At 47.1% G+C, this 144,179-nt stretch overlaps 1 protein-coding gene across 1 annotated transcript; it reads right to left on the reverse strand.

The window, feature by feature from the left end:
- Positions 1 to 14,108: 14,108 nt before the first annotated feature.
- Positions 14,109 to 108,853, reverse strand: CDCP1 (CUB domain containing protein 1). The gene is made up of 9 exons (XM_075586728.1): positions 108,475 to 108,853; positions 60,965 to 61,180; positions 59,812 to 60,168; positions 44,436 to 44,804; positions 30,431 to 30,649; positions 22,174 to 22,563; positions 21,075 to 21,443; positions 18,001 to 18,088; positions 14,109 to 15,909 (listed from the first exon to the last, which is right to left on the reverse strand). Exons 1-9 carry the CDS (start codon positions 108,569 to 108,571, stop codon positions 15,489 to 15,491), a joined length of 2,526 nt encoding a protein of 841 aa, XP_075442843.1. The 5' UTR covers positions 108,572 to 108,853; the 3' UTR covers positions 14,109 to 15,488.
- Positions 108,854 to 144,179: the final 35,326 nt, after the last annotated feature.

Below are 144,179 nucleotides of genomic sequence, written 5' to 3' on the forward strand. Positions count from 1 at the left end.
AGAGAAAATGGAGGGAGGGGATAGAGAGAATGGAGGGAGGGGATAGAGAAAATGGAGGGAGGCGATAGAGAGACTGGAAGGAGGGGATAGAGAGAATGGTGGGCGGGGATAGAGAGAATGGAGGGAGGGGATAGAGAGAATGGAGGGAGGGTATAGAGAGAATGGAGGGAGGGGACAGAGAGAATGGAGGGAGGGGATAGAGAGAGTGATGGGAGGGGATAGAGAGAGTGGAGGGAGGGGATAGAGAGAATGGAGGGAGGGGATAGAGAAAATGGAGGGAGGGGATAGAGAGAATGGAGGGAGGGGATAGAGAGAATGGAGGGAGGGGATAGAGAGAATAGAGGGAGGGGGAGAGAAAATGGAGGGGAAAGAATGGAGGGAGGGGGAGATAGAATGAAGGAACGGGGGGAGAGAATGGAGGGACGGGGAGAGAGAATGGAGGGACGGGGAGAGAGAATGGAGGGACGGGGAGAGAGAATGGAGGGACAGGGAGAGAGAATGGAGGGACGGGGAGAGAGAATGGAGGGATGGGAGAGAGAATGGAGGGAGGGGGAGAGAGAATGGAGGGACGGGGAGAGAGAATGGAGGGATGGGGAGGTAGAATGGAGGGAGGGGGAGAGAGAATGGAGGGATGGGGTTAGAAAGAATAGTGGTAGGGGAGAGGTAATGGAGGGAGAGGGAGTAGAGAGAATGGAGGGAGGGGAGAGAGAATGGAGGGAGGGGATATGGAATGGAGGGAGGAAGAGGGGAGAGAAAGGAGGGGTGAGAGAGAGAATGGTGGGAAAGGAGAGAGATAATGGAGGGAGGTGAGAGAGAGAATGGGGGGAGGGGATAGAGAGAATGGAGGGGATAGAGAGAATGGAGGGAGGGGATAGAGAGAATGGAGGGAGGGGATAGAGAGAATGGAGGGAGGGGATAGAGGGAATGGAGGGAAGGGATAGGGAGAGTGATGGGAGGGGATAGAGAGAGTGGAGGGAGGGGATAGAGAGAATGTAGGGAGGGGATAGAGAGAATGGAGGGAGGGGATAGAGAGGGTGGAGGGAGGGGATAGAGAGAATGGAGGGAGGGGGAGAGAGAATGGAGGGATGGGACAGAGAGAATGGAGGGATGGGGTTAGAGAGAATGGAGGGATGGGGTTAGAAAGAATAGAGGTAGGGGAGAGGTAATGGAGGGTGAGGGAGTCGAGGGAATGGAGGGAGGTGAGAGAGAGAATGGGGGGAGGGGATAGAGAGAATGGAGGGGATAGAGAGAATGGAGGGAGGGGATAGAGAGAATGGAGGGAGGGAATAGAGAGGGTGGAGGGAGGGGATAGAGAGAGTGGAGGGAGGGGATAGAGAGAATGGAGGGAGGGGATAGAGAGAATGGAGGGAGGGGATAGAGAAAATGGAGGGAGGGGATAGAGAGAATGGAGGGAGGGGATAGAGAGAATGGAGGGAGGGGATAGAGAGAATGGAGGGAGGGGATAGAGAGAGTGATGGGAGGGGATAGAGAGAATGGAGGGAGGGGATAGAGAGAATGGAGGGAGGGGATAGAGAGAATGGAGGGAGAGAGAGAATGGAGGGAGGGAGAAAGGAGGAGGAGGGGGAGGGAGAATGGAGGGAGGGGATAGAGAGAATGGAGGGAGGGGATAGAGAGAATGGAGGGAGGGGATAGAGGGAATGGAGGGAGGAGATAGAGAGAATGGAGGGAGGGGATAGAGAGAATGGAGGGAGGGGATAGAGAGAATGGAGGGAGGGGATAGAGAGAGTGGAGGGAGGGGATAGAGAGAATGGAGGGAGGGGAGAGAGAGTGTGGAGGGAGGGGATAGAGAGAATGGAGGAGGAGGGGGAGGGGGAGGGGGAGGGAGAATGGAGGGAGGGGATATAGAGAATGGAGGGAGGGGATATAGAGAATGGAGGGAGGGGATAGAGAGAATGGAGGGAGGGGATAGAGAGAATGCAGGGCGGGGATAGAGAGTGGAGAGGATCGAGAGAATGGAGGGAGGGGATAGAGAGAGTGGAGGGAGGGGATAGAGAGAATGGAGGGAGGGGAAAGAGAGAGTGGAGGGAGGGGATAGAGAGAATGGAGGGAGGGGAGAGAGAATGAATGGAGGGAGGTGGGGATAAAGACTGGAGGGAGGGAAAGGGGAGAGAGAATGTTTTGCAGACCTCACACTGATCCTGATTAAGGGTTATTACAGTATCCTGAGTTTTCTGTAAAACGATATGCACCCTCTCATCGTGGACCAGTTGAGTGTCTTCCCAAATGAAAACATCACCCATGTGTCAGACTACTTCTGAAAGTCTGTTACTTCAGTGACCATACAATTCTGGAAAATGCTCTGATGCAGATGCAATTCCAAAGGGAAGTCTGGGAAAGTTATATCTGCCAAATGGTGTAATGAAGGTTGTAGGTTAAGCCGAGTTAGTCATCGAGGTATGCACTAAACTGGGGGGGAAGGGGAAGGGGAGGGGGAATGTAGGATGTGGACCAGGAAATCCTACATTTGAAAGTGGAAATACTGCTCTTCCTTCAGAGCTAAGGCCTCGGCCATGGTCAGCGCTTAGGCGCTGCAGTGAACCCCTGCAGCCGCAATGAGAGCGGCTTTAGCAGGGGCTCACGCACGTTTCCGCACGCTTGCGGAAGCGCGTCTTAAGAAATCTTAAGTTTCTGGGCTCGCCGGAGCGCAGGGCCGGTCACGTGAGCGGTTCCCCCAATGAGGGCGAACCAGCTCCGTGATGTCACTGGCCCGCCCCCACAGACACGCCCACGGACGGCGCGCGCTCTAAGGCCAGGGAAAGCACTCGCTTTCCCTCAGCCTCAGCGCGCCTCCGCACGGACAAAGTGTCTGTGGACTAAGCCTAAGGGAGAGAGAGAAGTAGAGAAGGACTCTTGCAGGGTCTTAATCTCTAGGTCATTGCCTGGTAAACTCTGCCCACTACTCACCTGCTGCTTCAGATTTTTTTTTTTTTTTTTAAGTGAAACTTCTTTGCTGGCACCTGCACCTACTAAAATGTAATGGCATAAATCTCCTTCATGGTGACTGAAGTGTGTAGCAGAAGTGACGTCATTGTTGCTTGTTGGCTGCCTACTGGGAGTTGTAGTTCGGGGGCTGGATGTCACGTATCCAAAGGAAATCACAAGGGAAGGCCTGAGTGACTACAAGTCCCAGCAACCCCTGCTATAGCTGACAGGCACTGTACTTCAGTCTCTGTAAACTGTCCGGTCCTAGAAGTAACAGACTGCACTCCGGTCTGTAAGCTCTCTTACAGGCTCTGTATTCTTCATACTGAAAGCTGTCCAGTTTTAGTTGTGTCAGGTTTGCTAGGCTATCTATGCATCCTCTCACACACCCAAGAAGTGCGGTGACTACAGGAGGAAGCTAATACTAATGTGTAGCAGTGCTATATAAATCTGCACTGTGTTTGTGTGTGTATATACACATAGCAGTGTACATCTGCAATGTGTTACAGGTAGTCCTCGCTTTCCGACGGATGCGGTTTCCGACGGCACATAATGCAGGAAAAAAAAACCTCATTATCTGCCGCGTTTTTCACGCATCGACGGAAACCGCCGCCAGTTAACATGGGTCCCGCTTTCCGACTGTCCCGCATCTGACGCAGGTTTGCGGGACGCATTGGCTCGGAAAAGCGAGGACTAGCTGTACTTCACTGCTACATTGTGTATACTGAACATTGTAATGTAGTGCTATGTGCAGTGCAGTGTGTATTTGCATGCAGAGAAATAAGCAGTATGAATCTATGCTGTTTGCTGAGCATTGTGTATGTGCTGTATGCAGAACAATGTGTGTATCTGTAATATATGCAGAGCAGTGTGTATATGTACTGTATGCGGAGCATTGTGTGTGCTGTGTGCAGAGCACTGAATATTATGCACACTAATTTTCATTGGGACTATTGAAAAAAAAATCAACACAACTAGCACCTAACTACAAGGGGCTCCCACTCCTTCAGGGTCACCCTCTGCCATGCACATGCACAAATGCCTATTGTGTAAGGCAGGGGTGCGAAAATGGGGGGCACTCGCCCCAGTGGGGGCGGGTGACTTTCCAGGGGGTGCGAGGTCCCACGCTCTCCAAGGAATTTAAATGAAATGCCGGGGGAACCGCGGGAGGTCTCTGCAGCTTCTCCTACCTTATCTTCGGCGACGCAGGAGCTAAGCAGGCAGGGAGGTGCAAGTTAAAAACTTTACGCACCCCTGGTGTAAGGCCCAGACTTTACTCTTGGGTGTTTTGCGCGAGCACACGCGTTCTAAGTGAAACTTCTTTGTGTTTTGTCCCTGAAATTGTAATTATACTCTCAGAAATCTTTCATTCTATCAAAAACAACAAAATACAAATACAATTTCACTGACAAAACACAAAGAAGTTTCACTTAAAATGTGCGTACTGGGCACACACACCCTTTTTTTCTTTTACTCTCCCACCTTCCTGCCAGAGGAGGAGGTTAAGCAGAGTTCAGCTTTTAGGTCAATTAAGCTTTTAATGGGGCATTGTCCCATTCTGAAGAAATATGCAGTTTAATGGTTTAAAGAGACATTGCACCTTCCTTTTGCGGCCCTGGAGGACTCTGCAAGCAAGCAGGGACTCCTCTTCCGAAATGTTACTTTTATGACTGAAGCACTTATTCTCATGATCTGTTAATCTGTTATTTGTATTATTTGTTATCTATATTATTGTCACGTGTATTACTACTGTGAAGCGCTGTGTACACTAATGGCGCTATATAAATAAAGACATACATACATACAAGCTCAGCACAGGTCCGGGTCCCAGAGCCAGAGAAGATGGCGGAAGAGAGTGGGAAGAAAACCCCCTGGATGGCAGAGCAAGAAGGAGGTGGACCATGCAGCAAGAAAGAACAGTAGCAGGGATGGGGTTGCGAAGGGTCAGAGGGGTTCAGAGTCCTCGGCGGGAGGGGAACGGGAGCCGTGGTAAGGCAGAGAGGGTGGGCCGGAGAGGTAGCAGAGGAGTAATGCAGCTGCACCCGAAGGTGACCGGAGGCTGGAGGAAGGTACCCCAGGGTAGAGATGGCTGCACATGAAGGCCGGTAAGAGCAGGACGAAGGTGACTACACAAATACATGGGGACTACCACAGAGGAAACAGAGTCCACAGTGGGGTCAGAGGAGCCACAGAGGAGAGACTGGCATACATAGCTACTGTCAGGCACAGCTGCAGCGTAAGCTGTGCCTCAGAGGAGCTAAAAAAATTGTTTTTTGATAGCCCCACACTATGATCAGTGATCAAGGGGCCTAAGGTGCAGCGGAGAAGATACCCCTCAGCAAGTTGAGTACGCTTTGAAGGGACAGCTGGGGAGTGAGGGATGCCTGACAGTGAACTGGGACTGTGCAAAAAAATATATTTCCAAAGGGTTTGCAACAGGTTGCTTTTGGGTCTATCAAAGAGATGGTGCATGTTTTCAGTTTTTAGGTTTTTATTGCCGTCTATGTTTTTATAGATGTTCCACTTTTCCTCCCTCTGTTCAAGATGTTAAGTTATATGCTGGGGTTGCTATCACCCTGGCTAAGGGGAGTGCATGGTGGCAACCACCGGCAGCCACCAGAGGGCCAAGTGCCCTAAGAAGGAGGGTTTGACCAAAGATAAGGCAGTGCAATGAAGATAAATAGAGGTAACTTCCAAAACAAGGCTAGAGACAAAAATTAGCAAAAATGTTCTCAGGATCAACCAGGAGCCGCAGACTAGGTTTATAATCCACAGTGGAAACGGTTCGCAATGACACAGTGCATACCTGTGAATACTGCACCGACACACTTTATTCGAGCAAATACCCAGTATGTACCTGGCAGATACCTGGAATGCGCCGCTCCTCACCTCTGACAAGCCCCGTTGCATTTGCCTTCCCAGCCTGGGTTCATGCCTGGCTGACGGGCGGCTGATCTGTTAAATGATAATGATTAGGATTTAATAGGCTGCAATGCTTCGCGTGTCTACCAGATGGCATAAATTCATGAATTGTAATGCAGTATATATATATATACTGTGCAGTATTGCAGCCAGCGGGAATAAAATGCTTCAATCCCTGCCTGGAAAATACCTCAATGCACTCGGGCAGAAAACAGTCACAAACCTCAATACACCCGGGTATACCCGAATTCGTGGGACTAGCCGAGCTCGAATAAAGTGTGTCGCCAGTGTACATATAATTATAAAAGATAATACTGCTGCATCTTAGTTGACCTACTGTAGAACTGATAATACAGGCAGGGAGGGAAAAACAGATAGGGCCTAGTGACTGCATTTTAGCAGAGTTAATGATAAAATAATGCCGGTGGTGTTACTAGAATGTCTCCCAAACACATTATAAGAAAATAAGAATAATAAAATTTTAAAAAAAGTCTTGGTGTCCATCAAAAAAATATTGGAGGTGTTTGTGACGGTGCTCGTCTCAAATCAGGAGGCGGACCCGCAGGGATGAGGTAGGGGTGTAAACAAACTGACCAGAGTCCTGTAAGAGTATTCGTAGTTGGTATGGAAGCAGGGGTCAGGGCTGGCGGCAATGGTGCGGTGTCCAGGCTACAGGCAAAGCGTCAGGTCAGGTGGAAGGCACAACACAGAACTTTGCCCGGCGACTCCCACCAGTAAGTGTCACCTTATATAGCAGGTTGCCAGTAACCAAAATTGCCAAATTTAGTAGAAAGGGCAGGCAGCCTGGAAAACATGAACTGGCAGCAAAACCTGGCACGGATCGAGCAGAATCCTTACAGTGTTGCATTAGTAGTATATGTATAAAGGTTATGTGATTCTCTGTTCAGAACTGGTTTTATAATATTATAATGTTGTAATGTATAATGATATGGATGTTATAGCGCTTATTAAAATGCAATGTTTATATGCCGGGGTCGAAGGAGGAGTGGGGCCACCCCGGCTATCCACATGTGTCTCGTTTTAGGTGGCGTGGTTTCTAACCATGTTGCCGACAAAAAACCTTGGGTGGGTCAGAGCTGGGATTTCCCAGTTCCCAATACCTACTTTTTAGATTACCTCACCGGAAGGTCACGCCTAAGGGCAACTGAATCAGGGTCACTAGGGACATCAACTCATTCATTAAATTTTTGTTTTAACTGTGTTTTACACCCCCCCCCCCTCCCCTTCCCCATTTTTACCCTTTCCCCCCTCTACCTGGTAAGACAGAAAAATACCCCACCGGTGCACAAATACCCACACTCCCACTGGTCGGGGGACTCCCCGTGTGGTCTTGGCTATAAAGTGGTTTTTAGACGCGATAGGCCACTGCAAATGAAATGTCAGTAAAGATAATTTCTCATAACGTAAAAGGTTTCAATTGCCCAGGCAAAAGGCGAATAGCGATGGCAGACTATAAGAGGAAGAATGCCGTCATCATATTACTCCAAGAAACACACTTCAGTAAAACGAGCTTCCCCAAATACTTTGATAAACAGTTCAGACAAACGTATCTATCTTTAGCTAACTGCAAGAAGAGGGGAGTAGCAGTGCTGTTCCATAACAGATGCCAATTCATAGTGGAGCAGATCAGAAGGGATAAGGGGGGTAGTTCTTGATTTTAGTAGGCACAATTCTAGGACAACAGCTGACAATTGCGAATATATATGCCCCATGTGATCAGGACCCCACTTTCTTTGCTTTGTTCTTTGCAGCTCTTGCCCAACTAGCAAAGGGACACATTATCCTGGCAGGCGACTTCATCGCAGTCCTAAACCTGAGAATAGATAGATCAGGCCAAACCAGAGACAAAAGAAAAGAGAGCCCAGAGACACTCCTCCAGGGGTTTAAGGATAATCAGTTAGCAGACATATGGCGGGAGCTCCACCCAACTATACAAGACGATACATTCTTCTCGTACCCCCACGACAGCTACAGCAGAATTGACTACTTCCTTATATCAAGCAGACTGGTTCCAAAGATCTCCAATGCTGGAATCCATGATTCATGGTCAGATCATGCACGAATTGAGATGAGGTGCTCGCAGATTAACATGGACAGACCCGGAACAAATTGGAAACTAAATAAATCCCTCATTAAAATACATGACATACACCAGACAGTTAACAATGAGATCGAACAATTTTTCAGATTAAATAAAGGCAGTGTTAACTCCCAAGCAACCCTGTGGGAAGCCCATAAGGCAACCCTCAGGGGCTTTCTGATTAGTATAGCCACAGGGAGAAAGAGAGAAATAAAAGAATTGCAGTACTTCAATCCAAACTCATAGAGCTAACCAACAAACAAACAAGATGGCAGAGCAGACACCTTAAAGGAATTAAAAGATTTCAGAATCGAATTAAATCTGCTCCTGACCTCCCAGGCCAAAAATTCATTGAGTTGGTCAAAGAGGAAGTTTTATGAGAAAGCAAACAAGCCAGACACACTGCTAGCAAACAAAATTTGGAATAAACAGCCAAACTATAACATTCGGGCCATAAGACTAAAATCGGGAGTGACGACATCGAATCCTAAACTAATTGTAGAAGAATTAAAAAAGTTTTCCGAAAATGTACATAATGGAGAAAAAGTTACGCACTCTGATACCACGAAACAAGCCTTGCGGGACTTCCTAGCAGACTCAAGTTTACCGACATTGAATAGGGCTGAGAGATGGGTTATAGGAAGACTTTACAGTGGAAGAGCTGTTAGAGGTTATCAAACATCTGAAGCCATCCAAGGCCCCGGGTCCAGATGGATGTTCGAATCTGTACTATAAGAAACTCAGTACACTCTTGGCCCCCTATCTCCTCCGAATGTTTAATGCAGTGCTGGCAGGTGCGTCATTCCCAGACCAAATGCTTCAAGCATCGATATCGCTAATATTCAAACAAGGTAAAGACCCAATGAATTGCAAAAGTTATAGGCCAATATCCCTGATAAACTCCGATATTAAAATTTATGCTAAATTACTGGCCAACTCTGAGTCGTATCCTATCTAGACTAATACACCCAGATCAAGTCGGTTTTATCCAAGACAGACAAGCTGCAGACAATCCCAGATGAGTCATTGATCTGATAGAGATAGCCAATACAAAAAAAGATACAGGTTATGGTGTTGAGTCTAGAAAAAGCCACCATATTATATCCAACTTTATTAAGCATATCATGTGTTTAATATTGTGTATTTACTGTGTTTTTTTGTCTTATTGCACTTTAATATACAACAATTGATGGATAAATTAGATAATTACATTAACTGGTGAGGGTATATAAGGAGAATGATGTGACAGACACCCCCCACCCCCAGACGAAGCTTTTGTGTCAAGCGAAATGCGTAGGGTTCGCTAGGTGGTGCTATTCCCTTATTCAGAGGACTTACGAGAAGACACAATGTTTTTCTTGGCAAGTTGCCATCAGAGACGTTTGACGTCAGATGCTAGATGTGGGTGTGAGGAACCCGGAAGTGGGAAGCAAACACGAACGCTGGGAGCCCGGCTGTCGTCATTGGCTGCAGCGCTCCACAGGCATCACACCAAACGGGCTGCCCCTCACGCACTGGCACTACGGCGGAAGGTCGTGGACTACGGCGGTGATTATGAGAACCGTGTCCTTGTATACCCTCTGATGCTGCATTTAAATTACCTAATGTGTAAATTAGAATTGGGGGCTTGTGGCCCAAATACATATTTTACAATTGTCTAAAAGAAGGACGTGCTTGTCTTCTTTTTGTCTTTGCATCCACTTCAATACACTTTGTGGGCCGCATTTGGCTCATTAGCCGGCGGTTGACGGGCCCAAAACAACTGTACAGATCGGCACACCTTTATATTTACACTGACCCCTTGTAAACATTTTATTTGACTGAATAAAGTCCCAAATGATTGTTTTGTAGACGACCATGTGTTTTCAGTTGTAGTGTCTCTGATGCAGTTTTTTCCTCTCAGTTATGGGGACTGCTGCTAGAAGGTGTAACTGAAGTAAATTATATACACACCCAAGTGTACAGAACCAGTCGTGCTTCCTTCTGCATTGGTCAGAGATTGTGACACACACACACCTCAAGGTGCTGTAAATTTCCCTGGCTAATAACGTGTGTCAAGTTTCTTGCATTTGTCATGGTTCGGTGCTTTTACATGAATTCACAGACCCAAACTTCTTTTATCCTCTTCCTTTTGCCGCTCTGATTACCTAGTGTGAAGTGCCGTCAGGACCCAAATGTTACTGACTTTATCCGACACTGGGGTACTGTGTGACCCCTGCTCCTAAAAGGATACTGGAGTTAAGTAACTATATATATATATATATATATATATACTGTATACACATTTTTTCTGAAAAAATAATAATAATTTAAGCATGTAAGAAATGTGTGCAGAGGTATGCAAATGGAGACTGTTTTAGGGTGAAATTATCTCTTGGCTTTGTTGAGCCTGTTCCTTTATCCAGGTAAAACATACAAAAACAACAAAATAACAAACCCCTCTCCCTTTGTAAGGGCTAACTTACTTCCCCAGACCCTATCTGCAGGACTGGAGGGATATTCCCATTACCAGCCTATCACCCCAAAGTCTCAGGAGGTACCTTAAGCAGGTGGCCCTCCATGTATGTTTCTGACAGGTTCCTGGGTCCTCTGTATCCAGGAAATATAGGTGTCTGGGTGTCTGGATCTCAGCACAGCCTTTGTGCTCAAGACAGTGTCTGTGTGCAGGCTTCTCTGCTCTCCTTCTCTCAGCCCAAATGTGAACCAAGGAATCTCTCTCATGAGGCTTTTTACAGAGCCTCATTAGTCCAGGTGGAGACTAGTTAATTGAGTGGCTGCAATCAACTATCTCTCTGTTGGATTCTCAGAGCTCTGAGGCTGCTTTATTTAAACAGAGATAAATCCCTGTTACAAATCCCTTACATGTTTCTCCTATATTGGTATCTTTGTAATTTTTGTACTTTGAATAAATACTTTTTTGGTCATATGAACCTTTTATTGTCCATATTATTCTTACCTCCTTCACATAAAAAATGGGAACCCCAGGATGATCACAGATGGTGATGTATTGCCATAGTACCCCAGTTACCTTACATAGTAGCAGTTCACTGCAGTAACACAGGTGGTGATAAATAGGAAAGAAATGCTGGGTCCTTTGCTCGTGTATCATCTCAGCAAGTCCCATTCATTTAATCTATTCCAATGCCTTAAGTAAACATTCAGCAACCATATTAAAAATGATCCCTCTTCCACCAAGCAAGCTGCTCCCTCAATATACCACATGTCAGCCCAAGAACCAGACCGAGATCCTTCAGGTATCAAGGACAAACTGCAATTACATTTTAAAGCAGCAGTCCAAGCTGCCGTCTTTTTTTCACATTTTATGTTCTTTTCCCCTTTAAAATGTGCATCAATACAATCCACGCAATAATAAGTAATCCACACAATAATAAGTAATTAGCTAAGTTGCCGATCGATCCGTTCTCCTGTGATCGATTGGTGAAGGTTTGGTTTGAGGGTTCACTGATTGGCTGTCAGTGCAGCAGAAGAGGATCAAAGATGTAAAGTTCTTTAGGGAAGATCATGTGACCAGGCAGTCACTAGCTACAATTAGTGCACTGCTAGAGAGAGAGTGTGAGGTTCAAAAAGAGGTTTGCTGGAGCCTGTTTCAGAAGAGAAAGGGGATGTGACTTTGTAAATGTCTGATATAGAAACTAAAAATGCTTGTTATATTATACATTCTCATAGTACTGGACTGATTTATTAAAAATACACACATCTTAATATATAAAATCGAAAGGTTGGTGCTAGCTGCGGTGAATCTGATTGGTCCTCAGCCTCTGGCCAATCAGATTGGTGGGTCTGACGTCACCCAACTACCACTCTCTTCCCCCTCAGCCACACAAACACACACACACACTCTCTCTCTCTCTGTCCTCTCCCCCCCATCACACCCACCTCCTTCCCCGGCGCTCACTCACCTCCCTCCCCAGCGTTCACTCACCTCCCTCCCTGGCGCTCACTCACCTCCCTCCCTGGCGCTCAGTCACCTCCCTCCCCGGCGCTCACTCGCCTCCCTCCCCGGTGCTCACTCACCTCCCTCCCCGGCACTCACTCACCTCCCTCCCCAGCGCTCACTCACCTCCCTCCCCGGCACTCACTTCCCTCCCTCTCCGGCGCTCACTTCCCTCCCTCCCCGGCGGGGTGACAGGCAGTGGGCAGCCAGCCTGCAGCTGCCTCGCGGCGCTGAGTGCCTAAGATGGCGGCGCCCGGAAGGACCCCCTTCCTCCCTCGCAGCGGCGGCGCCGAGTGCCTAAGATGGCGGCGCCCGGAAGGAGAGGTGACATATCTGTGTGTGTGACACTGTGTGTGTGTGTGTCACTGTGTGTGTGTGTCAGACACTGTAGGGTGGGGACCGGAGCTGCGCATGGGGGGGGGAGGAGCGGAAAGAGAGAGGGGGGAGTGGAGAAACATACAGGGGGAGTGGAGAGGAGGGACCCGGAAATTTTAAGCAACCCCCCCCCTCCTGTCCACTGTCCCCCCCCCCTCGCTGCCCACTGTCCCACCCCTCCTGTCCACTGTTATCCCCCCCTCCTGTCCAGTGTGTCCGCCCCCCTCCTGTCCACTGTCCCCCCCACCCCCTCCCTCATAGCAGGAAATTTAACTCACGGGCAACGCCGGGTCTCTCAGCTAGTGTAGGATATTGCTTGGTCTGCATCTTTAAATGATTCTGATTTAATTACCTCAGAATGGATAGGGACACTTGCTTGCTTGGTTTTTACTCTCACATCACTTCTGCAGTGACCTTTTGAAATGCCATATCATAAATCACATGCAACTTATCTTTTACTCTTGTATCTTCACAGGTCCTTTAGGAAAAATAAGACAAAGTATATAGATCGAGACACACCGGAAACCATGGGCTAAAGAAATCCCTAATTAAGAAACTGATTGAACAACAAAGAATTTATTTAGCAATGCTCCTGCTGTTTCAAAAGCGCACACGTAGATAAAACAAGTGAAGCAGGCAGTGTCGTGCGTACAAAAGATTACACTCCTCAGATGCAGTTGGCGAAGACCTGTCAATACAAATATCTCCTGTCTCATGTATGTTTAGATGCATCTTTCACTTCTGAACTTGTGTTTTACGGCTGGGGCCTTCATATCAATGATTGCGCCTCTTCACTGCCAACGTGACCTGCAACGCATTGAGGGTTGCAGGGCACTCTGGCAATGAAGTTAAATATATGCGTAAAAAACAAACACAACTAATCAATCATTTATATTACATTAAATACATTTTTCAGTCATTACAACACATATACAGTACAATGTTTGTCACAAGTATTTGTATTTAACGCCAAGCTGCATGTTGGAACTCTTTTAGCGCAGAAGACTAGAGGCCTTCAAAGCCGACAATGCCTTTCCAATGAGCCCTGGAAGGTAGTGAATTCTTTCACTCCTCGTTTCTCTGTGCAAGGCCGACATGTGTCATCCAGAGAACAGCAGGTGTAGATAGAGCACAGCCAGCGAAATCCAACTTCTAGCTCAAGAAGAGGGAAAAATATCCAGGCAACTCCAAACTTTAGAATAATTGATTAAATTTATTGCAGGCTAGTAAACAATAAATGGACTACACGAACGCACCTACGTGTTTCATGCAACAGCACTTTACCAAAGTGTACGAGCCTGCAATAAATTTGATCAATTATTCTAAGTTTGGAGTTGCCTGGATATTTTTCCCTCTTCTTGAGCTAGAAGTTGGATTCCGCTGGCTGTGCTCTATCTACACCTGCTGTTCTCTGGATTCCTTACCTGGATGGACTGCATGCCGCAGATATCTGGATTGTATACAGGTAAAGGGCCGCAGGGCCTTGTCACATTTCCTGCATACACTGGACATTATTTCATGTACTCATACTGGTTGGGTGTTTATTAATGTGTCAATCTATGTGGTTGTTATGTGGGCACCACTAGACACATCCCTCCCAGTCCCATTGAAGTACTACTTTGTGGACATTCCAATACTATCTGAACATTTATGCTGTATATATCTAACAGAACCATGTCTGATTATTGAGCACCACACTCACTCATCCTGACCTGTGTCATCTCCTTCATCTGTCACAGGCACAACTGACAACACTGTCAAATAGCCCAAAACCCGACCGTTTACAATAGTGTTATTTTGTGTGTGTGGGGGGGGGGGGGGGGGGGGGGTTGGGCCTTAATAGGCAGCTGATACTGGACACAACTAGTCTTTTAAGAGGGTTATCCCAATCAAGCCTATAGCAATAATGCACGTGTGAAAGAGGCCGATCTTGTTGTAGTCTGTGAGAGGGCGCAGCTAATGTACGGAAGTTAGTGACAATGACACTGACCAGCAGTCCTGCAGAACAAAATAATAATACATTTGAACAACTTATCCGTTGAATTCGCTTACAAAGAGGAGTGTAGATTTGGCGTAGATTGCGATACCTTTTATGCGAGCAACAAGCAGGTTTATCACAAAAGAAGTTAGGTAAAAAATGTCAGTCACTCCTTTAATCCATTAAACATGTCAGTAGTTCTCTTTGGTTCTAAAATGGACTGCCCTTTAAGTTACTATTGATGTCTCTGGGGGAAACTGATCTCCTCCAGTTTAAATTCTTTCCTGTCTTCTCCATTACAACTTGTTAATCAGTTCTCTCACTTCATATTTCAACATGCACATGACAATTACGGTGGTTTTTATATTCTTGCTAAACTTTCCAAATAAGACCAAAACAGAAGAACGCTGTCCAGAAGTTGAGTCACGCAGCTTTTTGAGGGCCTTCTTGCTAGAGAAAATGTGAACCATAAAATGTGATACTTGGGATCTCATGCCTATTCACTTTATTTGGAAGTGCTGTGAGCTGTACACAGCCTCTGAACAATATGTGGGAGGATATGACAAAATACTAATGTTTTTCCAACTCATTTTCGTAAGATTATTGCAGTGATTTGGAGTGTGAAAATCAAAACATGAGCGTTCTTCACGGTTTTCAGACATTTCTTTAAGCTTGCAGAACTTGCATGTCCAAACAGAAATGAAATCCTAGACAAAAGTTTTCAGTGGTTGGTTTTGTTTTACAGTAACCTCCCGCAAGGGGTATGTTTATGGTATGCAGGTATTCATAGGTAGAGCGGTAGCAGAAATATCAACATATATGCAACATAAGGGATTTAAAAAACCTGTTCATTTCCAAACCCTGTAATTCTGGGGAGAAAAAATTGTATTTTTTCCCCGAGTCAAAATGTAGCATTAAAAAAATACAGCTTTCCACACCTCCAGTGGTGACTGTACATGTAACATAGAACGTGTGCAATATTTTCAATATTGTTCAACCTTCTAGCTGCCAAAATCTAGATGACGATTATTTTGGATATTGATGTGACAGTAAGTTGTCCACATAACATTTATCCACAACAGCAATCTCCGTGGATGAGCAATTACTCATTGGAAAGGTTAAGGTTGCAGTTGATTATTGTGTGCAAAAAAAGTTGTTTTTCGACCACAAACAAAAAAAAAGCAACTGCTCATTATCTTCCGTCCACAAACATGTCAGGTTGATGGCAATGTCCCATTTCTCTTCCCCTCCACAACGGCCATACTAGTATCATCATTTTCTACTGGCTCCTTTGAGATAAGTTCAGAGCTGACGTAAAGTTCATTCTCTCTCATTGAGAGGGAAAGATGGTCTTCCAGGTCCTCTTCTTTGGTGCTCCCATTGAGAAAATTAAGCCGGGGGACAGGAGGAGCGTCTTCCATTGGGCCTTCGAAAGGCTGGTACACATCCACTTCAGGGCTGACTGACCCATTGGGGTCTTTCAACAAGTGGCCGTACACCATTGTGTCTTCAATCACGGCGTAAATATGAGAGTCATTTTTTTTCTTTCCTTTCTTGAAGAAGGCCCGTCGCCTTGGCATTTCTGTCTGAAGTTTGCCATCGTATATCCCCACAGGTGCTAGTTTCTCCTTTTTCCTACAAAGTGATAAAATTAGCAAGTTAGGACACCAGTGTCTACCAAAGGAAGCAGCATACAACATGATATACTTCGATTTCACGTTGACATTAATTGGTGCAAACTACATTTAACAGGTTTAGCCATTCTACCAATAAATAGGTTTAACTTACCTTCTCCTGTTCACATGACCACTACTTTAACTAGGCCTCATCATAGTTTATTACCCAGACTTCCAGTGCTCACTAATGTTGGTCATGGGTGGAGTAAGATTGTGAAATATGGGATGCTTGGTATTCCCCCAAAAGACCATAAAAACACCAGTATTCTCTACCCCGAGTATTAAGGAAACTAGTGGCCTACTTTAAACCCATTAAACATGTCGTTAGATCACTTTGGTCCTAGGAGGGAATGATTCAGCAGAACTGTACAAACACAGAATTAATCAATGTTGCTGACATATAACCAAATAAGTGTATGTATTATATCTTTAACATATGCCAAAAGCAAAATTCAACATGGTTTGCACTGTATAAGTATTTAATCCACTCACTACCATACAAATACTAGCTGTACCCTACCTCTGTGCAATCTCTTGCACATTCTTGCAATGATGTAATGTTCACTTTATCTTAATTTACACAGAACAATCCCATTTCCCAGCCCCACTCTGAGTTTAGGCAAATGAGGATTTCTGTTATCAGAGTAAATTAACTGCACACATGGTTAGTATTGCAGCGAGTGAAGTTGCTACTGCAAAAACATTGTTTATTCAACAAATGAGACCTGTTGCAGATAACACTCGGTTTGTAAAATGAACACAAGTGCACCTTCTCCTTTGTTGGACTACATTAAGACCTAGATTCTTTAAGATCTTTTAAAGGCACAATCCCTCCTAGGACCAAAGTGAAATAATTCCAGCGACATGTTTAAGGGTTCCCATCTGAGAAATTGATTAAATTTTTTTTACTAACATCTGATACCTAGTATTTTTTATTTATTATTTAGGCTTGGGAGGGGTTTGATTCCCTCTGGCTGCTCTCTTGTGTGTGATGTCACTGCGTGTTCAGCGAGCGTTTGTACAGCCAGTCCCCCTCCCCATCCTCACCTCCCCTAACTTTATTGGTTCTGCGATAAGGACGGGGTGGGATAAGGAAATGATGATTGACAAACACTTCCCCCATTCAGAAGCCACTAAGAAATCCATGTGGTCGACTGTGCGGTCAGGTTTGCCACCTTCTTTTGAAGGCAAACACGGAGACTTTTTGTAATTAAATTGAATTTTTTACCTTTATTTATACATTTATTTCTCTTACCTGCGGCTGCATCTCCCGACATCTCCTCCTGCAAGGTCCAGTCAACATGGCTCTATGACGTCAAATGGCGCCATGTTGCCATGACAACAAAATGCCTTATGGCGCCGAGATGTCCCGTGACGACCCGTTGTCATGGCAACGCAACACCATTTGACGTCACAGAGCCATGTTGATGGCATCCTGCAGGGGAAATTCCTGTGCCACCGCCCGGAGATATGTGGCCACAACCCGTAGTCTCAGCAACCCTGTGTGCGTTTGCACCTTTAAGTCAGGGGACATAACCTAAAACACCGACATTTTCCCTGGACAAGTTATTCATTATGATAATTCTATCCAAAAAGTATGACCGTCTTAGAGCTCATTGACCTAGGTGGGAGAGAGGTAGTAGGTTAGGCGTAACCCAATGTTTGCCATTAGTGTTATGCAATGGGGTAGGGGTGTTAGTTTAGTGTTAGGAATATAGTCACCCACTTGTAGCACTTAGCGACCAGCAAGTGCTCGGTGGTTTAACCTACATGTTGAAGGGCAGCACCAGTAGCCATCTTGTTTAAGGGGAAACAGGGCTTCATGAGCAATAAAACAAAAATTACAATTGGGATTGTTTAACTTCTCTTTCACTATTTCCAGAGAATAGATCATTTAAAATATGCTGTGTTTATTTTCTGGGTGTGAGACTTTTCTTTTTGCCTTTATTACATTTAGTGACTCTTTTTACACCTTACAATACATGATTATTATTTGTACCCTAGCGGAGAATACGGCAAACTGTTGATGAAAGTATGAAAATGCACCTACTTTTTTCTGACACAGCAAACGGTTACTGTAACAGCCAAAATAACAGCCCCCACCGCAGCAATTGCAGCAATCAGTATGATGGTCAGGCCTGCAAAGAGGGTATACAAAGAGAAGGGAAGGACATTGAAAAGAAATGACACAGCACAGATCAAAACTGGGATTATATCCTACTCCACGTTTGGCAAAGCAAACATTCTCCTGTAAAGAGCAACAGCCAATAGAAGTACAGTAAAGCGGAGCATAGGAGAGTGAGGGAGGCTGGGATGGGAGAGAAATAGGGAGAGAATATTGTATTACTGTATATAGAATGTGCCCTCACTGATCAGTGACACTCCATTGACATCTATAAAGACAACTGATGACCAAGATCAGTGAGACAGATTACAAAATCAGTGAGACTCACAGAAAAATCAGTGAGTGTTCGAAGTCAGCAGTGGTATTTACCATTTGTAAAGGGTCTGTGCATTAGTATTATGTAACGATATATCGCAATGAAGGACAAAGCATGGAGGAGGTCTAGAAACCCAAAACGATACCAAGCGCGATTTATTTAATACTGTTGTAAATGTCAACATGTGTTATCTAAGAAATGAAACCGTTACGTCTTCACCATCAGAACTGTGTGGAATGAAGTTGAGCGGATGTTTCCTTTTTAAAGAAATGCTGTGCTTCGGAGTTATTTTACTGCAAAACAATGGCTTCATTCAATAGGAATAATCAGAAAAAGCTCTTTATTGTAGACTGACCTTATAGTGAATGGTTAAGGACAGGAGTATTCAACTTCAGTTCTCAAGACCCCTCAACAGCTCAGGTTTTCAGGATATCACTGCTTCAGCACAGGTGGCTCAATCAGTGACTCAGTCAAAGACTGCACCACCTGTGCTGAAACAGGGATATCCTGAAAACCTGACCTGTTGAGGGGGGGGGGGGGTCTTGAGGACTGGAGTTGTGCACCCCTGGTTTAGGAGGCTTAGGCTAAGGCCCCGCTCCCTCAGTCAGCGCGGCCGTACTGCATACAGGCAATTGACCGTGATATGCGGTCTGTAGGGAGCCGGAGTGGGAGGAGGGGGGGGGTGGTAAAACTTTGCCAGGTCTGATCGTGGTGCCATCCACCCCCCCTACCACACCACCCCCACACATAACACATACACACAACACATACACACAACACACACACTCACACATTTTTCCCCGCAGCTCCTTCCCTGCTCTCCTCCCAAGCCGCCTCCCATCCGTAGCTCCTTCCCTCCCCTCATTGGCTGACTGCCGCACCACGTGACGCGTCAGAGCTGCAAATCACTAGAAGCTTGCAGCATCGGCCGGCTGACACGTCACAGCACGCAGTCAGCCAAGTAGTAAGGAGCCAGCGGGGACCTCCACACTACAGGAAAGGGGCTGGTGGTCCGCTGCCACACGGGCCGTCTGATGCAGCGGGACCCAGGCCTTAGCAAGGCAGTGTTGATCAGCTCTCTGCGCAGTGATGGGAGCAATAAATATTATGCATACATACCACTGCATTATATGTTCACATATCTGAATATAACTTCTTTAGAAAATATAAAAAACAAGATGTAGGGGCTGTGTGTTAAAATACCTCATAAAAATGTCAGTAAACTCTAGATATTCTAGAACATGTGACTAACCGACCGAGCTTTTGGGCATATTCTCCAACATTAGGGATTGGAACATCACGCTGAATATGATATAGCCTTGCCTTTGGCCTCTATCTTTCTTTTGGACCCAAAGAGTATGTCCTTGTAGGTGCAGGCACTGTAAAGGGTAAATTCCCTCATGAAGGTCTAGTAGTTTGTTATTGCAGCCTGGATACACTGGCTGTATCGAAGTGTGGGCCTAACAACAACCTGACAGTGTCAATCCTGGGGAGGATACTGGCTGAGTAACATGTCACAAATATGATGCCTGTTAGTATCTGACCTGCCCTGTTATGAGGCAGGGTTACAAGCCCAACCCCATGGATATATATTGACACTCTCCCAGAAGTCAGATGTCTCTTCCCTCCCCCTGTGGCGTGGGCAACATCTATCCTGTATTCCACCAGGGGATACAGGAGGAGCTCAGGGGGGGGCCTACATGGGCCTCAAGAGGGGCCTACATGGGCCTCAAGCCCTGGAGGTTCCCCTTCCGGGAAAGGAACTGCTGTACCCCGAATATGGAACAATAAAGACAAGTTGTAATATACCATGCTGCAAGTTCTATAGGTGCCAGTGGGGACCATCTTGGATGCTCCAGGATCCTCGCTGGCTGGAGGCGCTGTTCACCAGAGAGGGATCACCCTGAAAGCCTGTCCTGATGTCTCCCCACACCACCGCGGAGTACTCAGAGCCTCCTGTTCCAGCATCACATGTACACATTGCACCAGCCACACCAGGTAGCAGCATGATCTCACTTAGGGTGGGGGAACAGGTGCTACAATAGTATATGTAGTAAACACTTCGGCACCAAAAGTATGTGACCAACATTGTGACTCTCCAAGTTGTACTTAGAGATGTTGCTTTGTCTCAACAAATTGTGAGGCGCGACTTTCAGACCTCCAAAAATGACCTCGATATGACAGGGTGAACTTTACAGTCGGCGATCTATTTGGTTTCAGTTTCCCAATTTCATTTTTTGTATGTTTGCGCTCATCATTTATGACAACAATCCACACGTTATTTTCGTTGCTTTATACATCGGAGACGGCCCAAATAGCCAGTAAGCAGAGGCAGATTTCCCATTATGCCCGGGCCTAAGGCAGCAAAATTTGGGGCCGGCAAAAATGTCCGCCCCATATACATTTGCCGCACTCTCAGGCCTATCGGGCCTGATGGGAAGGCACTAGGCTGTGTCGGCCCCCTCCTTGCTGCCTTCTCCTTTGAAATCCTAGCGTCAAATGACGCCGCGCAACGTCATCGGACATGGTGTCAGACGGCGTCTTGTTGCCATGACGTTGGTGGCGTCATTTGACGCTGGGATTTCAAAGGAGAAGGAGGGCGGCAGCAAGGAGGCGGCCGACACCGCTAAGTGCCTTGGGGCGGGGGATTTTCATATCCTCCACTGACGGTATCGCATCTCACCTGAGCTAGTTTGATTGAATGTAACAGAAAGCTGTACTCTAAGCTTGTTGCTGTTTGTCGTGGGCTTGCAGTTAGAGATGTTCACCCAGAAAGGGTAGTACAAGTCGAGAGGACTTGGCAGCGGATCATCTTCTCTCCGTGCAATGTCCACCCCATTAGCTTTCTGCTCCTTTATATTGATGTAGAAACGGCCCATGTTACACACAATGTCCACTCTGTCCTTCACAAACGCTAACTTTGCAGCTTGCTTTTTAGGCATAGCAATGCTCCAAGACACAGTGACGTAATCTGGTAGCCCCCTCTCCCAGTCAGGGGTCTGTAGATGAACTGTAGTCCCCGCTGTTGGATTCATAGTGAATATGCACTCCTCTGTAATAAGAATAAGAGAAAAAACGATTATTATGCCACTTTCACGGAGTAACCTTTTACTGGCGGTGGTCATTTTTAAATATTATTGTTATGTCTATATTTATAAACTTATTACATACTTTTTTTGTCTTCATATCAGCCCAGGTATTACAATTTTATTCTTGGTGCCTGTGACATATTAGGGAGATATGCCGAAGATTACAAGGAGGGGAGACACTGGGATTTGAACTGGTTTCACCAGGAGATTTTCTCCTTTTGGCAACCGAGCCATTGGTCAAAATGAATTAAATGAGGTACTGGTTCTAAGCTTAAATGCAGGAGAGCGTAGATATGAAAAATAAGGTGGTATACATATTTATGTTTATACTATAGTAAACTAAAGGGTGACTGTGGCTTAAACATAGAAATAATGAAAACTAGGGTGAAAATAAAGGAAAATGTAAGTGGTACTTTGTATTATCCAGAACTAGCACATTTTAAGCTGTTGCAGAACTGACTTTTCAGAGAGCTCCATTACCAAACCCACATCCACAATGGTGCTGGGGAACAGGTCAAAATTGTATATTTAAACATGTGAATAAGCACGGTGTGTTTAAAGTAATTTTTTTGTATGCTTTAACTACATTTGCTATATATTTTTATACATTTTGGTTGTAGTGCTTTATAGACAAAACAAATGTAATGTATCTTGTAAAAATCTGTGTGATCGTCTACATAAAGACTTAAATACCTTTAATGATGGGTACAAATGACACATGTAGGTCATGTTTCAGTAGACTGCTGCCATTTGCGTTCATATCCGGCCTCATGGTGATCGTAACATTGTCTCTCATCTGAATCCTTTCAATGGAACCATTAGGACAAAAGATTCCAATATTTAAGTTGTCCTTGTTGTTGGAGCTCAGGATTTGATAATCGAAGCCGTTTTCGTTTGTGTTGCAGGGTTGTTCTGGGACCTGCTGCTGCAGGTTCATGGACCTGGATGCTATCTCCGCACTGATGTCTACTGGGGATATTAGGTTCCAGGTGATCTGAGCCAGGCGCACGGGGAGAGCGATCAGAGATGGGGGTACAGTGAGGGCCATGTTCTTTACATTGCATGTTTGGAGATCCCAACAAGCTAAGAAGACACATACAGACAAACAGAAAGAGGATAAAAAATAATATGTAATTATCACTTAAAGTTATTTTAAACATACTTTACAGTAGCCGACTTAGTCCAGTTGCAAAGGTGATCACCTCAGCTACATAAATTGGGCTTGCTAAATGCAGTTGAAGGAGCACATGGATGCATACAGATGCAGCATTATGACTGGTCGCGCTTGCACACCCAAATCCGTTGCAGCAACGTTTCCCCCCCCCCCCCCCCCCCCCATCTGTGCTCGCAGAGTCCCATTAAGGAGACAATGGCCCATCGGGTTAACACAGCGGGGATCCCTTCATCTGAATGGGACTTGCGCCATGTAAATCCTACTTGGTTGCACCTGTCTGCAAGAGACGTGCACATAGGGCCTCATTCAGTAAAGGTTGATAAAAAATATCGACAGACAATTTAAATCGCCGTTTTTGGAGCGTTGCTATCACGGTATTCAGCAAGCCTTCATTACCGTTCATAGCAAAATTCCCAAAACGAGCAATTTACTGCCAACTACAGTATAGGATCGACCCTGTGAAAAGGCCTAACCCGGCGATTCATTTCTGCTGCAGAGAGAGCTGCTCAGAGAGAGCCGCCTCTGCCAGCGAAAATCTCGCCCGAAAATTATGTTTTCTAATATACATTTCATTCATAGTGTAGATGTGCAGGGGGTCTCCGGAGCTGAACCGTGTTGGTTTGAGGTTCGGGGACCCCCTGCTTCCTGAGATACAGGCCCCGTTATGGGGTGCCGGTATCTCTTATGCTTTGAAATGTCCCGGTCACGTGACGCGGGACATTTAAATGCAGAGGGATACTGGCACCCCATAACAGGGCCTGTATCTTGGGAAGCAGGGGGTCCCCGAACATAAAACCAACGCAGTTCAGCTCCGGAGACCCCCTGCACATCTACACTATGAAAGAAATGTATACTAAAAAATATTTAATAAACATCAATACACCCCCCCCTCGAGCCCCCCATAATTTAAAACCATTATTTATTTTTTAACATACAGCAGGGTTTCCCAAACTTTTTTTCCGTGACCCGGTTATTTTTGAACTTCTCCTTCGTGACCCACTAAAATTTTTATCGCCTATACTGGCCTATAGGGCCTGCACAGACACACACACAGCCACTGATACACACACACACACACACACACACACAGCCACAGATACACACACACACAGCCACTGACAGACACGCAGCCACTGACACACGCAGCCACTGACACACACACTGATACATACACACAGCCTCTGATACACACACACGCAGCCACTGATACACACGCAGCCACTGACACACACGCAGCCACACAGATACACACACACACTGATACACACACACACTGATACAGATACACACACACACACGCTCTCCCCTATACCCACACACACTCGCTCTCCCCTATACCCACACAGACACAAACAGTGTGAGGGAGGGGCACTTGGGCTGGGGCACTTGGGTGGGTGGGAGGGAGGGGCACTTGGGTGGGTGGGAGGGAGGGGCACATAGGGAGGGGCACTTGGGTGGGTGGGTGAGAGGGAGGGGCACTTGGGTGGGTGGGAGGTAGGGAGGGGCTTTTGGGTGGGTGGGATGGAGGGGCACTTGGGAGGGAGGGGCACTTGGGTGGGAGGGAGGGGCACTTGGGTGGGTGGGAGGGAGGGGCACTTGGGTGGGTGGGAGGGAGGGGCACTTGGGTGGGTGGGAGGGTGGGGCACTTGGGTGGGTGGGAGGGTGGGGCACGTGGGTGGGAGGGTGGGGCACTTGGGAGGGTGGGGCACTTGGGTGGGTGGGAAGGAGGGGGCCAGGGGCACTTTAGGGGGCATGGGGCACTTGGGTGGGAGGGAGGGGGGCATGGGGCACTTGGGTGGGAGGGAGGGGGGCATGGGGCACTTGGGTGGGAGGGAGGGGGGCATGGGGCACTTGGGTGGGAGGGAGGGGGCATGGGGCACTTGGGTGGGAGGGAGGGGGGCATGGGGCACTTGGGTGGGCGGGAGGGGGCCAGGGTCACTTGGGTGGGTGGGAGGGAGGGGGCCAGGGTCACTTGGGTGGGTGGGAGGGAGGGGGCCAGGGTCACTTGGGTGGGTGGGTGGGAGTTAGGGGGCCAGGGGCACTTGGGTGGGAGGCAGTGACTAGGTGGGGTGACTTACCTTGCCGCCGGACGCTTTCCCCTGCTGCCCCCGATATCCCCTGCTGCCCGGGACGGGAGGTGGGCTTGGGGGCACGGGAGGTGGGCTCGGGAGGGGGTGCCACGGGAGGTGAGCTCGGGAAGCTGGCTGCGGGGGGAAGCTGGCTGCGGGGGGAAGCAGGCCGCAGTAGGAGCTTGAACTTTCCCCTCCGTCCCACGTAACGTGCGGGCCTCAGAGGAGCTGGTACTTCCTCCTCCGTCCCACGTTGGGAGCGGGGGGGAGGAAGGGAGCAGGCCCTGCGCAAGCACGCGGGACCGCAGGGGGAAATCGCCGCCATTTTTTTAAAATTGAGCAGGGGGGACGGGAGACACCGCGCGGCCAGCCTCGCTGCGACCCGGCAATTTTGGTGCCGTGGCCCGGTGCCGGGTCGCGACCCACCATTTGGGAAACGCTGACATACAGGATTCATACCCCAGACCTACGGTAGTCCCTGGTGGTCCTGACGTGTGTCTGCAGGCCCCACAGTGTACCTAGGGTATGGGGGTCTACGGGTGGTTCCCGTCAGGCGTCATGGGCCTCCACGTAGTCCCCGTGGGTCACCGTGGGCCACAATGGGGTCCATGGATGGGCCTGCAAGTGTCTGGAGTTTCCTGGGTCAACCCCACAGGTGTCTGAGGCCCACGGGTGTTCCCACAGGGCTCTGGGGGCCCTCAGGTGGTCCCTGCAGGTCTGCTGGGCCCCCACAGCTGTGGAACCCCCGGTTCTTCCCCACAGGTGTCCCCCATGGGTCCGCAGGTGGTACTCGTGGGCGTCCGGGGGGTCCTCAGGTGGTCTCCATAGGTCCCCGCAGACCTAAGGTACCAACCCTGTATGTTAACAAATAAACATGGTCTACATTTCAATCAATCCCCCCCCTCCACCCGAACACATACAGTAATGGGCAAAATAACTATTATCCAGGTATGGATAATAGATTATTTGCCCATTATTAAACACAACATTAACCAGCATAAAGTAAATAAATACAGTTCTACTTACCACAGCAATATGCTCGCCGTCCTCCTCACGATACAGCAGGTCCCTCTGTCCTCCGTTGCCAGAAAGCATACATACATAATAAAGATATTCTAATGGCCCCTAACCCCTTAATCACCTTAGCCGTTAATAACCGCTGTAGTAAGTAAGGGGTTAACCCACCCTGCCCCGCTACTCACCCGGGAGGCCTAACCACCCACCCCGGACTGACTATACCCACCCTGTACCCATTGAGTAGTATAGTGGTACATCATACCCATATAATAATATGGGCATGATAAGCCTCTATAGCACTCAATGGGCACCCTAATCACAATACATTAATGCACAAAACTCACAATAATAAAACATTACAAAAATTCCAAAAAACACACTTCACTAAATAAAAACAGTAGCCAGCTAAACCAATTAATACAAGCACTAACAAGATCAACAATTAAACCATTAACCAATCAAAGCAATTAATCACTTAGAATTCTTTCAAAAAGTAACCAAACCAATTAATAACTAAACCAACTCAAAAATAATTCTAACAGTAACCAATCAAAACAATTAATACAACATTAATGAATTAATTGAAACATTAAACCGCAAAGAAATAAAATAAAAACATATCAGAAACAACCATTAAACACATTAGCCAACACAATACATCACTCATTAAAAAAGAAAAACAATCGCAAACATTTTATTTCAATCAAGCTGAAAAATACCAAACAATTACATCCACATAATAAACTATCATAGCAAAAAACAGCAGCAATACAAAGCCAGAAATGCCCCCAAATATTGTCCTAATAATATATTGTTTTGTACTCTAAAGTAGTACATATTAATATATCAGTCAATTTTCAAAAATACAAAAATTAAAAAAACACATCCAATTTAAAAACCTGTAAAAAAAGACATTTACAAACATGCAATCTATTACTTACCATTAGAAGTGGTGGCCCTCCGACTCCCGGGGAAACAGGAAGCTCACGTACCGCGAAGGCCTCAAACAGAATCAGATGCCATCCGCCATGAAGATCCGGATCAGGTACCCCAATCTTGTTTCTTCTATCACCTTCATCTATCTTCATCTGTCACTATTTCTTGATCTTTATCTTCTGTCTTCCTCTGTCAATCCATAAAACCACATGGTAGATCCCAATCGATGATGTCTCGTTGTCTTCTTGGGCTCAAATGAGGCGTCACGGCCTTAAATAGGGTTTGTGATGTCACATTTTGCCTCCAACTGTTTAACAGCCATTGTGACGTCACTTAAAGGGAATGATACCAGCCAATCAGAATGGCTGTGCTTCATTTGCCTTTAAGATGACGTCACTAAATCCAAGATGGCTGGCGTCCCATGGTAATTCAACCAATCAGATCGTGGGAACTAAATCCCCCAATCTGATTGGTTGTTGTACACCATATGACGGAGTCATTATAGGTCAAGTATGTGACATCAAAAGGGAGTCACATGGTGTACAACAACCAATCAGATTGTGGAATTGGATCCCACGATCTGATTGGCTGAAATACCATGTGACGCCGGCCATCTTGGATTTAGTGACGTCATCTTAAAGGCAAATGAAGCACAGCCATTCTGATTGGCTGGCATCATTCCCTTTAAGTGACGTTACAAAAAAAAAACATTTTACGTCGGCACATGGTATAAACAGCCAATCAGATGGCTGTTAAACCTGTTGGAGGCAAAATGTTACGTCATAAGCCCTATTTAAGGCCGTGACGCCTCATTTGAGCCCAAGAAGACGACGAGACAACATCGGTTGGGATCTACCATGGGGTTTTATGGATTGACAGATGAAGACAGAAGATAAAGAAGATCAAGAAATGGTGACAGATTAAGATAGAAGAAGGTAATTAAAGAAAGAAGAAGGAAGATTTGGGTACCTGATCCGGATCTTCATGGCGGATGGCATCGGATGCTGTTTGAGGCTTCGCGGTACGTGAGCTTCCTGTTTCCCCGGGAGTCGGAGGGCCAGTGCTTCTAATGGTAAGTAATAGATTGCATGTTTGTAAATGGCTTTTTTTTTTACAGGTTTTACATTGGATGTGTTTTTTTAATTTTGTATTTTTGAAAATTGACTGATAATATATTAATCTGTACTACTTTAGAGTACAGATCAATATATTATTAGGACAATATTTGGGGGGCATTTCTGGCTTCGTATTGCTGCTGTTTTTTACAATGTTAGTTTATTATGTGGATGTAATTGTTTGGTATTTTTCCGCTTGATTGAAATAAAATGTTTGCAATTGTTTTTCTTTTTTAATGAGTTATGTATTGTGTTGGCTAATGCGTTTAATGGTTGTTTCTGATATTTTTTTTATTTTATTTCTTTGTAGTTTAATGTTTCAATGAATTCATTAATGTTGTATTAATTAATTGTTTTGATTGGTTACTGTTAGAATTATTTTTGAGTTGGTTTAGTAATTAATTGGTTTGATTGGTTACTGTTTGTAAGAATTCAGAGTTTGATTAATTAATTGCTTTGATTGGTTAATGGTTTAATTAATTAATTGTTGTTCTTCTAATTGCTTGTATTCATTGGATTAGCTGGCTACTGTTTTTATTTATTGAAGTGTGTTTGTTTTGGAGTTTTTTAATGTTTTATTATTGTGTGTTTTGGTGCATTAATGTATTGTGATTAGGGTGCCCATTGAGTGCTATAGAGGCTTATCATGCCCATATTACATGGGTATGATGTACCACTATACTTCTCAATGGGTACAGGGTGGGTATAGTCAGTCCGGGGTGGGTGGTTAGGCCTCCCGGATGGGTAGCAGGGCAGGGTGGGTTAACCCCTTAATTATTTTAGCGGTTATTAAACGCTAAGGTGATTAAGGGGTTAGGGGCCATTAGAATGTCTTTATGTAAACATATGTATGTATGCTTTCTGGCAACGGAGGACAGAGGGATCTGCTCTATCGTGAGGAGGATGGCCAGCATATTGCTGTGGTAAGTAGAACTGTATTTATTTACTTTATGCTGGTTAATGTTGTGTTTAATAATGGGCAAATAATCTACTATATTATCCATATCTGGATAATAGTTATTTTGCCCATTACTGTACTGTATGTGTTTGGGCGGAGGGGGGGGGGGATTGATTGAAATGCAGGCCATGTTTATTTGTTAACATACAGGGTTGGTACCTTAGGTCTGCGGGGACCTATGGAGACCACCTGAGGATCCCCCGGACACCCACGGGTACCACCTGCGGACCCATGGGGGACACCTGCGGGGAAGAACCGGGGGCCCCATCACTGTGGGTGCCCACGCACCAACAGGGACCACCCGAGGGCCCCCAGAGCCCTGTGGGAACCACCCAAGGGCCTCAGATGCCTGAGGGGTTGACCCGGTGACTCCCAGACACTTGCGGGCCCATCCATGGACCCCATTGTGGCCCGCGGGGACCACCTGGAGGCCCATGGCGCCTGGCGGAACCACCCATAGACCCCCAGACCCTGGGGTCCTGGTGCATTGTGGGGCCTGCGGACACCAGTTGGGACCACCGGGGACTACCGTAGGTCTGGGGTATGAATCCTGTATGTTAAAAATTGAATAATGGTTTTACATTATGGGGGGCACGGGGGGGGGGCTGTATTAATGTTTATTACATATTGCAATTTTATTGTGGCCTAGTAGGTGGGTTTTGGGGCTGGTGTGTGTGTGTTTTAATTGTGTGTAGCGGGGGTGGGTGAAGGGGTATTAGCCCCAAGGATGGGTGTTTAGACCTTGTGGGTGGGTAGCGGTAGGGTTAACCCCTTCATTACCTTAGCGGTATTAACTGCTAAGGTAATGAAGGGGTTAAGTCCACCCGCAAACTTCCCCCCCCCAGCAAAGCCTAAACACCCACCAAAGGCCAAATATATCCTTCACCCATCCCCGCTACCCACAATAAGCCTGGCACCGGTGTTAACCCGTTCATTGCATTAGCGGTTAGCCGCTAAGGTAATGAAGTGGCTGTACAGTAAATGCCTTTTTCCTGCATCTGATGCATGCCAGGGGGCTCCGGTGCTGGTATTAATGTGTATCAGCTCCGGAGACCCCCGGCATCAATCCTATGCAGGAAAAAGATCAACATTTTTCAAAGTCCCGACTTATCGCCGCATCTCTCCACCAATCTGCCAAAATGTTGTGGCGTATTGATTTGGGGATAAAATCACCATTTTAGGGCCGCGATAGGCGAATCGTGGCTACTAGAATCGCGCGTGTTTATGATCATTCCGAAAAGTGTCGAAAAGTGGCTTATCTGATTTTGGTCAAAAGATTTTTCGGCGATACAGGCCGTTATCGCCCACTTATCGAGGCTTACTGAATATGAGTAGCCATTTTAGCCGATAAGTGGTCATAAATGCCTTATCGACGCTTACTGCATGAAGCCCTAAGAGTGAGACTGAGTCACTCTCCCTGCGCGCCTCTAACCGGCGATCGCGCGGCTTTTATTCTCCAGTCCAGTCAGGATTTCGGTTAACAGGTTTGGATAAAGCAGACCACCCTATTGGCCAGTTCCACACAAAAAAAACAAGTTTAAAATACACAAAATCAAAAGTACGGTAAATGACATTATATCTTTGTAACCGGGGCATTCTCGCCGAAGGCCAAAATCGGCACGTCGTTTCTAAAAGTCCTTCTGAAAACAAAAAACGCCAGCTCTAAAATGCGTATACCTACCTATCGTTTTCTCCGCCGTCATTACCAGGTTGGCCAGATTATCACAGAGGATGGAAATTTTGTAGTACTTGCCCCCCGTTAGATTTAATTCCTTATCACAGTCCGTAGGCCCCTTGCAGATGACGCAGACGGGGACAAACGCGGCACGGGAAGCGGCTCCCTGCTTTATGCTCACGTTCATGTCCTTCTCCTTGGTCAAGTCCACGTGGTAGATTAAATCTGAGGAGAGAACAATGCCACAGAAATACAATGTAAAAGGTACAGAATAAACGTTGGAGAAGATGCCCTGGTGGCTTCCTCTTGGTTTTCACCCCTATATTTTTACTATAAAATGTGCAGTTTCTCACATCACCAACATTACCTTACAGCAACGGCATATTAAAGAGGTTACATCTTGGTGACTGGTATCTAGATTATAAAAAATAAATAACAGTGTAGGAATTTAAAAATATATATATTTTAATGTTTGTCTGTCCACGTGGTAATCAGACGTTTTGGAGGGGTTGAGCTTCCTTTAGTGCAACATCACTATGTTCGAGCAGGACCTGTCCTCCACGGACACAGGCAAAGCCCCCTCCGTCACTCATCCTTCTGCTTGGTCATATAACAGGGAGGAGACATGTATAATCGTGTGGAGAAGGGCCCTTAAAAAAAAACACTTCGTTTTCACAAAGGAAATAAATAAATAATAATCTCTATAAAAGATGGTAGAAATTCATGAAAGTAGCCAATCACATGGTTGCTCTTTTGAGACCTTTTGAGACCTTCTGTGCCTGAGGAAAGATTGCAGTGCATTACAGGAGGATGCAAAATGCTCAGCCGCTGAAAGAGGCAATTACCACTGTGTGCGGGCAGCGTCTAATGAAGCTTCTGCAGGTGTCACTTGGGTGTTGCCTCCGATCCCAACTTTCCAGTTCCTCTAGGTGAGGTGAAACTCTGTACCTTGTATATTGGCGCACGTCCACGTCGCACATTTGCATATTCCTTGCAGGGATGTTGACAGCGTTCCAATACTAAAACAAGGGTTTGGCGACAGGCCAGGGATCCAACATTTGTACATAAAGTCACAGGATCTTATTAACCCTTTCTACCCTTGGGTCTCATAGTATTTGTGCCCTTGACATCCATAGTTCTGCGGAGTAAAGATGCCCCGCCAATACCTTTCTTTTTACCGCTGTAAATGTGGCCTTCGATTATAAAAAGTGATATGAATGTGGCAAATCAATACCCCAACAGCTTTTCTGTTATAACTGCTCAGTAAAACTGCGCGCAGATAGCTGACCGCACATAGTGAAAAAGGGCATTGTAAATTGCATTTCATTATAAACCCAGGCTGGAACAGCGAGCATTTAGTATGCTGTATTCTGCAATTATTTTGCTTCAATGAATCTCCTCATGCACGACTTTGACAAAGACCAAGCTTTTTGATTGGCTCAGACAGCGGACATGGACACAGTGAACCTGTTCTACTCCGCCGACAACAAGACGTTATTTAGAATATTCAGCTAAACAAACAATACATGCAATATCCTACGTGTGTTATTCGATAAAATCATTTCTATAATATTAGATAATTACTCCTTTTTTACATTTTATTTTTTATTCAACTCTTAATGCCATTTTTTATGAATTTTAATATACGGAGCATCCTGTGATATGTACAGCAGGCTTTAGCCCACTTCGCCAGCAGTGCAAGATCTTTGTAACACTTTCCTGTTTGGGATAATTTGTTGCCAATATTCCCAGTCTTTTGAGCTGCAAACTGTAACAATAGATAATGTTACCTTTGTAATACAGGAATACATTGTAGCTGCTGAATTATACTGACGGAAGAATTGATTGAAACTAAAAGGCAGCCATTTAGTGAACCCCGGGAAGCAGGATCTCTGCTAATCAAACACGGGAGAACCAAATCGATCAGCACCTTAGGTAATTTTTTTCAATAAAGGTAATCAAAGGAGATATATACTGATCTATATATATATAATTCTGAAAATCTTGTTTGTGAGTCTCTGTAAACCATTTGATTGGTCCGTCGGTCCGTCGGTCCGCCCGCCCACGGCTCTCATTGGCCGGTGTGTCTCGCCCCCCCTGTGTGTCCCGCCCCCCCCCATGGCTCTCATTGGCCGGTACGCTCTAACCCAGGACTCCCCAACCCCCAGACACGCTGCTGCTGCCTGAGGTGAGGAAATGGTGGTGGTATCGGCTGTTGCTGCTGGGGGGGAAGGCTTAACTGAGACAGTGAATTTTTGCACCCCCCCCAGTTCCGTTTTTGACCCCCCCCCAGCTCCATTTTTGACCCCCCAGCTCCGTTTTTGACCCCCCAGCTCCGTTTTTGACTCCCCCAGCTCCGTTTTTGACCGCCCCAACACACACAGTGACACACACACACACACAGTGACACCCCCTTCCCCCCAGTTCCGTTTTTGACCCCCCCAAGCTCCGTTTTTGACCCTCAGTTCTGTTTTTGAACCCCGCCAGCTCCGTTTTTGACCCCCAGCTCCGTTTGTGAACCCCCAGCTCCATTTTTGACCCCCCCAACACACACAGTGACACACACAGTGACACACACAGTGACACACACAGTGACACACACAGTGACACATACACTGACACATACACTGACACATACACTGACACATACACTGACACATACACTGACACACACACTGACACACACACACAGTGACACCCCCTTCCCCCACTCCCCAGCTTCGTATTTGATCCCCCACCCAGCTACGTTTTTGACCCCTCCAGCTCTGTTTTTGACCCCCCCAACACACACAGTGACAGACACACACAGTGACACACACAGTGACACCCCCCCTGCCCCTGCTGCCTTCCCCCCGCCCCTGCCTTCCCCTCATGCCACCTCCCATATCCCGCCTCTGCCTTTAACTCACCCGCCGCCTCACAACCCTGCACCCCACAGCCGCCACCCGCACTCAACAGACACCTGCCACCTCTCACCCACTCGCCGCCTCTCACCCACCCGACACACTCGACACATGCCTGCCGCCTCCTGCCCCTACGCACTGACATCACTGACCAGCCGCCGTCCGCACTCACCAGACACCCGCCGCCTCACACCATAGCGGGACCCCCACCCACAGCCAGCACTCACTACCCACCCGCCACCCGTACTGAACACCCACCCGCCTCCTCACACCCACTCACACCCTAGCGGGACACACACCTCACATTTTACATCATTTATGTCACCAAAATATACATTGTACTGTGGTGTCTTTACAATAAAACATTTTTAAACAACAACATCGTATTACATTTTCTTCCATGTTTCTTTTCAACATTATTATACAACCTTTCCACCATATAGTCATCCTATTGTTCCTCTATTTATACATAATACTACCTACTACGGATTTACATCCCGGGCAACGCCGGGTATATCAGCTAGTGTATATATATATATATATATATATATATATATATACAGTGTTCGACAAATCCATTAAAATACAGGCCCGTGGCGACTGGATTTGACCCCGTGGCGACCTTTTCATGGCTGACACCAAACAGGGCGGGATTGGGAGCGGGACTAGGTGGCGAGTAGATTTTTTGGTTCGGCGAGTAGATTTTTGGGTGATTTGTCAACCACTGTACAGTATATATATATCTCAAATGGAAATATTACTGTGTGCTCATTTGCATGTCTAAGGCTGCGCTTATACAGCCGGCGACGCCACCGATGACGTCACCCGTCGTGAAAGTTAGGGAGACGTTGCTGGCTACAAGGCCAGTTACGTCAGCAAGGGGGAAGGAATATGGATGAAGAAGCTCCCTGATTGGCTTATAGCCAGTCATGTGCAGACTGTCTTTCTAAAAATCAAATTCCACGATACCAGAATTTTGGTTGCGCTGTTGCTCCGTCACTGTCGCGTCCACTATAAGCGCTGGCGACGGCAACAATGCATTTGTTTTGGCGTGACGTCACATCGCTGTCGCCGGCACTATAAGCGCAGCCTTAGATAGGTCTGAAACCCTCAGGTACTCATACAAGCGCTAAGAAACCCAGTAGCACTCCTTTTGACACTTATATAAACATATATATTTTGTGGTAATTCTGGGGGGGTTTCTGAGAGCTTGCTGGGTATCTGTGTGTTTGTTAACTTTGTCCAGCTGTCTCAGCTGTTTTGGAGGTCAGTGGCTCCTCCCTCCAAGGGTTTAAGCTAGACCCTCCCCACATTCCAAGTAAGCAGGTTTTCTTTTCATGCAGGTGGATGTGACAGGTTCAATGCTAGGACCATCCTTCCTCCAATTATAGAGGTAAATAAGAATTTTAATCAGTTAGTGTTAGGACCTGCGAATTGGTCATGCCTTGAACTGGCTCGCAGGCTTATACGCTTTGGCCAAAGGGTTAACTAAATGACCCTTTTGCTAGAGATATATAGGTATTTCACTGTGTATTTTTGTCACATTGGATGTTGCTCTGGACTTCTTTGTTTCAGGTCTGAAACCCTGCCTTTCACCATTATCGCCCAGCATACAGTGGTTCTACTGCAGCAAGGGATTCTGGGAAATGACATGCAAATGAGCACACAGGGCCACCTTTTTCTTCAAATCCATTTTGACATGGATCCCTATAAGATATATAGATACATAGATAGATATATATATAGATTTTTTTTTTTATAATAACCTTTTTTTGTTTTAAGTGCCACTTGGATTTTAAAACCAAGATCCGGATTTGTAATAGGGATAGTGTCACCCTCCCCTAATGGCATACATTGTTGTCTCAATTACATAATTTTAGAGATACATTCCTCAATACTCAGTTCCAGAAATTACATGTGTAAAAGCACCCTTCTATCCAGATCAGAATATTGTGTACTGTGCAAAATAAAATGCTTTGTTTATTATCTGCACAAAGGCTGGATTGCTAATAAAATTCACAGAGATGTGACTCCCAACAAGAACCCCATCTGACAACACTATTATATAGATATTATTGTATAATAAAACATTTTTACAGTCCATGTCCTCCCATTGACAAGAGCAAGTAATAGAGGTTTCTCTCTTAACAGTATCTGTAACGATCAAAGTTACTAATTAGCGCCTATTAAATAGATGTGTTAAACAAAGGAGTATTTACAACTTTATTGCCCTTTTAATGTTTAAAAAGGCAGATCCCATTTCCCCCTCTCACAAACTTTGAACGACTATGCAAGGAGACAGCGCACCAAAAAGGTCTCATAACGCAAATATACTCAGAACTAGAACGAGCAACAGATGCTCCGGTTCATGACTACATGCTCCATTGGGCAGCAGAATTGGGCACAGTTATAGACCGAGAGGACTGGGAAAGTATTTGGGACGCAGCCTCAGGAACTTCCATATGTACCACAATCAAAGAAAACATTTATACAATACTATTTCGCTGGTATCTTACCCCAGTTAGACTAAATCAAATCTACCCTCTGGCTCCTGACCTATGCTGGAGAGGCTGCGGGCATAAGGGTGACATGGCCCACATATGGTGGTCATGTCCAGGAATTCAGAATTACTGGGAAACCATACAGACTTTAAATCACAGAGGTCACAGACCTCACAATACCCATTGATCCGCTGACCTATTTGTTGGCCAGGCCAATCGAGAACATTGACCGCCCAACAAGTAAATTGATCTCCTTCATTCTCACGGCGGCTAGATGTGCGGTGGCCGCCTCGTGGAAGAAGGTGTCTCCCCCCCCTAGGCAAACTGTTAAAAAGAGAATACAGGAAGTTATGTTAATGGAAAAGCTCTCGGCCTTCCTAAAAAAGAAAACGGAACCCTTTTACAACACATGGGAACCGTGGCTGTCCCGTATGAAAGATTAACAATGGCCATTTCCTACAACAGAAGACAGAGGTAGTGGCGGAATAATGGGTAGTGGACTGAGGAGGAAGGGCCTCCCCACCCCCCTCCCCCACTCCCCCCCCCCCGCTCCCCCCCCGCTCCCCCCCCCCTCCACCTCTTCCTCTCTACCTCCCCCCCCCCCACTTTCTGTTTCCGTCCTCACGCCAACCCTGCCGACCCACGTTTGAAGGTCGGGGGCGCGTTGAGTCTTTCCCTCTTACTGTCATTAAAACAAGAAAACCTGTATTAGGCAATATGATGTCTTCTCTGTATACAATGTATTTTAAGCAATGCCTAATAAAAAACTTTTGGAAAAAAAAAAAAAAAGGCAGAGCCCAGCAATGGGCCACGGCCCGCATAAGAGCCACGGCCCGCATAAGAGCCACGGCCAAATGGCCGACAGATACCAGGAGGCTCATAAAATATACGGTATTCCTTGAACTATTCCCAATAATAGTGCCAGTAGAATTATTGACCCAGACGCTAGCCAAAAAAACACAATACATTCTGGTCAGACAACATGGGAGTGGTGGGGGCAGTTAACAGCCCATCAGTGACTTCCCCTCCAGTCATAAGGCTACTCAAGTGGTTGGTCTTGAAAGGCATGTCACACAACATACATTTTAACACCAGGACAGCATTGCAAACCCACGGTCACCTTTTAAATGGGCTAGCTTCAGATATGTGGCTCCCATGTCCCACGCAAAAAGGTCCAACATGCCGCCCTCATCTTTGGCAGTTAGGGTTCACTAGAAGAACTTGTCAAAAGTGTGAAGCACCGCGCACTTGGAGGCCATAGAACAGCGCCTGGCAAACGTGCTAAGCATATAAGGCAGCAGCAAAGGGACGGGGTAAGGAATATTGGTTAAATGTACAACGTGATACCGTAGCTGGGACACATATTGTTAGCTAACCAGTTGTAATTTGGGAATTTTTAGGAGTGCCCCCATCCATAGACCAACATGTCATATTTGGTGTCATTTAATCCGTCTGATCGCAAATGTCACAAAGATATATTTGTTATTCTTGTGATTCATATCAGATCCAAGATATCTTTTATTTTTAGTAAAGACCTTAAGACGGACTGGTGAACCTCGTCACCTTTCTCTGCAACTCTAAGGGGGGAATTTTACGAATGTAGGGTCTGCTTTGAAGCGAACACTCCAGGACCTCTGGTAGGTCTGGGTACTGTCACCAGACCTCCCTAACATACAACATTAGTGAGCCATCATAGACAACCCTAGGTTAAACTCTGGTACTCTGTGTACTTGTGCCTGTTGCCCTCATCTAAACATGTCTTTGTTTTATGGACCAATAAATATCTGGGCCACTTTGACTTTGCTTATAAGAAAAATAGGTCTTTTAAAAATATACGTTAACTCTTTGTGCACCAGATTGTTAAAATACTGAATATTTTAATGGTATCATGAATCATGACAGCAAATTATACACGGTACCTCAAACAACGCATTCAGGGACTTTGCCAAATGACTACCTGTACAGGTTTCTGCGTTTTACTGGGTTTTTTTTTTTTTTTTAAAGGGCAGGGTGGGGCCGTTTGTTCTTGGTTAATAAAGCTGCGAACTATGTTTTCACCAACTAAATGCAGACTTTGGCTCTTATGTTGTTTTAATTCCCGGCATACATTGGCTTAGGCAACTTAAGTGAATGTGTAGGGATCAATTGTACAGGGTAAACACATTGAGAGACTTGCAATGTATTCTTATCGAAACCAGGAAACAAACTGTCATATTTATATATTTCTTGTTTTGCTTTTATTAAAGTGATTTCCTACACAAGCTTGCTATGCCTAGGGCTGTGTTGCCCAAGGCATAGCAAGCTTGTGTAGGAAGTCGCTTTTAATTCCATGCTTGTTTGCCAAATAAAACAAGTTGCTGCTACCAATTCTCCTCCTCACTTGTAAAGGCTAAATATACACTCCTTCGCCCCTCCTTACATCTCAGCCCAAATTTGTAACTATACAAGTCCCAACTCGCATTCTGCTCAAGAATGTCTTCTCCGAAGCGCAATGTACATGGAAGGCACTATAGAAATAAAGATATACGTACAATTGGTAAACTTGCTGGAAGTCACATTGGTCCTTTTCAAACGTTTGACAGTGGCGCCTATTTAGGCCAGCAATGGGCAACCTAATCACATGTGAATGCTGTTTTACCAGAGTGAAAGCTAGAATGCTACATTTACATGTAAACATTAGCTATAAAACAAAGACTGTAGCAAACTGCATTTGTCTATGAAAAAGAAACATTAAAAGCTATAATACAAAAATATCAAATAGGCAGTAGCAGCCTATGTTTTGTAAAGGATTTTCTGCTCTTTCCAGGCCCTTCCAGTTCTACTTAGCCAGAAAAAAAAAATATCAAACTAATAAACATTTTGGAATTCACAATGAAATTGGATTATTTAAAAAAATATAACTGAAGAATTCTGGGTTTTAGATTAAACAAAAAAAAACAAAAAACAGAGAAACACCACCACCACCGTCTGACCATCTTCCACTTTGAGGCAAATCAAAGCAGCTTAAAATATTGTTTTAATATATGCAGGCTTTGATTACCTTTATTCACAACTAATTACCTAAGCTGCTGATCGATTAGTTCTCAGTGATTCATCAGCAAAGATCCAGCTTCCCAGGGTTCAACAAATGGCTGCTTTTCAGTTTCAATCAATCCTCCAGTCAGTGTAACTCAGCAGCTAAAATGTATTTGTATATCAGTAAGGTAACATTATCTATTGTTACAGTTTGCAGCTCAAACTGCTGGGAATATTGGCAACAAATTATCCCAAACAGGAAAAAGTGTTACAAAGATCTTGCACTGCTGGGGAGGTGTGCTAAAGCCTGCTGTAGAAATCAAAGGATGCTCAGCATATTAAAACTCATTAAAAATGGCATTAAGACATTTGTTAAAGACCTGTCAGTATACGACATCTGGAAGCTAAAACATCCAAAGGAAAGAGATTACACATTTTATTCAGCTCCACATAATGTATACTCCAGAATTGATTATATATTTGTAGAATCTTCCCTGATAGCAGCGGTAGTCTCTTCTCCAATCAGTCCACTTACTTGACCTGATCATGCATCTTTAACATGCTCACTAACAGATATTGCCTTCAACAATAAGGCCCCTCTGGAAGCTAAAAGACTCATTATTAAATAATCGCTCAGTCACAGATCGAGTTGGTTGAACATCTGAGGGAGTTTTTTGTTCTCAATGAGGCACCAGGGATCTCCATACCAACTCTGCGAAACACATAAGGCCGCGTCCATACTGGATGTGTGGCGCAAACAAAAGGCTGCACCTCAATGAGGCAGGTCATAGAGCGCGCAACAGATTTTTTCATGGCAACATTAGTTGTTTTAGACGCATGACGGCCGGGTTACGTGAGCGGTTCAGCCAATGAGGGCGAACCAGCCTCGTGACGTCACGGACACGCCTCCGCCACACCTCCCTGTTGCTTTGGATCTCAGGTCACAGAAAGTTTGGCCAACAGGCGCGCATAACACCATGCTCTTCATCATGCGCGCGCTACTATATCCGAGGTCCGATACCCGCTTATATGCGGGGCAAAATTATCGGGATATCCTCTCATAAAAACAAAACAAAAATAAAGTACCATACAGTACCTCCAGATGATTAGAAAAACTCAAAGAAGCAGAGACGCTACACAAAAATAACCCCTCCAAAAATAATTATGAGAAGGCATTGAAGTTTAGAGGAGACTTATGAATTCTCCAACCCAAAAAATAGAGAGAGCTTTGAAGTGGACAAGGCAGCTATTTTACCAAAAGTGCAACAAAGCAGATATATTACTGGCCCATAAATTACGTGGGGTGCGGGCATTGACCACTATTAAAGCACTAAGATTAGGTGATGGAGAAATGTCCTATGAACCAAAAGCCATAGAAAAACAGTTTGTAAGTTTTTACACCTCTTTATACAATCTTAAACGCAACCATAAGCAAGATAGGGGAGTTTTCCAGGAAAAATTGAAGAAGTATTTAGGGACATGCTCCTTGCCGACCCTTGATGAGGATAGGGAATGATTAAATAAAGCAATCTCAGGTGAAGAGATAGCCACGGTTATTAAATAACTCAAAATCTCCAAAACACCAGGCCCATGCAGCCTCTCAAATATTATAAGACCTTTAAACTCCAACTGATCCCTTTCCTGTCCAAACGGTTTAAAAATGTTATGGAAGGAGGGGAGATTTCCCCCCCGCCACCCCCCCCCCCCCTTGATGCTGGGAGACAGATTTCGGTGATTCCGAAACCTGGTAGAGACCCGGCCTACTGTAGCAACTACCAACCTATTTCCCCTATTAATTCAGATGTGAAGATCCAGTAAAATCTTAGCAATTAGACTGAATAGTTTACATCCCAAAATAATACATCCTGACCCGGTGGAGTTTGTTCAGGGCCACCAGATAATACAAGAAGGATAATAGATCTTACTCATGTAGCAAACTCCACTAGAAAACCCACATTATTGATCTTATAAGATGCAGAAAAGGCCTTTGACAGGGATTATATGTTCACAACATTGGAAAGATTTGGAATTCACGGTTCCTTTTTGAAAGGACATACTTGAAAACAAGAGGTAACTCTCAATGCATTACTTCCTGGTAAAATATTTTATAAATAAATTAAAGCCTTATATAACCACCATGCGCAACATTACATTTGGCAGGGAACACCAGCACTCTAATCCATATTAGCAATGGCACACATCAAGGGTGCCCACTGTCTCCTCTGCTGTTTGCCATGAGTTTGGAGCCACTAGCTAACAAGATTAGAAATAATCCTAATATTTCAGGTTTATATCTAGGATCCGAAGTTTGTAAAATTGCGCTTTATCCGGATGACATCCTGCTTTCTTTGACACCGCCTTTAGCCTCGCTTCCGAATCTCTGACATATCTGGTTTTAATTCTTTTTCAAATGATAAAAATAATCATTCAAAATCAGAGGCTCTTGCACTGGGAAGTAATGGTGAAATGATGAAACTTCTCAAGTTAAATTGTAATCTTAAATAGAAAGAAGATCATATAAAATATTTAGGGGTACATGTAACACCTCAATATGAGAGACTTTTCAAGGCAAGTTATCCAGGAATATTCACAGTACTCAAAAAAGACCTGGAGGAATGGAACAAATATTGTATAATATTGTACAATAATATATTGTATCTCATGGATTGGCAGGTTAATTTCAGTTTAAATGAATGCACTTCCCAGATTAATTTATCTTTTTCACTCCCTACCTGTTTGTGTACCAACCCAGAGTCGAGGACATGCAAAACAAGATATTGGCCTTTATCTGGGGCGGAAAGAAACCCAGGGTTAAATAAAAAAAAAAAAAGTCTGATGATCCCTAGAAAAGAGGGAGGGAAAGCTCTTCCAATATTGAAAAAAAATACCATGCAGCCACACAATTGAGTAATCTACCAGTGTGGCATAGATCTCTGGGAGGGATAAAATGGGTGGAGATTGAATTCACTGAGGTGCCACTGCAAACAATTGATGTGCTGCTTCATTGCTATCTCCGGTGTGAAGGAACAAAGAGTTTACTCCAGGGCTGATGCCGGGCACTGGGAATATTTGGATATCTAGTGTTTTACTGAGAATTAAAGATATGATGTTTTTCAACAGACTCAGGACTTTTGTGCAACTGCAAGAAAAATACAATATACCTAACTCCGAGCAGTTTAGATATAATCAGATTAAATCTACTGCAAATACATTTTTGATTATTTACATAGGACCGCTAGAGTGCAGTTCAACTAGTTCATTGATTTTTCTCTACATTGCGGAAGGATGTGCACCCATCGCACCACTCGAACAATCGATTTGCGAGTGCTCCCATATTCCAGTACATTTCTAATGCAGCCATATTGATTTCCCCAGAGGAAAAAAAAAAATTGGGTCCATAGGAAGAAATTGCAGATATATTGTGAATCAGAAGGTCCCTTCACCCACATATAGTGTAGTTCAGCTCCAGGGGCACCCTACCTCCTATTACGAATTGCTGCTCTAAAGTTACGGCTATTGATATATGTGTTGGGTATATGAAGAGCAAAGCTCTAGCACTTGTATTGATTCTGGAGAAGAGCAGACTTCTTCGCGATACCTTTTAATGGACAGACAGAGGAATTCTTCATAGAGGTTGCATGGTGCAGGGCTACTTAAACCCCAAATGACTTCACTATATGCACTCATCCTGCATGTACCCTTAACCCGCGTACTGGGAAATCTGCGAGTGCTGTTATATCCACAGAAGTTTTTTGCTGGTCCAATAAACAGGTGTAATAGTACATCAATACTTAGGCAAAGTATAAGTGCAGAAGAATATCACCAATATTGGTAAATGCATAGAGAAGCATGAGAATAATGGAGCTTAGGGCTTTTTGAACTGGATCTCAGATAACAGTGTTTTTCTTGTATTATTTAGCACATAGACACACTGAAGACATTTCACCCAATCATCATATTTGAATTGTTTTTATTATATACAGGCATACCCCACATTAACGTACGAAATGGGACCGGAGCATGTATGTAAAGCGAAATATTCTTAAAGTGAAGCACTACCTTTTCCACTTATTGATGCATGTACTGTACTGCAATCGTCATATACGTGCATAACTGATGTAAATAACGCATTTGTAACAGGCTCTACAGTCTCCCTGCTTGCGCACAGCTTCGGTACAGGTAGGGAGCCGGTATTGCTGTTCAGGACGTGCTGACAGGCGCATGCGTGAGCTGCCATTTGCCTATTGGGTGGTATGTCCTTACTCGCTAGTGTACTTAAAGTGAGTGTCCTTAAACCGGGGTATGCCTGTAGATATTTCTGCATACAATTAGCTTAGTGGACAGGAGTTGGCTCAGAACAACAAAAAACACCCCCACCATAGTCCTGTTTTGATTGACATAGTACTGTAACAGTCATCTCAATGTCAATGTAATGCCACTTCGTTAATCAAACCCTTTGCGGGGAGCGTTGTATTGACATAGCCGTTCAGTACCCAGAAGCCCATTTTCCTTGTGCGACTCCTTGCCCCATACCTCCTTCCGGGACATTTGGATGGACTTTGAATGTAGCAGAAGATAACATCATCCTATTTTATTGCTTACACACAGTCACCACTCACATTAGCTTCTAGTAATTCACTCAAAGTCCAAGTTCAAAGTCCAAACTTCACCTCTCATTGGAAATTCATTAAATAAAAGACGGGTATATGAGCAAGCAATATAACTCGTCAGTACCCTTCATTTCTTCCAACATTTTTTTTTGTGTGCACTTTATCAGCTGATAAATTGTGATATAGTGTGGCACACACTTCCTGTATTATGAAAACCTAAGTAAATTCTGTGCTAGGGTGGCTTATTATGACTGAATAATCCTGAACAGATTTCTTTATCCCATTCGGTACAAAAAGTTAAACCTAAATTGGTCATTAGCCTTCATTAAGATAAAAATGAAAACATTAAAAAAACTGTGCCAATTCAATGCCCAAGAATACTGGTGTTTTCAGTTCCTGCAACTGTACAGCAGTATCCCCATTACAGTTCAATAGATATATTGGCCAATTTTTATTGAGGGTTGGTAATCCATAAAATTCTTTACGACATCCAATTAATGGGTAGTAAGGGATGTTCTGACGCTGAAAGGCATTTTATAGAAAATATGAGCCATTATCTTTTTCAGTCTTCTATCTAGCTATAGGGCAGGGTGCTCAAATCCAGTCCTCAAATCCCCCCCTTCCCCCACCCTCAACAGGTCAAGATATCACTGCTTCAGCACAGGTGGCTCAGAGGCTCAGTTGAAGGCTGAGCCTCTGATTGAGCCACCTGTGCTGAAGCAGGGATATCCCCAATACCTGGCCTGTTGGGGGCCCTCGAGGACTGGAGTGGCCCACCCCTGCTATACTGCATTAACGTTTCTGCTAGCCGCATCATTGCTGTCAATCCATTGAATAATGTCAACATAATTTTGGGGCAGAGATGACTTGACACTTGACCAGCACTGAAGTTTCTCTTACATGTTGATAAGTTGTCACCAATGAAAATTACTGTACAAGGTGAATAAAAACCATGAACTATAGGAGTAACAAAACTACTTACATCCTTGCATTGAGGACTGCTGGACTGTGACCGTGAAGAGTAACCTGAGAGCCCCTGGGTTTTTGTCATCCATATCACAGCCCTGCAAGGACATGTTGAAGTTACTTCCTATACTGGCTGGCTGCTTCTTTTGCAGGTCTAACTTCACTGGGTTAGTGTAGGATTCCGGTAGATAATACTCCACCGACTCCGTTTTCCGGTCACAGTTAGGTAAGGTATAATTCAGAAACTGGACACTGGCTCTGTGATTAGGGGGTACGATGAACTGCCAAGTCATGAGCTCATCCTCTGGGAAGCCCAGGTCATAGTTTGCCGATAGCAGAGTTGCAGATGACTCAGTCTGAAAAGTTGATTCGATGATGCACAATCCTATGGAAATCAGAAAAAGATACATATTCACTTGATCGGCATCGATTGGTGAATTTACAAAAAGCTGCAGTTCACAACTGGGAAATAACTACTTTACAAACCGTGCCAATCAGTCAAGATTCACAAATCCTTAGCTAAGGTACCGGGAAGGCAGACAAAACATGCAAAGCTACGATCTGTGCCATTGCAGTACATCTTAGAATCTACAGTTTAGGGACATTAGCGGTAGAATTTACATCAACAATCAGTGGTCGAAGTGTGATGGTACGACAGCGTAAAGAGTACCACTATTAATGTTGTTCATTTTTTCCCCACACCGAGTCTATTACTACTAACACGCTTACAATTTCACATTCATTTTCAAGAAAAAAATGGATAGAGGAAAAAAAAACAAAAAAATCAGGCAAGTTTAATAAATAAGCCATAATGCCTGCAATTTAACGATATTACTCAACATTTAGCGGATTATAAATCAGTTTTAAAAAAGTCATCATTTGAAACAATTTTTAAGACCAATATTGAAATAAAAATTGAAACTTGCATACTTCACGGCTGAATCGTACCGTAGTTCGTCATCATTACGGAAAAAAAGAAAGGTAGATAGGGTGAGCAGAACGTTTTTGTAACAATGAACATCTCGTGTAACAAAATGCCTTCATGGACAAATAATTGTTGGCATGCGCAGTCACGATTAATATGGAGTAACTATCCTCGGGCAATCTTTACCTAAGGTCTTAAAAGAATGAGACGTAACTAGGAGTAAGTAAGGAGTGAATGTTTTTGCTGTTGGTACAGTAAAAGGTTAATTTATTACAGCAACGAGGGCCAATAACATCAGAGTATCACCCAACCTCCGGCACTTTTGGGAAGTGCACAGGTTCTGTACATTATAAGGGCACTGCAAAGGTTAAGAAAAAGTACCTAAGCCACATTCTGGAACACAGAGAGCTGAACAATCTCATGGGAGGTGTGTTTTGATCATTATATATCAGGGTTCTCAATAGATCTCTCCAGTTATTATAGTCAAATGAATGCTGTTAAAATATTCTAAACAGTAGAATTTGTCCAGAGAAAGAGTAGATTAGTAGCCGGTTGAGACAGCCATCCATGCTGCTTTATGTCCATTGGGGTCACCCCACTTCGGCAGCCAAGGGAAATTTGCAATGCTCTCAGGCTAGAGCATCTCAGCTTTCTACTGGTAGCCCCACAGCAGTATTTATTTTTTATTTTAAACATCAACTGGTCAGAACTAAAAAGCTTAATATCTCTGCAACCATGAGTGCTCAGGAGCAAAGAATTAATGTGTTTGAAACCAAAGAAATGTTTGTGACATCATCACAAGGGTGAAGAAATTAAAATGGTAGCGGGACGGACTTATCACAAGATGAAATGGCCATGGTTGGACAACGATAGTACTCGACTGGATTCCAAGACGACCAAAAGTAAGACGGGAGGATGAAATTAGAAAATTGGTTGAAGCAACATGGATAAGAGATGCTTGCTACCGCAGTAACTGGAAAATAATTGGGGAGGCCTTCATCCAGCAGTGGATCGAGAAGAGCTGAAGACGAAATTATATATCTATATGTATACATCTATATACCTTTGGACATTTTTGGGGGGTGAATTTGATTTGATATTGATTACACAATAGTTATTCCACTATTTTGTTGATCACTATTAGAATCACAGTACTTTTCTTACATATTCTTTTCTTACATATTCTTTTCACCTGCATACCAATTTTAAGCATTATTCACGGTTTAGGCTTGCACTTATCGCCTATTTTTCCATTTTGTATTGTGCTATTCTCTCCCAGTTTACAGCAGCCACCTAATTAGCTATCAACACAGAGTATTGCAAATCATGTAATGAGAGAACAATTACAAGGAAAGCATTTGCAGGCAATTTACATAATGACGAAGCCACTTCTTCAGATGAATCAAGTCAGATCAAAAATACTTTTTTTATTTTTTTTATTTGGGAAACTACATTTTTGAAAGAGGAGGATACGAACACTGGTGGGACACCGTTTCATTACAACAATATATAGACATCAAATGGGTTCCAAGGGGACAGGATCTCTGAAATGACTACATTACAGATGAACGAAAAGTTTTCTGAAGAGTGGAAAAACCATTCTGGAGAACTGCTCCTTTGCTCTAATGAAATTACTCATTAAATATAGAGAGGATAAAATTAAACTGATAGAAAAAGGGTAAGAGAGTACTGTATAAGAGACTTACTCAAACCACATGTTAATACTGAATCATTTAAACTAGACTGTGGATAAAGTAGCAACTTTTGAAAAGGTGTTAGTTGAAAGGTCAACAATATGACACGAGATAGAAAGGACTACCAGTTAACAACTGTAACTCCAGAATACCAACCATATTTTAAGAAAAATTATTCTAATGAAAATAATCATACAATGATCCAATAGACAAACATACACGAACAAAGGAGACCTGTGGACTTCCCATCCAAAAACAGAATTTTCTGTACTGGATTCAGTTTACACACCAGGTCTCTCTCGGAGAGATGTTTCGCCATTACAAAATGACACTTTATTTGAGAACTAAGAGCACATTATTTTTTTTTTTTTTTAACGGAACACACAATTATCACTTTCTTTATTAAGAGAAAGCTGGATGGAGAAATCCACCAATGAAAGGGAGATTCAATCGCCCATGGGAGTGGAATTATACAGATCGTACCTCCTAAGGCAGAGAAAAGGGGGAGATATAATAGAAGAGGAAAAAGAGCAGGAAGAATCATTCAAAAGAAGAACATTAATGTTTTGAAGGGTTGTATTCCCCCACACCCAACTGGCAGCTTCAACCTCTCTTCACATAAACAAACTAAAGCACAAACAACTCTCCTTAATAGAGGACTTTCTTCTTGCCCTGGTTCTACCTCAAATTCTTTTGGATTTATTGGTTGACCTTAATTGTTGTATATATAAATTGAAATTTAAAACATTTTTTGATGGATGAAAACAAAAAGGAAACTTTAGTACATCTTGGTGCTAGGGACTGGGATCATGTGAAGATCTTAACTACATGCCTAGCCGAATCAGATGAGAATCTGGATGATTCAAAACCTTTAGTTTATTTATCATTGGAAAATCTCCATCCCACTCCACTCTCTATACATGGTTTGCAAACTTCCCTGTCTGATTCTTTAACAGGACAAATTCTGGGATATACAGTTGCTCTCCTTTCAAATCTAAATCCCCCACCCCCCCTTACAAGTCTAAGGGTAACTACATTGATATGTTTTACACTCTAGTCATGAAACATTTTCAAACGCTACGTAAGAAGAGTACGTGTTAGGCCTAATTTAACGAAGGAGGAGGCTAGAGCACTACATGAACTGAAGGATATGAATCATTTGATCATTAGGCAGGCAGATAAAGGAGGTGGAATTAACCTTCAAGACATGAGTGCTTATATTAAATAAGCAGAGGAACTATTGTGGGATATCGCATTTTATACTAATCTAGCTGTTGATCCCACTAAGACAGGGGTCTGCAAACCTGTCCTCAAGAGCCGCACACAGGCCAGATATTATGGATATCCCTGTTTCAGCACAGGTGGCTCAATCAGTGCCTCAGTGCAGACCCCTGCACTAAGAAATACCAAATTGTTTGAGTTACTGGTTTGTGAAGCAAAATCAAAATTGAGTATTTTCATTCACCGAATATAAATGTCTTTATACAGTATTGAGCACCCCAGTGTACTGTACCTATTTTCGATCACTCCCCAAAGGTCCACAAGAGTTTTGTGAATCCTCCGGGTAGGCCAATTGTCTCTGGGATAGGGTCGATGACATCCAGCCTGTTTCAATATGTTGGTCAATTTTTACAACGGTTTGTGGCCGAATGCAGGTCGCACCTGAAGGACACACTGCACCTCATTGACTTTATCTCAGTCATTACATGGAAAGAGACCTACAGGTGGGCGACATGTGACGTACAATCGCTTTATACTTGTATAGAGCACTCTAAAAGGAATGAGAGCTATTGAATTTTTTTTATAGGGACATTATGTTCCCACCCACACAGGCCCAGCGTATCTTAACAGCTATTGGTTTAATGTTGAAACAATTATTTTAGATTTGATAAACATTTTTATTTTGGGAACCAGGTTTGCACCCTGTTATGCCAACTTATTTATGGGCTTTTGGGGAGGAACAGCATGTCTGGAATGCTTGCCCACTGGGGACAGGCCTGGTTTACTATGGTCATTTCGTTGACTATATTATGATTATTTGTGATGGGGAGGAGCAAGATTTATTACAGGTGGCAGTATAAAAAGTGGCTTCATGCGGAGAGCAATCATGACAACAAAATGGATCAGTAACATACCATATAGCAGTCCTGTCATTTGAAACAGACTTGTTCTTCACAGGAAGATTTCTTGATACAACCACAACTCATGAATGAGAAATTCCTACAAATAAAAATATGACCCACAAATACTAAATAGGTCTCTTTCGAAAGCATCATCTTTAGATAGCGATCAGTTATAAGAAAAAATCGATTAAAAGATAATGTCAAGAAAAATAAAGTGTCAAACAGACTAAAGATGAAACATTATTCATTACTAGATGTAATGAGTCAACAAAAAATTGGTAATATTCTCAGCATAGATAAGCATTGGAAGATCCTGACCTGTGACTATATTGAAGACATATATTAAATATGTTCCGTCAGTTATATAGAAGAGACCTAGGAGTTGTAAAAACATACTCGCTCCAGACTAAAAAGAGGTTCACGATTCCAAGTCTACAGTCAATAAGAAGTCAATGAGTAATTACAAATGTGACAGAGGTCGATATATCACTTGTAAACACATTTGTAAATCACCGAAAAGAATTCCAGTCTTTTTGCAATGGAGAAACATTAAAGGTCAAAAGGTTTTAATAATTGCTCGACCATTTATATCATTTATATGATTTCTTATTCGTGTGGACTACAGTACACAATACGTCCCCTATGTACTATAATCTTGGAACATAGAAGACGCATTAATAATAGCAGTGTCCCCTTGTGTGCCTAAACATTTTTCAACTTGTCAGAATAAAAATATAGTGGGATTTAACATTATTTGACTGGAACACATTCCCATCACAGTTTTAGGTCCTTCTGCAAACTTGAAAATTATTAGATCTTTCGATTGAACAATATGGCCTAAACTAACGCCTTGATATCAGTACAATTGTTAACTGATTAATACTTAGATTTTGACCATTTATCTATTGTCAACTATTGTTCATCATAGTTACATAGTAGATGTGCTTGAAAAAGACATGTCCATCAAGTTCAACCTATGCTAAATTTAGACAAAATACTTTATCTTCTATTATTATTTACAGTATGTTGATCCAGAGGAAGGCAAACAAAAAACCCCAATGAAATGTCATCCAATGTCGTCTCATAAGAAGAAAAATTAATCCCTTCCCGACTCCAAATAATAGCAATCAGATTTCTCCCTGGATCAATGTAACGGTTGTGCTCGTCACAAACCAGGACCGGAACGCGGGGCTGAGGTGGGGATATGAAAGCACCGACCTGAGACCGCGAAGCCGGGTCCGGATTGCGGATTTTGTCTTTGTGGGTAGCCGGGTCAGGGTTGGAGAAGGCAGGGTAAACATTATCGAGGCTGGGGTCAAGGCAGGTGGCACAGGAGCGAAGGTCAAGGTCACAGGCAGGGTTCAGCAAAAGGAAGGCAGGAGTGTAGCGCTTTAGCATAGAGGCTTCAGCGTAGACCTTCCGGGTTGGTGCTTCAGCACAAGGGTAGGTCTCCGGAACAGGGCTCCTACAGCGCAGGTGATCCAGCGCAGATACTCCAGCATGGGAGGTCCTGAGAAACAGGGGAGCTTCAGCGTAGGAGCTTCAGCGCAAGGGAAGGACTCCAGGACAGAGCAGCTACAATGCAGGAGATCCAGCGCAGCCAGTGTTTAAGGCCTCAGGAAGCAGGGTATGCAGACAGGCCACAGGAACCAAGAAGCTTTATTGCTGGGGATCCAGTGCTTCAGCACAGGAACAGATTTCCAAAGCAGGATAGGAACTTTGAGTAATGAAGGCATCTGGAAGCAAGATATATGCAAACAGGCCACAGGGACAATGAAGCTTTAGTGCTGGGGATCCAGCGCTTCAGCACCAGAACAGGATGGCCCAAGGTAGGCCAAGCAGAGGTGCTTGTAGCAAGCACAGGTTACCAGGAACACAGTGATTCCACAATTATGCTCAGCCACTTCCTGGGGGAGGGGGGGGGGAGGGATGACCCTAAATAGCATAGACAGCCAATAGGGGCAGAGCTGCATAGAAGGCAGCATTAAGCAGACTGCAGTGAAAGTCCAGAACCAGGTGATACCACAATAGCTGTTCATGGAGAGCTTTTCCTGGAACATCTATAGCCCTGTAAGAGCGAGTTCCAGCCAAATCCAGGACCGAATCCTTACAGTCAACATCCTTCCCATGTTAACTTCTTAGGCTACGGCCCCAATGCCTGCGCTGCATGCGCGCCTGCCAGGCTGGCGGCGAGTGCAGCCAAGTTCCCAGGTCTGCAGTGAGCTGCAGGGGGAAAGAAGGGGGGGAGGGGGGAGTCACCCTGCAGGTTCGCCCTCATTGGCTGACCCGCCGGAGGGCGTGGCCGAGCACTCCGTCACTACTACTTATCTCAATTTCCCTGTCTGCAGGAAAAACGCACCACCCGGCGGCCGCCCCTTGCAGCGGGCCCAGCCCCATTGAGGGGCGGCTCTTGTCCACGCAGCGCCCGCCATAGCATGCGCTGCAGTAGCCAGCAGGGCCCAAGCCTTATTTGGTATTTGTATACCTTTCTAAAAATATGTCCAACTTTCTTTTTGCTCCATGGGAATGATTCCCCCATTTTTTTTTTTACTTTTTTTTAATTTCAGTATTTTATACATGAGATACAAAAAGGAAAAGACGGGGGGAGGGAAGGTTGGCAAATAAACATTTTACTTTACATATATCACTTGTGCATATATTAAACAGAAGATACATAAAACAATTACATTCTTGTATTGTCTCTCTCCCCCCTTTAATTATTTGTTTAAGGCTATCAAGTCCGGAACTGGAAATATATTCTCCGGGCCAACATGAATGACCCACTTAAATATATTATATTATTGTTTGAGGTGTCCGGGATTAGCTGCTTTTCCCTTCTGGACTGATACTGGGGGATGGGATGGAAAGAAGGGGAGGAGGGAAGGAATGGGGAAATTTGAATGATTCCACATTTTAACTGCCCTGACAAAAACTCTTTCCGTTGTTGCAAGTGAAATCTCTTTTCCTCCAACCTTAAAGGTATGACCCTGTGTCATTTGTACTGTCTTTGGGATGAAGTTCTTTTGAAATTTGCCTTGTATTGTCCCCAAATATTTATGTATATTGTTATCATATCCCCTTTTAGACGCCTTTTTTCTTAGCTAAACAAATCTAAATTTGCTCGCCTCTCTCATAAATCAGATTATCCAGGTGTTTCTGAAATTATCCTTACCGCCTTGTCATGTGGGATTATTTTTTATATCTATTTATCTTGTCTGTAAGCAAAGGATGTTTCATCTACTGGTTTTACTTTGTTTTGGGAAATCCAGTTTTTGAGTCTGAAAAAGTCAGACTGAAGTATGTGTTGAAGGTCAGAGAGGCTATGGCTGTGTGCATATAGGATTGTGTCATCTGCATACATGTGTATTGAGGCTTCCTGACAAGATGTAGGAAGATCATTGATGAACACTGAGAAGAGTAGGGGCCCCAGAACAGAGCCTTGCGGGACGCCACAGGTGATAGCCAGGGGGTTAGAGTTAGCGCCAGAGATTGACACATGTTGGGATCTACCCGATAGGTAGGACTGAAACCAGTTTAAAGCATGCTTCCCTATTCCAGAGCTCTGGAGTTTGTTGAGCAAGATAGCATGATCAACAGTATCAAAAGCCTTTGCAAAATCTGGGAATACTGCACCAGTGAGTTGACCCCGTTCCATTCCACACTGGATTTCATTGCAAACTTTTAGCAGGGTAGTTACGGTAGAGTGTTTGGGGCGAAGGCCAGATTGGAATTGGCTAGGAAAATTTGTCTTGTTATAGTAATCGCTTAATTGGGAGTGGACACATTTTTCCATGACTTTGGATAGGATTGGGAGAAGGGAGATTGGTCTGTAGTTTGAGACAGTGTTTTTGTCCCCACTTTTGAAGATTGGGACAACTCTGGCAGCTTTCCAGGTCTTAGGGATATGGCCAGCAGACAGGATAGAGTTGACTATGGAAGCAATTGGTTTGGCAATTGCTGGGGTACCAAGTCTTAGGAACCTAGATTGTAGTAAGTCAGGTCCACATTGGCTGCTTAGTTTTAATTTGAGAAGCGCTTGTGTAATCTCCTCTTCGGATACTGGGCCAAATAGAAAATTGTGGGCAATGTTGGGAGCGGTTGGGGCTATAGGGGTACTCCCAGGATGAGATTCAGGTTTGTGGTTTGGGTTGCGTTTTGCTAATAAGTTAGTAGCACACCCCACAAAGTAATCGTTGAATGCATTTGCAATGTCAGTGGGGTTTGTCAGAGTAATATCGCCCTTAGTGATATTACTTGGCTGTTGGTGGTTAGAAGGCTGGAATATGTTGTTGATAACCTTCCAGAAGTTAGCTGGGTTTGATGTGTTCTGGAGGAGATTGTCAGAGTAATATTGTGCTTTTGCGTGCCTTGTTTGCCTTGTGCACACGTTCCGCAGGCATCTGTAGTGATTGAGATCCTTGGTAGTGCCAGTTATTTTGTGGCTTTTCCACAAGGCATCCCTGAACTGGTAGAGTGCTATAAGGTCAGGTGTAACCCATGGAAGGTGGGCACCTCGTACCCTTATTCTGCGTAGTGGAGCATGGGTATCACAGAGTTTTAAGAACTCGGATTGGAAATAGTCGAGCGCAGAATCAGGGTCAGGAATTAAATCGATTCTGTGCCATGGGCAGTTGGTAAGGTCAGCCAGAAATTGTTGTGGGTTAAAAAGTTTCTAAATGTTCTAGTGAGGAGAACTTTAGGGCTTGATTGGGGCGGTTTAATTTTCCTTACACAGTACACTATTGCATGGTCACTGAAAATGTCAGGAAGGATGCCAGAGGATTGGATTCTGCTGGGATTTGAGGAGAGAATCCAGTCAAGCAGGGAATGGTTGTGCGATTTCAGGTTTGTCCGTGTGGGTTGGGAAATGAGTTGCGATAGGTTAAGCAACTTTATTTGTGTGTGGATTTTGTGGTTTTTAGGGTCAAGCCAATTGAAGTTGAAATCCCCAAGAATTAGCAGCTCACTCTTCTCATTCTGAGAGGAAATGGAGCCAAGAAAATAGGTGATATCAGTCAGGGATTGTAGAGGGGCTTTAGGGGGGCGGTAGATGCCAGCAATCAGGACGGGCTTAGAGAAGGGGAGGCAGATTCTGCCAACTAGGATTTCAAAAGAGGTTGGTCTTGGGGGGCAGTTTACCAGTGTAAATTGTAAGGTGTCTGCAATATAAAATAACACCCCTCCTCCTCTCTTTGACCTATCTCTCCTAGATGTCGTCCGTCGCTGGCTGAAAGGTAAGTAATAAGATTATTTCCAGCTACCCTGACATTACCCGGCACCGGGCCCACTTCTCAGTTGCCAGGTCCGAGTAATGTCTGGGTAGCTGGAAATGTGCCGGGTAACGCCGGGTACTCGGTACATCACTAGTTTACTTCCCTTCCATCAACTCACCGTTTAATGCAAGATAAGATCTTTTTTTTTACCTTTGCAGCTACTGCCTGACATTGGGCACTATTGCTAAGCCTGCTGTCTACAAGCACTCCTAAATCCTTCTCCATCAAGGATTCTCCTAATTTATCCCCATTTAGTTTGTAAGTCGCTTGTTTAGTCTGGTTTCCCAAATGCATAACCTCCCATGTATCTGTATTAAACCTCATCTACCATTTACCTACCCATGTTTCCAGTCTATGCAAGTTCTTCTGGAGAGAAATTACATCCTTTTTTTTCTCCTTTCACATTTACTACATATATGCTATATACACCTATGTTATTTACATTTATGGATATGTATTTTTAACTCCTTTTGTTTCACGATGGAGAGCTCTAGTAAGTCATATTGATTTGTACTTGCATTGATATACCCATCACATAGGATATTATAGAAGTTGATTTAATCAATAGATATCCATTTATAGGCTCATGTACATTATACACTAGTCATGGGAGTTGTTTTTCTACTTGGTCATATGAGTTTAGCCTATGTTATTTTACATTTAATGGTTACTCACATCTCATCTTATTGTATACAATTGTGTGGTATATTGTATCCACACTTTGACCAAACTGATATTGGACTGTTTGTTCCCTTCTTACATTAACTGGGACTGTAACCAGGCTATGCATGGATACTTAAGGATCATTACCACTTGCTTTTGGACACACCTCTGATGGACACAAGTATAGTGACAAAACACAATGGTACATCACCACACGCATGTACCTATGGAACGCTGAGTTTCCCTATAACGGACAGGGGAAGCTACTTCATCCACGAGGATGAGGCATATTACCATCTATCCCTATGGTTCATCTACCGGGTTTAAGGACGTTATATCTGGAGAACGCCCCCAGGAGAAAATGCTCTTGATTCGAGGAAACAGACATTTATTCAGACAGATGATCATTAACAAGCTCTGGTTGTGCTCTCATTGCACATTAATGATGGAAAATATACACACACACACACACACACACACACACACACACACACACACACACACACACACACACACACACACACACACACACACACACACACACATACATATCAGCCCTTGTCAATTTACTGCCGGATGAAGGCTTCCCCAATGATCTTCCAGGTGCCTTTGGTTCACCCCCTGATAAAGTGACATTTCCAGTGGTGGAACACGTTGGGTTATTGATCATGGCCATCGTGACGCTTTGACTTTCTTGCACACCTTGTTCATTAGAGCTTTGGGGAGAGATACTATCACAGTAAACAGAGCGTTTCCTTCACGAGGATACTTTTCAAATGCTGAAGAGTCCAAAATATATTGTGAACCCGATTTGATCAGTGATTTCCCTTACAAATTCTTCTGGATGGTGGATTTACCCCTTTTCTTACCTGGCAGACAGCTGGTAACAAGCGTGATCTTGTGTTGCTTTTTAAGATATTGTATATTATACCTTGTGAGTGAGCATTGGTCTGTCATATTAAAACAAAACAAAAAATGACAGTATAGAACATGCGCTTCTCAATTTAGTTTTTTTAGACTTCCCTTCTGGATGTGATTCATCTTTGATAATATGCCCAATACTTAATAAACCTTAATTGATTCATCAAATATATGCAGACCAAAGACTCACATTTACTTTCCTATTATCATCTATATCCTCTTGGGGATTCATTTTTATACTATTGAAAGTGTGTTTTTTTTATTTGGGAGGGGGGAAGGGGGGAAATCGCTTCAATAGACAGACTGTTCTCTATAGGTGGGATAGTGCATACACAGTTCTTAAAACATCATAGATGTCGCCTTAATCTAAACTTATAGAAGAAGAATTCACGAGGTTTCGATAGCTCTGTAAACATTACCCAACCTTTAATGAAATAAAACTAGTAATCACATGTTACTTCGTACCGAGAGCAAACATTCCTGTTTAAACATAAACAATTCTGATTGGTATAAGAAAAACATATATACAAAATCGGGTTTCTCAGACAATCTTAATACAATGAAATCCTGGAGCGCTATTTTACCTGAGAAATTGCCCCCTTGCTATTATTTTAGCTCCGTAACTGCTCCTTCATATCTATTTTACATCACTAATTGCCCTGTTTGATGACCATTTTTTTTTTACCGCCAAATTTAAAAGGTCATTTTTTGAAGTGGCACAAACCCAGTAACAATGCTAGTTCTATAACCTCATGGCTTTGGGAAAATCACTTTCTCTCTGTGTCTCAAGCACCAAAAGTGTCCAATGACGCATTGGGTCTCTTACTGTATGTAAAGCAATGTGCTATTTAAGCAAAATGTTCATAATTAATTTGAAAGAATCCTTGGATATTGAACCCAGATTCGGGACTGGCAGGCTCAAAGCTGTCCCAATGTTCGTGCCTTTAACCCTTTTACTGAACAAGAGAATACATACTGCACCGACACACTTTATTCGAGCAAATACCCAGTATGTACCTGGCAGATACCTGGAATGCGCCGCTCCTCACCTCTGACAAGCCCCGTTCCGTTTGCCTTCCCAGCCTGGGTTCATGCCTGGCTGATGGGCGGCTGATCTGTTAAATGATAATGATTAGGATTTAATAGGCTGCAATGCTTCGCGTGTCTACCAGATGGCATAAATTCATGAATTGTAATGCAGTATATATATATATACTGTGCAGTATTGCAGCCAGCGGGAATAAAATGCTTCAATCCCTGCCTGGAAAATAACTCAATGCACTCGGGCAGAAAACAGTCACAAACCTCAATACACCCGAGTATACCCGAATTCGTGGGACTAGCCGAGCTCGAATAAAGTGTGTCGCCAGTGTACATACATACAAGATGGCCGCACACACACAAGTGGTAAGGAGCCTTTCCAGGAGGCAGTCATGCTGCACGGGAAAAGGAGATAAGGGACAGTCAGAATAAGATCACAAGTGATATTACCGACCCATCACTAAGTTAGGGCAAAACATTTTGATTACATCCACAATGCGCACAACCCTGAAGGTTCCCCCTGGGGAATTGTGTGCATTATGGATGCAATAAAATATGTTTTGCTGGTAATATAGATAACTTGTGATCTTATTCTGACACACACACACTGTTTGTGATGTTGTTTTAATGAGACTAACAAAATATTACATTTGCCAGTACTTTAAAAACAAACAAACAACAGATGTGTTCATCCTTTAATTGGAAACCATGTTACTTAAACACGTTCTTGTATATCATCACAGAGCTATTAATTAAACATGAATTCATAAAGATATGGGGAGGGGGGGACACACTTCTACAATTAGAGCAGATTACCAAAGGACTTTGTTTTTTTCATAATAGAAATGTAATCAATTCCTTCCTTTGCGTCCATCACTTCTGATCCGCAAGTCAAATAAAAAAAAAACAAATAATGAGCAAAATGTATTTCAGGAGGTGTAGCCCGAGTTTAGTTAGCAGCAACATAAATTGCTGACAGAAACAGAAAACCATGTAGAGTAATATTCAAACAGACTGTATTCATTCATATGCTGTGTACTCTATATGCACTTACATAAACATAAAAAAAGCTATTCCTTAAAGAGGCAATCCAAGCTCCTTTTTTTTACCCAGGTGGTCTTTCCGGAGCTGAAAGCCATTAATTTCGGCTCTGGGGACCCCCTGCTTTCGGAGATACTTTGCTCCGTAGTAGGTGCTGTAGCCACTCTGCTACCAGGGAATCGCGTAATTGCCAGTAAGGGAGTGAAGAGGTTAACTCCCTTTACAAGGCTGGAAACTGCACAGGTGTCGGGTTTCCTTCCTGAGCTGGGAGGTGGAGGTAATTAAATTCCTGATTGAAAGGGTAGAAAATGCAGGAAGTGGCTGCTTTGCACTGTCCCTGTTTGGAGACTGCGAGAGGATCACAGACCACAGAGCTCCAGCCCGCAGGGATTCAGGCTTTGTTGACCAGAGGATTTTGCCTGAAACAGTGGGGAACTCAACGCCCCACGCAGCAGAAGCCTGCACAAAGAAGGGCAAAAGACTTCCTGCGAGCAGCAGGAATTCCACGCCTGCAGCTGGAGAAATCGGGGATGCCGGACCAGCATGTCTGATAAGACTATATATTGTTCCCTTGTGTTATAGTGCTATATAATATTGTGTTATATATTTTAAAGCTGGTAGCCAGTTTAGCTGGCCAGCTGCCGATAGATAGGGCTGAAGTATTGAGTTAGTTTCCCTATAGGGAATAGGGGTTTATTTTATGATTTTTTGGCCTTAAAGGGATTGGGTCTCTATTGTTTAGTTGTCTTCTGGTTAATAAACCGATCCGGTTAAGCGTAACCCTCTGTCTTAGCGTCTTACTGCCCTCGCCTACAGGCTGCTCCATAACACTGCCGCTGTTCAAAGCTCCCAGCCAATAGGAAGCCGTAACATCAGATTCGGCTTCCTATTGGCCCACACAACGTGTTGGCTTTAAAATCTTTAAAGCCCAGCAGGAGTGGCTACCGGCACCTACTACAGAGGTAAGTATCTCCGGAAGCAGGCTATCCCCGGAGCTGAAATTAATGAGGTTCTGTTCCGGAGACCCCATGCTTCCAACCTGGGTAATAAGAACAACAAAAAAAACAAAAAACAAAGAGCTTGGATTGTTCCTTGAAGGCATGCAAGTCTGGGGATCATACATAACTAAATGTTTTCACAATAAGTAAAAAAACAGAATTAAGAAAACGTTGTTTATAATGTTCCAGTTGCTCTGTTGTAATAGAACTGCAATATTTATTACAATGTGCAGATACACACACACACACACGTTTGGTAAAGATTTCTTCCTCATGACTTACAATAGTGAGTCTTTTTCCACCTCACTCGTTTTCTCCAGCTCACCAAATTTGAATGGCTTGTGGTTGCCTAAAATATTAAACTGAACATGGCTGGCCTTCAAGATGTCTTACCGATGAATTTTAGGAAGAGATTTTCCGTGATCAGAAGTTTCAAGTCATGACTGTTCTGCCAGGTGGGGTGGAGCAAGTCAGAATAACTAGCAGAAGATACCATGCAAGAACTTTATTGTAGGTACTTGGCTTTAGAAAGATAATAAAGAATGGGGTTCATTTACATCAATATGGTTCACGTTTGAGAAAGACTACGACCACAAAAAATTGATTTGAGAAAGCTAATGTACAACTACGACAAGCCAGTGAAAAGGCATTGCAACCTGCAAAACAAAATACTAAATTAAACATGATTAGAGGGCTTATTACTATATACGTACGTTTAATGGAAGATTGGTTTGCTATGCGGAATCCAGACTGCGTGAGGCTTTCGTACCAGGGCAGATACAGAGCAACAATGCCTCCGCCTTGGACTTTAATGCGTGACACCGTGCCGTTCCTGCAGAAGGTTCCAATGTTGACGGGAGAGTTACGCAAAGAAGTGCTGATATCAAAAGTGACCAGATCCGGACACTTGTCGGAGGAGTTGATCTGTCGCAACCATGGAGTGGAAAAGTTTAGCTCGAGTCCCATATTCCGGGCAGTTGCCACATGCCATGAAAAGGTTCTGTTCAAACCACGTAAGCTTGATGGTTGTAGGGCTACATTTCCAAAGGGGCACACACTAGAAGTGCAATCTAGGGATAAAAACAAGCATTATTCACTTGATGTCCCTTCTACCGGAAGACTTTAGCGGTCTTTTCATTTTTGTTATACTTATACAATTTTTTTTTTTTTACCAATACAAGTGTTATGAAATACTGGGGATCACACAAAAAGATGTCAACCCTTTAAAGCTCTGGTTTTCTCTTCTAGGAGTTAAGGCATAAAGGCAGAAATGGACTGGAAAATGGTAACGGCACAGTGGGATATCAAATATCCCAGTACAAGTCCCTTAGTCCCATTTATGTTTCACCCTGTACCTCCATTTAAAACCCTTTCTAAACCCTTTCTTACCACATGTATTACTACTGTGAAGCGCTATGTACATTAATGGCACTATATAAATAAAGACATACATACATACATACATACTGTACATACAACAATTAAGTTTAAGGAGGCACGGGATTGTGATCCAGGAGCAGAGTTTTCTCAGGCTTCTTTTAAAGCTAGCTCAAAAGATACAAAAATGACTGAGCAGTTGCTGGAAGTTTCTTTACTTTGTAAAAGTCTTGGTCTTGAACACACAGACTTGTATTCCATCCCCAGTCACTTACATTACAGGAGCTTTCATACATTTAATCTCCTCTTTGGAAGCTACAATACAGCCTAGATCACGTGAAACGTACCCAGGAAAATGATATTTCATCGCATGGATGCAACAAAGTGCCAATAATGTCAAGTTATTATTTGTTCATATCGTTAACAAAAAGAGGCCATCTGTAAGAATAGCCCACACAACGAGAAATGCTAAACATTCAAGATGCTTACCAATCACCTTCTGGATTTCCATGACAAAGTATTTCTCTGGATTTAGGCAGCTGTAATTGTAAATGACATTCATCCCAGGGCGTATTTGTAGGGTAGACAACTTGCAGCCATCTTTTATTGTGCAGATGTAACAGGGAGGCGATGGGGGACTCTTGCCACCCGGCTTTATTAAGATAGTTATGTTGTTTCCAGGTTGTAGGGAGATGTTCTGGGAGTCTGCGAAAGAGGGGAGTATGATATATTATGCCGTCCATTGTAAAAATAAATAAATAACAAAATGAGCATTTCCATCCAAAACACAAGCCCCAGTAATAGTGCAGTTTTTCTTTTATAATTGAAGATATTATCATCATTGTTTATTTGTGAAGCGCCAACATTCTGCAGCGTGGTACAGAATTATGTCTATTACATGAACCATTACATACAATTGAGGACAAACATGCACAAACAGATACAAATAGGTAATGAGGGCCCTGCCTGTGAGCCAACAATATAGAGGGAGTGAGGGACAATGTTGGAACAAGAAGGTAGGGTGGCTGCGAATTGTAGGATAAGGTGTGGCTCAGGTTCGAATATGGCCCAGTCTGACAGCTGAAGCCATTAAGGTTTTTTAGAGGGGAAGGGGGGGAGAGAGAATATTACATAGGGTGTCTAATAACTTTGGCTTTTGGGCCAGAGTTATACTCCGAATGGCATTGCAGCAAATAGTAGGAACACTGGCAAGTGGTAACTTTCTATCTGGAAGACTGAAATCGCTTTGGGTCTGAAAAAGTTAGTGCATTTTTATACATGGAGTACTGTATAAGTAAGCATTTCAGTTTTAGGTTTCTAACCGAGAAACACAGACGACTGATCATCTTGACCTTTGGTTAAAACCAATAAACACCTGGAATTAAGCATCCTTTCCTATTCAATTCCCCTTCTTTTGGCAGCCAACTGTCAATTGTTCCAAACTGACAAATGGGTTCATTTGATAATAAGTAGTTTATTGCAAAGTATGATCATACTCATTCAAAAAAGTCTATAAGACTCTCTGCCAGGGAGTGTCCAAGCAGGCTTTTTTTTATATATTTCATTTGTTTAAAATGTGTTACTAGGCAGATTATACTAACCACGCCTTAATTCTTAAACCAATCATCTTTCAGCTCATTAAGCCTGGTTAGAACTGGCCTAGAACATCTCTGAATAGGTATCTGGGAATGTAGGCGTTACTTCAGGCACAGTCGTAAATCTACTTAGGAGCGAAACCACACCACACACACATCTTACACACAAAATGGATACTAAAGACATAACTGACTTTACAAAATGGAAACTGAACATCGCTTTCAATCCTTCTACAGAGACCTCCCAAGTCCATTTCAGTAATATCAACAGAGAAGGAGAAAAACTGGAAGAGCACTACTGTAGGTATCAAAAAAGTAGAAAGGAGGGTGCGTATCCCATAAAAAGATTATTTATTGGTCATGGAAAAACAGGGCAATGGAGAGCCCTACCAACGTTTCACGCTTCACAGAGCGCTTTCTCAAGAAAGCCTTGAGAAAGTGCTCTGTGAAGCGTGAAACGTTGGTAGGGCTCTCCATTGCCCTGTTTTTCCATGACCAATAAATAATCTTTTTATGTGATACGCACCCTCCTTTCTACCCCTCCTTTCTACCTTTTTGATACCTACAGTAGTGCTCTTCCAGTTTTTCTCCTTCTCTACTAGCCTACCCCTTGGACGGAAGCGCACCTGGGGACCCCTCACCTTTGGATCGCATGGACTGTGCAGCACTCAGAGTGAGTCAATCGCTTGCTACATGTTTTCCTGTTCAGGACTTTATTTAGACAATTGGTACGTTATAGGGTGTTATTATGCTCAATCTTCCTGGTGTTATTGTTAACAACAGCGTCACTTATTAGTGAGCTTACCATCCGGGACTGCAACCCAGTACCTGTCTTCTATCAAGTTTATGTTTAGAGGTCCCCCCTACAAGTACCTGGTTATTCATTCATTCATTTATCCTACTGTTGGGGTCTTTAGCATTACGCAGTCACATGGTCAGTAATATCAACAGCATCTTCATTTCAGCAATATTACTGTACTTCATTACAGCCCACAAGTAAGAGACAAAAAGGCATCACAGAAACTAAAATGTGCGCTGATGAAGACAAAATTCAAATGCTTATTCCCCATTGTTAACACTGATAATTCCCCCCATTGTTAACACTGATAACAGTGGAATTAACACTTAATAAAATGAAAACAACAGAAGACAAAACTAAAAATAAACACTGATTTTCTGAAAAAATAAAACACTGGAAACAGGAATCCCCAATAATAGGTTCCCTGCTGCTTAGTGGTTGAAATGCACATTATGAGAGTTCCACATGAAATACTGTGGCAGCGGTCTCTTCCCGCTATACTATTTGTATACCCAGATATGATGCTGCCAGACTAATATTGTAGTTATACAAACAATGGTATCTATATATATTTTTGTAAGCATTACAATTTACACCTATTTCTTTTAAATGACACCAAGATATAAAATGACACTGAAAAGTCTATGATGCAATGCAAGACGACCTAGAATAAAGGCCTACGGCAGATATTGAGGCTCTCAGTCACTGAGTGTCTCACTTTAAAAAAAGGTGAGGAATGTCATTACAAAGAAGCAGCTGAGTTGGTGTCAAGTCGTAAATTAGGAAATTCCCAGTTATGTGCTGATTACTCAACATTCTTGCTCGGTCATGAAATAGTAAATACAACTTCAACTGTCTGTTCTGCAAATAGGATTGAAGCTTATAACAATCCTTAATATACTACTTTTGTAATATATTATACTGCTGGATCAATCTACAGTATGAAGACAGATAAACACACACACACACACACACACACACACACACACACACACACACACACACACACACGTAGAGTATATTTTTTAAAGCGTCATTGAACATCTAAAACACTGATGTTAAAGCTGCAGACCAAGCAATATCCTACATGTTTTTTTTAAAAATAAATCAGTTCTGTACTATGTGAAAATACTTTTTTTTATGCTACAACTCTGAATTACATTTTCAATGTACTGTATTATAAAGACACAAGCATTAAGTGTTTCTATAGCAACCATTTCCAAAGTCCAATCCCCTTCAACAGGCTCTGGCACACCCCTTTTTGAGCCCTGCCCTCTCTCTAGCAGTGCACCAATTGTATCTAGTGACTGCCTGGTCACATGATCTTCCCCACAGAACTTTGCATCTTTGGTCCTCTTCTGCTGCACTGACATCCATTTAGTGAACCCCCGAGCCAAATCTTCCCTGATCGATCACAGGAGAACGGATCGATAGGCAACTTAGCAAATTACTCATCATTGTGTGGATTGTATTGATGCACATATTAAAGGGGAAAAAATGAAATAAAAATAAAAAAATGGCAGCTTGGACTGCTGCTTTAAAGCATTTTCCACAGTACCTTTCCAATACTCAGCAAATCCCCCTTTATATTGTCACAATAAATCCTGAGTTTCATATATACTACTCATCACACCCACCACTCTTATTTTCATGCATTAAGCATGGGGGTTATATTTTTTGCATAAGAGGTTAGGCGAACCTTTGAATGAACATTGGTGCAGGAAAGACAATGAATCCTAAATCTGTCTCAGCGTCTCTCCTGCTGAAATTCCTCTACTGCCTTCCTCTCAAATCCCATATTACTTACAAAACTCTCCTCCTCACTTTTAAGGCTATACAATCTTCTGCCCCTCCTTATATCTCAGCCCTAATTTCTCGCTGTACACCTGCTCGACTCTTGCGTTCTGCTCAAGGATGTCTTCTGTCTACCCTTTTTGTACCTAAAGCCTTCTCCCGCCTTAAACCTCTCTCACTCACTGCCCCACACCTCTGGAATGCCCTTCCCCTCAATATCCGACTAGCACCCTCTCTATCCACCTTTAAGACCTAGCTAAAAACACATCTCTTTAATGAAGCATATGAGTAGCTCCGCTGGCTGGTACTATACATCTCAGATGCACTGACCTTGACCCCTTGCACAAGCACTTACCAGAACACCCTCCTACTGTCTTTGTAAATTCTTCATAATCAACACTTACTTAGATTGTAAGCTCTTCCGGACAGGGACTCTTTTTCCTATTGTTACTGTCGTGTCTGAAGCGCTTATTCCCGTTATGTGTTATATTATTATGTCATGTATATTACCGCTGTGAAGTGCCATGTACATAAATGGTACTACGTAAATATATACAGGCATACCCCATTTTAACATACGCAATGGGACCGGAGCATGTATGTAAAGCGGAAAATGTACTTAAAGTGAAGCACTACCTTTTTCCCACTTATCGATGCATGTACTGCACTGCAATCATCATATACGTGCATAACTGATGTAAATAACACATGTGTAACAGGCTCTATAGTCTCCTCGCTTGCGCACAGCTTCGGTACAGATAGGGAGCCGGTATTGCTGTTCAGGACGTGCTAACAGGCGCATGCGTGAGCTGCCGTTTGCCTATTGGGCGATATGTACTTATTCGCGAGTGTACTTAAAGTGAGTGTCCTTAAACCGGGGTATGCCTGTACAAACATACATACATGCATACATGCATACATGCATACATGCATACAGTTCCTTGTCCCCATTTTCTCCTTTGAACGGTAATTTCGCCAAGTGCCCATTACAATGTCGAGAAGGGAAACCCTGGTAAAACTGAGCAGATAAACACACAGAATCCCAGCAAGCTCCTGAGCAGATGAAACATTTTTCAAACAACTGTATCATTAGGGCTCTTTGTGTAGGTGTCATTTCAGTTTCTATAAATAATGACTGAAGTAAACCAGCTCAAAAATCCATATTTCATTTCTCAGGTCTGAAGTTTAATTTTAAAAAATAGAAAAATGTAAAAAAAAAGTTACAAGACTTTACTCGGAAATATTTTGCAGATTTAGTTAGCCTTGCTTTTAATTTGCATTACAGAAGGTGCACAGAGTTCAAGCCATTCATGGATTGCTTAGATTTTACATGGCTTTCTGCAAATCAGTAATAATCCTCTTCACACACTTTTACTCAATACCCAAAGACTGTAGGATTAAAACTTTATAGTAGCAGGTATAGATAGTTAAATTACTGCACCTTCTATTTTGAGATTAGCACACACAATCAGGATAACTAGAAGTGACCTGCATTTTAACTGCACCTCTCTGTTCCTACAATACATATGGTGTCAAAAAGTGATTGCAGAATTAGACAGGATTGGAGTCAACAGTGCTTTAAGCATTAAGCTCCATATTTACTAAGCAGTTCTGCAGTACGTCACAAGACACGTTCCGGAACCGTTGGCTCCGTGAAGCACATTCAAATGAATGGGATAAAATGGGGTCTTTCAGCCCGGAAAGCTGTTATGGAATAAGGCAGCTTAGGAAAGATGTCCCCTTTATGGCCCATTTACTTGAATAGATAAAATGACAGCACACAACCTCCTTTCGTATTGCCCACTGCAGTATCTTCATTTACAGGTGCACTCACTCATCCAATAATCCTTCACCGCAGGTTACAATTCTCTGAATATAGCAAGTATACATGGATACAGTAGCACACTTGTGGACTTCAGTTATAGGCTTCTATTTAGGGCCATTTTATTGCAGATCAACAGAAAATCACAGTGTAAAGAAAGCACACAGTTGACACCCAAAACGTTGAAATGTTTTATGTTCATCTGCAATAAAATAGCCCTAAATAAAGGCTGAGCTGCATTCCAGGAGTTTGTTACTGTGTCCATTTATAATTTCCATTTACTTGCATGGCCCATATGTTACCTTCCAATCTGGAAAGGCGTCTTCTGGAGTAGCACTTAGTAAATATGGGTCTGACTGCGATTTGTGCATGCATTAAGGCAGGAGTGCGCAAACTTTCCCCCTTGTCTGTACTGTCACCTCGCTCGCGCCCCCCTCCTTACCATGTCTACGTCGTCAAATGACGCTGTGTGGTCACGCAACGTCACGTTGGTATGTCAACGCGATGTCACATGACCCCGCTGCGTCGTTTGCTGCCGCGTTGCCATGGCAACGCATCACCGGAGACAAGGTAAGCTAAGTTACAGAGGCCTCACGCGATACCCCGGCATTTAATTTAAATGTACAGTATGTATGTACAGTATGTCTTAATTTATAAAGCGCAATTAATGTACATAGCACTTCACAGTAGTAATGCGCATGACAATCCTATAAATAACAAATAACAGAGCTTGGGAATAAGTGCTTCAGTCATAAAAGTAACATTTAGGAAGAGGAGTCCCTGCTCCGAAGAGCTTACAATCTAATTGGTAGGTAGGAAGAACGTACAGAGACACTAGGAGGGCGTTCTGGTAAGTGCATCAGCAAGCGGCCAAGCTTTATGTATCATGTGTATAGTATTAGCCACGGTGCTACTCATATGCTTCGTTAAGCAGGTATGTTTTAAGGGGGAGTCTTAAAGGTGGCTAGAGAAGGTACTAGTCGGGTATCGCGGGGAAGGGCATTCCAGAGGTGTGGGGCAGTCAGTGAGAAAGGTTTAAGGCAGGAGAGAGCTTTAGATACAAACGGGGTAGAAAGAAGACATCCCAAGCGGAACGCAAGAGTCGGGATGGTGCATAGAGAGAAATTGGGGCTGAGATGTAAGTAGCAGCAGAAGAGTGTAAAGCTTTAAAAGTGAGGAGGAGAATTGAGTGTGAGATGCGGGATTTGATAGGAAGCCAGGAGAGGGACTTGAGCAGGGATGACGCGGAGACAGATTTAGGAAAGAGTAGAGTGATTCTGGCAGCAGCGTTTAGGATAGATTGTAGGGGAAACAGGTGAGAGGCAGGAAGGCCGGACAGCAGGAGGTTACAGTAATCGAGACGGGAGAGAATGAGGGCCTGAGTCAGAGTTTTAGCAGTCGAGCACAGAGGAAAGGGCGTATCTTTGTAATATTGCGGAGGAAAAAGCGACAGGTTTTAGATATGTTTTGAATGCGAGAGGAGAATGTGAGATAAATGCCTTGGGGAAGAGCGCAGAGACTCTGCAACCAGTGCCTCCCCTGAAAAATCTCGCGCCCCTCAGTTTGCGCAACCCTGCATTAAAGGTGCTGAAGTACACGATGATGGGCGACTGAGAAGTGTTTTTTTGAGATTATGAAATAGCCAGGCTTTCAAATAACAAAAAGGACAGTACTTCTGCACCACAAAGTGTAGCAAACACCACATTAATACTTTCTAGAGAGAGAGCAAGTAGGGAGATATAGATATATTATTCACTAACCTCTGATACGGACTATTGCAGTTAAAGTTGCAGTTCAGTCAATATCCTGCATGTGTGGTTTTTTTAATAAATCAGTTCTGTAGTAAGAAAAAATACTTTTAGCATTTTCTGTTTTTAAAAAAAAGCTGTGTGTGCTGTGCACGCGCATAGTAAGTGAAACTTCTTTGACTTTTGTCACAGAAATTGACTTATAACGCGCGTGCTCGGCACACATGTGTCAGTCAGTGTATGTGTCAGTCAGTGAGTATGTATGTGTGTCAGTCAGAGAGTATGTATGTGTGTTTGTTTGTTTGTGTGTGTTTGTCAGTCAGTGTATGTATCTGTACCGGTCAGTGTGTATATGTGTGTCGGTCAGTGTGTGTATGTGTGTCAGTCAGTGTGTGTATGTGTGTCAGTCAGTGTGTGCATGTGTGTCAGTGTGTGCATGTGTGTCAGTCAATGTGTGTGTGTGTGTGTGTGTGTCAGTCAATGTGTGTGTGTGTGTCAGTCAGTGTGTGTGTGTATGTGTGTCAGTTAGTGTGTGTGTGTGTGTGTGTCAGTGTATGTCTCTCTCTCTCTCTGTGTTGTGTGAATGTCTCTCTGTGTCGGTCAGTGTGTGTATGTGTGTCAGTCAGTGTGTGTATGTGTGTCAGTCAGTGTGTGTATGTGTGTCAGTCAGTGTGTGTATGTGTGTCAGTCAGTGTGTGTATGTGTGTCAGTCAGTGTGTGTATGTGTGTCAGTCAGTGAGTATGTGTGTCAGTCAGTGTGCGTGCGTATGTGTGTCAGTCAGTGTGCGTGCGTATGTGTGACAGTCAGTGTGCGTGCGCGTGCGTCAAAGTGTGCGTGCGTCAAAGTGTGCATGCGTCAGTGTGTGTGTGTATGTGTTTATTGGCAGCAGTACCAGCATCATGAATGTTGAGCGGGTGGGGGAGCTCACAGGGGGGGGGAAGGAATAGGCACATCATTCAGGGGCGGTGTTCGTTACATCACTGGGGTGTGCGTGCGTGCGTCAGAGTGTGTGCGTGTCAGAGTGTGCACGTGCATGCGTCAGAGTGTGTGTGCGTGCGTCAGAGTGTGTGCGTGCGTCAGAGTGTGTGCATGCGTCAGAGTGTGTGCGTGCATCAGAGTGTGTGCGTGCATCAGAGTGTGTGCGTGCGTGCGTCAGAGTGTGTGTGTGTGCGTCAGTGTGTGTGTGTCAGAGTAAGTGTGTGTGTGTGTCAGTCAGTGTGTATGTGTGTGTGTCAATCCCTTCCCCACCCCCCGGCGGCGCGCTCAAGCTCCCCCCTTCCCCACAACCCGGCGGCGCGCTCAAGCTCCCCCCTTCCCCAGCCCCGGCGGCGCGCTCAAGCTCCCCCCTTCCCCACAACCCGGTGGCATGCTCAAGCTCCCCCCTTCCCCACCCCCCGGCGGCGTGCTCAAGCTCCCCCCTTCCCCACCCCCCGGCGGCGCGCTCAAACCCCCCCATTCCCAGGCTGTTAGGAGCGGCGCCGGCGCCAGCCTCCCTCCTCCTGTCTATCGGCATGGCAGCGGGTGGGGAACGGCGCCGCTGCCAGCCGGTTCTGCGCATGCGTGGCGCGCAGCATGGCAGCGGGCGGCGGAACAGCGGCAGTTAGGAGCGCCGGCTATCGCCGCCGCATATGTGAGCAACCGGGTGTGGGGTGTGTGGGAGGGTGAGGGGTGCCGCCGCCGCCACATGTGACAGGGGACGTGTGAGCGGAGCGGCGTCCATTACGTGACGTCACTTCCGTTTCATATTTCGCCCACCATCTATCCAGTGTTATCCCATCAGAGGTGCCACTAAAGAAGTTTCACTTCAAAAACAACTTTGAAAGACCAATTTTCTTGTATTCTATTTTAACAAGAATTTACTGAGGCACTGCCCCTTCATGTCCTGCCACAAGCCCTGGCACATCCCTTTGTCAGCCCTGCCCTCCCTCTTGCACATGTCAGTGCAGGAGTGCTCATGAATATTCATGAGCTTCCACTGACTGACAGAAGCAGATGAAAAACATATGCCATATCTAAAGATGTCGCCAAATTTCGCCGATCAATACATGGAGAATGATTTGACCTGCAGCTATACAGTTCTCTAGGTAATTAGAGATTGCCCACATGAAACTTTTGAATTAAAAAAAAAAAATAATAATAAAAAAAAAAAAAGACTAAACTGCAGCTTTAATTCAAGTCAATGGCAGTTTACACCGGATCGCGGTACTATTAACACAATTTGGTCCTACCTGGGACAAAAAACTTAAATAGATGTGATAACATTTAAATGTGGAAAAGTACAATCATTTTTACAATGATGGCCTCCAATTTCTTCATAAAACTCTATTTAAACCTTGGCAACCAACAGTCTGCTGCAACAAAAGGACCTTAAATTGGATTTTAATCCTGTGCCTTATAGTTCTGCACAAATTTATCCCAAAACATATCGCATGAATAACTATGATGTATGTTTTTTTTTTTTTAAAGTGCATTGGAAAGGACGCGATTTACATAAAAGCTATTAAATACTTATTTCTAGTATGCCCAACCTAACCGTTTCCCGTTTCTGCTATTAAAGAAACCCAGACATAAAACACTAAAAAGGCATTGTAGCACTATGTTTGCATTGCTGCTTTCTTGGAACCGGTTGAAGATATTTTCTATCCTCATTATTACACACAGTTAAAATATTAGGCTACAACCATCTGAAGAGCGCTCAATGTTATTGGATTACATAACATGACTCATAACAAGGTCATTTACCTGTGCTTCATACAACTTGGTTAGCTTGCAGAGAAGACAAGTGCCTGTAGGAATTTTAAATGCCTATTAACATGGCATTCTCCCTTTGATCTGTGGAATTTTAACTATTCCAAGCTAATGGCTGCTTTGCTTTATGCCTGATCCCGGTTGAACTGCTCAAATAATAGCACAGAGTGAAACTACAGTGGCTTTGAAACATTTATACCACTCTTTTCTCAACATCCCCCAACCTATGTCTCTGTGGAAGGAGGGGGGAGGGGAGGGAAGAGAATTATTCTTGGACATGCGCAATAATATACACATTTAAAATCGTTTCGAATCTATGTTAATATTTTTGTAAACAATAATTGTTACATTCTAATTGTAATAATAATAATAAAAACCACAATTTTTTAAGATTAATCACAATAATGCTATAAAAATGTACAACGTGGTCTATGAAAAAAGGTACAGGAACTGCTTTCCACCGCGTTCCCCCTGCAATAAAGCCATGGGTGGCGCTACATAAATATATACATAGAAAAAAGTGAAGGAATTGCAGAAATGACCATGGTTGTGCCATTAGTAACTCTGCAGATTACCCCCAGTGCTAATATACAACAATGTACCGTTTTCAATCACACCTTGATCTGTAGACTTTATCCCGAGAATGGTCTCCATAAAGAAAAGAAACCGGAGCAGCCGATTAGCACAATACACAGTAAAACAATGGCGAGAGTATCCTGTCCTGACAGACGTGCTGATCTCTGTATACTATGGAAGAGGGCAAACTCTGCTACTGATATTCAGTGTCTGCAGAAAGCCATTAGATCTCAGATATGTGCAGAAGTTTGATGCGTACATAATGTTGAAAAGCTCATCCTCCTGTCATTAAATAGTTTGCTTCATTTAACAAAAATAAACACTACCAAGTGTCAAGCATTTCAACAGAGTTTCTTTGCCAGATATGATTACTACAGTTAAGAACACCTTGCAATAACTTATATATCTCATTATAAATAGGGTGACCAGATGTCCCAGTTAAGCCGGGACAGTCTCGCTTTTTCTGACTTTGTCCCGGGACCTGACTTTTTTGTGAACAATCCTGGTCTTTATCGGCGCTCGATCGCGCATGCGTGGCCGGCAAGTTGCCCTCGATTGCGCATGCGCGGTTGGTCTCCCACCGTTCGCAAAATTTGTCCCGGGAAACATTGTCACTCTAATAATAAAGTATGCATCCGGTGAATCTTCCTAACTACTACTATGGCTTTACAATACTATTACTCTTTAAAATGTTCTCTTCCAAATTGTCGGCCTGTGACATTTCTTAAGGGCCTCTCAACGGGGGAAGTATTTGTCAACAAAGTGTTTAATATACCTATGTCCATCCCACCCCGTCCTTATCAGAGATCCAATAAAGGTTAGGGGAGTTACAGATGGGCGGAGGGGGGACTCTGGCTGTACAAGCGCTCGCTGAACACGCAGTGACATCACACACATGGGAGCAGCCAGAGGAAATCAAACCCCCCCCAAGTCTCACTTTAAAAGTAATTAACAAAATGAATTTGGGTAAAAAATAAATAAAAAAATACTCAGATGAGCCCCCTTAAAAATGTCACTGGAATTAGTTCACTTTGGTCTTAGGATGGATTTCCCCTTTAAATCACTCACCGAGGAAGGATAAAAGCAGAGCAGCGATGTACACTGAGACGTAGGTTTCAAGTGACTCACTACGTCAATTTAATCAACAATATAGTTTGGAACATGAATATAGACCTCAGGAATTGACCAGTAATAGAGGCGTACAATGAATCAAAACATCCCAATGATATAATAATATTTAATTCTTATATAACGCGGACAGTGTCTGTATATACATCTGTACACACACCTAAATAAATCAATGACTTGTCACCGAGGAATTTCCTGCTCACAGTCACTAATCAGAAGGTGAGAATGGCCACAGGTATTATTCTGTACAGTCATTAGTACAGGAAATGCTATACATGTTGCTAACTCGTAAATACAAGCATGCAGAATGTGCATCAAGAGACAGGGCTGGGGACAGATCATATCAAAGTTTGCCACCCCACTCAGCAACATATATTGAATTTTCATGAGTGTGAAAGCCATGTAACAAACGCCAGATTTAACCATTTCATATTTTTGCACTGGTGAAATGAAGGATGCTCATAAGTCTAGTCCAGTGTTTTTCCAACAGGGGTTCCTAGGAACCCTTGGGTTCTGCGGGCATCTCTAAAAGGGTACCCTGCAATTTTCAGGTCATAAATAACGATATACATACATATGAATATTGAATTAAGAACAGGATATTTGACAATGCATTTGATATCAGACACATTATTAGAGAGTGTTGGGGTTCCTCCAAATTTCACAATATAAATTATAGTGTTCCTTAACCAAAACAGGGTTGGAAACCACCCACCCCCCCTAAAAACAGGTCTTCAGGATATTCCACAGCTTCAGCACAGGTGGCTCAATCAGAGGCTCAGTCGACTGAGCACCTGATTGAGCCACCTGTGCTGAAGCAGGGATATCCTGAAAACTTGACCTGTTTGGGGGGCTTGAGGACTGGAGTTGAGCGCCCCTGCCATATAAGCAAGAACCAGACCTTACTTGGCCATTATTCAGGACGCTGGGAGGTCGTCTTGTGTGTGTTGGAGAAGACATCAGGTCCATTCAAATGAACAGGACTACAGTATCCCTCGAGGACAGGATCAGAGCACTAGAAATATTGTCAAATTGAGGAAAACAAAGTGCTGGCCAAAAAGAAAGAACAAGGCTTTGTTAGGTGGGGATAGAGGTTAATAAAAAAATAAAAAATAAAAAACACACCACACAACACTTTTCCACCAGTATAAGACCCTATCCAGACTAAACATACAGGAGGAGATTGTAGGCAAGTGGCACCTTTTCCTCCAACCACAGTCTGCAGTGAATTGCATTGGTTTATTGCCAAATTATATAAGCTCCTTCCTGCTATCAAATAACACAGAATAAATGTACAGCAGAATTACTCTATTCTACTGTATCCATCGCAGGAAGAAATGTCCTCCATCTAAAAACAAACCACCACACAACAAAATGGCAGCAGCTTCTGAGTCCAAGTACTTAAACAAGCTAAGTTAGAGATGCAAGCGTGAAAGTGCGATGGTACCAGGGGATACGGGACACCGCAAAAAGTAGGCGTACCCTTATTCTTCATTTCTAAAAACGTACAAATCCCCCTTCTGCTTAAATGTAAAAAAAAAATGACACAGAGGGAGGCCCCCGCTCAGCTAATTTAATACACTTTGTAACAACGTACTGGAGGGATGTCCTAGGGAATGTGCACTATGAACACCCCCGAAGAAGTTCCCACGGAATGAAGCACGCATCGGGTGTAGATGACGCAGTCATGTCATTGACGCGACCGAAATGCTAGGTTTCGCCGAGTACCGGCGTTTGTCTTGAGTGATACACATTGTACTATAGCCAGCTAAACCGGAGATGTGGGTCCTTTGAGGCAGCCACTAGTTTGTCAGGTTACCACACGGATTATTCTGACCACCGATGAATCTTTAGCTTGCTATATCCATGGCGCCTATGACATACATCAGGCTTTAGCAATATAGAAAGCATTGATAAGGCGATGGAAGCAGGACAGAAAGTTTTATACTTCCCACTGAGCTTAATATGGGAGTGATGTACAACTGCCATCCATAACACTGGAATTACAGCACACTATATTCATTGTAGATATCCCTAGCCATACCATCTGGCAAACAGTAGGGAGCCTTATTTAATTGCACTATTTTTATACACCCTATTCTGAGGTGCATTATATATATTTTATAGTATTGAGACTACGCAGTCTCTAACTTACATTGGTCTGTTTTTATTTTTCCTGCTTGCACCTTTAATACTGGTGTTTTGTTTGCCAGCATAGCTACCTACCACTGAGTTACACATTTAAGTATAGGATTCTACAGAAGATATAAAGCATTTAGCTCCTACATATATAGTTAAATCTTTGTAGCACCATTACCAGCATGTACATATTTACAAGCCCCTCCCCTGGGTTACATAAGCTGACACTCTCCCAGAAGTCAGGAGGTTCCTACTCTCCCCCAGTGGAGTGGATGCATCTACCCCTTATCCCATCAGAGGGCAAGGGAGCTGAGGAGGGAACTGCAGGGCCTCAAGCTCGGTTGGTCTGCTCTAGGGAACATCTATGATGTACCCAGAATGATGCCAATAAAGATCCAGTTGTATATCTGTTGTGGCCTGTATCAATGGAACACTATATGAGTTGCCAGTAAGGACCATTCTGGCTGCACCAGGATCCTCACCGGCTGGAGGCGCGGCGCTACAAGGATCATCACTGAGAGCCTGTGCTGATGTCTCCCTATACCATCGCGGAGTTCTCAGGGCCTTCTGTTGAACCTCACAGGTATGCACCGCACCAGAATACACCGGTAGCTATATGATCTCACTTAGGGTGGGGGAAAAGGTGCTACAGTTTGTTTCGTTAGGTTCATTTGAACATGTCACGGGAGACCAGGACCTTTAACAAATTTATACCGGGATCATTCACTAGGCAAAAACACAGTAATGGAATAAAATGAGGTTTATTCGGGTAAACCTGCGTACACACAGTGAAATACAAATATACACACTTACTGGGGCGCTGGGGGTGAAATCTGGGCTAAAATAGGTGCAGGTCGCCTCCTTCGGAAGGCTTACCCTGACCGGGATATACACCCGGGCTTCCTGGTCCTCTTTTCGGCTAAAGATCCTAGCTGCGACCGCTACGTTCCAAAACGAGAACTTGGACTTCGTGTCTGACACTCTCTGCAGGGCAGACTTTCCTAGCTTCAAAAACGAAGCCGATTGCTCTGCTATTTGGAACAGAGCAACTTTGAAAAACCTGCCCTCGCGTCATCGACTCAAGCCATAAGATGGTCTGGTTCTCTGACTGGGGCTTCTCCTTACATACCTTCCGCTGTATATGTCCAGCATGGAAGAAGACGCGACCAATCAGAGTGTGGGAATTCCTCCCCGCCAGCCAATAGGAATAGGGGCTCGTCCTTTGGCTGACGTCAGAGAAGGGGGAGTGCCAAGGCGGCTCGGGATGCCCCGAGGGCGGGATATACGGATTGACCAATGGGAAACGAGCTGACATTCTGCCCCTTCCCCCAGTCAACCCCCGCAGGGGGTCTCTGTTCTCTGGACTCAGTACTCCGCCCTACCCCGGCCACTTAGTACCCCGACACCTCTCAACATCCCATCTCCTCTTTGAACTACGATGTCTATCAAAACATCCCGGCACCTTTGCATATGCCCGGGCTGGCTGAATAGACATTTATAGTAAATGCACCACTCATAATAAAATATGTTTTATTGCACAATATCTCTTGGGAAGACCCATATCTGTGCGGGAGATGGATCTGGGATGGAAAATAAGGAGTCTGGGGGACACTGGGCAGTCCCAGTGTAATTCCACTTGCGTACCGGCAAATAGTGCCTGCACGTCGGGGACAGTTAGGGGACTACTGGTAGCTCCGGCCCCCGAACTCCTGCAAACAAAATAATTGCATTTCGACCCAAATATCCCACATAAAACTTACACATGAAATTTCACGTTTGTAGGGCAAAGGGAACATGTAAACAGGAAAAGCAGGGGTCATTTTATGTTTCACATGTATAATCCCTGGTTTATGATGCTAGGTAGCTGCCAGGGACCCCGCGCTTTCAGGGGTAACCAGATGGGTTTAAACCTTTATTGTGTAGCCTGGTTAACCCCTCCCGTCACAGAACATTTCTGTTATTTCTCAATATAAATATAATATGCATTTAATCCATGGGTGGACAAACATATACATACATACCAATTTAGGAGACAACCATACTTTTAGGAGCCAGAGTTTGGAAAAGGAGGAGAGGCTGTTATGGCATGTCCCCCACTGCTGAGCCCCTGGTGATAGAAAGGGTGGTTAGAGTATGAGCACTGCAAGAGAAGTAGGGCTGGAAGACTCTTTGATAAAGTGCCGACAAGGCAGGAAACGCGTCAGAGGATTCACTTTTTTGTCAGTATGTCCGGCCACTGGCCTATTCAATAAATAATTTATTATTTTTTACCCGCTTCCAGCCCTACTTCTCTTGCAGTGCTCATACTCTAACCACCCTTCCTACTTCGAATACTTCGAGATTGAAGCACGCCTATTGGGAACCAGAGCGTCTGTAGATGTGAGTATACCACACGGTCTCACTTAATTCCACTCTTGTCCATAGCCAGTGCTGTTCTTGCGGATATCCCCTCATTACAAGGATCGGGGAGGACCGACGGATGGTGAACTCTTACAGAGACCCACAGGGGACAGATTACAAGTGCCCACCGGAAGACGTCCAGTGTGGGGGAGCCGCAAGGGAAGACTCGCGAGATCAGAAGCATACTGCCACACCCCCTCCCGTTCAGGAGGAACCCAGGGGAGACGCATACTGCGCCTAAGATACACAGCGGAACTGCACGGAGCCAAACAGTGAAGGTAATTTATTACCAGCAGGTGACGGCGGTGGTGGATTCCTATCAACAGGACATCGGAGGTCTCTACAGACGGTCTAACCCATCCCCGTTGCCAGAGAGGACCCCAGTAAGCCCTTATTCTATGGGGTATACTGTACAACATACGGAGGAAGGGGACAGAGGGGCTAAAACATACATGGGTTAACCGGAGGAGGTTAACGGCGGTTCAACATGTGACCAGAGACCTAGTGATATACCACCTCATGCCACGCAATACCTTACACTGTATATAGGCTATTTATACTACTATTTGGGACACTATTGGAATTGTATACAGCCTATTATTCACTGGTTCCAGTTACAAGCATATAAAAGACGTTTTACTGAATATATCTTGCGGGATTTTTGCAGCATCTCTATAGGATTTTTATCCTACCACAGAAAACTCCTGGTGATAGCTGTGTGTGTCAGAGTGTGTATGTGTGACGCACTCTGACACACACACACGGAGTCAGGCAGACAGACACATGAACCCCTCACAACCCATCCCCACCCTGTCAGACTAAGCAGCACAGTGCTGACTCGCACTAGCAGAGTAGGATAGGTTGCAATGCTGCTGGACAGGCGATTCAGCAGTGGGGTATAACATACGTGCTGGCCAGAATACCATTTTTAGTCATACATGTAGCACCCTGCTATAGTCCTCTGGTCTAGCATTGCAAGTCCTGGTAATAGCTGGCAGTGCTGTAAATCCTTAGCACATGGCCCTGCATCTGAGTGAGTTCCTCTAGAGCAGCGGTGCGCAAACTGTGGGGCGCGACCCCCAGGGGGGGCGCGACACTGCCGACGGGGGGCGCGGGGTTTACAGAGGCCCCGCGCGCTTCCCGAAGGCACTTAAATTAAGTGCCGGGGGAGCTGCAGGGCCTCTGTAAACCTAACTTACCGTGGCTCCGGCGGCTTCCTCCCTGCGTCGCCATGGCAACGCGGCGTCAAAATGACGCTGCGAGGTCATGTGACGTCACGTTGCTATGGCAACGTGACGTCATTACGCCGGAGCGCGGGTAAGTTGTGGTTGGGGGGGGGCGCGGGAGTGAGGGGACAGCTGGCAGGGGGGCGCAGGGAAAAAAGTTTGCGCCCCCCTGCTCTAGAGGTATACCATGTTCCAGCTTTCAGGCACAATGTCTGAAAGCAGTTGGAGTCACATGCCAGGATGAGGGCATGCTACAGTAAGATCTGCCCAGTTACTGTGGCAGAGAGCTGGCCACTCCCCAGGTATAAAGCTGTGATGCCCTCCCAGTTTTGTTAGATGTGTTCCTGCTCTGACTACTGTTGAGTCAGGGGCAAGTGTGACTCCTCCCGTGTCTTGCCCTACCCAGGGCTTGAATGAGACCCCTGGGTGAGTATACTCCAGACCGATGCTCACCAGTTCCTGCTTTGGCCTAGCTGCCCAAGGGAAGGGGTAAGGACAGTGGTGGGATTCAGCCCGGTCCGCACAAACCTGTTACTAAAATTTCAGCAGTTTGCCGAACCGGTGCTTAATTCTCTCATCTGTCCGGGCGGTGGGTACCAGCATCTCCCGGCATCTTTTCCTTGCATATCTTCTCAATATGGCTGCGCGGTGTCAAATGGCACTGCGATGCCATGCCAACGGGAACGCCACGTGACGTAACCGCATCACATGATGTCCCATTGCTATGGCAACGGGACGCTACGTGAAGTCATGACGTTATGCGGCGTTGCATTGTCATTGCAACGCGGCGCCAGGTGACGCCGCGCAGCCAGATTGAGAAGATTTGCAGTGAAAATATGCCGGAGCATGCTGGGAGATGCCGCCCGGACAGGTGAGGGGGAGATGTGATGGGGACTTGGGGAGATGTGAAGGAGACTGGGGAAGGTGTGGGGGAGATTTGAGGGAGGACCGGTTGCTAACATTTTTGAATCTCACCACCGGGTGAGGATAATATATTTCTAGGTAATCAGTTCCTGCTGAGCCTTACATCTGCCCAAGGGAGGGGTGGATTCGGTACTGCCAAGAGAAGGGTAAGAGACCCAGGCAAGGATCTGTGTCCTGGGTAGCAGTAGACAGCGAGTCCTGTGGCAAGCCGAGAGATTACAACGTATCTACCTGGGATATGTAGGGACCAGTGTGGGTAAGCATCTCTCTTGCCTAATGAGACATGTACTGAATCGTGATGTATGAGGATAATTGCACCCAATAAACCTGTTCAGTTGAAAAGTTCCTGGCACTCCGTTCTACTTCATGGACCATAGTTCCTCTGAGGGTTCATCCCCTGCCTCTGGATGGACCCTTGCAGGTGGGGGCGCTGCGCATCATACCCCAAGCTTCCACATTGCATAGGTTCAGGCTCCAGGTGAGCACCAATAACATCTACAGCACTACTGTTGATAACCCTGATCAGTGGAATAGGGGGTGTTACATAAGGTAGCAATTAAAAATGTAAAAAAAAGAGGGGGGAGGGAAGTGTGAGGGGGGGGGAAAGAGTGTGAGGGGTGGGGGGGAAAGAGTGTGAGGGGGAAAGAGTGTGAGGGGGGAAAGAGTGTGAGGGGGGAAAGAGTGTGAGGGGTGAAAGATTGTGAGGGGGTGGGGGGAGGAAGAGTGAGGGGGAGGGGAGTGTGGTGGGGGGGAAGTGTGTGGTGAGGGGGGGGAAGTGTGTGGTGAGGGGGGGGAGAGAGGGGGGGAGAGTGTGGTGAGGGGGGGGTGAGTGTGGTGAGGGGGGGGGAAGAGTGTGGTGAGGGGGGGTGAGTGTGGTGAGGGGGGGGAAAGAGTGTGGTGAGGGGGGGATTGAAGAGTGTGAGGGGTTTAAAAAAAAAAAAAAAAGAGGTTGAAAACTACTGGATTAGACATGTAACGTTGTGAAACCAAATATGAGAAATCCCTTATCTCTACTATCAGAACGTAGCTATAGGTTACTCAGACTTCCAAAGAAGAATGGTGATGTTTATGTTAGAAATATACTATAACAAAGAATATGTTTTGAACAGGATTGCAATCATCTGTTATTCATTGCAGGACTTCGTGCCACTTTTAAATCGTTGAATGATATGCCATGTGATTTACATGTATAAATCAAACAGCAACATGAAGAACACAACATTCAACAGGTACAGCTGCAGCGGTATGTATTCAAACAAATCACGGCGCCGATTTCGTGTGCTCTGCTGTTCCCCACGCAGCATGAACGCGGCCAATCGCCCCAGGCACCCGCGCTTATCGCGGATGCTTTGTTGAATTTCATGGATTCTGTTTCTTTGTGTGCAATGAAATGAATGAATTGCAATGTATTTATATTATCTGTTATTTATTTGATTACCACATGTATTACTACTGTGAAGCGCTATGTACATTAATGGCGCTATATAAATTAAGACATACAATACAATACAATACAGGCAGTCCTCGTTTTACAACGCTTCGCTTTACAACGAATGGCTTATCCAACGCTATGCAATGCATACCTATATTCAGTTTTACAACGCCAGAATGGCTTATCCAACGCTCTTACGATGCTTTGCAAAGTTGTTTATGTGTATATAATATATATATCATATAATATAATATTATATTATACTTTATAATATATTATATTATTAAATTACATGATATATTATGTTATATTATATATATAATACAGTATATACACTATATAATTTATGTGTGTGCTGCATATCTTATTGCCGGAGTAAAATATTTTGTGTATTTTCGCATTAAAAATGCCTTCAGGAACGGAACCTTTCATTTAAACAGTGTTCCTAAGGGAAAACGTGTTTCGCTTTAAGACGTTTCGCTATCCAACGCCATTTTGAGTAACGCATTGTGTTGGATAACCGAGGACTGCCTGTACAATGTGTACAGTACTGTGCTACTGTGTCAATTTAAGGTGTTTAAAAACCAGAACTCTAAAATGCCATTTTCTGCACTCGCCGCACTCGCATCTTAAGGCGGTACGGTTGGAAGACATCCCACGTCATGACATCGGTATTACGATGTGCACAACGCGTGATTTGCTAGAAAAACGGCCGCTGCAGCTGTAAATGACAAGTGTATTTCGAATGATATCTTAATGGAGTCCTCTCTTACGTGTGGTCTATTTGCTCTCATCTAGAGCAGAGGTGGGCAACCTATTTTTCAATTTAGCCACATGTGTGGCGAATGAGAAGTGAAAATCGCCACACCATGTAAAAATTGAGAAATTAGGTTGCTCAATCGAACATTTAAAACAACACACATCTGCTTCCCTCACCCCAGCACTATCACCTGCTGCTGCTTCCACTCAGAAGTGTATGTGCAGAGCTCCAGGCATTTGGTAAGGAACCAACTTTATTCTTTCTTTATTTGGTATTTTTTGGTTTGGATCTGTGGGGGAGTATACTGTGAGTATACTGGGAGTTTTATAGAGGGTTTTGGGTGCATTTTCAGGCTTAAAAACCGTTTTTGGTTTTCACCCAGGGGCTGCAGTGATTTAACCCAGCATAGCTGCAGTTTAGCTGGCTGGAAAACTGCAGTCTCACCCCTCTCTCCTCCCTCACTACTGGAGGTTTTTACTGGTTGTTTAAACTTCCAATTTCACTCTTTTGTTTTTCTTAAACCTGATTCCTTTTCTCACTTGCTATTGAGAGCTCTGTGTCTTTTCTATAAAGACTTGTAAATTGTGGTGTTTGCTTATTATAACAGAGAGAGAGAGTTAATAATAAGAGGAAAAGATTTAAAACTGCAGCAGGTTTTAAAAGCTGCTGTTTTTTTCCCCTTGCAGAGAGGTCTCTTCTAAAAGGGACAGTTTTCTCTCAATACCTCTCTCACTAAGCAATACCTTCCCCTGACTTAGAGGCTTATTTGTTTATCATGCCTGGAAAGGGGAATAGGACAAGTGCGGCAACAGGGGCGACGCCCGGATATAGAACACCAAAAACTGTGGCCCCTAGGAGCAACACTCTTAGTCACAGCCCTAGGCCTGGTCCTTCCAGTGCCCTGGCCACGCCTCCCCCAGCACCTGTTAGCAGCGTAACCCCTGCAGTCCCAGTTCCAACATGGGCGCATGTGGCAGTTGCAGGCGTTAACCCCAGCAACAACAATGCTGGGGCCACGCCCTGTTTGAGCAGGAAGCTTGGGGTGAGGTGCCCAATGTCACCTGGCCTAAACATGGAGATATATGTGAGGGCTGTGGCTGATGTGGTGGGTCCCTCTGCTGTGGTGGCGGCCAGCAAAATGTATGGGAGGGGCATTTTCTTCCTTCGTACGCTGGCTGCCACTCACTACCTGGTGCAGAAAGGCATCAGTGTAGGGGGGAAATACATCCCTATGGAACCCATGGAGGGGTTAGGCACAAAGGTCATTCTGTCAAATGTGCCCCCCTTCATCCCAGATTGCCTCATGAAGCCGTACCTGCAAGCCCTGGGAGACATTAAGTCCCCCATAATAAAATTATCTTTGGGCTGCAGAGATAGGGCGCTGAGGCATGTACTCTCATTTAGGCGGCAGGTACAACTGCTGCTGCCAGGGAGCAATGAATCTGTGGAGGGTTCGTTTAGGGTGCCCTACGAGGGCATAGCATACACTGTGTTTTATGGCACGGAGGGGGTTAGATGTTATCTGTGCAGAGAGCTGGGGCACACTCGTAGGTTTTGCCTCAGAGGGAACGGAGGACCCATCCCAACTCCTGCACCCGCCCCTCCCTCTGCCAAGACACCCGGTACCGCTGTGCCCACCACAGCGGGGCCCTCAAGGGCCCAGGTCCCTCCTGAGACCGCAGGAGATGTCGCTGTCCCATCCGGAACAGTGACTTCTGCACCTCTTCCTGGAGAGCGGAAGGAAGGAGAGGGGGTCGCCCTGGAGCAGCCAGCCTCTGTTAGCGCTGTCTCCCCCCAGGAGGAAACGCCCTGTGCCGCTGCGCCCACCGCAGCGGAGCCCTCGGGGGCCCAGGCCCCCGCTGGGACCACAGGAGATGTCGCTGCCCCATCTCGGACAGTGACGTCTACACCTCTCCCCCAAAGAAAGAGAGAGAAGGAAAAGCCCTCGAAGGCCCAGGCCCCCTCTGGGACCGCAGAAGATGTCACTGCCCCATCTCGAACAGTGACATCTGAACCTCTCCTCTCAAAAAAGAGGGGGAAGAAAAAAGTCACCCCAAAACAGTCACCCTCTGTCGCTGTCCTCCCCCAAGAACCCCCTAACCCCATTGTAAGCACCGTACAGGGTGAAGGGGAGCGGGAGGAAACTCCTGCTATGGAGACAGCGGCACCCTCTCCTGGGAAATCAATCCCCAGGAAGAGCAAATTTAAAACCAATAAGAGGGTGATTGAGGAGGTTGAGAGTGAACCATATTATGTTTACCCTCTGAAGTCTCGGAAGCGGAAAGAAAAATCAGTTCCGCACAAGGTGGTCCTGTCCGACCCACTGGTTGGGATTAACCAGTGTAAGCCGGATCCCACAAATGTACAGCCCACCCCCCTCGAATTTCTGGAGGGAATGCAGCTGGAGGTACCCGATGCCTCTGGGGACGTTGGGGAACCTCCCAGCGCCCCTCTCGGTTGGAGAGCATCCCCTGGAGAATTGTGCTTCGGTAAATTTGACATGCCGAGTGCACCTATCTTCAGAGCCAACCAAGATCCCCCTTCGGCTGTACCGCCTTCGGGTGACGCACATAGGGATAAAAAGCCCCGGTTTGCGTCACCAGAGGAAGGAGATGGGATAGGGCTGACCCCCGTGGATGAGGGTTTGGAGGGTGTTGTGGTGAGCACTTCCGATTACATCTGGGAGTTGTCTAACCTGAACCCTCTTGGTGCAGAGTTTTGGGCAGGCACTTTGTTGGGGGTGAACGCTGGGAAAGACCCTCCCTATGAAGCCCTTGCTAAGGAGTGCCCCCCCATGGTTGGTGAGAGCCATCCCGCGGATGGTGGGTGCCCTCCCGCGGATGGTGGGGGCCCTCCCGCGGATGGTGAGGGCCCTCCCGCGGATGGTGAGGGCCCTCCCGCGGACGGTGGGGGCCCTCCCGCGGATGGTGAAGGCCCTCCCGTGGTTGGTGAGTGCCCACCCGTGGGTGATGCGAACACCCGTGGCATGTGTGCTTCTGTGGCCCCCGAGGACTCTCGGGAGACCACTGCCTCTGCCATGCCGCCACCAGCTGCCCCTGAACAGCCTGACTCGGGGATGGAGGTGGAGAGCACAGTGGACCCCCTCGTGGAAACACCGAGGAGGGGATCCAATCTAGGGCTGAGAGAGGCCCCCGCAGAGAAGGACGGGTGTCTTGAATTCTCCAGCCAAGAGGAGCCTGGGGAGTTGGGGCTCAGAGGGGAGTCCTCTGGCACCATGGAGTCGGTGGACTCCTCGATCCCCATTATCCCTGCCCGGGAGCTGGATAGTTTCCTGGATGATACCCTCTGTAGACATGGACATACGAAGGTGCAGTTGGCCCTTGAGAGGTGGAAGGATGCTTCGGTCATTCTCCAATCTCTCAGAGTATACATCAAGGCTAACCACAAGGCCAAACTTTCCGGGACTATCGAACATACTCGGGTCCTAAAGTTTAACAAAGTGTTGCGAGAGCACGTAAAGACTTCTCGGGGTATAGTACCCTGAGCGCCTATGGGAAGCAAGACTCTTGATTACCAATGGCTTTGAGCATCGGTACGCTAAACGTTAATGGTTGTAAGGACGGGTTTCGAAGGTTCCAGGTACTCTCCTTTTTACAAAAGGGAAAGTATTCTGTGAGTTTCCTGCAGGAAACCCATACCACTCCAGAGGCTGAAGCCAGCTGGCATCTGGAGTGGCGAGGCAAGGTCTTTTTCAGCCACCTCACTTCGACATCTTGTGGGGTGGTGACCCTGTTCTCTGAATCCTTTCAACCTGAGCTGCTGCTTGCCAAAGCTGTTGTTCCAGGTCGCCTTTTGCATATCAGGGTCCGACACGAGGACTACACGTTTAATTTCCTGAACGTGTATGCTCCTGCCAACGGACCCCTGAGAAGGCAGTTCTTCGTCAGAATGTCTGAATACCTGGAGACAGTCGACGCCGACGAATACGTAGTGCTCGGGGGTGATTTTAACTGTACCCTCGAGGCTCGGAAAGACCGGAATGGTCCGGAGCCACACCCGTGTTCTGCGTCGGCCTTGCGGGAGGTCATCACCCGCTACTCCTTGGTAGACGTCTGGCGAGAACAACATCCTGAGGCATCCACTGAGTTCACCCATGTTAGGGTGTTTAGGGGTGAACGGATGTCCTGGTCCCGGATCGACAGGCTGTATATTTCCAGCCACAGCCTGTCGCGAGCCCAGTCCAGTGCCATTAGGCTGGCGCCGTTTTCAGACCACAATTGTGCGTCCGTGACGGTGACGCTGCTACCTGCAGCACCCTCGGCCGCATATTGGCACTTCAACAATACGTTGTTGGAGGACAAGGGGTTTGCGACGACGGTCCGAGACTTTTGGATGGCCTGGAGAGGTTGCAGGTCAGACTTTGCCACGTTAGAGCAGTGGTGGGACGTGGGCAAGGTTCATCTGCGCCTCGTGTGTCAGGAGTACACAAAAGGTGCCAGCAGGCGGCGCGATGCTGAGATCGAGGCCCTCAGGGAGGAGGTGCTCGATCTCGAGAAGCGGCTGTCTGTGGCAGGAGACCAATACCTGCAGAGTATGTACGTAGAGAGGAAGTGCACTCTCCGGGACTTGGAAGATCGGAGAGCTCGGGGGGCGTATGTGCGATCCCGTATCAACTTCCTTCGAGAGATGGATCGCGGGTCGCGCCTCTTCTACGCGCTGGAGAAAAAGAGGGGAAACCGTAGACATATCACATGCCTGTTGGCAGAGGACGGTACCCCTCTGACTGACCCGGAGAGCATCCGGGACAGAACCCGGAGATTCTATGTAGATCTTTTCTCTCCGGAGTCCATCCAGCCAGATAAATGCAGGGTCTTATTAGAGGGGCTTCCCACGGTCAGTGAGGATGGAAGGGAGCCGCTTGAGTTACCTTTGACTCTGGCCGAGCTCTCTGAAGCCCTAAGTCTCATGTCCCACGGAAAAGCGCCGGGGCTAGACGGGCTGACTGTGGAGTTCTTCCAGTTTTTCTGGGAGATGCTGGGACCTGATTTCACCGAGGTCCTAGCCGAAGCCCTGGAGATCGGTGAGATGCCACTTTCGTGTCGGCGGGCAATACTGTCTTTGCTGCCGAAGAAGGGGGATCTCCGTCAGATCTCTAATTGGCGACCGGTCTCACTGCTCAGCACGGACTATAAGATCGTAGCCAAAGCGCTTTCGATGAGGCTCAAGTCCGTGCTGGCAGAGGTGATTCACCCCGACCAGTCCTATACTGTCCCAGGCCGGAGCATTCATGACAACATTTTTCTGGTCCGGGACCTGATGCACTACGCGCAGAGGACTGGTCTGTCACTCGCCTTCCTGTCCCTAGATCAGGAGAAGGCGTTTGACAGAGTGGATCACCGTTACCTTATGGAGACCCTGCGGGCGTTTGGCTTCGGCCCACAATTTGTGGGCTTTCTCCAGATGCTGTACGCCTCTGCAGAGTGTCTGGTGAAGATCAACTGGTCCCTGACGGCACCTTTTGTGTTTGGTCGGGGAGTACGTCAAGGGTGCCCCCTGTCTGGGCAATTGTACGCGCTGGCCATTGAGCCCTTCCTCTGCCTACTGAGGAGGAGGCTCACCGGGCTGGTGCTGCGGGAGCCCGACATGCGAGTAGTCCTGTCGGCTTATGCCGATGACGTGCTCCTCGTGGCCCAGGACCTAGATGATCTAGAGCGGGCACAAGCGTGCCAAGAGGTCTACACCGCGGCCTCTTCTGCTCGGATCAACTGGTCCAAGTGCTCCGGCATATTGGTGGGTCCCTTACAGGTGGACTCTTTGCCCCCCACGTTTCGGAATGTCTCGTGGGAGAGCGATACTCTCAAGTATCTGGGAGTCTACCTGTCTGCTGCGGAGGACCCGGCCCCAGAAAACTTCAGTGATCTTGAAGAACGGGTCATTGCTCGTCTGGGGTCATGGGTGTATCTGTCGAGAACGCTTTCCCTTAGGGGAAGGACCCTGGTGATTAATCAGCTGGTGGCCAGTCAGCTTTGGCACCGGCTGATAGCCATGGGTCCAACCCCCGAATTTATCAACAAGATCCAGAGGAGGTTGATGGATTTCCTCTGGATGGGGAAGCATTGGGTCTCTGCGGGAGTTGCGTGTCTCCCTTTGGAGGAGGGTGGACAGGGAGTGGTGTGTGTCCGCTCCCAGTTACACACTTTCCGCCTCCAGTACCTGCAGAGATACCTATTCGCAGATCCGTCTCCGCAGTGGTGCCAGCTGGCGACCTTTTTCTTTCGCCAGCTGCACAATATGAGGTATGACCGGCAACTGTTTTTCATCAGGCCCGAGGGTTTAGGTAGAAACCTCTCGGTGCTGCCGGCATACTACCGGGACTTACTGAAGGCCTGGAAACTGGTCTCCGCGACCAGGAAGGGGCAGGCGGTGGGGGTTGGTTTCCTCGCTGAGCCCCTGCTGTATAATCCGGCAGTGGGGGCTCGGATGTTGGATTCACCCTCTATTTGCCGCCGGCTAATCCTGGCGCAGGTGACCAGAGTCGGGGATCTCCTGGACTATGAGCGGCGAGACTGGGTAGGAGCAGAGGAGCTCGCGCCCCGTATGGGTCTGCTTACTGCCCGCGTCCCTCGTCGTTTGATCCAGGAGATTAAAGATGCCATCCACCCCGACTCACGCACCTTCATCGAGGGGGTTTTGCAGACCGGAGAGCCTTGTCAACCTATCAACTTCAGCTCTCCGAATCTTTGCGTAGAACCCAAACCAAGGCAACCCCCTCGAGTTCCTATCTCCCCAAACCTCAGCAGGTTGGGGGATATGTCCCCGGCATGTTTTCGCGGCATGCCGAGGAAAGTCCTGTATTCTCTGGTGCTCCATATAGTGCACTACCTCGCCCTTGTCACCCGCCCAGATACCATCTGGAGGCGGGTATTTTTTGGGAACGAGGACGAGAGACCCCGGTGGAGAGAGCTCTATTCAGCTTTGGTTCCCCGTCCCGCCGGGGATTTGAGTTGGAGGGTCCTCCACGGTGCACTGAGCACAGGAGGGTATTTGGCACACTTCACGGACTCCCCCGCCGCCTGTCCCTTCTGTGGCGAGCGGGAGTCCGTATTCCACATTTATCTGAGCTGCGCCAGACTGCAGCCCCTCTTATCCACCTTGAGGAGCCTTCTTCTGCAGTTCTGGCTGGGTTTTTCCCCTCATCATTTTATTTTTGGGTGCCCAGTGTCCCGAGACAATAAGCCTAGGGATCTCCTAGTTAACCTGCTCCTGGCAGTGGCTAAGGTAGCCATTTACAAGACCAGGAAGCAGCGTTTGGAGAAGGGGGTCCCAACGAACATCGTGGCAGTGTTCCGGGCGCTGGTGCACTCCCGTATTCGGGCAGAGTTCACGAACGCCGAGTCCGCTGGGACGGTTTCGGAGTTTGCCTCCCAGTGGGCGTTAGGCGGGGTGCTCTGCTCGGTATCCCCCATCATGGGGTCTTCTGAGTTAACCCTTCATTTTTAAGTGCACTTTTTACAGTGCACTTGCTGATTCCCTTATATATTTGTTTGACTGGTTTTTCTTTGTTCTACTTGGCAACAAGTAGAATTGCTGTTTAACTGAATTGGCCGGCTTCGCCGGCCAATCAGTATTGAACCAGATCAAAATAGGCTGCTTCCACTCAGAAGTGTATGTACAGAGCTCCAGGCATTTGGTAAGGAATCAACTTTATTCTTTCTTTATTTGGTATTTTTTGGTTTGGATCTGTGGGGGAGTATACTGTGAGTATACTGGGAGTTTTATAGAGGGTTTTGGGTGCATTTTCAGGCTTAAAAACCGTTTTTGGTTTTCACCCAGGGGCTGCAGTGATTTAACCCAGCATAGCTGCAGTTTAGCTGGCTGGAAAACTGCAGTCTCACCCCTCTCTCCTCCCTCACTACTGGAGGTTTTACTGGTGGTTTAAACTTCCAATTTCACTCTTTTGTTTTTCTTAAGCCTGATTCCTTTTCTCACTTGCTATTGGGAGCTCTGTGTCTTTTCTATAAAGACTTGTAAATTGTGGTGTTTGCTTATTATAACACAGAGAGAGAGTTAATAATAAGAGGAAAAGATTTAAAACTGCAGCAGGTTTTAAAAGCTGCTGTTTTTTCCCCTTGCAGAGAGATCTCTTCTAAAAGGGACAGTTTTCTCTCAATACCTCTCTCACTAAGCAATACCTTCCCCTGACTTAGAGGCTTATTTGTTTATCATGCCTGGAAAGGGGAATAGGACAAGTGCGGCAACGGGGGCGACGCCCGGATATAGAACACCAAAAACTGTGGCCCCTAGGAGCAACACTCTTAGTCACAGCCCTAGGCCTGGGCCTTCCAGTGCCCTGGCCACGCCTCCCCCAGCACCTGTTAGCAGCGTAACCCCTGCAGTCCCAGTTCCAACATGGGCGCATGTGGCAGTTGCAGGTGTTGACCCCAGCAACAACAATGCTGGGGCCACGCCCTGTTTGAGCAGGAAGCTTGGGGTGAGGTGCCCAATGTCACCTGGCCTAAACATGGAGATATATGTGAGGGCTGTGGCTGATGTGGTGGGTCCCTCTGCTGTGGTGGCGGCCAGCAAAATGTATGGGAGGGGCATTTTCTTCCTTCGTACGCTGGCTGCCACTCACTACCTGGTGCAGAAAGGCATCAGTGTAGGGGGGAAATACATCCCTATGGAACCCATGGAGGGGTTAGGCACAAAGGTCATTCTGTCAAATGTGCCCCCCTTCATCCCAGATTGCCTCATGAAGCCGTACCTGCAAGCCCTGGGAGACATTAAGTCCCCCATAATAAAATTATCTTTGGGCTGCAGAGATAGGGCGCTGAGGCATGTACTCTCATTTAGGCGGCAGGTACAACTGCTGCTGCCAGGGAGCAATGAATCTGTGGAGGGTTCGTTTAGGGTGCCCTACGAGGGCATAGAATACACTGTGTTTTATGGCACGGAGGGGGTTAGATGTTATCTGTGCAGAGAGCTGGGGCACACTCGTAGGAGTTGCCTCAGAGGGAACAGAGGACCCATCCCAACTCCTGCACCCGCCCCTCCCTCTGCCAAGACACCTGGTACCGCTGTGCCCACCACAGTGGGGCCCTCAAGGGCCCAGGTCCCTCCTGAGACCGCAGGAGATGTCGCTGTCCCATCCGGAACAGTGACTTCTGCACCTCTTCCTGGAGAGCGGAAGGAAGGAGAGGGGGTCGCCCTGGAGCGGCCAGCCTCTGTTAGCGCTGTCTCCCCCCAGGAGGAAACACCCTGTGCCGCTGCGCCCACCGCAGCGGAGCCCTCGGGGGCCCAGGCCCCCGCTGGGACCACAGGAGATGTCGCTGCCCCATCTCGGACAGTGACGTCTACACCTCTCCCCCAAAGAAAGAGAGAGAAGGAAAAGCCCTCGAAGGCCCAGGCCCCCTCTGGGACCGCAGAAGATGTCACTGCCCCATCTCGAACAGTGACATCTGAACCTCTCCCCAAAGAACAGAGGGAGAAGGAAAAGAGCTCGAGGGCCCAGGTCCCCCATGGGACCACAGAAGATGTCACTGTCGCAACTCAAACAGTGACATCTGAACCTCTCCTCTCAAAAAAGAGGGGGAAGAAAAAAGTCACCCCAAAACAGTCACCCTCTGTCGCTGTCCCCCCCCAAGAACCCCCTAACCCCATTGTAAGCACCGTACAGGGTGAAGGGGAGCGGGAGGAAACTCCTGCTATGGAAACAGCGGCACCCTCTCCTGGGAAATCAATCCCCAGGAAGAGCAAATTTAAAACCAATAAGAGGGTGATTGAGGAGGTTGAGAGTGAACCATATTATGTTTACCCTCTGAAGTCTCGGAAGCGGAAAGAAAAATCAGTTCCGCACAAGGTGGTCCTGTCCGACCCACTGGTTGGGATTAACCAGTGTAAGCCGGATCCCACAAATGTACAGCCCCCCCCCCTTGAATTTCTGGAAGGAATGCAGCTGGAGGTACCCGATGCCTCTGGGGACGTTGGGGAACCTCCCAGCGCCCCTCTCGGTTGGAGAGCATCCCCTGGAGAATTGTGCTTCGGTAAATTTGACATGCCGAGTGCACCTATCTTCAGAGCCAGCCAAGATCCCCCTTCGGCTGTACCGCCTTCGGGTGACGCACATAGGGATAAAAAGCCCCGGTTTGCGTCACCAGAGGAAGGAGATGGGATAGGGCTGACCCCCGTGGATGAGGGTTTGGAGGGTGTTGTGGTGAGCACTTCCGATTACATCTGGGAGTTGTCTGACCTGAACCCTCTTGGTGCAGAGTTTTGGGCGGGCACTTTGTTGGGAGTGAACGCTGGGAAAGACCCTCCCAATGAAGCCCTTGCTAAGGAGTGCCCCCCCATGGTTGGTGAGAGCCCTCCCGCGGATGGTGGGTGCCCTCCCGCAGATGGTGGGGGCCCTCCCGCAGATGGTGGGGGCCCTCCCGCGGATGGTGAGGGCCCTCATGCGGACGGTGGGGGCCCTCCCGCGGATGGTGAGGGCCCTCCCGCGGTTGGTGAGTGCCCTCCCGTGGGTGATGCGAACACCCGTGGCATGTGTGCTTCTGTGGCCCCCGAGGACTCTCGGGAGACCACTGCCTCTGCCATGCCGCCACCAGCTGCCCATGAACAGCCTGACTCGGGGATGGAGGTGGAGAGCACAGTGGACCCCCTCGTGGAAACACCGAGGAGGGGATCCAATCTAGGGCTGAGAGAGGCCCCCGCAGAGAAGGACGGGTGTCTTGAATTCTCCAGCCAAGAGGAGCCTGGGGAGTTGGGGCTCAGAGGGGAGTCCTCTGGCACCATGGAGTCGGTGGACTCCTCGATCCCCATTATCCCTGCCCGGGAGCTGGATAGTTTCCTGGATGATACCCTCTGTAGACATGGACATACGAAGGTGCAGTTGGCCCTTGAGAGGTGGAAGGATGCTTCGGTCATTCTCCAATCTCTCAGAGTATACATCAAGGCTAACCACAAGGCCAAACTTTCCGGGACTATCGAACATACTCGGGTCCTAAAGTTTAACAAAGTGTTGCGAGAGCACGTAAAGGCTTCTCGGGGTATAGTACCCTGAGCACCTATGGGAAGCAAGACTCTTGATTACCAATGGCTTTGAGCATCGGTACGCTAAACGTTAATGGATGTAAGGACGGGTTTCGAAGGTTCCAGGTACTCTCCTTTTTACAAAAGGGAAAGTATTCTGTGAGTTTCCTGCAGGAAACCCATACCACTCCAGAGGCTGAAGCCAGTTGGCATCTGGAGTGGCGAGGCAAGGTCTTTTTCAGCCACCTCACTTCGACATCTTGTGGGGTGGTGACCCTGTTCTCTGAATCCTTTCAACCTGAGCTGCTGCTTGCCAAAGCTGTTGTTCCAGGTCGCCTGTTGCATATCAGGGTCCGACACGAGGACTACACGTTTAATTTCCTGAACGTGTATGCTCCTGCCAACGGACCCCTGAGAAGGCAGTTCTTCGTCAGAATGTCTGAATACCTGGAGTCAGTCGACGCAGACGAATACGTGGTGCTCGGGGGTGATTTTAACTGTACCCTCGAGGCTCGCAAAGACCGGAATGGTCCGGAGCCACACCCGTGTTCTGCGTCGGCCTTGCGGGAGGTCATCACCCGCTACTCCTTGGTAGACGTCTGGCGAGAACAACATCCTGAGGCATCCACTGAGTTCACCCATGTTAGGGTGTTTAGGGGTGAACGGATGTCCTGGTCCCGGATCGACAGGCTGTATATTTCCAGCCACAGCCTGTCACGAGCCCAGTCCAGTGCCATTAGGCTGGCGCCGTTTTCGGACCACAATTGTGCGTCCGTGACGGTGACGCTGCTACCTGCAGCACCCTCGGCCGCATATTGGCACTTCAACAATACGTTGTTGGAGGACAAGGGGTTTGCGACGACGGTCCGAGACTTTTGGATGGCCTGGAGAGGTTGCAGGTCAGACTTTGCCACGTTAGAGCAGTGGTGGGACGTGGGCAAGGTTCATCTGCGCCTCGTGTGTCAGGAGTACACAAAAGGTGCCAGCAGGCGGCGTGATGCTGAGATCGAGGCCCTCAGGGAGGAGGTGCTCGATCTCGAGAAGCGGCTGTCTGTGGCAGGAGACCAATACCTGCAGAGTATGTACGTGGAGAGGAAGTGCACTCTCCGGGACTTGGAAGATCGGAGAGCTCGGGGGGCGTATGTGCGATCCCGCATCAACTTCCTTCGAGAGATGGATCGCGGGTCGCGCCTCTTCTACGCGCTGGAGAAAAAGAGGGGAAACCGTAGACATATCACATGCCTGTTGGCAGAGGACGGTACCCCTCTGACTGACCCGGAGAGCATCCGGGACAGAACCCGGAGATTCTATGTAGATCTTTTCTCTCCGGAGTCCATCCAGCCAGATAAATGCAGGGTCTTATTAGAGGGGCTTCCCACGGTCAATGAGGATGGAAGGGAGCTGCTTGAGTTACCTTTGACTCTGGCCGAGCTCTCTGAAGCCCTCAGTCTCATGTCCCACGGAAAAGCGCCAGGGCTAGACGGGCTGACTGTGGAGTTCTTCCGGTTTTTCTGGGAGATGCTGGGACCTGATTTCACCGAGGTCCTAGCTGAAGCCCTTGAGATCGGTGAGATGCCACTTTCGTGTCGGCGGGCAATACTGTCTTTGCTGCCGAAGAAGGGGGATCTCCGTCAGATCTCTAATTGGCGACCGGTCTCACTGCTCAGCACGGACTATAAGATCGTAGCCAAAGCGCTTTCGCTGAGGCTCAAGTCCGTGCTGGCAGAGGTGATTCACCCCGACCAGTCCTATACTGTCCCGGGCCGGAGCATTCATGACAACATTTTTCTGGTTCGGGACCTGATGCACTACGCGCAGAGGACTGGTCTATCACTCGCCTTCCTGTCCCTAGATCAGGAGAAGGCGTTTGACAGAGTGGATCACCGTTACCTTATGGAGACCCTGCGGGCGTTTGGCTTCGGCCCACAATTTGTGGGCTTTCTCCAGATGCTGTACGCCTCTGCAGAGTGTCTGGTGAAGATCAACTGGTCCCTGACGGCACCTTTTGTGTTTGGTCGGGGAGTACGTCAAGGGTGCCCCCTGTCTGGGCAACTGTACGCGCTGGCCATTGAGCCCTTCCTCTGCCTACTGAGGAGGAGGCTCACCGGGCTGGTGCTGCGGGAGCCCGACATGCGAGTAGTCCTGTCGGCTTATGCCGATGACGTGCTCCTCGTGGCCCAGGACCTAGATGATCTAGAGCGGGCACAAGCGTGCCAAGAGGTCTACACCGCGGCCTCTTCTGCTCGGATCAACTGGTCCAAGTGCTCCGGCATATTGGTGGGTCCCTTACAGGTGGACTCTTTGCCCCCCACGTTTCGGAATGTCTCGTGGGAGAGCGATACTCTCAAGTATCTGGGAGTCTACCTGTCTGCTGCGGAGGACCCGGCCCCAGAAAACTTCAGTGATCTTGAAGAACGGGTCATTGCTCGTCTGGGGTCATGGGTGTATCTGTCGAGAATGCTTTCCCTTAGGGGAAGGACCCTGGTGATCAACCAGCTGGTGGCCAGTCAGCTTTGGCACCGGCTGATAGCCATGGGTCCAACCCCCGAATTTATCAACAAGATCCAGAGGAGGTTGATGGATTTCCTCTGGATGGGGAAGCATTGGGTCTCTGCGGGAGTTGCGTGTCTCCCTTTGGAGGAGGGTGGACAGGGAGTGGTGTGTGTCCGCTCCCAGTTACACACTTTCCGCCTCCAGTACCTGCAGAGATACCTATTCGCAGATCCGTCTCCGCAGTGGTGCCAGCTGGCGACCTTTTTCTTTCGCCAGCTGCGCAATATGAGGTATGACCGGCAACTGTTTATCATCAGGCCTGAGGGTTTAGGTAGAGACCTCTCGGTGCTGCCGGCATACTACCGGGACTTACTGAAGGCCTGGAAACTGGTCTCCGCGACCAGGAAGGAACGGGCGGCGGGGGTTGATTTCCTCGCTGAGCCCCTGCTGTATAATCCGGCAGTGGGGGCTCGGATGTTGGATTCACCCTCTATTTGCCGCCGGCTAATCCTGGCGCAGGTGACCAGAGTCGGGGATCTCCTGGACTATGAGCGGCGAGACTGGGTAGGAGCAGAGGAGCTCGCGCCCCGTATGGGTCTGCTTACTGCCCGCGTCCCTCGTCGTTTGATCCAGGAGATTAAAGATGCCATCCACCCCGACTCACGCACCTTCATCGAGGGGGTTTTGCAGACCGGAGAGCCTTGTCAACCTATCAACTTCAGCTCTCCGAATCTTTGCGTAGAACCCAAACCAAGGCAACCCCCTCGAGTTCCTATCTCCCCAAACCTCAGCAGGTTGGGGGATATGTCCCCGGCATGTTTTCGCGGCATGCCGAGGAAAGTCCTGTATTCTCTGGTGCTCCATATAGTGCACTACCTCGCCCTTGTCACCCGCCCAGATACCATCTGGAGGCGGGTATTTTTTGGGAACGAGGACGAGAGACCCCGGTGGAGAGAGCTCTATTCAGCTTTGGTTCCCCGTCCCGCCGGGGATTTGAGTTGGAGGGTCCTCCACGGTGCACTGAGCACAGGAGAGTATTTGGCACACTTCACGGACTCCCCCGCCGCCTGTCCCTTCTGTGGCGAGCGGGAGTCCGTATTCCACATTTATCTGAGCTGCGCCAGACTGCAGCCCCTCTTATCCACCTTGAGGAGCCTTCTTCTGCAGTTCTGGCTGGGTTTTTCCCCTCATCATTTTATTTTTGGGTGCCCAGTGTCCCGAGACAATAAGCCTAGGGATCTCCTAGTTAACCTGCTCCTGGCAGTGGCTAAGGTAGCCATTTACAAGACCAGGAAGCAGCGTTTGGAGAAGGGGGTCCCAACGAACATCGTGGCAGTGTTCCGGGCGCTGGTGCACTCCCGTATTCGGGCAGAGTTCACGAACGCCGAGTCCGCTGGGACGGTTTCGGAGTTTACCTCCCAGTGGGCGTTAGGCGGGGTGCTCTGCTCGGTATCCCCCATCAGGGGTTCTTCTGAGTTAACCCTTCTTTTTTAAGTGCATTTTTTACAGTGCACTTGCTGATTCCCTTATATATTTGTTTGACTGGTTTTTCTTTGTTCTACTTGGCAACAAGTAGAATTGCTGTTTAACTGAATTGGCCGGCTTCGCCGGCCAATCAGTATTGAACCAGATCAAAATAGGCTGCTTCCACTCAGAAGTGTATGTACAGAGCTCCAGGCATTTGGTAAGGAATCAACTTTATTCTTTCTTTATTTGGTATTTTTTGGTTTGGATCTGTGGGGGAGTATACTGTGAGTATACTGGGAGGTTTATAGAGGGTTTTGGGTGCATTTTCAGGCTTAAAAACCGTTTTTGGTTTTCACCCAGGGGCTGCAGTGATTTAACCCAGCATAGCTGCAGTTTAGCTGGCTGGAAAACTGCAGTCTCACCCCTCTCTCCTCCCTCACTACTGGAGGTTTTTACTGGCTGTTTAAACTTCCAATCTCACTCTTTTGTTTTTCTTAAGCCTGATTCCTTTTCTCACTTGCTATTGAGAGCTCTGTGTCTTTTCTATAAAGACTTGTAAATTGTGGTGTTTGCTTACTATAACAGAGAGAGAGAGTTAATAATAAGAGGAAAAAGATTTAAAACTGCAGCAGGTTTTAAAAGCTGCTGTTTTTTTCCCCTTGCAGAGAGATCTCTTCTTAAAGGGACAGTTTTCTCTCAATACCTCTCTCACTAAGCAATACCTTCCCCTGACTTAGAGGCTTATTTGTTATCATGCCTGGAAAGGGGAATAGGACTAGTGCAGCAACGGGGGCGACGCCCGGTTACAGAACACCAAAAACTGTGGCCCCTAGGAGCAACACTCTTAGTGACAGCCCTAGGCCTGGTCCTTCCAGTGCCCTGGCCACGCCTCCCCCAGCACCTGTTAGCAGCGTAACCCCTGCAGTCCCAGTTCCAACATGGGCGCATGTGGCAGTTGCAGGTGTTGACCCCAGCAACAACAATGCTGGGGCCACGCCCTGTTTGAGCAGGAAGCTTGGGGTGAGGTGCCCAATGTCACCTGGCCTAAACATGGAGATATATGTGAGGGCTGTGGCTGATGTGGTGGGTCCCTCTGCTGTGGTGGCGGCCAGCAAAATGTATGGGAGGGGCATTTTCTTCCTTCGTACGCTGGCTGCCATTCACTACCTGGTGCAGAAAGGCATCAGTGTAGGGGGGAAATACATCCCTATGGAACCCATGGAGGGGTTAGGCACAAAGGTCATTCTGTCAAATGTGCCCCCCTTCATCCCAGATTGCCTCATGAAGCCGTACCTGCAAGCCCTGGGAGACATTAAGTCCCCCATAATAAAATTATCTTTGGGCTGCAGAGATAGGGCGCTGAGGCATGTACTCTCATTTAGGCGGCAGGTACAACTGCTGCTGCCAGGGAGCAATGAATCTGTGGAGGGTTCGTTTAGGGTGCCCTACGAGGGCATAGCATACACTGTGTTTTATGGCACGGAGGGGGTTAGATGTTATCTGTGCAGAGAGCTGGGGCACACTCGTAGGAGTTGCCTCAGAGGGAACAGAGGACCCATCCCAACTCCTGCACCCGCCCCTCCCTCTGCCAAGACACCCGGTACCGCTGTGCCCACCACAGCGGGGCCCTCAGGGGCCCAGGTCCCTCCTGAGACCGCAGGAGATGTCGCTGTCCCATCCGGAACAGTGACTTCTGCACCTCTTCCTGGAGAGCGGAAGGAAGGAGAGGGGGTCGCCCTGGAGCGGCCAGCCTCTGTTAGCGCTGTCTCCCCCCAGGAGGAAACGCCCTGTGCCGCTGCACCCACCGCAGCGGAGCCCTCGGGGGCCCAGGCCCCCGCTGGGACCACAGGAGATGTCGCTGCCCCATCTCGGACAGTGACGTCTACACTTCTCCCCCAAAGAAGGAGAGAGAGGGAAAAGCCCTTGAAGGCCCAGGCCCCCTCTGGGACCGCAGAAGATGTCACTGCCCCATCTCAAACAGTGACATCTGAACCTCTCCCCAAAGAACAGAGGGAGAAGGAAAAGAGCTTGAGGGCCCAGGTCCCCCCTGGGACCACAGAAGATGTCACTGTCGCAACTCAAACAGTGACATCTGAACCTCTCCTCTCAAAAAAGAGGGGGAAGAACAAAGTCACCCCAAAACAGTCACCCTCTGTCGCTGTCCCCCCCCAAGAACCCCCTAACCCCATTGTAAGCACCGTACAGGGTGAAGGGGAGCGGGAGGAAACTCCTGCTATGGAGACAGCGGCACCCTCTCCTGGGAAATCAATCCCCAGGAAGAGCAAATCAAAAACCAATAAGAGGGTGGTTGAGGAGGTTGAGGGTGAACCAGATTACGTTTACCCTCTGAAGTCTCGGAAGCGGAAAGAAAAATCAGTTCCGCACAAGGTGGTCCTGCCCGGCCCACTGGTTGGGATTAACCAGTGTAAGCCAGATCCCACAAATGTTCAGCCCCCCCCCCTCGAATTTCTGGAGGGAATGCAGCTGGAGGTACCCGACGCCTCTGGGGACGTTGGGGAGCCTCCCAGCGCCCCTCTCGGTTGGAGAGCATCCCCTGGAGAATTGTGCTTCGGTAAATTTGACATGCCGAGTGCACCTATCTTCAGAGCCAACCAAGATCCCCCTTCGGCTGTACCGCCTTCGGGTGACGCACATAGGGATAAAAAGCCCCGGTTTGCGTCACCAGAGGAAGGAGATGGGATAGGGCTGACCCCCGTGGATGAGGGTTTGGAGGGTGTTGTGGTGAGCACTTCCGATTACATCTGGGAGTTGTCTGACCTGAACCCTCTTGGTGCAGAGTTTTGGGCAGGCACTTTGTTGGGAGTGAACGCTGGGAAAGACCCTCCCAATGAAGCCCTTGCTAAGGAGTGCCCCCCCATGGTTGGTGAGAGCCCTCCCGCGGATGGTGGGTGCCCTCCCGCGGATGGTGGGTGCCCTCCCGCGGATGGTGGGGGCCCTCCCGCAGATGGTGGGGGCCCTCCCGCAGATGGTGGGGGCCCTCCCGCAGATGGTGGGGGCCCTCCCGCAGATGGTGGGGGCCCTCCCGCGGATGGTGAGGGCCCTCCTGCGGACAGTGGGGGCCCTCCCGCGGATGGTGAGGGCCCTCCCGCGGTTGGTGAGTGCCCTCCCGTGGGTGATGCGAACACCCGTGGCATGTGTGTTTCTGTGGCCCCCGAGGACTCTCGGGAGACCACTGCCTCTGCCATGTCGCCACCAGCTGCCCCTGAACATCCTGACTTGGGGATGGAGGTGGAGAGCACAGTGGACCCCCTCGTGGAAACACCGAGGAGGGGATCCAATCTAGGGCTGAGAGAGGCCCCCGCAGAGAAGGACGGGGGTCTTGAATTCTCCAGCCAAGAGGAGCCTGGGGAGTTGGGGCTCAGAGGGGAGTCCTCTGGCACCATGGAGTCGGTGGACTCCTCGATCACCATTATCCCTGCCCGGGAGCTAGATAGTTTCCTGGATGATACCCTCTGTAGACACGGACATACGAAGGTGCAGTTGGCCCTTGAGAGGTGGAAGGATGCTTCGGTCATTCTCCAATCTCTCAGAGTATACATCAAGGCTAACCACAAGGCCAAACTTTCCGGGACTATCGAACATACTCGGGTCCTAAAGTTTAACAAAGTGTTGCGAGAGCACGTAAAGGCTTCTCGGGGTATAGTACCCTGAGCGCCTATGGGAAGCAAGACTCCTGATTACCAATGGCTTTGAGCATCGGTACGCTAAACGTAAATGGATGTAAGGACGGGTTTCGCAGGTTCCAGGTACTCTCCTTTTTACAAAAGGGAAAGTATTCTGTGAGTTTCCTGCAGGAAACCCATACCACTCCAGAGGCTGAAGCCAGCTGGCATCTGGAGTGGCGAGGCAAGGTCTTTTTCAGCCACCTCACTTCGACATCTTGTGGGGTGGTGACCCTGTTCTCTGAATCCTTTCAACCTGAGCTGCTGCTTGCCAGAGCTGTTGTTCCAGGTCGCCTGTTGCATATCAGGGTCCGACACGAGGACTACACGTTTAATTTCCTGAACGTGTATGCTCCTGCCACCGGACCCCTGAGAAGGCAGTTCTTCGTCAGAATGTCTGAATACCTGGAGACAGTCGACGCAGACGAATACGTGGTGCTCGGGGGTGATTTTAACTGTACCCTCGAGGCTCGGAAAGACCGGAATGGTCCGGAGCCACACCCGTGTTCTGCGTCGGCCTTGCGGGAGGTCATCACCCGCTACTCCTTGGTAGACGTCTGGCGAGAACAACATCCTGAGGCATCCACTGAGTTCACCCATGTTAGGGTGTTTAGGGGTGAACGGATGTCCTGGTCCCGGATCGACAGGCTGTATATTTCCAGCCACAGCCTGTCGCGAGCCCAGTCCAGTGCCATTAGGCTGGCGCCGTTTTCAGACCACAATTGTGCGTCCGTGACGGTGACACTGCTACCTGCAGCACCCTCGGCCGCATATTGGCACTTCAACAATACGTTGTTGGAGGACAAGGGGTTTGCGACGACGGTCCGAGACTTTTGGATGGCCTGGAGAGGTTGCAGGTCAGACTTTGCCACGTTAGAGCAGTGGTGGGACGTGGGCAAGGTTCATCTGCGCCTCGTGTGTCAGGAGTACACAAAAGGTGCCAGCGGGCGGCGTGATGCTGAGATTGAGGCCCTCAGGGAGGAGGTGCTCGATCTCGAGAAGCGGCTGTCTGTGGCAGGAGACCAATACCTGCAGAGTATGTACGTGGAGAGGAAGTGCACTCTCCGGGACTTGGAAGATCGGAGAGCTCGGGGGGCGTATGTGCGATCCCGCATCAACTTCCTTCGAGAGATGGATCGCGGGTCGCGCCTCTTCTACGCGCTGGAGAAAAAGAGGGGAAACCGTAGGCATATCACATGCTTGTTGGCAGAGGACGGTACCCCTCTGACTGACCCGGAGAGCATCCGGGACAGAACCCGGAGATTCTATGTAGATATTTTCTCTCCGGAGTCCATCCAGCCAGATAAATGCAGGGTCTTATGGGAGGGGCTTCCCACGGTCAGTGAGGATGGAAGGGAGCCGCTTGAGTTACCTTTGACTCTGGCCGAGCTCTCTGAAGCCCTCAGTCTCATGTCCCACGGAAAAGCACCGGGGCTAGACGGGCTGACTGTGGAGTTCTTCCAGTTTTTCTGGGAGATGCTGGGACCTGATTTCACCGAGGTCCTAGCCGAAGCCCTTGAGATCGGTGAGATGCCACTTTCGTGTCGGCGGGCAATACTGTCTTTGCTGCCGAAGAAGGGGGATCTCCGTCAGATCTCTAATTGGCGACCGGTCTCACTGCTCAGCACGGACTATAAGATCGTAGCCAAAGCGCTTTCGCTGAGGCTCAAGTCCGTGCTGGCAGAGGTGATTCACCCCGACCAGTCCTATACTGTCCCAGGCCGGAGCATTCATGACAACATTTTTCTGGTCCGGGACCTGATGCACTACGCGCAGAGGACTGGTCTGTCACTCGCCTTCCTGTCCCTAGATCAGGAGAAGGCGTTTGACAGAGTGGATCACCGTTACCTTATGGAGACCCTGCGGGCGTTTGGCTTCGGCCCACAATTTGTGGGCTTTCTCCAGATGCTGTACGCCTCTGCAGAGTGTCTGGTGAAGATCAACTGGTCCCTGACGGCACCTTTTGTGTTTGGTCGGGGAGTACGTCAAGGGTGCCCCCTGTCTGGGCAACTGTACGCACTGGCCATTGAGCCCTTTCTCTGCGTACTGAGGAGGAGGCTCACCGGGCTAGTGCTGCGGGAGCCCGACATGCGAGTAGTCCTGTCGGCTTATGCCGATGACGTGCTCCTCGTGGCCCAGGACCTAGATGATCTAGAGCGGGCACAAGCGTGCCAAGAGGTCTACACCGCGGCCTCTTCTGCTCGGATCAACTGGTCCAAGTGCTCCGGCATATTGGTGGGTCCCTTACAGGTGGACTCTTTGCCCCCCACGTTTCGGAATGTCTCGTGGGAGAGCAATACTCTCAAGTATCTGGGAGTCTACCTGTCTGCTGCGGAGGACCCAGCCCCAGAAAACTTCAGTGATCTTGAAGAACGGGTCATTGCTCGTCTGGGGTCATGGGTGTATCTGTCGAGAATGCTTTCCCTTAGGGGAAGGACCCTGGTGATTAATCAGCTGGTGGCCAGTCAGCTTTGGCACCGGCTGATAGCCATGGGTCCAACCCCCGAATTTATCAACAAGATCCAGAGGAGGTTGATGGATTTCCTCTGGATGGGGAAGCATTGGGTCTCTGCGGGAGTTGCGTGTCTCCCTTTGGAGGAGGGTGGACAGGGAGTGGTGTGTGTCCGCTCCCAGTTACACACTTTCCGCCTCCAGTACCTGCAGAGATACCTATTCGCAGATCCGTCTCCGCAGTGGTGCCAGCTGGCGACCTTTTTCTTTCGCCTGCTGCGCAATATGAGGTATGACCGGCAACTGTTTATCATCAGGCCTGAGGGTTTAGGTAGAGACCTCTCGGTGCTGCCGGCATACTACCGGGACTTACTGAAGGCCTGGAAACTGGTCTCCGCGACCAGGAAGGAACGGGCGGCGGGGGTTGATTTCCTCGCTGAGCCCCTGCTGTATAATCCGGCAGTGGGGGCTCAGATGTTGGGTTCACCCTCTATTTGCCGCCGGCTAATCCTGGCGCAGGTGACCAGAGTCGGGGATCTCCTGGACTATGAGCGGCGAGACTGGGTAGGAGCAGAGGAGCTCGCGCCCCGTATGGGTCTGCTTACTGCCCGCGTCCCTCGTCGTTTGATCCAGGAGATTAAAGATGCCATCCACCCCGACTCACGCACCTTCATCGAGGGGGTTTTGCAGACCGGAGAGCCTTGTCAACCTATCAACTTCAGCTCTCCGAATCTTTGCGTAGAACCCAGACCAAGGCAACCCCCTCGAGTTCCTATCTCCCCAAACCTCAGCAGGTTGGGGGATATGTCCCCGGCATGTTTTCGCGGCATGCCGAGGAAAGTCCTGTATTCTCTGGTGCTCCATATAGTGCACTACCTCGCCCTTGTCACCCGCCCAGATACCATCTGGAGGCGGGTATTTTTTGGGAACGAGGACGAGAGACCCCGGTGGAGAGAGCTCTATTCAGCTTTGGTTCCCCGTCCCGCCGGGGATTTGAGTTGGAGGGTCCTCCACGGTGCACTGAGCACAGGAGAGTATTTGGCACACTTCACGGACTCCCCCGTCGCCTGTCCCTTCTGTGGCGAGCGGGAGTCCGTATTCCACATTTATCTGAGCTGCGCCAGACTGCAGCCCCTCTTATCCACCTTGAGGAGCCTTCTTCTGCAGTTCTGGCTGGGTTTTTCCCCTCATCATTTTATTTTTGGGTGCCCAGTGTCCCGAGACAATAAGCCTAGGGATCTCCTAGTTAACCTGCTCCTGGCAGTGGCTAAGGTAGCCATTTACAAGACCAGGAAGCAGCGTTTGGAGAAGGGGGTCCCAACGAACATCGTGGCAGTGTTCCGGGCGCTGGTGCACTCCCGTATTCGGGCAGAGTTCACGTACGCCGAGTCCGCTGGGACGGTTTCGGAGTTTGCCTCCCAGTGGGCGTTAGGCGGGGTGCTCTGCTCGGTATCCCCCATCAGGGGTTCTTCTGAGTTAACCCTTCTTTTTTAAGTGCATTTTTTACAGTGCACTTGCTGATTCCCTTATATATTTGTTTGACTGGTTTTTCTTTGTTCTACTTGGCAACAAGTAGAATTGCTGTTTAACTGAATTGGCCGGCTTCGCCGGCCAATCAGTATTGAACCAGATCAAAATAGGCTGCTTCACTCCGTTGAATCATTCAGAAAGCGGAAACCAGCACACGCCATCAGGAAAAGGTTTATTTTACTGTGAGAGCTGTAAGCTCAAACGCACCCCACTTTTATGGCCAATTCGCCACTTGTGGCGATTGGCGACAGGGTTGCCCACCTCAGATCTAGAGATATCTTTACAGCCTATTACAATTAAAGCACCATGACTTACCTATTAACAACTAAGTTGTCCTGGCCAATGAGCTTAAGGTGGCCATCTAGTGGGGTCATTATATAGCTGCCAAAAGCGGCCATTTGAGCACTGGAGGCACAGTATATATATAATATATATATATATATATATATATATATATATATATATATATATATATATATATATATATATATTAGAGAAAAAGAGAAAAGAAGCGCCCGATCCTTGTGTAAAATCAAATGAACAAAGTTTTAATATCTCATGGACAAGACAAATGCACACTTAATATTAAAACTTTGTTCATCTGATTTTACACAAGGATCGGGCGCTTCTTTTCTCTTTTTCTCTAATAGGTACTGTTATGCACACTTATTTTTTTGTTTTTGTGTTTTTATCTAATAGTCACTTTTAGTTTTTCCTGCCAGAATACATTTAGTTATTTTCACACCACTGTTTATTGGGCATATTTGCCTGGTGCAAATTCTTGCCACATCTATCAGGGCTGCAGCAATTTAGGTGTAGTGTGTGAAGGGCGCTGTCTATATTTTCTGTCACTTTAATATATATATATATATATAAAAGGTTATGGTGGGTAAAAAAAGTGACAAAAACCCTCCACAGTATAGCATATAGCAACTGTAAATATTCCTGTATATTCATTTGCATGTCTTAGACAGGTCTGCAACCCTGTCTTTCACCATTATCGCCCAGCACACAGCACTTCCACTGCAGCAAGGGATTCTGGGAAATGACATGCAAATGAGCACATACGCACACACACACACGGAGATTGCTGCTTTAAGGTTTTATCATTTATTTCAAACCCAAAACATTCTGTCTTGTAACTAACGATGTGAAATGATTTCTTGCATCTCTTGAAGCTATAAAAGAGCAGAATAGTTGGGTTAAGTGGTCTAATCACTAGAACCTAATAAGATGCGTTTGTTTTTGTGTATTCTGACCCAGCCAAGTGTATATGGCTATGTTACCACAGCAAAGTCAATGCCACGCATGGAAAGCAGTAGCTGTTGAGTGATTACAGTTTACTTTGACACTACCACAACGTATGTAAAGCACGGTATACAGTAGCCGAGTGAGCTCCCACTACCCATGGCAGGGTAGCCTTTGGACTCCTTCGAAATGAATGAAGCTCAGAGCCTCCCAATGTGGCCTGGAGAAGTGGCTTCACGTTATACTGAATAGAAGCCATACAATACTGATGCCATATAATGGGACACTTTATTACACGACGCAGCAGCAATAGGAAGAAGGGAAGAGACTTCCTTGGTATACTGGCTAGGAATGAAACACAGACTAGGGGGTAATATACTTCACATAATACTAATGAGTTCCAGAGAGAGAACAGGACTTAGGCCCCGCTCACTGTACCTGCTACGCGATGTGCGTGCGCACGTCCGGCACTCTTTGATGTTGGTGTATGACAGTTTTCCGTCTACAAACGACTCCTGGAGGCCAAGTACAGCGTTGACGCTGCTAAACTTGAGGGAGACAGCTCAAGTTGTAATTTCGTGCGGCAGCAGCGTCATATGTATTTCGCCAGCCAAATGAGTGAAATGTAACAAAAGAAACACCATCATTCAGTTTGCTGGGGACGAGCACACATTGCCCAGCAGACAGAGGAGCGCAGACGCGCGCACGCCAGGTCGTGAAGTAGGCTGAATGAGCTCGGCCTTAGTGAATGAAAGGCGGGGTAGAGGCAAGTGATGGAGAATCTCAACGTTGACACAATGGCGGGCCCTCCAACCATGGGCACAAGGAAACAGGTACACCGTAATTCCTCTCGTTGTGGGATACAAGAGCTTACAAGCGAGCGTTTGCTATGAAAGCGCCAATATGCACACAATTATATTTGAAAATCATTTGCCCCAAAAAACGCTTGTATTTCTGGATTTGTATGTACCTTTATATGTGTAGCCCTGGTCCCCCGGTCGGTTTTCTCCCCCTTCACCACCGCCGCTGTGAGGGATGTTGCGGGTGCCGGCGGGCTCGCCGGCGGCTCCCTCTGCAGGGCGCCGCAATGTTGGTGGTTCGCACATGCGCAGGAGTTTCTGCAGCCATTGCAGTTTGCGCATGCGTGGTACACTAGGCACACGCGGAGGTAATAGGCAGAGGATCCGCAAGGGACTACAAGCCCCCTAATACCTAGGGGCATGCAGGTCACATGTAGCACGATAGCCAATAGGGCTGGAGATTCCCCTGGAAGGGGATATTGATTCATTGCGCGCGCTAGGAAGCAAGTCAGTCGGTGCTGGGACAAGCTAGGGGTAAGAGGTATGTGTGCAGGGGTCAGTGACCCTCTGCTTTAGGCCAGATTCCCCCTAGGCCCTGACTCCCCTCAGCTTGTGGTTGCTGCAGGGACCGGCCCATAGTATAGGGACACGGCCCCCTGTAGTACCATAGTGAGTGAGGGACACAGACAGGACACGGCGGTCTCCTGTTCAACAGTGTCTGGGACCAGACACCATACAAAGATATTTCTAAGGTGGTACCATCCACACGGGACCCACCCAACTAGAGGCGGAGGCTTCGCGGGTTGCAGTACTGGGTCCTTGGAACCCATCCGTCTCAAGACCAAGCCAGCGTGCCCGGGGGTGGACACACCCGGCAGGTATCTTCCTCACGTGCACCACCATACACTGTACAGTGACGGCGCTGATCACGCCTAAGGGTTGGGGGTTATAACCTTGGGGGCATTTATGTGGTAGAGTGCCCGAGGGCCTCATCAGATACTGTGGGGACATTGGTGGGCAGGTTACAGCCGTGCAGGGCTAGTGGGTAGCTGTAACCAGTAGCCAATATATAGATGTAAGTTACTATCAGTAAACGTTTCTGTGTTACCCAGTGTATTTATTGTGAGTGAATGCCTATATACAGTATGTATGTGAGTCCTGTAACGGGCAAATCCACATAGTAGGATGCGTTATAGGTGGAGGCGCTGACCAAGATTGTTCCGGAATCCACCCCAGGCTCCCTGCAGCGGAGGCTCAGACCTCCTGTGAGCCACAGGTATTGCACCACACGTACACCGTAGACACGTATCACACAGAGGGTGAGGATACATGGGCTACATGTATATCTTCCCTAGAACACACTGATCATTTATCAAACCAGCCCTGGCCTTTCAAGCTGCTGTAATTAGCTGAAGGTCCAAAACGTTTACCAATGGGACACAGGGAGCGCCTCTCTGCTCACACACAGGCAGAAATAGGGACAGTAGGTAGAAGACAAAATAATTTATGTATGGTACAACTGCAAGGTGTGCAATGGTCAATGACTAGTAAATTAAACATGCTCTTACTATTTAAGTATTGCTAAATATGTATTCTTAATGCTGCATAACAATAGTTTTTTTTTTTATAATCCAAAAAGGTGTCAGGTCCTGTATCCTGTGCCAAGTTGTGAATCATTACGGGTGAGGTTTCAGCTGCTACAGAATTGGTTGGGTGTATGGAGCATTAGGGCTCACAGCAGGAGAATCAAATGTTTTTTAGCAATACAATGACGACCTTGTTTACCGTACACAGAAGCATGCTAAAATGCCACCCTATCCATGTTATATACAGCACCTCAAAGCGTGGAGGCTAAAGTCACAATGTCAAAATTCCCAGGCGCATAAAACATTCACAAAGTAAAAGAGAATGGGAAGAGACACTTGCCCAGAGGAGCGCTCACATCAAGTCATTTTATACACACTAAAGCGGCTATAAATTTCAATTTACCCAGTATCAGGATATTGAGCCAAAAATATCCCGGCCGTTTAGCTGTATATAGAATAAGGCCCTAAGCGACTCTCGCAGTGGTAAAAACAATGGTTACACATTTAGCACACACAGAGTTCCATCTCAAAATATGTTCTCCCACTTCAGGGGCCAGTGTTTATCTAAAAGAACTTACAAAACGTCAAAGAAAAAAGCATTTGTAGCTGAAGCGTAGGTGGACATGTAGGCAGCATTTGTGTAAAGAGATCCTGTCTTACCTGTCACGTCTGGAACCAGCCAGGTGAGAAGAATCCCCATCAGCAAGAGGCAGAGCCCTTCTCTGCCTCTATACCACAGGCCACAACTCGCAGACATTGCGCTCCTCCTGTTGCTGTCCTCCTCCTGTGTATCCCTCTTCTACCTGTCCCATACACAGGTACCTTTTCACTTGAAATCTCCTGGGGATGATTTCATCCTCTTAGAACGTCATCTCTTCTTGTGGGCCCCTCATTGACAAGCTCTCCGTGCCTCATAGAAACAGCAGCAAGCCAGACACCAGCCGTGTGAGTGGGTTTATTTCCTACCTGCGTTTACCTTCTCTGCTGGGCAGGTTGAGCCCTGCCCTCGCTTTACAGGAAATGATGGCTAACTGCAAACCTTCCCACTCCCTTCCCAGTGTATAGGGCGGGTTTTCTCTCTTATCCCCACCCTTTTCTCCAAAGTGTCCTGTTTAAAAAAAAAAAAATGAAGCACAGTTTTTAGCAAATTGCTGTTGTTTCCAGACAAAATTTCTTTATATGATTGCCCGTTGTTTTCAGTACAAGCACTTGTGGGGATTGTTTATTTACCATCGCTCCTGGTTGCAAAACAGAAAATCTGCGCACAGCTTTAACAGCATATTATATATTATCCGGGTTTTGTTATACCAGTTATACAGGACATAGTCCTATAAACAAATAAAAAAACAACCTAATGTGACTTTCACAACCTAAAGGTGTCATCTTAAAATCTATCCTGAAAAAAAAAAAAACACATTTAATTTTTATTAACGTTACAATTTCATGCAATATAGCCTGACTGACTTTTTTCTATTTTATGCGGCTGGACTCTGTAGATGTCGGGGGTATGTGTAAAGAAAAGTGTTTATTTTTAAACAAACAGAAAAAGGGCATTGCGTTAAACAAAACAATTTCTCGCCTATACTCATTAGCGTCATTGGTGCACAAAATGGCGCCTATTTGAAGTTTTTACATATCTTGCATAGAGTATATGCGCCACAGGCAACACCCAAACTCCGCCTCTAACCACCTCCTCCCAGCATCGTTTTTTTTCTTTCAGTCACAGAAGTTGACACACACAGCACACGACACATAAAAATTGGTTTTACACATTGGCGCACGGAAACGCATTAACCTGCTATTCTTGTGCGTCCTTTTTGCCACAAATAACTTGGACGTTTTATACATACCTGTAGCTCTAGAGATTGGGGAATTTTTTAGGGGCGGCTTGGGATCCGCAGCGGATCAGCCGGTTTCTTTGGTCCGCAGATTTCAGTGGATCAATCTCAAAAAGGGCAATTCGCGGTTTGCGGATTTTTAAATTATTATTGCCAATACACTCCGCGGATTCCGCAATCCGTGCACGGAATGGATTCTGCAAATCCGTCAATGGATTGTATCCAATGGCGGATTTAGAGTAAAACCCGACCAAATCCGTCTTCGGGTTTTACACCACAAAACGGATTTTGGGGGAGAAATGCGAGGTTTTGGACGGATTAGCTCATCTCTACATAGCTCCCATCACCTTGCATCTTTAAAACACTTTTGGGGATCCCTTTACAGACAGAGTGTCACGATGTGCTCACCACAAACAAGGCGTGACCACGGGACCTACACTACCGACACACTTTATTAAAGTGTGGCCGGTTCCGCAAGCCGTGAGATTTCCCGGCTTGCTAGTGGCCGCCCCTCGGCGTGCCGCGCGTCACCGACGCGCGGTCACGCGTCATCGGGAGCCTGCGCCCCCTGCACGCCCGAGGGAGCCCTGGTGTCCCGCGATGTGGGGGACGGCGGCAGGGGGTTCCGGGGGACCCGGCGGACCCGGCAGCGGGAGGGAGAGCGCCCCGATCGGAGGGCGCTCTTCCGCTGCTTCGGCGCGCGCCCGGCACCCTCCGGCGCGCGCCAGTTTACTGCTGCGGCCGAGAACGGGCAAATGCTCGAATAAACTCGGCCGCAGCAGTAGGTGGGGATGTGTGAGGAATCCGTTCCTGGGTTTGGCGGGAGCTCACTCTTGCAGAGCTGGTGTGCTCTCAAACAAGTGAAAAAAGGCAGTGTACTGTCCGCAATAAATGGAGGAGGCTAATGGTAGCAAAAAAACCTTTTAATGAATAAAAGGATCAAAACATCACCCCTGGGTCATCCAGAAAACGCTCACCTACGCGTTTCGGGCCGTGCGCCCTTTATTCAGGTGCTCTCAAACAAACCTCCCCTTACAATTGCAAGTACTTTCACCTGTGTTTGCAATCATGCTGCTCTGTCTCTCTGCTCTGGCATTGGAAGAATTCCCACACACCCCTGTCTTGGGATTGGCTATCTGCCTTTCATAATCCAAGTTTACTTGGATGTAACAGTGTTTGCCACCACTTCAGCCTTGGCCTTGTTCCTGGGACCTGCTGCAGAGGTCTGCTTCCTGTGCTGAAACACTGGATCCCCAGTGTCACTGTAACCTGTTCCGGGACCTCCTGTATTCACTCCAGGCAGGGGTCTGCTTTCCGGTACCCGTGCTGAAGCTCTGGATTCCCAGTGTCTAACTTATCCTGTTCCTGATACGTCCTGCATTTACCTCTGGCAGAGGTCTGCTTCCTGGTACCTGTGCTGAAGCGCTGGATCCCCAGCTCCAGCCTTGCCTGTTCCCTGAGGCCTGCTGCCTTCTCTCCTTGCAGAGGTCTGGTTCCTGGGGCCTGCTGTATATCTCCATTGCAGACGCCGTGTCCTGGTTTCTGTGCTGAAGCGCTGGATTCCCAGCGCTAACCTTCTGCTTCCTGAGGTCTGCTGCATTCCTGCCTTGCAAAGGCCTTTGTTATGGGCTGTTTCCGCTCCTCGTGTAGAGGCCATTCCCGCAGCACGGCTGCTACGCAGAAGCGCGGCGTACCTGATTCCTTGTTGCCGAACTTCTGCCTGTATATCGATTACCCTGACATCTCCAACCCTGACCCTGGATTGTCTAAGGATTACTCTACATTCTCCAACCCTGACCCTGCTATGAATGACCAGGAACTGCGCAATCCAGAACCGGCTTCGTGGTCTTAGCTCGGTGTATTCACATCCCCACCTGAGCCTGTGGTGACGGTTGGACTATTCCTGTCTGAATTGCTGTCTGTAAACCAGTCCCAGTCTGAACCCCAGTTCCTGTTCGGGATGCTGCCCCCGCCTGAAACCCAGTCCCTGTTCATAGGCTTAACTCCGTCTGAAAGACAGCTCCGTAAAAGACTCCTTACTATTGCCCAGGACCTTAGAGAGTTAAAACGGTGCCTGGACTCCTGTGATGCTTTGCCTGGTTCCTCTGTGGATTGGGGAACCGTGGATTCCATACTACTGGCAAAGGCTCGCATTACGCTCCATGAACTGTGCCTCTCTACAGACCAGTGCATAAAAGCGGGGCATCCTCTCCTCGACAGCTACGCTGTTTCTAGACAGTTCCCCTGCGCTACTAGTCCTGTTACTAAACCCTTGTGGGTGCCCCCTTCCCCTGGAAATTACCAAACTGATTTTGTTCTTCTGAAGCCAAAAGAAGAGTTTGCCACGACCCCTGGTGTTAGACACCTTGAGAAAGGCCAACGGTCAAAACGCGTTGGTGGGGGTCTCGTGTACCCCTCCATGTAGCTGTTTTTATTTGGAACCAATAAATAGTTTTTTTATGGGCACGCACTCAGTTTAACTCTTCATTTGCTGATGCACTAGTGTCAGTAGTGCTTTGTTTTTCTATCCTTTTCATCTACAAGCTGCTGGAAAATGAAGGCAGACCTATACCCTGGAATGATGGACACTCCATAGGGACTATACCACACAAACGTGAGTTATTATACTCTTGCTTATATACTTCAACCATATCCACTTCGATGTTTATATGACTGGACACGAGTATGTGTTGATTCTCACCGCAGTGCAAGTGGAATCTGTACCAGCTATTCGAATAAATTGTGGAAATCTGTTTATTATAACAGTGAAGAAGTGTGGGTACATAAAGACATCCGCAAAGGGTATTTCACAAGTGTTTTTCATTCAATCAAGTTATGCTTATGCTAGCGGTTTTTAGTCTGGTGATGGTGGTGAGGCTAGTGGCGGCTCGCAAGGTCGTTTAAGGCGTGTTAAATGACCTTGCTGTTGGAGGGAGTGATTTTTAATCTTGAGGGGACTCAGTCAGTATTGGCTTCTGGAGGGAGGTCACAGACCTCGTAAATGGATACTTGGGGAAGTCCGTTCCATTATAGGCTTAGGCAGCCGGCATGGTGGTGACCTTCCATATGGTAATTTGGGGAAGGTGGTACCATTCTCGGCTTGGCGGCCGGAATAGTGGGGATCTTCCTTATGAGGGCTTTGTGCCATTTGGCCTAAGGTGCAGAATGGCTTAATGAGCACAAGCTGAGGATATCCCTCAAGCTCTTGATGGATGTTAGCAGAGCAATCTGCCTGGGTCTCTAGTCGGGATGTTATATTAATCATGTTGGTTTTATTATGAATAAAGCTGGGACCAGTTTGTGTCCCAAGAAGTTATATGGTGTGTTTAGTGTGAATGGGAGAGTGGTCCATCTCGAGGCATGGGTAGGTCAAGAAAGCTTAGGACCTGTAAGGGGAGGGGTGGCATGACTTAAGGCCAAAGCCCCCCTCCCATAAGGAGCCATGAGGGCAGACCAGGAGGGGTGGGTTAAGAGTACAGGGGGGATGGATCTTACAGGGGTACAGGGGGGATGTAAGAGTACAGGGGGGATGGATCTTACCTCCTTCTTTCTTCCAGGATCTACTTGTCTTTAGACATGAAGGAATTGTGGCTTTTGAAAGAGGGTTGGGATACTGCTCTGTATATATCGCAGCTTGGGAATGTTATGGTGGGAGTAATGTTTACCCTGGGGGGTGGGGGGCAGACCTGTATTAGCTCCTGGAGGGAGCGAAAGGCTATTTTATATTCCTAATTATTAATTTGAACTCCTGAGATGTTGGGGTTATTTTTGATTAAAGTTGCTAATGGCTCAATAGATATTGCAAAGACAAGAGGTGATAGGGGACACCCTTGACGGGTTCTATTACTTATGGGAAATAGAGAGGAGTTAACTGCATAGACCTTGACTGTCGCCGAGGGGGAACTATAAAGGATTTAATACTGTATAATTTTTTTCACTAAATCCCATTGTTTTTAGGTTAGCAAACATGAATTGCCAGTTAAGGAGGTCGAAAGCCTTTTCGGCATCGAGTGATAATAGGAAGGCCGTGGACTTGGATTGGTGAGCCATATGGGTGAGATTAATAATATGGGTGGAGGATATCTGGGGCGCTCCCTGAATCTAACGTTGATATCAAAAGTGGCGGTAGATGCAAAAACACATATATAACATTCAAATAGTAAAATGCTAGCCAGAGATGTTCTGCAGCCCAACCCAAGGGTGATCCTCCCAAGATCCTCATGAAGTAGTAGGAAAAGAGTAGGGGAGTGCAAGTCATATAAGATAAAAGATAAAAAACATAAAAATGTACAACCATCAGATGTTGTAAGCAGTTGAGGGCATAAAATACAATACACAAGTGTACAGCACGTCTATGACACTACGTATGTACAAACTAGTGTATTGTAGTCAATGATGATGGGGGGCAGATGGGGCTATATGAATAAATAACTCACAAGGTCATGAGTAAGTAGATACACGGATTGGTAACTCTTCCAATGCATGGTCGCACCATGCAGGCTTCTGCGCATGCGTGATCCAAACCTACAAAAAAACAGATTTTAAGTGCGCAAAGAAACCCTCTATTGCAATAAGGGAATATAACCCATATACACCTAAGTGATATAAATATAACACAACCTTGGAAGGTATAAGGTCTGCAGCTATGGATATAGGAGTGATCCAAACCTAGACTTCCGATACCGGGAGCAGATAAGTGTTCTCATGTGTTAATGGAAGAAGGGAGCAATGTTGATTGAGAAGACCCTAGGGTGTGATTCTGTAATGGATGCCGCCACAAACTGGATTGAACCGCGAGGCCGAGGTGGAAATACAGAATCACAGACCAAAGGTTATGAGATTGCATCTGGAATGCAGAATCGTGGTCGTGGGTAGCCGGGTCAGGGTTGGAGAAGGGAGGACCATCGTATTACTTGCTGTGGTTGTTGGTCGGAGGAGGTATGGATCGTTGGGGTCACAAGCCGTGGTCGAGGGTTGGAGATAGACAGGATGTAAGGAATCCGCTCCTGGGTTTTGCTGAAACCTTGTCCTTACAGAACCTTGCAGCTTGTAGGAAAACCTTCCCTTGTACCTGCAATCAGAATCACCTGCTTCTGCTATTGAACTGCAGCCTGCTTCATGCTGCCTCCTGGCTGTCTGTTCTACTTAACTCCTGCCCCGCCCACCAGGAAGTTGCTGGTCATAGACTTTCTAGTAACTGTGTTTGCCACAGCCTGTGTTGGGCCTGCCTGGCCTTCTGTCTTAGTTCTCAGTTACTGGCAGACTCCACCGCGCGGCCGCGGTTACACTGAAGCCTCAGTGTTTCTGTCCTGTCTGCAGTACCTGTTCTGTTTTCTCTCCTGCAGAGGCCTACATCGGTGCTTCCAGATACCTGCTGCATATTCTCCTTGTAGAGGCCTGCATCGTTGTTACCTGCTGCTATCTCCTGCTCCCAGTGGTCTCCACTACTCACAGCTGTACCCGGCTAGGGGGTGCTGTTATGTGCTGACGCACTGGATCCCCTATTCTCTCCTGCAGAGGCCTACATCGGTGCTTCCGGATACCTGCTGCATATTCTCCTTGTAGAGGCCTGCATCGTTGTTACCTGCTGCAATCTCCTCCTCCCGGTGGTCTCCACTACTCACAGCTGTACCCGGCTAGGGGGTGCTGTTCTGTGCTGACGCACCGGATCCCCTATTCTCTCCTGCAGAGGCCTGCATCGGTGCTTCCGGATACCTGCTGCATATTCTCCTTGTAGAGGCCTGCATCGTTGTTACCTGCTGCAAATCTGCTCCCTGCTGCAAATCTACTCCCAAGCGTCCTGTTGCCAAACCCCAGCATGGATATTGTTTACCCAGCCTTCTCCTATCCTGACCCCGGCTTGTCCACGGATTATCCTGCCTTCTCCAGTCCCGACCCTGCTACGTACGACCACGGAATTCGCAACCCGGATCAGGCTTCGTGGTCTAAGGTCGGTGTATATCTATCCCCACCTCAGCCCCGCGGTCCGGTCCAGGTTTGTGGTGAGCACGTCCGTTACACAGGATCATTGAGGGAAAAGCCAAGGTTCCGTTAAACTGTAAGATAAAAGACAGCAAAACAGGCAAGACAAGGAAAGGCAGGAGTAAAGTGCTTGTGACTAGCACAACGTCACAGGAAGATGGCGAATATGCTCAGCCAATTTGCAGCAGCACTAGCTGAGCATATAAAGGAAGATGAGCCAATCATTGAGGAGTGCAGCAGCAGAAGCTGCGGCAAGAATCCACCTCTTGATTTGTTGCTGAGAGAGCTCAGCACAGCAGGTAGTGACGAGGGATAAGAGCAGTCAGTTTCCATCAAAGTCTGGAGAGGATTCTGCTGCTGCTGATGCTGCCGTCTCGGGTGCGATGCCCGCACCCAACCCTCACAGATTCATGGTAAACACACACGTCTACATACACCTTGTATGCAGTGCCACTGATTGGATCCTGCTTTTATTTACTCACCAGAATGTGAGTAGGACCATTGAAGATTTCAACACTCAACATTATCTAATTTTATGTTAGACATATTACACTATTGGTATTTTATGTTTTACAAAATAAACACCATTTTCTTCTTTCTTTATCTTCGTCTGTTAATTGTAATCCAATTGTGGGTCTTATTTCTTCTTCTTTATCTTCATCTGTACAGCCATCACACGTCCATTGGGGGGGGGGGGTGTTGCCTCTTCAGCTTCTTGCTTTCAAATGAGACTGCACAGGCTTTTATATGGCCTGTGACATCTCATTTGAGTGAGAAATGGTTCCCACGCCAACAGATTGCCTGGGATAACCATGTGACATTTTTTTTGGTAGTGACGTCATGTAAAGGGAGTGAAGCCAGCTAATCAGAAATTTTCTATTATGTTTTTTGTGTTTTTGATTTTGAATTATGGGATTTTTTGTTGTGTTTTCAAGTGTCTATTTCTGTTATTTTTTTGGTGTTTGCTTTTAAACTGTGTTTTTTTTTGGTCTTTTGCTTTTTAATAATGATGTTTATTTAAAGTTTTCTTTTATTTGTTGATTTTTTTTGGTGTGTTAATTTTTAATTCTGGTGTTTATTTGGTATTTGCTTTATTGATTGCTGGTAATTTTGTTGTGTTTACTTGTTTATTGTTGTTTATTTGGTGATTGTTTTGATTCAATTGGATATTGTTGGTGGTTGTTTACTTTTTAGCTTGACAACTGACTGCCATAGTGTTAAATCATGCCCATATTATATGAGCATGATGTACTACTTTGCCAATCAATTGGTTTATTGGCATTTGTAATGTGTTTATTTATCTATTTAATGTGTTTTATTTTGGGCCTGTTTTTTTTAGCTTTCCCATTTATTGCTGTAGTGGCAAAGTATGCCCATATTATATGCCCAATCAATGGGTAGCGGGGGTGGTGTCCCAGGTTAGGGTGGGTAGCGGGTGAGGGTGGGTTAACCCCTTAATGACTATAGCGGTTACTAACCACTACGGTAATTAAGGGGTTAGGTGCCATAAGATTGTATAATTTATTGTATTGTTGATGCCCACGGAGGACAAGGACGGTGATGAGGATGAAGACGGGTAAGCGCAAGTTTTATTTACTTTATGCTGCTGATTTATGTTTTATTTTAAATGGCAAATGCACTATTATCCATATCTGGATAATGATCATTTTGCCCATTTATGTACTGTATGCATTGGGAGGGGGGAAGGGGGGTGTATTTATAGCAATGTATTACACATTTTCTTTCTGCATGGATTGATACCGCAGGCCAGCGGGGACCCCTGGACACTCTCGGGGACCACCCGAGGACACCCGGACACCCACAAGGACCCCCTGGAGGCCCCCAGACACCCATGGGGACCACCAGAGGACCCCTGGACACCCGTGGGGCACCGAACACCTGCGGGGACCACATGGAGGCCCCCAGACACCAGCGGGGACCACCCGAGGACCCCCAGACACCCATGTGGTCCCTAGACACCCACAGGGACAACCTCGAGGCCCCCAGACACCTGTGGGGACCACCAGAGGACACCCTTGGTGCTCCCAAAAACCCGCGAGGACCATCTGGAGATCCCCAGACACCTGCGGGAACCACCCGGGGGCCCCTGTACACCTGTGGGGACCCCAAACACCGCCTGACACCATCTGGAGTCTCCCAGACACCCACGGGGACCACACAAGGACCCCCAGACACCCACGGGGACAACCTGGAGGCCCCCTGGACACCCGCGGGGACCACCGAGAGACCACCGCCAGACTGAGGATTGCTACCAGTGTAGAAAACAAAATGCATGCTTTTATGCATGTCTCAATCTGTTTAGCACCAGCCTTTAGCTGGTGATAAAATCTGGCCTGATTTTATACTACGACAAACTTATCACAGCTTTGTGAATAGCTGTTACTGGCAAAAAATTGTGACTTTTTTGTCTTACTGTTAAGGGCTGTAAAAAAGCCATTATAGCGTGATACTGCACTGTTATCACTACTTTGTGAATAGCAGATGAAGAAGTATCACACGCTAAAGACATTTATCGCCCATTAAACCACTTATCACTGCTTTGTGAATCGGCCCCTTAGACTCTTGTATGCGTTGTCCCTGAAGACAGTCAGAGATATGGGTGACATTTTGTCCATAGATGGGTCAAAGACTGCATTGAAATTGCCTCCAAGGATTAATATACCCTGTTGGGCGACTTCAATTTTTTTAAACTAGAGTTTGGAGAATAGTTTAGTGTACCCACCACTATTAGATATCTACCAAAACTGTCTTTTTTAATGGTCTTTAAGGTAAAGTTCAGATCTTTATGAATAAGAAAAGCAACTCAATTTTTTTTTGTATTTGATGAAGCCTGATAAATTTGGGGATATAACTTACTAAAAAGAAGATGTTGGTCCCGTTGTCTCAAATGGGTTTCTTGGAGAAGAACCAAACCTCCCCTCAATCACTTAATTTCTTGAAAAGCCACTTTTCTTTTTTGCGAGGAGTTCAGTCCTTTTGTATTCTGGGAGTTTATATTAAATAATTTTATAGTAGTACCTATACATACAAGCACAGTATAACCAACATTCGTTTCAGAAAACCCGCTGGGTGGGGAAAAAGGGTGGAATGGGAATAGGCTAATTTGGGGCCTCAAATTAAAGTCTCTGAAGTGGACAACCTTTCATGCATCAGAGCTTGTGGGGAATGGGGAGCAAGCATGGACCCAGGACGGGCCATAACAAATCCAATTTACATTCAAATATAAAAATACAATATACAACACTATAAGTTGCAACCGGAGAAGGGGGACAACACGAACTGAGTGGCCTAACCTCTTGACCCTCTCATATGAATATAGTAGTCTCTCTTGGATCAAACCTTAGTGGTCAGGCATTTTGGTGGTGCAAGTATGGGGTGCGTTCAAGCTGTGCGGTGTCCCAAAGTTCAGTTCAGGTCAATATTTTCAGATCCGTATGGTTCATCCTCACAGGAACCTCCATAGCGTAAAGTAAAGATTCTGGAGTGCCATTAATAGTGCAACAGGTTTATTTGGAGTAACAGCAATTATAGCACAGTTCCCTCTCTGCATACAAAAAAGGTGAAAAGTGCGCAACCATAAACTATACCAGTGCACTATACAATATATGAAAGTGCAAAAATTACATAAAATGTATACATATACGTGAAATTGATATGGGAGCGTCTGCAGCTGTTTGGCTCAACACCACCGAAAGCTAGAACAGAAAAAACAAAAGAAAACAGCGCACAACGCTCATAGTGTAGTATGTCAATAAAATGTATTAAATGACAGGAATAAGTAATCTGCGTACATCAAGTAAAATAAAAAAAGCATGTCATGGGACAAAGTTACCCATACGCCACAACACACAGGGATCAGGAGCACCACAGATCAGCAACCAGCTGTGCAGGCAGTCCAGAAGTCACCAACGTGTCTTCAGTATGGAGCATTCACTCCTCGTATTGCGCTGTAGGTTCCGTCGGTACTTGATAATGACACTCGAACTTGCCACGTCCGTGTGGAGCAGTAGAGTGCAGTGAGTCCAAGATATATAGTCCCTTCCTGCAGGCTTAGTGGTAGCCCAGTGTGTCTCCAACACTGACGTTCCGTCGGCGCTCGGATGACGTCACTGAGTGGTGCCGCGCCACAAAAACGGAGCGAGACACAGCAAAGAGGGGGGGAACTAGTAGACTCAGTAAAAGTTCTGAAAAAACGTATTCCAACGCGTTTCAAGGCTACAGCATGCCTTTGTAGGTGCAGCGCCTCCACCTGTAGGGCTCCTGCCATAGACAGGTGTCCATCCTCACATGAACCTCCATAGCGTAGAGTAAAGATTCTGGAGTGCCAGTAATAGTGCAACAGGTTTATTTGGAGTAACAGCAATTACAGCACAGTTCCCTCTCTGCATGGCTCCCAGCCCACGGGTATCATCCCTTCCCTGGGCAGAACATTACTAGGTCTCCCAGGGGCTTGAGGCCCCCAGGCTAGTCTGAACATCACTCACCCCCTAAGGGGTAAGGCAATAACTCCTACTAGCCCAAGGCTAGAACAAAACAGTCTAGGCAGAACTGCCAGAACTCTCTGCCTCAGGAGCACATTGCACTAAAAAGGGGAACCCTACCTTTTATATCTGGGGAGGGGTTAATCTCTCTGCCCCAGTATCTGGACTGGTCTAGATGACTCATAGGCATCACACCACTATCTATGTGACCCAGCTAATATCCTACCAAGCAGATAGGGCCTGTAACTGAAACAAAGTGTCTCTCCTAGAAGACAACTGCCATGTGACAGGGGATTAACCCTAGCACTGCCTGCCATTACCAGGACTTACAATACTAGTGTAGGAGGTATCCCCCTTCTTACCTCCTGGGGGGAGATCAGCTCAGTTTCTCTGCTGCTCAAGGGATACAGTGCAGTTGGGTCGGCCATCTTGTTACACCCAAATCGGGCTATGGGACTCCTATTCAGATAGTTCAGCGGCCATGTTGGTACAGAGAGAGACAGAGAGAGGATATCCTGAGAAGTAGGACTTTCTCCGTGGGACAGGGGTGACCTTGGCAGATCATCTGGAGCCAGGGAAGAGGAAGGTAGTGTCTGGGGAGCCTGCCAAACTCACGGACTAGGCCCAAACCTGCCCCAGATAGATTCCTTTCACGCAGACAAGTGTGCAGGGCTGGCCTTAAGTATAGGGAGCTCCTGTAGAGAGAGAGAGAGAGCACAGCGGAACCCATCGGAGCAGACCGGAGCACAGAGAGAGGTTTTCCACTGTGGCCTGTGGACCATACATCACCCGGGACCCTAAGGTGTGAGGGGCTTGTGTTGGAGACCCCGCAACGTGGGACACGGTTGCTGTGCTTGCTCCTGCTGGACGTGTGGCCTGGCTGGACCTTAAGCCAGGGAGGTACTGTTGGGGTGACCAGATGTCCCAGATTTACTGCAGGTGTCCCGACAATTATTTGAAAATGTTTAAAATGTTCCGGTTTTGGCTGCAGAGAAAAAGGGCCAGGATAGGCAGGAACGGTTCTAAAAATATGAAGAGAGAAACATGCAGTTACAGCCACAGGGGGCGCCTGCATGGCTGCTCCTCAGAGTTGGTTCTTGTGGGACAGTGTGTGTGTTTGTGTGATTGTCAGTCTTTGTGTATGGTGTGGCTACGTCTGTGCCTGTGCAGGTCAGTGGCTGTGTGAGTGTCTGTGCAGGTCAGTGTGTGCAGGTCAGTGGCAGTGTGAGTGTCTGTGCAGGTCAGTGTGTGCAGGTCATTGGCTGTGTGTGTGTCTGTTGAAGGCCATGTCTGTCAGGCCTGAGGCATCGGCGTGTTGGTCACGTTCTGAGGTAGTTGCTGGGAGGGTCCACGCGGTCGCCTCTTTCTTGGCGTGGACGTGTGATGACTGCTGGTCAGTGTGAGGGGCTGTGTTTTCCCGTGTGGGTGTACCTGGATTGCGAGCCTGTTGTAGTGCATCCGTGTGCGCGCTGGTGTGTGGATCACTGTTGCGGCTGTGGCTATCCCAGGCAGCATGTCCCATTGAAGGAACAGCATATTCTCCTCGTGGAGCTAGCAAGTCTTTGGTGTCTGTGGTATCACTCCCATCATGTTGAGATGGTGCGCTGGTGTTTACACTGAAGAGGCTCCTTACGTAGACTTCAGTGCGTTGGATTGGATCCTCTGAGGCTATCCGTCTGTGCGGTTGCTCCCCGCCGTCCTGTCTCGCAGCTGCTTCTAAGACTTCGGCTTGGGCTATGGCAGCGGCAGCGTCCTCTTCTTTGCTTAGAGCTTCTAGATCCGCGTCCAATTCGGCCTTTCTACGCGCGGCGGCATTGGCGGCGTTGGCAGCGGCGTTCTGCTCCTTCTCTTCTATGCGCGCTCTTTCTACCCTTACGGCTGCCTCTCTCCTACCATATTCGGCCCTGGCACGTGCGGCCTCTGCGGTGGCTCGCGCCTTGGTAGCGCTTGCGCTGGATGCGTTAGATTGCGCTGATCTTGCTGACCGTGACGAGTGCCTGGATGTGCTGGAACGCTGCGATGCGGTCTCCTGCAAAAGGTCTTTTCTCTTATTCCCAGCTTCCGTGATGGCGGTTTGCACGATGCCATCACGTTCTAGGTCAATCGCCTTTGGCAGCTCGCATTCTCGCATGCTAACTTCCGTGTTAGTTCTTGTTAGATAGGTGAAATATGCCTGTGACAGCGCTTGATAGCCGGAGTGATCTACCTTCAATTGAGTTATCGCCTGCTCGAGCTGTTGTACATAATTGCCAGCGCCGGCGACATTGCGTATCCCAAGTGTGGTTGTTTCCCAGGCCAACTCTAGTTTAGCGCGGTGCGCTTCAATGTCAGTCTCATATTTTTCGCGGGCCTTTTGTGTCAGTGTGACTGTCCGTTTAGGCTTTGCGCCTGCCTGCGCCTGTTGCAGTTGCGCAGCGATCTCTGTGTGTGAGTGGTCACTCTCCTGCGTGATGTCTGGTGAGGATCTGAGTTCTGTCATGCTGTGTGTGTAGGCCTTAGCCAATGCGTGTGGCGTGCGGTCTTTTACCTGCGTCAGCGATGGATGACTGTCTCAGATAGTGCCGGTAGGTGTGCTATAGCGGTAGACGTAGGGGTAGCTGTACTTACAGGTGTCCTGTGGCTGTGATCCATGTCCTGTCGGTGTCCAGTGGCGTGGCCCTTGGTGGCGTCAGCCGTGGAACGTGCGCAGGATTAGGTGAGATGGTAGCTCCTTACTGAGAAACTGTGCAGAGGGTGGACTCAAAAAACAGAGAAGGCAATCAAAGTTCTGTGTGTTAAGAACTGTCTGTCTGCTCCTGTATGTGTCTTTTCACTATTGTGAGGCCAGAGTGGTATGAATAGCCCAGATAGCTTCAACTCATTCCTGTTACAAGCACCACAAGTTCTTTGTCTTTTCTTACTTTATTGGGGAAAGGATAAACTAAACAAACAAAAAGATACCCCAATGAATGCACTCAAAATGGTAAAGTAGAAATAGTGAAAAAACGTTAAAATTAAACTGTTTAATATATATAATGAAAATAAAAATGATTGTAAAGAGGGATGTGTTAAATAGATCCAAGACCACTCCCTAAAGACATACCAATTGAGACTTCAAACAAGTGTGCCATGTAGAAGAATACCTAAAGCAACACTAGTCTATGGAAAGCCAAATAATAAAGAGGTTAACTTGTCCATTAATAAATTCCTAGGGAAAGAAATAGTGACAATTAATATCTCACTACTATTGTCTAAAAAACTGGTAAGGTATGGTGTTACCAAATACCAGCACTGATTCCTGAGGAAAAATAGGGACAAAAAATATATACCAGATAGGTAAACCAATCAAAGTATCAAAGTAATAGGATAATGTAATATGAGGACGTGTGGTCACTAAGCAAGCATAGACCGGTGAGAGAAAAAAGGCACTGATCTAATAAATCAAAACACACAAATATGATAATAAAATCAAAGAGAGTAAGATCCTATAAAGGGCTGGCATAAAATATGCGTCAGTATAGCCCAGAGGCACGGTTCAAAGACCGTATCCAGTTATAGCCTCTTAAAATAACCCCTAAATGCTGAGCAATGGTATGTACAGTATAATACACAGCATATGTGCAGGATTATGACATTAGGATCACAGTAATTGTATGTCTCACAGAAATCAGCCAGTGTCATTGAGTAGTCAATGCAACAGTAGCACATAGTGGGTAAAATAGAATCTAGTATAGATACTGTTAGTCCACATGCTGATAACAAATGTGTGCAATCTTACTATATATTTCTGAAAGTGTCCTATGTATCCGTGTCTGTATGTGTCTCCCTGTGTACCTCCCCATGTCCCTAGCGGCAATCTCATTGGACCTTGGGCAAGGCCAATGAGATTGCTCCCTTGGCCCGCCCGCCCCCGCACACCTCTCATTGGCCTGAGGCGGAGTGAAGGAGAGACACACACACACACACACACAAAAGGGGGGGGGGGGTGTTACATACATTAGCGGGGCTCACAGTGTTAGTAGCAGCACATCTCCCGCTCTCTTACCTGCCGGTCCCGGAGGCTCCGCCTCTTCCTCCGCCTCTCCCTGATTCCCGTGCTTTCACCCCCCCCCCCCCACGGCGCCGCTACAGTCAGCGGGGGAGCGGAGCGAGCGCCCGGGACACAGCGGGGGAGCGGCCGCAACACGCTGCCTCCCGCGTCAGATCCACGTGGGAGCTGCCGGTCGGGTGAGGGAGCTGCCGGACGGGTGAGGGAGCTGCCGGACGGGTGAGGGAGCTGCCGGACAGGTGAGGGAGCTGCCGGACGGGTGAGGGAGCTGTCGGACGGGTGAGGGAGCTGCCGGACGGGTGAGGGAGCTGCCGGATGGGTGAGGGAGCTGCCGGACAGGTGAGGGAGCTGCCGGACGGGTGAGTGAGCGGCCTTCACCTCCCCTCACCCCCCTTCACCTCCCCTCACTCACTTCCCCTCCACCCCCCCCCCCCCGGCACCGCTACAGTCAGCGGGGGAGCGGAGTGAGCGAGCGCGCGCCCGGGACACAGCGGGGGAGCGGCCACAACACGCTGCCTCCCGCCTCAGATCCACGTGGGAGCTGCCAGACGGGTGAGTGAGCGGCCGGACGGGTGAGTGAGTGAGCGGCCGGACGGGTGAGTGAGCAGCCTTCACCTCCCCTCACCCCCCTTCACCTCCACTCACCCCCCTTCACCTCCCCTCACCCCTCTCTTCACCTCCCCTCACTCCACATCACCTCCCCTCACTCCACTTCCCCTCCCTTCCACATCACCTCCCCTCCACCCCCCCTTCACCTCCCCTTCACCTCCCCTCCACCCCTCCCTTCACCTCCCCTCCACCCCCCCTTCACCTCCCCTCCACCTCCCCTCCACCTCCCCTCCACCCACCCTTCACCTCCCCTCCACCCCCCTTCACCTCCCCTTCGCCCCCCTTCACCTCCCCTCACCATCCCCCACCACCCCCCCTCACCACCCATCCTCCTCACCTCCTCTCCGCCCCCCCTTCACCTCCCCTCCGCCCCCCCTTCACCTCCCCTCCGCCCCCCCTTTACCTCCCCTCACCACCCCCCACCACCACCCCCCACCACCCCCCCTCACCACCCCTCCGACCTCACCTCCCCTCCTTCAACGCCTTTCGTCTGCCCTCCCGCCATCTTTCTTTTCAACATTATTATCCAACCTTTACATCAAATAGTCACCTATTTTTCCACGATTTATTAATAATACTACCTATTACGGATTTACATCCCGGGCAACGCCGGGTATATCAGCTAGTAATGAAATAAAAACCCACTGTGTATAAAATGTCCTGAGTCTAGCGTTGTCAGTGTGAATAACAAGCAACATAGAAAATAGCCACAATGATCACAACTAGTTGGTAACAAATGTTGCAAATCAGATAGAAAAAAACCCTATTGCGGGGGAAAATGTGCATACACTGACACACTATATGTAGAGGAAAGCTACTAAGAAGCTAAGCCGCATGTCGGTATACTGAAAATGCTGTTCTTGCATCTGGTCAAGAGTAGCTCCGACTACACAGGTAAGTAGCTTTAAAGAAAATCTCCTTATAATGTAATAATACATGTGATCGCACATTGTATATACAGTAAAGGAAAGCTACAAACAGGACTTAGCTTAGTTGAATGATGGTGTAGTAGCGCTGCATATCCTGCGTATAGAAGGAAACCGTTCCGACATTCAGCGTGGATATTACATGAGTCCACCTGTGCCGCAAAGTGACGTCATCCCGTCGGATCACCTGACGAACGTTTCGTGCTGGGGCGCGCTTTTTCAAACGTGCCTATGTACTATCAACGTAGGCTATTTAAAGCAAAAGGTTGTCATGGCAATGAAGAGATAAATTAACCCATTCAGAGCACCTGGTACACCTGTCGCATGCACAGAGAGAGTCACAGGTAGCACATGAAAGTAAAGTGCATACAAAAGAGACACTGATGCTAGGATATAAGATTAATATCATGTGTCCATTATTGCTGTTTATTGGGGAAAGCATACAGTAGATACACAAAGGCGCTTGTGGAAGATGGTGTTGTGAGAGAATGTCTCTATAGTGAATGTGCTTGATAGTAGGGAAAGGTGAAAAGGATGAGGCCTTGCCAGTAGAGGGGTAACAGGAACGTACTCACTCAGCCAATGTAGGAAGTAAAAGGAAGTGTGAGGGAACCTGGGTAGCAGGAATAGTCTGGGGACAGACTATCTGTCAGCAAGGCAGAGGGGGAGAGCAGACTAGCCCATTATGAGGGAAAGGCTGAGGTTGCTATAGCAACTCACTGACTATGACTATGTAAACAACATGTGTATCAAAATGTTGCCTTTTCACATGCAGCAAGCTGCTGGGACAGGGTAAATAACAGGCAGCTAAACTAGGGAGATATGAATCCCAAGAGCTGCAAAGGGAGACAGAGAAATATGAACTCTTGTTCCATGACACTTCCCCTACAAGAGGCAGATAAGACTTTCCTTTCTAAGACTTTTTGTATATCTGCACATATCAAGATATATGTTTGGGGCTGGGAGACTTGCTAATCTGAAGGGAGTTGTTGACTGCATAGGTTTAACTAGAAATACTCCCAAGTGGAACAGAAGCTTTGTTTGACCCCTTATTTGCATACTTTTGGATGATTTTCTTGTGTTAAAGAAACAGGCGCAATAAAAGCCTTATTCAATTTCACCTTAAAACAGTCTCCATTGCATACCTCTGTACATGTAAACTTACAGGTCCCTTCTCCACTAGTGGGAGATACCGATTTTTCGTTTCTCACAAAGTGGAAGGTCCCTCTGCTCCCAAAAAAACCTCCGACCTGTCACTCCCATGATGGTCATCTCTCCTTTTTTCTCTTTTATCTCCCTCTCTTCTATTCTCAGGAGATTGATCTTTTTTTCTATGTCTTTCCTCTTCTCTTTTCTCTCTTTTAGCTTGATTTATTGGTGTATAATTGGCTCTCTCTCGTTCACGCTGTTCTACAGAAAAATCTCTCTCTCTATGAGATGTACTATCTCTACTTGTTTCTTGTCCTTTCTTTTTCTGGTGATAGTAACCATTTTTCTGGTGATAGTAACCATTTTTCTGGTGATAGTAACCATTCTTCTTTTTGTTATCCCGACCTCTTCTCACATTCCTTCTCTTATTCCAGCTTCTTTGCTCCCCTTTCTCGTAGTCTTCCTCATCTCTCTTAAATTTACACAACTTCACACTATTTGTCTCCTTCCCAATAGAATCTAATTTGGCTTGTAATTGTTTGGCTTGTTCTTTAAACTCATTGGTGTGTTCTAGAGGGGTTAATTTCTCTTGTATAGCATTAATATCTTCATCTAATTTTCTTAAATGTACTTTTTGCTTTTTGATAAAGATTGTCAGAGTAATATTGGGCTTTTTGCATGTCTTGTTTGCCTTGTGCACATATTCCACCGGAATCTGTAGTTATTAAGATCCTTGCTAGTGCCAGTTACTTTGCATCATGACGGTAAGGATTCAACAAATAGTCTTAATACATAATCTATATAGACACTGGTGGGTTCCGTAAGGTTCCCTACTCCTGAGACAATCGTTCGTTCAAGTAAAGTCCTTTCACTGGAAGAACATACACTAGTGGGATACCCCAGAATTGCAAAATTTTATAGTATTGCCAGGGTACCTAAAAATAAGGACAACCCTGTTGGACGACCGATTGTCTTAGGAATAGGAAACACACACTATATATATATATATATATATATATAGTGTGTGTTTCCTATTCCTAAGACAATATATATATATATATACGCGCAAAAAGACCAGGGAAAGAGGGGAAAAAAAGAGAGAAAAAACCATCATATGGTAGTATATCCAATAATCAGAATAACAATTTTGGTGAGATATGCACTTACAGTGAGTTTGATCAGTGTCAGCTTTTTATCAACTCTGGGATCAGGAGCTCAGCTTGGTGATTTCTTATATTTCTGCCAGGATCTCTCTGTACTTCCAAGTGGCTGTTTTCACAGTGCTTCACAGCAGTCGCGGTGAACCTGTATGCATAGATTCCGTCTTGCAGACGGATCCCATACAGCGATAAGGTAGGGGAAAAAAAGGGGAACAGTATAAGTGTAAAACCTTTTATTAAAAATTGGTAAAGAACCTAAATAAGTATTCAATTAACACTTTGTGAGTTGTAAAAAAGCATTTGAGAGTTTCACATATGAGTCTCTCAGTGGTGGATTGACGCCGGCTCCGAGTACAGCAAACTCACGCAGTCACTTCCGCGTCACGTGACCTCTGGTCTCGCGAGATCTTCTCTCTGTTGCTGAAACTCACTGCTCCGGCTCCGTGATGGGAGATCAGCTTGTCAGCTCGTCTCTCTCTCTGCTTGTGAACCGCCCTACGTGTTTCTCCAATTTGGCTTCGTCAGGGGCTATATATATATATGTGTGTATATATATATATATATATATATATATATATATATATATATATATATATAATAAATATACAATATCACTGTGGCAAGTAGGGCTTTATTATTATTATTATTATTATTATTTTAACTATAAATAACATACAAATCAGTAGTTATTAGTTCTTTTGGTGATTTAAGTTTTATTAGACTTTTATTAAAAGCTATGTTTTAAATATACATAGGGAACGTGAGTTCAGATTTCATGAGGGACCTTTTCTTCTGGTTAGTGATAATGATTCATCCGTGTCTGAAAAAAAATACTTTACAGCTATGACCCATTTAGTAAGGTCAATACACGTACTGGATATAATGTCTTCTCATAGCAGGTGGCCCATTTCAAATGAGATTTCCATTTTATTTCCTGAATAACATTCAATACATGAGAAGTGTCCCTCAACCAAGATGGAAAGAACATTTCTGTAAAAACGCATCAATATAATGAGATAGATCTTAATTAACCAATTCTGTATGTGATTGGTCTTTCAAGCTGAATCCTGCAAGTCTGCGTGTATAGTATGGAGATGATACGAACAGATCACTCCTGAATTGGATTTTAAAAGAAATGGATATTTAAGTAATAATCTTAATGTAGGCTTATTTCTTTATTTTTACATTTTCGTTAAAAAGATAGACACTTTTGTAGTCATATTGATTTTTATCAGCATGATTGTCTACATTCTTTTGCTTTTACTACAAGTTTATTAAAAGTAAATTGTACATACACACAGCCCCCCTCTATATAAACACACGTTGTAGCCCCCCCTCTATACACACACACTATGCACCCCCCTATATAAACAAACACACTCTGCAGCCCCCCTCCTCTACACCCACAAAACACACTGCAGCCCTCCTCCACCCTCTACACTCACAAAACACAAACACACACACACACACACAACAGCCCATCCTCTAAACCCACACAAAACTGCAGACACACACACCGTAGCCCTCCTCCACCCTCTACACCCACTGACACACACACACTGCAGCCCCGCTCTACACCCACAAAACACACTGCAGACATACACACCAACAAAACAGACTGCTGCCCCCTCTGCATCCACAAATCACACACCAGCAGCCCCCCTCTACACCCACTGCAGTGCCCCTGTAAACCCACACACTGCAGACAAACACACAAAACACTCTGCACCCCTCCTCCACCCACAAAACACACACTGAAACACACACTGCAGCCTCCCTGCCTCTGCACACACAAAACACACACTGCAGACACACACAACGCAACAAAACAGACTCTGCCACCTCTACATCCACAAAACACACACCAGCAGCCCCCTCTCTACACCCACTACAGACCCCCTGTAAACCCACACACTGCAGACACATACACCAACAAAACACTCTGCACCCCTCGTCCACCCACAAAACACACACTGCAGTTCCCCCTCTACACCCACAAAACACACACAGAAGACACACACCAACAATACAGACTCTGCTGCCCCCTCTACACGCACAAAACACACACCAGCAGAAGACACACACCAATAAAACACTCTGCTGGCTCCCTTTACGCGCACAAAACACACACAGACCTTTCCCCTCACTCTCCTGTGCAGGCAGGCTGGGGGTCAGTGCCTTGCTGGTGCCTCCTGTCCAATCACCTCCCCTGTCTGTCTTTGGGAATGAGAACTGAAAGCTGATTGGCTGAAAAACTTGGCAGGGTGCCAAAAATTCCGGGCCATTACTGATTGGTTAAAATTCCGGGCATTATCCAATCAGAGAGCAGGGATTTCAATAATGCCCGGAATTTAACTGATTTGGCATATAATTGTAACGGGTTTCCCCCCCCCCCCCAATCGCAGATATAGTGTGGGGTGCGGAGAAACATACGGTGTGTGGTGCTTTACCTGTTGGCTCGCAGGAGGGCTGAGCTTCCGCCACGGGGAACCTGGGGCAATATATACTAGGGGTACTCACTTACATTGGTGCAGCGCCTCCACCTGCGATGGCTCCCACCAGAGGAGGAGTGGTTCCTCGCAGGACAATCACAATAATCACATACACGGTGAGGTATAATAACTAATACTATTTACTTAGGAACACAAGATAACACATCCAAAAAATAGTACCAGCACTCTCTGTCTCACAGCTACAGATATAAGCGAATACCAGTGTAGGGAAAATGAATAATTTAATGACACTAATAATAAACTGAAAATATAGCAACAATAGCCAATACGCCAATGCAAGAATAAATATCACCATAGAGGAAATGAAAATATAGGGGGTAGAGGGGAAAGAAGGAGAAGGGGGAAAAAAACACAAAAGAAAAGCAAAAAAATCACAAAAATGGAAAAAGGAAAGCAAACTAGGGGGGCGACGTTTCGAGGGGTGACCTCTTCATCTGGCCCATTCCCCCTGGTCCCAAAGGGTCCCAGAGGTACTTCCCTAAGCCTTCCCTCCCCACTGTCAAATGATCCCACACTCAGCTAATGATATAAATCTAAGTCTAAAGAGGGCAAATCACATAAGCAGATATCAAATATCAACCACTGAATGTAGATACAAGAATATTGTGAAAGACACAGAACATATGCAGATATCAGATATCAATCAGTGAACAAGTATAAGCAAACCCTCTTCCTGGTGCCTTGTCTAGTTCTTGTAGATAACACATATCATGACAATACCAACATAACCGGTGTCCCTCTCTAGAGGAGACACTTACCACTGCGTCGCGCAGGACGCTCTCCCAACACCAGGTGATCCCACCCAGTGTCCATAGAATCCCACCCAATGTCCCGCACTCTTGCAGAGAGAAGCAATGGGTGACTGCGCAGTCACAATTACACTAAGGGCCCGTTGGTGCACTTATGACTGTATGATACCTGCCAAGCACTCCGGTGCTCGGGTCAGCAACACTTCACAAAGGGTCAGACGTGTGATGAATCCGTCTGATCCCAACCTTGAGTTATTCTCTGTGGCCCCGACTTGGGCCCGAACTCCTTAACTGGAACCGCAGCGTCCGCTGAGTCCCTACCTAACACTATAACAACATGACACACACTGTACTATAGGCCGTCCCTATAGCACAGCAACCTTAGGTGGCTTAAGGAAAACTCCTAGGGCCTGCGTGGTTGCCTATCCTATGCAGGTAGGTCCCTGCACCCACCCTACTCGTAACACGGGCCCTGGGCCATGGCTCCCCAAATTGGTTACCGCTATGAACCCCCCAGTTGCCTCATACTACGCGTAACGCGGACCTGGGCTATGGCTCCCCGGACTGGTTACCGCTATGAACCCCCCAGTTGTCTTACGTCGCTGGCCTCACCTAATTCCTGCAGCAACGCTCTGCAGACTAACACTCAGCCCACTTGTCCCTTTCTATTTCCCAACTCTAACTACAGTAAGTGACAGGGGACCCTAACCTGAGACTGTCCCTGGCAACACTCACTAACCTAGTGGGGAATCAGGGCTAACTTGGACCTTAGGGCCGCTGGCCTAGTGCAGGGAGTCCCTGACTCCTGCACCCTACCTCCTTCCCTGGGCTGCTCCTGACTCTGACTGCCACGTAGCTGCAAGCCCGCGAAATGTATCCTTTTCTTCTCCTGGCAGTCTTGAAGCCCTATTGGCTCCTATGAGGCACCTGGTGCCTCCCTCGCTAGGCCCTATGGGAATTGTAGTCCCGGGGCACCTGCAGTTACATTGGGGCCGCGTGCGCGCCTTCCCTGCGCCTGTACTCACCCCTAATGGCCGCCACAACATCTCTCTCACTGTCCCTACTCTCGCGCGACTCTTTCCTGCCCTCGCGCGACTCTCTAAGAGCTGTCTCAACTCCATACCTAGTCCTGCGCATGCGCGACTCTGTTGGCCCGCCGGGAGCTTACTGCGCATGCGCGAACCGGCGCGACATGGTGGCGCCCTGCGCGAGAGCCGCCGAAGATCTCCTGCACTCCGGTGCGCTCCCTGCTCGGCCCCCACCCTCCGGAATGGCCGTCGGGTCTGCCGCTTGACTCCGGCAGCACCCGCCATCGATCCTGGCCACGGAGGGGATGGGGTTCGCAAGGTGAGAGGGGTGACCTGGCTACATCATATTTGTAATTCCTTATCCCACTTCATTTGAAAAAGTTACTAATAAAGAAAAAACTACATCGGTAGGGCCTTCCTTAATAACTGCTACAGAGGGATTAGTGCATTGGAGGTCACAAGGTACGATGCGGGCGAGCTCATGATGTCTTCCTGTACGATAAGAGACACCCGGGAGCTGATCGATCCACTGGTGCCACCAATAAGTACAGATGTAGCGTGTGACTTAGTTTCCCCAGATAACACAACATATATAGCCGAGAATATCACAGAGTTTCTATAGGAATCAGCGGCAGTGATGGTGCAGAATAGCTCACCATAATGCAAGACGGCACAATGAAGCCAACGACATCTCTACGGGATATTCTATGTGCCGTACTAAATTATTTATACTGTATGTGAGTGCAAGGACATTGTGCCTTCTTTCATTTTTGCATTAAACAAATGTAGTATATTTTGTAGTGAAATAAAAATAGTGTTGCTGAGAATCGCTTGGTATACTTCTCATAATACAGTCAGTATTTCAATATTTTAATGTAAGTCTGATTTCCCACATAAGCCCTGAGTGCTGTGCTCACTGAGTCTCTTATAGCATCTCCACTAGTCTTTATAGCAGTGGTCTCCAAACTTTTCAGTACGAGGGACACGAGAATACATACATTCAGTACAAGTTTGAAACGCTGTGCTCACCACAAACAAGGCGGGACCCGGTACTGAGGTGGGAATGGGTATAAACGCCACCCACAGCCACGGGGGCACGTCTGGAGAGTGGATGGTCAGGCAGCCGGGTCAGGATTGGAGAGATTAGAGAGATAACTGGAACTATGCTGAACCAAAGTGCAGGTGGCACAGCTGAGCATATATGGGAGAGCAGGACCAATGTGAGAGAGGGGAGGAGTAGAGGTGCGGCCTTAGCAGAGGCAAGGATAGGTTGAATGGTTCAGGAGACAAGTGGGTGTGATGAGGATTGTTGACGCGCAGCTGGGGAGTGGTGCACGCACGCCGTAACCGGGGGGGAGGGGGCGGAGCCAGACTCTGCGATGGCTATGAAGCTCCTGCATGAGCGCGCGTGTGCTGCAAGGACAGCGGGGGTTGAGCGAGACATCAGGTAAGGAGGGAGTGCGCCACGGGGGACGCGCTCCCCGATTCCTTACAAAATGTATATTCTATACATTTTCGTGGGCCAAAGAAAAACAATCTTTTTATAATTGTGTAGCAGGGTCCCCCCTGGCCCTCCTCACCTGCGCAGAGTAGCGGATACCCCCGCACCATATCAGGCAGTTGCAGGGGCTCCTGGTGACATCAGTGCCAGGGCGCTGCCATTTTGCGTGCGTTCGCGCATGCGCGGGAAGTCGTGCATGCGCAGTGTAGCCCCAGGAGTACCGGCGGCCATGTTGTGACTGGCGCGGAGTACGCGCAGGCGCAGTGCGTATGAGGAGTCGCGGCGGCCATTACCTGTAGTGCAGGGCCCCCTAGATGTTGCGCATGTGCAGGAGAGTGGCGCGGCGGCCATTCGTCTAGCGTAGGCGCAGATAGAGAGAGGTAGGCGGCCATTAGAGAGGCGCCCATGCGGTCCTCATAGGGAAAAGCCCCAGAGTGGACTACAACTCCCAGCAGCCTCTGGGGACTGCCCTATGATCCCTGTCACATGCAGTCAGACAGCCACTAAGGCTGACAGATTCTCATGCTGCATATGGATACAATGTTGATTGCAGACAGGAAGAGTTAGTTGAATCTGGGATAAGGGAGGGGGTGGTAGTGTGTAGGGAGCAAGTGGCTTCTTACACTAGGCCAGGTTACCCCCAGGCCCCAGCTAGGCCCAACTGACCAGTAGATTATAGCTGCTGTAGGGAAGGCCCTAAGGTAGGGACTTTACCCTTTTAGCAGTAGCTTAGTCAGTGAGTCAGACGCTGCTGTGTGCTCTGACAAAGAGGGAGCAGTGTGACAAGTGTGTCTGAGATCAGACCTGCATCACTCAAGATAGAGACTCTGTGTGGTGAAATCATCTGGATTGGGAGAGGACGCCATTGCTGCGGATTCAGCGTTGGACATAGACGGGTCCTTTCCTGTTGTTGCTGTACCTGGGCGCAGGAGCCCCAGGCAGATATTTCTACAAGTGCACCAACTGTAGCCTACATACCGGTCTCCTTACAGGCGCTGATCACGCCTAGTGGGTGGGTTGCTGGACTATTGGGACACTTGGGTATAGGTGTACCGGTATAGCACAGTTAGGGGCAAGGTTAAAGCTGCCAGCTAGTGGCAGAGGGTAACAGGGCTGTGTTGCTATATGTGATGTGATGTTATTGTTTTGCCCATATCCCAAACAGTTACATATATACTCCATTGTATGTGTTTCCTATTTGTGGGTCCTGTGTCAGGGGTCATTCTATACACCTGGAATCCCTGCACAGGTGGAGGCGCTGTAAGCATACGTTCCAGGATACACCCCAGGCACCCAGTGGCGGAGGTTCAGGCCTCCTGTGAGCCTAACAGGTATTGCACCACACTGTAACAGATGTAGATTTCCCCATATGATCCCTATCTGCGATTGGGGGGGGGGGGGGGGGGGAATAACCGTTACAATTGTTGTATATTTATATATTTTATAAATGAATCAATAAGTTTTATTTGGATCTTTTTGGGGTAATCAGCATGATATGATTCAGAACAAAAGAGAAATGTGACAATTACAAAGAAAGAATGCTGTGCTTACACTGGGAAATGAAATATAATGAGTAAAGTTATATATATATATATACAGTATATTTCAAGTTGCTGCAGGCCGGATAAAATCTTGTGGGTGTCCGGATGTGACCCCCGGGCTGTAGTTTGGAGACCCTTGCTTTAGAGTAATGTTATGCAGAGAATAATATGAAGGTACTGTATGCTTGCTTATGTTTATCCTGTTCAGTCTGCTTGGCCTTGAGTTATTATACTCTAGCACAAGTCAATTTGATCCCTCAATACCCACTGTTAGTCAGTTACCATGGCAACTGATAGCATTCAGTGGATTTAACATCTTGCTTTCTGGAGATATTTTTGCCATGCAGTGAGTGGAGGATTTCTTGTTGTAAAATCTATTTCATAAAGAAGACGGTGAGATAGTGAACATCTGCATTTTTGAGCCTTTGTTGAAATGGATTGTGCACAACTGAACACGTGCCTTACTTCACCCACAGATTAAAGATGAAATCTACGTAGCCAGCCAACCCCCCCCCCCCCCCTAGCTTTTACTAATAGGTTTTCTTAAACATCTATCCATGCTAAAAACAAAGATTTTGCTTATTTTGTTTCGCTTTAAATAAATAACAATTTGCCTTTCTTGGGAACCTCTAGATGGTCAGAGTTCATCAATCAAGTATTTTAATTAACACAGAAAATCCTGCACACACTAGATATCAATGACATAACCCAACAGTAAACAGCCAGGAGAGTCAATAGACTAGAAATAGCTAAATACCTGCACTCAAAATATATAACATCATTGTATAACAATATAATTAAAATAATCCAATAATGTGTGATTACTGTGGCCCTAGAGGGTTAATTGTGTGGGCAGTGTGACCAGGCAGAATAATAGCCCCGCATTCTTCTGCCTAGTGATAGTGATATGCTCGAAGGATAGAGGGGAGAGGGTTCTAGAAGATCAAGTCCCAGAAAGAGTTGAAGAAGAGGGACCTCACTGTGAATAGTGTATATAGGTCATAATATACATGAGTCTAGGATATAGGGTAAGGATCCCCTTTATTGTTTTAAAGTTAGGGACAGTACCCTACATAGATAGTGTCCCCAGGAATGGCTCCACACTACTCTCATGATTAACATAGCGGAAGCCTATGAGTCAGAGGGGTTCCCCAAGTCACAGCCCTGAGGCATAGCTGGATCAGACCAATCGGAGGGTCCATAGCTGACACCCACCTAAATGGCCATGCGATGCCATTCAGTATCCGAGATAGGGATACTGACAACAGACAAAGAGATAGCACAAGACCCAACAGGGGCTCAAATGTGATGGAGCACCACTGACGCAACGCAGCAGAGGGATCATCTAGGTAACATGGATTAGTCAAACCTCAGCACCTCCCTAGTGAGTCGAGATTGGGGGCAGCTAGGGTAGAGGATACAGACAACACAAACAGGAGACAGTAATGATGCTATAGCAGAAAATATCAAGGTTGAAACATGTCTGTGAGTGGGTTTAATGGCTTTGCATCTCATCCCAGCCTATGTCTAAAAGCTGTGTTTAAAACAGTATGCATTGGTTTGAGGATTTGTTTGTGTAATACGAGCTTCAGACAAAAGGTGGCACTAAGGGCTCATTTGCATGTCATTTCCCAGAATCCCATGCTGCAGTGGAAGCGCTGTTTGCTGGGCGATAATGGGGAAAGACAGGGTTGCAGACCTGTCTAAGACATGAAAATGAACATACAGTAACATTTACAGTTGGTATATATATATATATATATAAATATATATATATATATATATATATATATATATATATATTATATATAAAGTGGATGAAGCTGTATCGATGGTGATTTTATAAAGCTGCTGTTAGTATGAATAAAGTTCCTGGCACCCATCATTGCATTACCAACACGAAGGGTTACATGTGTGTATTAAAAACCACTCCTAGTAAAATAGCGATGGAATCACAACTTGATTTAAAGCAGCAATCCACCCCAGAAGCTTATGAGTTTAACGTATATAATGCTAGTATCTTGCCACCGGCGCATTTCCTGCTCCTTGTTATTACCATGGAAACCTCAGACCGCACTGGGCCCTGGGGAGACATCCATTTTGACCTTCCGGGCGCTTAATATTTCAATTGCTCATATCTCCTGAACCAACCGTAAAATGTAAAAAAGAGAAAATCTCAGTGCAACGTCAAATGACTCTGCGGGGTCATGTGATGTGACGTCACATGACCCCGCGGCATTGCCATTGGGACATGTCCTGAGCCGGCTGAATCTCGGTAAGTAGGAGTTGCAGAAGCCTCGCGCAGTCCCCCAACATTTAATTTAAATACCTTGCGGAAGAGCGCGGGACCTCTGCAACCACCCGCGCGCCCCCCCAAAAAAATCTCGCACCCCCCAGTTTGCGCACCGTAGATATATTTCATATATACATTAAACTAATATATGGTCCGCACAGGAATAGCACAATCGATTTTCTATCATCTTTAAGGAGCAATCCATGCAATATCCTACGTGTGTTTTTTGTTTTGTTTTTAATACATATAAAAGCTTTAAAGTGAACAAATCACTCACATGATGTTTTCCCCCCCCACCCCCCCGAGAAAATTTTGAAAAAAAAGTGGGCAAATGGTGCATTTTCAAGCAAATTTGAGAAAGCTTGAAGGTTAATAAAGCAATATTAAATATTAAAAAAACACCATTGCATGCAGTTGTACCACATTATTCATACACACACTCTCCCCCCCCTCTGCATCTCCCATCTCTCTCCCCCCCTGCATCTCCCATCTCTCTCCCCCCCCCTCTGCATCTCCCATCTCTCTCCCCCCCTGCAACTCCCATCTCTCCCCCCCCCCTCTGCATCTCCCATCTCTCTCCCCCCCCTGCATCTCCCATCTCTCCCCCCCCCCCTGCATCTCCCATCTCTCTCCCCCCTGCATCTCCCATCTCTCCCCCCCTGCATCTCCCATCTCTCTCCCCCCCTGCATCTCCCATCTCACTCCCCCCCTGCATCTCCCATCTCTCCCCCCCCCCTCTGCATCTCCCATCTCTCCCCCCCCTGCATCTCCCATCTCTCTCCCCCCCCCTGAATCTCCTATCTCACTCCCCCCCTTGCATCTCCCATCTCTCCCTCCCCTGCATCTCCCATCTCTCCCCCCACCCCTGCATCTCCCATCTCTCCCCCCCTGCATCTCCCATCTCTCCTTCCCCTGCATCTCCCATCTCTCCCCCCCCCCTGCATCTCCCATCTCTCTCCTCCCCCTGCATCTCACATCTCACTCCCCCCTGCATCTCCCATCTTCCCCCCCCCCTGCATCTCCCATCTCTCTCCCCCCTGCATCTCCCATCTCTCTCCCCCCCTGCATCTCCCATCTCACTCCCCCCTCCTGCATCTCCCATCTCTCTCCCCCCCCTGCATCTCCCATCTCACTCCCCCCCCTGCATCTCCCATCTCTCCCCCCCCCCTGCATCTCCCATCTCTCTCCCCCCTGCATCTCCCATCTCTCCCCCCCTGCATCTCCCATCTCTCTCCCCCCCTGCATCTCCCATCTCACTCCCCCCCTGCATCTCCCATCTCTCCCCCCCCCTCTGCATCTCCCATCTCTCCCCCCCCTGCATCTCCCATCTCTCTCCCCCCCCCTGAATCTCCTATCTCACTCCCCCCCTTGCATCTCCCATCTCTCCCTCCCCTGCATCTCCCATCTCTCCCCCCACCCCTGCATCTCCCATCTCTCCCCCCCCTGCATCTCCCATCTCTCCTTCCCCTGCATCTCCCATCTCTCCCCCCCCCTGCATCTCCATCTCTCTCCTCCCCCTGCATCTCACATCTCACTCCCCCCTGCATCTCCCATCTTCCCCCCCCCTGCATCTCCCATCTCTCTCCCCCCTGCATCTCCCATCTCTCTCCCCCCCTGCATCTCCCATCTCACTCCCCCCTCCTGCATCTCCCATCTCTCTCCCCCCCCCTGCATCTCCCATCTCACTCCCCCCCCTGCATCTCCCATCTCTCACCCCCCCTGCATCTCCCATCTCTCTCCCCCCTGCATCTCCCATCTCTCCCCCCCTCTGCATCTCCCATCTCACTCCCACCCCCCTGCATCTCCCATCTCTCCCCCCCTCTGCATCTCCCATCTCACGGTGAGAGTGATTAGGGGTGCCGGGGTGCAGGAGGGAGGGCCAGAGGGAGAGTCTGGGTGCCGGATGGGGAGTTACAGCGCGGGAGAGCGGGAGGGCACGTGGCGGCCCCCACCCCTGCCCCCTCCCAACCTCCCCCCACCCCCAATCTCCCTCGCCCCCCCCAAGCTTCTTTGCCCCCCCAATCTCCCTCTCTCCCCCCGCATCTCCATCTCTCCCTGGTCCCACGGGTCCCTACCGTATGCGGCCACGGGTTCAGACGGACGGTGAGGCTGGAATGAAACAGACGGTTCGATCGAGGTGCCGGCTGGTGTGCAAAAGCGCGGGAGAGCGTGGCGGCCCCCACCCCTGCGTGACTGCTGCTGTCTACTTTCGCTAAAGCCCCGCCTCCCATCCAATCCCGGGCCGCGGCCCAGCATATTTTATTAAATTAATGCGAGGATCCAGGGGGGGCAAGCGCCCCCCTTGCGGACGCCCATGGACTATGACCCTGAATGTATTCCATTGTTCAGATCTCAACGAGCATACAGTAGTTTAGGGAAAGGTTTTATTATCCTAATAGTTGAGCTATTTCCTACCAGCACACTTTTTCTGAACTTTTACAGCTGAATCTCTCCTTGCGCGCGCACGCACACACACACATAATGGTGCAACCCCACATAGTACAGTGATATATGTACAATAGAATATTATTTTTTTTAAATGAGACAAATGTATATTAGAAATCTGTAAATGTAGTTTTCACTTATGCAAGGACTCTGAAGAAACTGTGATTGTCAATCTAATTTACTCAGCCACAGTAATTGGCTCATTAGATTTATTCACACTCACTCATGCATGACAAATAATAGTCTATAATAAACACAGGAGACAGAACAAGGGGGAGTATAAATTGGAGAAGGCCCCCTTATATACAGTAATAAAGTAAAGTTTCCAAATTTTCAAGAATTATATATATATATATACTATCTGATATACCCGGCGTTGCCCGGGCGTGGAAGGGCAGGGGGCATGGAGTGGAAGGGGGGGGGCAAAGGGCAGGAAGGGGGGGGGGCAAAGGGCAGGGAGGGGGGGGGCAAAAGGGCAGGGAGGGGGGGGGCAAAGGGCAGGGGGGGAGGGGCAAAGGGCAGGGGGGGCAAAGGGCAGGGGGGGGGGGGCAAAGGGCAGGGAGGGGGGGCAAAGGGCAGGGAGGGGGGGGACTCAATCCCCCCCACACACACACAATCCCCCCCCCCCCCACACACACACACAATCCCCCCCCCCACACACACACACTATCCCCCCCCCACACACACACACTATCCCCCCCCCACACAATCCCCCCCCCACACACAATCACACAATCCCCACCCCCCTCCCCACACACAATCCCCCCCCCCACACAATCCACCCCACACACAATCACACAATCCCCACACTCAATCCCCCCCCCACACACAATCCCCCCACACACACAATCCCCCCCCACACACACTACACACACACCACACACACACACACACACACACACACACACACACACACACACACACACACACACACACACACACACACACACACACTCAATCACTCCCCCCCACACACACTCAATCCCCCCCACCCCCCACACCCCACACACACACTCAATCCCCCCCCCACACACACACTCAATCACTCCCCCCCCCACCACCAACACCACCAACACACACACACACTTAATCAGTCCACAATTTCACCTGGGGGGGCGACATGCTCCGATCCCCCAACCCCCCATGCTGCTGAAAACGGGAAGCAGACAGGAAGAGAAGGAGGGCTTGTCTGTGTGCAGAGAGAAGCCCCGCCCCCTCTGCAAGACACAGACATAGAAGCAGCAGCACGGATCTTCTGGCCCCCGCCCCCTCTGCAAGACACAGACATAGAAGCAGCAGCACGGATCTTCTGGCCCCGCCCCCTCTGCAAGACACAGACATAGAAGCAGCAGCACGGATCTTCTGGCCCCGCCCCCTCTGCAAGACACAGACATAGAAGCAGCAGCACGGATCTTCTGGCCCCGCCCCCTCTGCAAGACACAGACATAGAAGCAGCAGCACGGAGCGCCCCCAGGTTTCCCTGCAAGCTGCTCGCGCCCCCCCCTACATAATCGTGCGCCCCCCCTACCTAGTGTGTGTGTGTGTGTGTGTGTGTGGCCCGTCACTCCGCCTCAGGCCAATGAGAGGTGTGCGCGGGCGGCTCAAGGGACCAATGAGATTTCCCCTAGGGACACCGGACATCCAGACAGGCATACAGTGCTTTCACTAATATAGTATAAGATATATATATATATATATATATATATATATATATATATGTAGCAGGGTCTCCCCTGGCCCCCCTCACCTGCGCAGAGTTGCGGGGACCCCCGCGGTATGTCAGGCAATTGCAGGGGCGAGCTCGTTGCCAGGGGCTCCCGGTGGCGACGGAGGCAGAGTGCCGCCATCTTGGTTATGGGAAAGTGGAGGGTTGCGTGGAAGAGTTGGACGCAGAGCATGCGCGGAGGGTTGCGAAGCAGCGGCCATTACAGAGAGGGAGGCAGGTCACAGATGGCGCTCCGTAGTGCAGGGACCCCTAGAAGTCGCACAGGCGCAGTTAGGGCGATGCAGCGGCCATTACATAGTTGCGCAGGCTCAGTGGAGAGTAGCGACGGCCATTACACATCACGCACGCGGCCCCAATGATTAAGAGGTCCTGAGTGGACTACAACTCCCAGCAGCCTCTGGGGATTGCCCTTTCACCCAGATCACATGCAGCCAGACAGCCACTAAGGCTTACAGATTCTCATGCTGCTTGTGGATACATTGTGTGCTGAGTCAGGAAGCAGACAGTGAAGCACATGAGTTAGTTGGAGCTGGGATAAGGGAGGGGGAGGTAGTGTGTGTGTAGGGAGCAAGTGCTCCTACACATTAGGCCAGCTTACCCCCTAGGCCGCAGCTAGGCCCAACTCACCAGTAGATTATAGCTGCTGTAGGGAAGGCCCTAAGGTAGGGACTTTGCCCTTTTAGCAGTTAGCTTAATCAGGGAGACAGCTGCAGTGCTGCATGCTCTGACAAGGAGGGAGCTGTGTGACAAGTGTGTCTGGGATCAGACCTGCATTATTCAAGATAGAGACTATCTGTGTGGGTGAGATTATCTGAATTGGAAGAGGACGCCATTGCTGCGGATTCAGCGCTGGACGCAGCCGGGTCCTTTCCTGTTGTTGCTGTACCTGGGGCAGGAGCCCCCAGCAGCTATTTCTACAAGTGCACCAACTTTAACCCACATTCCGGTTTCCTTACAGGCACTGATCACGCCTAGTGGGTGGGTTGCTGGACTATTGGGACACTTGGTTATAGCGGTGGGGTTGAGGTACAGTGAGGCCAGAATAAGGGGTGACACGGCTGTGTTGATGTTATTGATGTTATATGATGTGATGTTATTGTTCTGCCCATATAGTAAACAGTTTATATATATACTTCAGTGTATGTGTTTCCTATTTGTGGGTCCTGTGTCAGGGGTCATTTTATATGCCTGGAATCCCTGTACAGGTGGAGGCGCGGTAAGCATACGTTCCAGGATACACCCCAGGCTCCCAGTGGCAGAGGTTCAGGCCTCCTGTGAGCCTATCAGGTATTGCACCACACTGGTAACATATGTAGATTTCCCCACATGGTCCCTATCTGCGATTGGGGGGGGGGGGGGGGTGCAAAATGTGTTACATATATGTATATATAGACCATACGATACCGGTTGCAACACGACATCAAGGGACAGCACGCAGGTAAGTAAATCATGAATTTTCTATATTTGATAGAAGACACAAAAAACGACGTTTCGGTCCCCCAGTGGGACCTTTCTCAAGCACCACCACCACTGCAGATGAGCATACAGTTGTATTTGCATATTTGCTTTCCTGTGGAGGGTTTTTGTCACTTTTTTTACTCACCATAACTTAACTCAGTATTATGGTATAGCCTATCCCATAGCCTCTTATGCATATCCAGTTAAAATCAACCCCACACTGATGAGACCCATCAAGGTCGAAACAGCTGTCTGTGGGTGGTTTTCTGGGTATGCACCTTAACCCTGGCTGTGCTCAAAGCTGTGACCATGCAGCAAGCTTAAGCCTATAGGGAACCATGTTAAAAATGGTTATTGAGGCAAAAAGTGACACTGTGTGCTCATTTGCATGTCATTTCCCAGAATCCCTTGCTGCAGTGGAAGTGCTGTATGCTGGGTGATAATGGGGAAAGGCGGGGTTGCAGACCTGCCTAAGACATGCAGATGATCATACAGTTATATTTGCATATTTGCTTTCCTGTGGAGGGTTTTTGTCACTTTTTTTACTCACCATAACTTAACTCAGTATTATGGTATATATATATATATATATTTGTATGTAGAAATAAGGTGCGCAAACTAATTTTTAACAATTATACAATGGCGATGAATGCTGCCATAGTGTAATGGATGTACACAACACCAGAAATATACGAAAAAACAAAATACAAAAGACGCAAATCAGAGACAATAGGTGAATAGATACAAAACACCTGTGGGATAGAAATGTTGAATGTCCTTATAAGACTTCCTGGACGAGGTAAGACCTATGAATGAGAAAGATGCCAATATGGCGAAGTACGTTTTCTAATTAGAATAAAGCGCAAGACAAATGGCTACTTACAATGTAGCAGAAATATTCAGGCATGTCAGGATAAA

Source organism: Ascaphus truei, chromosome 2 (assembly GCF_040206685.1).
Source record: "Ascaphus truei isolate aAscTru1 chromosome 2, aAscTru1.hap1, whole genome shotgun sequence".
Lineage (NCBI taxonomy): Eukaryota > Metazoa > Chordata > Amphibia > Anura > Ascaphidae > Ascaphus > Ascaphus truei.

Coding starts and splice junctions, on each gene's coding strand:
- CDCP1 (XM_075586728.1), bottom strand. CDS start 108,571: ATGTCTGCGAGTTGTGGCCTGTGGTATAGAGGCAGAGAAGGGCTCTGC. Junction 60,169..60,964: donor GGAAATCCAGAAGGTGATTG/GTAAGCATCTTG, acceptor TTTTATCCCTAG/ATTGCACTTCTAGTGTGTGC. Junction 15,910..18,000: donor GTTTGCTGTGTCAGAAAAAA/GTAGGTGCATTT, acceptor ATCACTTTGTAG/GAAAAAGGAGAAACTAGCAC.